Source organism: Patella vulgata, chromosome 7 (genome assembly GCF_932274485.2).
Source record: "Patella vulgata chromosome 7, xgPatVulg1.2, whole genome shotgun sequence".
Lineage (NCBI taxonomy): Eukaryota > Metazoa > Mollusca > Gastropoda > Patellidae > Patella > Patella vulgata.
The window spans coordinates 64,446,375-64,573,481 of NC_065885.2; the positions used below are offsets into that span (position 1 = coordinate 64,446,375).

A 127,107-nucleotide genomic window follows, 5' to 3' on the forward strand; every position below is an offset into this window, starting at 1 on the left:
GGTTTCGATTTCCCGGTTGTACGTGACAAGGAGAAGGGTCGCCTGTCCAACCTAGTAGTTTTTTTCCGGGTCCCCCGGGTTCCTCCCACTGCTAAAGACCCCTACGCGCAAGTGAATTATTGAAATAAAATTGAACCATGTGTTGGTCCCCAAATGACCTAGTTTGTGTCAAGTGGACGTTAAACCCCATCTCTCTCTCTCTCTCTCTCTCTCTCTCTCTCTCTCTCTCTCCGGGGAAATGGCTATTTGTCAATCCGGAAATTGGGATGTGAATTTAGATAAAAGTGGTCTAGGAGAAAGAAGCATGATCTAGAAGAAAGAATTGTCGGGGAGAAGGTTAGCCTAGCAGAACAAACTCAGTGTGAATCAGGGCCTGGGAGAAAGATTTGTCGGTGAGAAGTATGGGCTAGAAGAACGAATCAGTGAGACGTATGGCCCATAAGAAGAACGAGTCACTGAGAACCATGGCCCAGAAGAACGGACCATTGAGAAGCATGACCTAAGAGAAAGGCTTCTCAGTGAGAGGCATGGTCTAGCAGAACGAATCAGTGAGAGGTATGATCTAGAAGAACGAATCACTGAGAAGTATGACCTAGGAGAAAGGGTTGTAACCGAGAGAGAAGTATGGCCTGGGAGAAAGGATTGTCAGGGAGAGAGAAGTATGGTATGGTCTGGGAGAAAGGATTGTCAGGGAGAGAGAAGTATGGTCTGGGAGAAAGGATGGTCTAGGAGACAGGATTGTCTAGGAGAAAGGATTGTCATCGAGAAATGTCACCTAGGAGAAAGGATTGTCGGTGAGAAGCATGGTGTAGGAGAAAGGGTTGTCGGTGAGAAGTGTGGTCTAGAAGAAAGGATTGTCTAGAAGAAAGGGTGGTCTGGAAGAAAGGATTGTCAGTAATAACCGCTACCATGGCCTAGAAGAACGAATTGTCGGCCATCTCAACCAAGTATCATACGAACCCTATAGTTCTAATTTTGGAGAAATGTTGGTCTTCACATAGGAATTAGCCTTGCTCTGGAACTTTTATTGATTTTACCTAAACTTGATGTTGTTCTAGAGAGATGAGTATATATGTTGTTCTAGAGAGAGATGAGTATATATGTTGTTCAGGAGACGTTGAAGAGCTGTAATTCATGTCAATGAGCATATTAAAGTCGACTGTAATTCCAGACATGTTTTTCTGATACGTCATTAATGTTTGAAATCGGCTATAAATCAGATAAAACACACTTATTTATGTCTGATTCGTCCCGACTAATGCCTCCAAGATGGCGCTTTTCAGATGGACGGGTGTGATGCTACAATTCGATTGTGATCAGGTTTTCATTCTTCTAGATTAACAGTACAATAACGTCACAGGTCGTCCATATCGCCATGGGCACGAATCAAGTCGTTTGCCGGATTCTAAAATCCGAATTCTCCCCCTCGTTGGGGGCGGGGCGTGTCCTGTCATTTGGATAGGACTGGAATGTAAGACCGTGACGTACACATGACAGTACCTATGGCGGTTTATCGAGAAACTTATGTTCTATGTAGACCGTGGCGTACGCATGACAATACCCATGGCGGTTTGACGAGAAACCAATGTTCTATGTAGTCCGTGGCGTACACGTGACAGTACCCATGGCGGTTTGACGAGAAACCGAGGTTCTCCAATATAGACCTTGGTGTACACGTGACAGTGGCGGTTTGACGAGTGGGCTGAAATAACCGAAGTATTTAGTTGCCCAAACGTTCTATTCCATTACAAATGCCCGACAATCTAATCTTGTGTCTGATAAATAAATAAATAAATAAATATCAAGTTAGATTAATCGTCCATCGGAGGGTTAGATTCGGTTATCAATATATCATTAAATTCTCTGAGGATGTGGAAATGTCTGTATTGGCCAGTTGTGGGTCTGGCTACTTTAATTTAAATATATTTGCATCTTAATTCCAAAATCAGCACAAAACTGAGAAAATTCAGCTGATCAAATCTGAATTATCAAGATCTCAAATTTGGTTGGAGGCCAGCTTCAAGCCTATCGCAGCTTCCCTGTGGCTTTCCTGTCAATTATTTTAAGACAGCAGCTTCCCTGCTGCTTTTCTGACAACTATTTTAAGACAAATCTGAATGCTGAAACAATTAATTTTTCTAATTTGTTCAAAATCCATCAGGAAGTTGAGATATATTAGTCAAATAGATATGAAGAGCGTTGATTTATTTCATCCAATGATTTTCGTCGGAAGCAGGTAGTGGAATTAAAGCGCAAGCCCCTCCCTCCCTTCCCCATAGCTGGGGCTGGGTTTAACGTCCTACTGTTCTGCTCCGACTGGGCTAATGAAGACGGGCATACGCCATACAGTGTGCTATGAGGGACATTTTGCCCAGGCAGCGGCACTACGGGATCTTTTACCAGCACGCCGGTGTATACACGGGACCTCGGTTTTTCGTTACATCCGAACGACTAGACAGCTGTCCTTGTCAAGTCATCCGTCCTGCATCACTGACAAGGGGAAACCACGCCGGGAAATACCGATGAACGTTCTCGTCCAGTGCAGGATCGAACACGCGACCTCCAGGATAGCGAGCCAGTGTCTTACCCACTTAGCCACCATGGCTCCCTGTTACAAATATATACATGTTGAATGAATAGTGCGGACGCCCCGACATCGTATAAAATCATGGCTTTTATCTCTCCCATGGCTTATTTATCACAGCTATTGGTGTCTGAAAATAATAGCGTGTTGTTCTACAACCAATTAAATAATACAAAATACAGAAACAAAAATAGTTTGATGAATTCAGATTGATGTTAGGACAAATAGATTGGATATTTTATGTATAGACGGAACACGATATTTTGTATTCTACGCAGTTTTTCTAACGTTCTTTTATTTCAGTATAAATGGTATTTAATGTTATTTGATAGTATTTGATGATATTTGGTAGAATTTGATGGTATTTGGTAGTATTTGAGTATTTAATGGTATTTGGTATTATTTGGTATTATTTGATGGTATTTGGTAGTATTTGGTGGTATTTGGTAGTATTTGGTAGAATTTGATGGTATTGGTAGTATTTAATGGTATTTTGTAGTATTTAATGGTATTTTGTAGTATTTGGTAGTATTTGATGGTATTTGGTGGTATTTTGTAGTATTTGAGTATTTAATGGTATTTGGTAGTATTTGTAGTATTTGATGGTATTTGGTAGTATTTGATGGTATTAGTATTTGATGGTATTTGATGGTATTTGATAGTATTTGATAGTATTTGGTAGTATTTGATGTTATTTGATAGTATTTGATGGTATTATTATTTGGTAGTATTTGATGGTATTTGGTAGTTTTTAATTAGTATTTGGTATTTCGTAGTATGTGATGGTATTTGATGGTATTTCGTAGTATTTGATGGTATTTCGTAGTATTTGATGGTATTTCGTAGAATTTAATTAGTATTAGGTGGTATTGGATAAAAAGACGGAACACGGTAGGCCTATGATGTTTTTAAGAATCTCCTATTTCAGTATTGTATGGTATTTGATAGTATTTGATAGTATTTAATTAGTTTTTTTAAGGGTCTTCTATTTCAGTATTGGATTCGAACCCGGGCCATTGCGTTGATATTATCAGTGACCTGTACTGTGTAGTTATTACATGTCGAAAGCGAACTTCTCGCTGTAACAAGATACATAGCTAGACCTGTGGATTATTTCCAAATAAACACTGTCCGTGCGATTATTTTCAAAATCTGCTTTTCAGTTCTATCAGTTATCAAATTTATTCTTTTTTAAAACATATATTAAACATATTTGATTTATATGCATTTCACTATTAAAGGTCACCATATAAGCTTCGTAAATTGTTTAAACATACATTATGCAAGAGCAAAATCGGCCTATTGTAGGTCTTTCTTTAGGCCTTAAATGTTATAAAAACTATTAATTAGACATTAATTAACTTATCCAGACCATAATCAGCTCTCGATGTCAAGGCTTGCCTGTGATATTTGTTGGATTACAGTCCGATTTGCTGCAAAACTTTCCTTCGTGATTAACGATTAAATGGATAATCAAGACTATTAGTTTTGGCTTATCGACTTCAGTAATGATATTCGAGGCTAAGCGGAACTTTCATCCGCTTAGTTCTCGGTTCATAGTGGATCAATTTGACTGAAATTTTCAGCAAGTTGCCTTTACATTATGTAGTTTTTAACTATTATAGTGAGAATTACCAACTCGTTATCTAATCTCCCATAATGTATCTTTAAATAATGCAAGTAATTGTGTCAATATATCCTGTCCATATGTCAATATTACACGCAACAGGTAAATTTCAACATTAGTAATTTCCGCCGTTCTGCGTGGGTAGTCGTAACTTTCCGTGACGTCCCTTCTGCTCTTAGAAATATAGACTAGAATATGAGCAGAAGGATTAAAATGACGTCACGGATTGTTTATTGACGGAAAGTTACGACTACTCACGCAGAACGACGGAAATTACTAACGTTGAAATTTACCTGTTGCAGGTAATACTGACATTCGGGTTTGTGTTAGACTTATGAAAAGGACATGTTGACATAATTACTTGCATTATTAAAGAAAAAATAAATAAAATAAAAAAAGAAGAAGCGTTTCCAGTGACCTTTAATATTGATAAACGGCTGTGTAGGTCGCCAAATATTTTGTTACATTAAATCATTACCTGTAGTGACATCTATGTGACGACATAATCAATACACGTTTTATTATCTTGTGTATTTGACACGATATTAATCCCGCCTCTTTCTCCTCACAAGTCAACTAATTAACAAACACGGCCACCAGTCTACAACAAAATCGACAACTAATTATAGCCTAAGGTAAAGGTTGTATTAAAATATTTAGTTCATTTCTCACAAATTGAGATAATTGATTCATGAACGACTCGCTTCAGTGGTTACCTGTCACAAATTTACATGTTTTGTCACTGTAATGTTTCCCGTGGGAGCAGCTTCTTTGGCTAGGGTTAACACTGCCTGTACAACTATTGCTTGATTTAATCCAATTGCAACGTCCACTTTCCCGCTATCTAGTACCGCGAATCGACTTAAAATCGGAATTCGATAGATGAAATTCAAGACGCTGTGAACCGTATTAATGGACTTTTAACTAACTTTTAACCATATGGAACTTATTGGACGAACTGTTTTTAATATGTAAATAATCCACGAGCACTTCGCTTTTCCAAATAACGCAAGCGGATTCTTTTTCCAAACGAATTTTTTTTCCATCCCACTGATGACGCCAAACATCAGTCAGCTGGACGTCCTGTTTTAAAGGGAGAAGACGACCCGCCCTCTCTTCTTACGACAGCGAATTTATAAGTGTGTTTTAAAGTGACTTTTTGAAATACAAGGATCTTTTTTATTTTGTGTTTTTACCAATTTTCAACCCTTAAAGTGTAAATAATTTTATTAAACCAAGCTGTCCATAAGACCATATTTAATGTATTGGGCGTTAATCAACCTGTTCATAATATTATATTTAATGTATTGGACGTTAATCAACCTGTCCATAATATTATATTTATTGTATTGGACGTTAATCAACCTGTCCATAATATCATATTTATTGTATTGGATGTTAAATCAACTTGTCCATAATATCATAATTAATGTATTGGACGTTAAATCTTTAACAAACAACACACAACAACAATGGAATTCAATATGAGAATAAGTCGTAGCTCCGCTCTCTGGACAACAAAATATCCATCATGGCACATTGTATGGCGTATGCCCATCTTCAGTGGCCATTCTAATTTATATATTATGAAACTATAGTTTGTGGGCGTGCTCGATCCCTGCATTATTGGCCGAGAAAGTTCATCGGGATGTGGTTCTCCTTGTCAGCTGCCTAGTCGTTCGTATGGGACGAAAACAGAGGACCCGTGTATACCTTGGCGTGCACGTAAAAGATCTCTTGTCTATTGGAATTCGATATTAAAGTACGTCATAGTGCCATGCAAAGGCAGAATTTCCCTCATAGCACAATGTATGGCATACGCCCGTCTTTATTTTCCCAGTCGGAGCAGAACAGTAGGACGTTAAACCCCCATTTCACTTCATTTCATTTATAGCGCTGTATCATAAGGTCTGTTACTGAGTCAACTGGCGTGGTTTCGATTCCTCGGTTGTACGTGACAAGGAGTAGGATCGTCTATCCAACCTCGTGTGTTTTCTCCGGGTCCTCCGGTTTCCTCCCACTGCTAAAGACCCCGTAGGCGCAACCGAATTATTGAAATAAAATTGAACCATGTGTTAGTCCCAAAATGACCTAGTTTGTTAAAACCCATTCTCTCTCTTATTACTATTACTATTATCATTATTATTATTTCATTGCCGGGAATCACGGTGGCTAAGTGGGTCCTGGAGGTCGGGTGTTCGATCCCTGCATTGGTCGAGGAAGTTCATCCCGATTTTCCGGCGTGGTTCCCCTTGTCAGTGATGCAGGACGTAGGGCCTGACAAGGACAGCTGTCTAGTCGTTCGGATGTAACGAAAAACCGAAGTCATGTGTACACATTGGCGTGCACGTAAAAGAACCCTTCACAGTTGGAATTCGATATAAGAGTAGGCCATAGTGCCACTGTCCGGGCAAAATTTCCCTCATAGCACACTGTATGGCGTATGCCCGTCTTCATCAGCCCAGTTCGGTGCAGAACAGTAGAACGTTAAATCCCATTTCATTTCAATTATTTCATTGCCATTATAATTATTATTACCATCACAATGACAATCTTCCACTGGTTTACACCATGACAAACCTCCCTCTCTCTCTCTCGCTCTCTCTCTCTCTCTCTCCGTGTCTATATCATCATGATTATAGACATATTGTTATAGTTGTATGTTGTCAGGTGATATATAGGTCTTCTAATAATCCCTTAACTACATCCATACAATTAGACAGAGTAGTCATCATCCATCATTATGACTTTCTACGTCTTCTAAATCTGACTTGACTTGTAATTAGTTTGTCATTGAGTCGAGCGACGTTGTTTCAATTCCTAAATTCTAGCTGACTAGAAGTAAGGTTGCCTGTCCAACCGCATTAGTTTTCACCGAGTCTTCCGGTTTCCCGTCCATAGCTAAAGACCAATACGCGCAAGCAATTCATCGAAATATAATTTACCTTATAGGGGCATTATGGGAGATTAGATAAAGAGCTGGTAGTTCTCACTATAATAGTTAAGAACTAGATAATGTAAAGGCTATTTGCTGAAAATGTCTGTTCAATTGATCCACTCTGAACCTAGATATTAGCTTTTGAATTTTAGGCCCAATCTCGATCATCATTACTAAAGTCGGTCCGATAAAAAACACAGTCTCGATTATCCAATTTTGCATTAAAACTTCAATGAGCGTTGAGTAGCAGATCGGACTCTAATACCGTAAATATCACAGGCTTGCGATGACATGATTATGGTCTGGATCAGTTAATAAAAATATCTAATTAATAATTTAGATAACATTTCAAGCCTAAAGCAAGACCTGCAATAGGCAGATTTATCTCTTGCATAATGTATATTTAAGTAAGTTTGTGTCGAGTGGACATTAACCCCCTCCCCTCCCTACTCTCACCTTCTCAAAATTGAACAATATGTTAATGCCGAAATGACACCTTCTCTTAAAAAAATGAACCATACGTTAATTCCGAAATAACACTTTGTCTTAAAAAATTGGACAATCCCGAAATGACATAATTCGTCTCTCTCTCTCTCTCTCTCTCTCTCTCTCTCTCTCCATTTCTCTACTAAAGTACATAAAGTACAATTATCTGCCTTCTGTTTTATCTTACTCATAAGAGGAAATAGATCTGAGAAAATTGGCTTTTATTCTGTAGAAATAGAATTCTTACATGAAGACATCCATTGATTTTCTTCTAATTGTCAGCTAGCTGGCTTATTTTTCTTTAAAAAAAAATCTTTTAACAAGACATTTATTAGAGGAAATGGAGTTTATCGTGTTGACTAATACTATATAGATCCTTGTCCCCGGTTTTCCTAACACTGCTAAAGCGAATTATTGAAATAAAACTGAATCATGCGTTAGTTAATGCTAAAATCCTACCCGCAAGCTCTCAATTCAACTCTGTTAAAATCCTACCCGCAAGCTCTCAATTCAACTCTGTTAAAATTCTACCAGAAGCTGTCGATTCAAGTCGGTTAAAATTCTACCCAAACTACAATAAGTAGTATTTGAGTGTCTAGCTCCACGTCGTGCAACATTAATCGAGAAAGTTCATCTGGATTTCCCAGCGTGGTTCATCCTTGTCAGTGGTGTAGGGCCTAGGGCCTGAGAAGGGACCTCGTATAGTCATTCGAGTGATACGAAAAAACGAGGGCCCGTGAACATATTAGCGTGCACGTTACAGATCCCTTGGCAGTTGGAGTTGTTTAAAAGTACCCTCATAGCACACTGTATAACGTACGCGTCTTCAGTAGGCCAGTTCGGCGCAGAACAGAAGGACGTTAAACCCAATTCATTTCATTTCATTTCATTGTAACCTTCGAAGAAATTTATCATATTGGCTTGCATATTATTTGTAACGAAAAAAAAAAGCTTTATCTTTAGCTTAGTTTTTGCATGATACGATTTCATCTAACAGCTATTTTATTTTAGCTTAGTTTTGACATGATACGATATCATTTTAACAGCTATTTTTTAATTAGTTTTGACATGATACGATATCATTTTAACAGCTATTTTTTAATTAGTTTTGACATGATACGACATCTTGGAAATAGTTGAAATTGGAAACAAGAGAAGGCTATAGTATTGCTGTTTATTCCCTCGTGACACACTTCTCGATCTTCACGTGCCTGCTCGGTGCAGAAATGCAAAACTTAAAATCCCTTTTCTTTCCAATCCAATTGTTTCTCGACAGATTGTCACCCACAAGCCCCTTGTCAGTGATGCAGGACGGAGGGCCTGACAAGAATAGCTGTCTAGTCCTTCGGATGAGACGAAAAACCGAGGTCCCGTGTATACATTGGAATGCACGTAAAACATCCCTTGGCAGTTGGAATTCGATATAAGAGTAGGCGATAGTGCCGCTGCCCGGGCAAAATTTCCCTCATAGCACACTGTCCGTCTTCATTAGCCCAGCATAGGAGCAGAACAGTAGGACGTTAAACCCCATTTCATTTCATTTCAGAATTTTGTCAGTCTGCGAAACATTTTCACTAGTGTTTTGGTGGTGACATAATGCAGTACTTTGTTTATCTCGACAATTTTCATGATTAAACTTACTATATAAAAAGAGAGAGAAATGGGGTTTAACGTCCATTCGTCATTTCGGGACTAATAATGATTTAATTATTCGCTTGCGCGTAGGGGTCTTTAGCAGTAGGAGGAAAACGGTGGACCCGACGAAAACCCACGAGGTTGGACGGGCGACCCTACTCCTTGTCATGTACAACCGGGAAATCGAAACCACGCCAGTTGACTCAATGACAGACCATATGATACAACACAGACGCGTAAACCATTCGGCCATCCAACCCCCTGTCCTATAAAAAAAAATGGCAATTCTAGCAGCCATCATTGGATATCATCGTGTCATTGTACCAGAATAATACGTCAGTGTTACAACTTGACGAGAGAGAAGTTTATGTGAAGAAAGTTTTTCTATCCCTGGAGAGTTCGTCTCAATAGATTTAATCTAAAGTCATCTGTTTGTATCGCCTTGCGCCATCCGGTAACAAATATTGGTTCATCACTTAAAGGAGGACAGTTATTAACAATCTAAGGAAGCTGAACTCAGAATTCAATATGGTAATCTTTCAACTTATTTCAGTTTAGATCACTTTTCAACACTTGATACATAATGTCAACTGCCGCTAATAAACTCGCCGTCACAGAAACAATTCAATTATTGTTGGTAGAAGCAATCACAGTGTCATCAATACGTCAATTTTCCTATTCAATTAAAGTTCTGGCGTCGAATAAATATCTTAAAAACCCTTGAAGTTATCACATAAAGCTGGTATCAACACAACAGGTAATGGATCGACGTTGATCGAGGAAACTAATATCGGACTTTAATATAACGAGAGGTTAACGGCAGGAATATTTTAAACACAAACGGGATTTGTTTAAAGGGTGGTAGTCGTGTTGTCATGGTGTTGTTAAAGGTAGTTGAAGTTATCACATAAAGCTGGTATCAACACAACAGGTAATGGATCGACGTTGATCGAGGAAACTAATATCGGACTTTAATATAACGAGAGGTTAACGGCAGGAATATTTTAAACACAAACGGGATTTGTTTAAAGGGTGGTAGTCGTGTTGTCATGGTGTTGTTAAACGTTTAGAGGTAGTTGTGTGGATAGGGTGTTATTTAACGTCTAGAGGTAGTTGTGTGGATAGGGTGTTATTTAACGTCTAGAGGTAGTCGTGTGGATAGGGTGTTATTTAACGTTTAGAGGTAGTTGTGTAGACAGGGTGGTATTTAACGTCCAGAGTTAGTCGTGTAGACAGGGTGTTATTTAACGTCTAGATGTAATCGTGTGGACAGGGTTTTATTTAACGTCTAGAGGTAGTCGTGTGGATAGGGTGTTATTTAACATCTAGAGGTAGTCGTGTGGACAGGGTGTTATTTAACATCTAGAGGTAGTCGTGTGGATAGGGTGTTATTTAACGTCTAGAGGTAGTTGTGTAGACAGGGTGTTATTTAACGTCTAGAGGTAGTCGTGTAGACAGGGTGTTATTAAGCGTTTAGAGGTAGTCGTGTGGTCAGGGTGTTATAAGTATAAAGGGTGGTGTTATTTAACGTCTAGAGGCAGTCGTGTGGACAGTGTGTTATTTAACGTCTAGAGGCAGTCTTGTGGATAGGGTGTTATTTAACGTCTAGAGGTAGTTGTGTAGACAGGGTGTTATTCTACGTCTAGAGGTAGTCGTGTAGACAGGGTGTTATTTAACGTCTAGAGGTAGTCGTGTAGACAGGGTGTTATTAAGCGTTTAGAGGTAGTCGTGTGGTCAGGGTGTTATAAGTATAAAGGGTGGTGTTATTTAACGTCTAGAGGCATTCGTGTGGACAGTGTGTTATTTAACGTCTAGAGGCAGTCGTGTGGATAGGGTGTTATTTAACGTCTAGAGGTAGTCGTGTAGACAGGGTGTTATTCTACGTCTAGAGGTAGTCGTGTAGACAGGGTGTTATTTAACGTCTAGAGGTAGTCGTGTAGACAGGGTGTTATTCTACGTCTAGAGGTAGTCGTGTAGACAGGGTGTTATTAGACGTTTAGAGGTAGTCCCCCACTCAACCCTTACCTTTAACAAAACAATCCCGTCTTACTCCTTTCCCTTTAACAAAACAACCCCGTCTTACTCCTTTCCCTTTAACAAAACAACCCCTCCCACTCACACACTCACCTTTAACGTGACAATCACCACTCACCCGATTTCCTTTAACGTGACAATCCCCACTCATCCCCTTTCTTTTAACGCGACAATCCCCACTCACACCCGTCCCTTTAACGATACAATGCCCACTCACCCAATTCCCATTAATGTGACATTCCCACTAATCCGCAACCCCTTCCCTTTAACGCCCCCCCCCCCAACTAACCCCCTTAAATTTGACGTGACAATTCCCCTACTAACCCCTCCCCACCTTTAACCCTCTTCCCTTTAACGTCACGACACCCCAACTAACCCCCTTATAAATATGACGTGACAATCCCCACCCCACCCCCTTCCCTTTAACAAAACAACCCCCTCCACTAACCCCCGTTCCTTTAACAAAACAATCCGCACCCTTTAAAAACAGCAACACCACACTCAACAAAACAACTAACCCCCTTATAAATATGACGTGACAATCCCCACCCCACCCCCTTCCCTTTAACAAAACAACCCCCTCCACTAACCCCCGTTCCTTTAACAAAACAATCCGCACCCTTTAAAAACAGCAACACCACACTCAACAAAACAATGGTGTTATCAGTGACAAACAGATTGCTTTGTCTGAACTCCAGAAGGGATTTCCCCCTTTAACCTTTAACGATAATAAAAAAGAATAATCAGATGAAATCCTGCCATAGGGTTAGTACTTCTCCTGACAATATAATGGCCCTTTATTTCCTTCCTTCTAGTAGAATGGCTTATTATTGACAAAACATTGGTCTGTAATAATATTGAAAAGATAAACAGTTATTTTAATTCTAGATAACGCGCTGTCCAGAATCAATTTGATTACATACTCTGCATCGAGAAAATATCTGTACCGAGAGACTAAGACACTGACCTGTTTGAAAATAACTGATCGTATGTCTCAAGATGATAAGGAATGCCACATTGATGTCAACCAAGTTAATTAAAACGCCAATATACGAGGTTAAATATACAGGATTATGGTCACAAGTACTTTTATTAAACACATTGTGTTACTATATTTAATTAAATGGATGATTTCTAACCCAAATCATGATTATTTAAAATTTTGATTCATTTCTATAGATTGCTCATTGTCACCTCCATCTCTCCTGAACAAATGTCTGTCTATTTGTACAGGCCAGCCCATCCTCTATCCCTAAACAAGCTTAATGTCATATCAACAACAGCCATTACTTACACTATGGTGCACTTAATTACATAATAACAACAGTCATTATACTCTGGTGCACTTAATTACATAATAGCAACCGCCACCACACTCTGGCGCACTTAATTACATAATAGCAATAGTCATAATATTGTGGCGCACTTACTTACACAATAACAACAGTCATTACACTCTGGTGCACTTAATTACATAATAACAACACTCTAATACACTTAATTATATAATAACTTCTGCCATTGCACCACTCTGGTGTACTGAATTACATAATAATCACTGTCATTACACTCTGGTGCATTTAATTGCATAATAACAATAGCCATCCAAGCCAACAGTCATCATATTCTGATGCTCTTAATTACATAATAACTGCATTCATTACACTTTGATAAACTTCATTACATAATAATCACAGTTATTATACTCCGATGCACTTAATTACATAATAACTACAGTCATTACACATTGATTAACTTCATTACATAATGACCACAGTTATTACACTAACGAACGGAATGTGGGTTGATGCCCAGTTTGTAATCTATAATTTATCTACCGTGTAAATATCGTATAATTTTTTATATTTATTACAATGCATATTACAATGCATATTATATACATTCAAGAATTAGAACTCGTGTAATGTATATTCAGCAAAAATCTTTAAGTGGCATTTACAGATTGAGAAACACATTAAACGGAACACAATTTTTGTAATAGATTATAACAACATTAAACGGAACACAATTTTTATGATAGGCTATGGCTATTATGGGAGATTAGATAAAGATCTGACAGTTCTAACTATAATAGTTAAAAACTAGATAATGTAAATGGAATATGCTGAAAATTTCAGTCAAATTGATCCACTCTGAACCGAGATTTTAGCGATTGAATTTTCGGTCTAGCCCCGGTCATCATTACTGAAGTCGGTATGATAAAAAACATAGTCTCGATTATCTATTTTTGGATTAAATCATCAATAAGTGTTGAAAAGCAAATCGGATTCAAATCCAGTAAATACCCAACACATAAGATGAGAGTTGATTATGGTCTGGATAAGTCAATTAATGTCTTATAAATAATTTAGATAACATTTCAGGCCTAAAAAAAAAGACCTGCAATAGACAGATTTACCTCTTGCATAATGCATGTTTAGTGTTATTTCATTTTAAATAATATCAAATTTATTTTACAGTTTAGTATCGTTTTAATTTGAATTACATTTTTATGCCAACAAATAGTGAAGGTCTTGGGAAGGTCATAATCTAGAACTGACTGTAGTGTCACCCTGATGGCTGTCATTATTTTCTTCTTCTAAACAATGTCAAAATTATCTCCATATTTCATATGAAATTTATCCTAGAAAAAAGAAGTATCTGGGAATGAATGAATAAAACCGAAATATAGGAAATGAAATGAAATGAAATGAAAATGAAATGAAATGGGGTTTAACGTCCTACTGTTCTGCTCCTATACTGGGCTAATGAAGACGGGCATACGCCATACAGTGTGCTATGAGGGAAATTGTGCCAGGGCAGCGGCACTATCGCCTACTCTTATATCGAATTCCAACTGTCAAGGGATCTTTTACGTACATTCCAATGTATATACGGGACCTCGGTTTTTCTAGATAGCTGTCCTTGTCAGGCCCTCCGTTCTGTACCTCTGACAAGGGGAAACCACGTCGGAAAATCCCAATGAACTTACTCCGCCAATGCAGGGATCGAACACCCGACCTCCAGGCTAGCGAGCCAGCGTCTTAACCGTGGCTCCCCCGAAATATAGGCCCGTTAAACATGATATAGTCAGATCCTCAAACAGAACACAATTTTTATGGAAGATCAATCACTAGTTTCATTTTAAAAGCAGGACGTTTCGATAAATATCTTCTTATCGTTATCAATATATTCAGTAATCTACTTCTAGTGTTAGATTATCTTTCAATAAGGGGAGGGGGGGGGGATAATTTCCTTCGACGCCCTAACTTGCCTTGAGAATTTTCGTTACGTTTCGCTCTCTTGAGGTCCACGTGTTTTTTTTATTTTAGGTTTAGAGCGAAACCTTTTACAATATGAAATTATGCTTTCCAACGCAGTCATACATTAACGTGATTTTAACACGACGGTAGATCAATCACATATATTACCTTATCACAGGTAACTTTTAATGAAACTAAAAATAGATATATTTGTATTAATATATCAACTGAAAAATATGTTTTTATTTAAATGTATGTTGAAGGGGGGGGGGGGGGCGGTATATCTATATATACAACTTTTAAATTATTCTTGTAGAATGAAAATAGAATTATTTATTTTGTATTTTGTATATTGTGTGAATAAATATACCTACAAGAAAAAAAGCACGTGCGCGCTGTATCATCAGGTCTGTCATTGAGTCAACTGGCGTGGTTTCGATTCCCCGGTTGTACATCCTCGTGGGATTTCTCCGGGTCCTCCGGTTTCCTCCCACTGCTAAAAACCCCTACGCGTAAGCGAATTACTGAAATAAAACTGAATCATGTGTTAGGCTCGAAATGACCTGGTTTGTGTCGAGTGGACGTTAAACCCCATTTCCCTCTATCTCTCATCGCTATCAATATATTCAGTAATCTGCTTCTAAACTTGATACTAATATTTTAATAAAGTTTGAATTCTGTTAAAGGGGCTTCACGCGACAGTGGTAGTCTAATCGACAATCGACAACATTGCGGAGTTTAGCCATTTCTTGTATACCGTTATTGGTATATTGTTTCTGTCCGACTTTTCGGAATTCTTTGTCATCGATTTTATAAACATCGCGGATGAAATCATCACAGTTCTTGCTCAGTCACAATAACAAGCACAAATACAGGGGATTGTCACTATTGATATGTTTTTTATTTATAGATTGTACGAACGTACATCGTTGATAGAAGTCGCAAATAAAATGGGGTTTAATGCCCTACTTTTCTGCACCGATAGGTGTAATACTATAGGGGTTATTTTAGTTCTTTTAAAGGTGCCATGTTTAATATATTGAAGTGGTTAAACAAATTTGCAAGATTCAAGTTTCTTAGACTAACTCAAGACATTTTCTTCCACCATCAATTGCTGAAAGTAGGGTACTATCGTCCAGATTAGTCCAATTAAATAGAATAAGTTTGACGTAAATCGGTGTCGATATGAAACATTTACCCAAAAATGGTAATTGTCCCGCCCTAATAGCTGAGGCATCAAAGGGAAGGGGTGAGCGGTGTGGATGGCCGAATAGTTTGTGCGTGTGCGTTGTATCATCAGGCCACCCAACCCATTGTCACGCATGAGCATGTGATTGACTGATCTTTTTTTATCCGTGAAAACTTGTTGAATTACACAGTCAGATGAGTTTTACAATACAAGGATCTATATAGTATCGGTAAACACCTCGAATTACCACCCGATAAACTCCATTTTCTCTAATAAATTTCTTGTTAAAAGATTTTTTTAAAAGAAAAATAAGCCAGCTAGCGGACAATTGGAAAAAATCAATGGATGTTTTCACGTAAGAATTCTATTTTTACGGAATAAAAGCCAATTTTCTCAGATCTATTTCCTCTGGTGAGTAAGATAAAACAGAAGGCAGATAATTGTACTTTATGTACTTTAGTAGAGAAATGGAGAGAGAGAGAGAGAGAGAGAGAGATGCGATTCCACGGTTATACGTGACAACGAGTAGGCTCTCATGTCCAACCTCGTGGGTTTTCACCGGGTACTCCGGTTTCCCCCTACTGCTAAAGACCTCTACGCGCGTGCGAATTATTGAAATAAAATTGAAAATTGAACCATATGTTAGTCCCGAAATGACTTAATTTGTGTCGAGTGGGCGTTAAACATCAAAGAAATATTTTGAAAACTAAGGCCCCCAGAATATATTTACAAGGAATTTCTAGTTGTTTTACTAACAAATGAAATGAAATGAAATGGAGTTTAACGTCCTACTGTTCTGCTCCTAAGCTGGGCTAATGAAGACGGGCATACGCCATACAGTGTGCTATGAGGGAAATTTTGCCCGGAGAGCGGCACTACGGCCTACTCTTATATCGAATTCCAACTGCCAAGGGATCTTTTACGTGCACGCCAATGTGTACACGGGACCTCGGTTTTTCGTCCCATCCGAACGACTAGACAGCTTTCCTTGTCAGCCCGTTTTACTAACAAGGTGACTGTACCGTTAGAGAGAACACTGGGTCACGTTCAGTAGACAATCAAATATTCTTGACTAGACCAGTCATATCTATTGACTAACTGTATATTTCTGGGGTTGGGGGGGGGGGGGTCGAATTTTCTAACGCATGCGCTTTAGATTATAAGGTCTGTCCCAACTCGTCAGTTTTCTCGGGATCCTCCGGTTTCCTCCCACTTCTGAAGAAAACTACATTTGTACACGCAAGCGAATTATTAAAGTAACATTGAACCATATGTTAGTCACTAAATGACCTACTTTCTCTATCTCTCCCCCCCCCCCCTCTCTCTCTCTCTCTCCACGTAACACAACAGAATTAAGAGGGGGTCAATTCATGCCTGCGATATCACCCAGGGTGAAAGGTGACGTTAAACACGACATCAAGTCAGATGAACTGGATGAGTGCTGTGATTATTAAAACCGAATACTACTTATATACAGGGCATGTCGATCGTGATATTCAGCTTCCAGATCGATGAATAATATGACATTCCAACCTTTATGAAATATTTACGCCTAACAAATTTAATTAAATCGGATGAAGCATACAAAAGAACATATCTTTAATCACGGTATGTATGTATTATATCTCGTTGTTTATAAGATTAGTCGCCATTGATCTAAGCTTAGTGTATTATAGAACCTTATTAACAACCTACTGATGTCATTAATACATGTTCACGTGCAGATTATATAATTCACACATTATCCGTCTGTTATACCGACCTCGTGTTTCTCCAGTAAACTCATAGCTTTATTATTATTCTCCTTGTCTGTCTGATAGAATGTAATAATGCCGGAAGAGCGGGTGGAATCAGACGTGTTTCAGATTATTGTCTTAATTATATTGATGAATATTGGGTTCAGGACGATGTGAACATCTAAGCCTTGTTAGGGGGTGTTCGATTGTCAGTCCGGAACGTCCCGAATTGGCAGAATTGCAACAAAGTGATACGGAATTCAGTCCTGTCACAGTTCTGCCAGTCCCGACAGCTGAGGTGGTGTGAGTAGAATCGTGACGTAATTAAACACAACAAATATGTTTCAGCTGTCATGATTGGTTGCGATATCTTCTAATCCAGTCGGCGCATGCGTTGTAGCCAGGAATCCCACTTTTCACTCGATTTTCACTATTTTGGGAATTGACAGAATTCAATTCCGGAACGTTCAATCGAGTACCCCCCCTATAGCAGCGATGGATGCTCGGCGAGTGATAGTTTGAAGGTATCAAATAAAAATGAAATGATATAGCTCTTAACACCTTTTTGCCCCGATGTTACAGTATTGGTTCTTTAATCACGTTCAGATGACAAGACTAGTTTAGCATTCTATAATACTTTTATTCTCTGCTTCTTACATCAGTTACAAACATCGTAATGTGTTGGGGACCACGTGGCTAAGTGGGTAAGGCGCTGGCTCGCTAGCCTGGAGGTCGGGTGTTCGATCCCTGCATTGGCCGAGAAAGTTCATCCAGATTTTCCGGCGTGGTTATCCCTTGTCAGTGATGCAGGACGGAGGGCCTGACAAGGACAGCTGTCTAGTCCTTCGGATGAGACGAAAAACCGAGGTCCCGTGTATACATTGGAATGCACGTAAAAGATCCCTTGGCAGTTGGAATTCGATATAAGAGTAGGCGATAGTGCCGCTGCCCGGGCAAAATGTCCCTCATAGCACACTGTATGGCGTATGCCCGTCTTCATTAGCCCAGGTTAGGAGCAGAACAGTAGGACGTTAAACCCCATTTCATTTCATTTCATTTCGTAATGTTAAAGACACCCATAACTATGTCCGGTCTTAACTCCAGTCCTGCGTGGGGCCTGGAGTTAATTTCTAGATTCCCTCACCTAGCCTCCGACTCGTGTCCTGGCCGGACCTGACTGTCGATTCGTTTGTTATCTGGGTTTATAAACCCTTCCAGACAAAGGATCTTATTAGGCATCTGGCTAATGTATCATATATCATATCAGGTTTAACATTCGATACATGCTAATTAGACAAATAAAGTTTAAATAAAACATGCCAACAACAAGTTAAGATTACCTAATCACATAAGAAAGGCTACCAAGAACTCCAGGGGTCGGACAGGTTGATATTAAAATCACTTGTATGTGTCAAAGTGGCAGGAAGCGTCTATAACATCTGTGATTATGTAACACCGACTGGGCTAATGAAGATGGTCATTTGACGAACAGTGGCACTACGGCCTACTCTTATATCGAATTCCAACTGTCAAGGGTTCTTTTATGTGCATTGTGTACACGGGACTTCGGTTTTTCGTCCCATCCGAACAACTAGACAACATCCTTGTCAGGCCTTCATTTCTGCACCACTGACAAAGGGAAAATACGCCGGAAAATGTCGAAGAACTTGGGGCGAACCCGAGACCTCCAGGTTAGCGACAAAGCGTCCTACCCACTGAACCACCGCGGCTCCCATTTGCTGAACCAGCCTTTTCCTCTTAACCGTGGCCTATAATGCCCGTTGAGTAATAATCATGCGATTCACAAACTACTCTTTTGACAATAATTTCACTGTCTATAACCACCGGGTAAAACTTACGAATCACATTCAAATTTGAAGACATCCGAGACCTCGTCGATGTTTAGTCAAGTACAAAGTTTCATTCAAGTCTGTCATTGAGTCAACTGGCGTGGTTTCAATTCCCCGGTTGTACGTGACAAGGAGTAGATTCGCCTGTCCAACCTCGTGGGTTTTCTCTGGGTCCTCTGATTTCCTCCCAGTGCTAAAGACGACTACGCACACGCACATTATTGAAGTCAAATTGAACCATATGTTAGTCCCGAAATGACTTAGTTTGTGTCGAGTGGATTTTATCCCCCCTCCCTCCCTCTCTCTCTCTCTCTCTCTCTCTCTCTCTCATCATAGTACACGTTAATTAAAGCATTTACAAGCTTTGTTAAACGATAATTCCACAATATTAAGGGCGATAACTTTGTGAATAATTGATTAATCTTGTAAAATTCAATCTAATCAAAGATGAAAGGGATTTACAGGGATGCCGATAATATTACACGTGGGCCGTAAGAATCGTGACTGGATTTAGTAATGTCGTGACCATTAATGCATGTGGCCGTATAACACGTTAACAGGTATAAGTCGTGAGCAAGTACCGGAAGAGTCGATGAACTAAGAATCGTGAGTGAATGCAGTAAATGAAATGAAATGAAATGGGGTTTAACGTCCTACTGTTCTGCTCCGAACTGGGCTAATGAAGACGGGCATACGCCATACAGTGTGCTATGAGGGAAATTTTGCCCAGACAGCGGCACTACGGCCTACTCTTATATCGAATTCCAACTGCCAAGGGATCTTTTACGAGCACGCCAATGTGTACACGGGGCCTCGGTTTTTTCGTCCCATCAGAACGACTAGACAGCTGTCCTTGTCAGTCCCTCCAGCCTGCATCACTGACAAAGGGTGATCCATGTCGGAAAATCCGGATCAACTTGCTCCGCCAATGCAGGGATCGAACACCCGACCTCCAGTCTAGCGAGCCTGCGTCTTACCCACTTTGCCACCGTACCCCCCCCCCCCCGATGCCTTAAGAATCGTGAGCGGATGCAGTAAGAATCATGAGTGGATGCACTTAAATTCGTGAGTGGATGCAGTAAGAGTCGTGAGTGGATGCAGTAAGAGCCGTGAGTTGATGCAGTAAGAGTCGTGAGTGGGTACAGTAAGAGTCGTGAGTGGGTGCAGTAAGAGTCGTGAGTAGGTGCAGTAAGAGTGGTGAGCGGGTACAGAGACGTGAGTGGGTGCAATAAGAGTCGTGAGTGGGTACAGTAAGAGTCGTGAGTGGGTGCAGTAAGAGTCGTGAGTGGGTGCAGTAAGAGTGGTGAGCGGGTACAGAGTCGTGAGTGGGTGCAGTAAGAGTGGTGAGTGGGTGCAGTAAGAGTCGTGAGCGGGTACAGTAAGAGTCGTGAGTTGGTGCAGTAAGAGTCGTGAGTGGGTGCAGTAAGAGTGGTGAGCGGGTACAGAGTCGTGAGTGGGTGCAGTAAGAGTGGTGAGTGGGTGCAGTAAGAGTCGTGAGCGGGTACAGTAAGAGTCGTGAGTTGGTGCAGTAAGAGTCGTGAGTGGGTGCAGTAAGAGTGGTGAGCGGGTACAGAGTCGTGAGTGGGTACAGTAAGAGTTGTGAGTGGGTGCAGTAAGAGTCGTGAGTGGGTGCAGTAAGAGTGGTGAGCGGGTACAGAGTCGTGAGTTGACCTGACCCTCTGTACTGTACTCCCGGATACCAGACCATCTGTGCTGTACTCCCGGGTTAGCCACGATTGCAAATCCCGGGTAAGTTTCTCGGCCAACCACCAGCGCCAAACTCACCGATCTACCGTGGTGCAATAGTGAATCATCGTCCACATATTTTAAGAACAGAAAGTTTGACATACTAGCCATTAGAACAACATTATACACAAAACCGCATTTTTGGCACCATGTTTTTAACCGGCTGTTCAATGGAATGGTGTAAGACTTTTGTAGAATGTTTGCTCTTTAAATTAAAGATAGCATTATATTGTATTAATTAATATTCCTGGCAAGTTAGTAGATTCACATATTTGTTCTTAAATCAAGTTAGCGAATGAGTGGCATATTGTTACATAAAAAAGAGTTATAATTTGGTAAACATTAGCTGGTTTTGTGGGACTAAGAATATCATGTATTACATGTGATGGGAAAATTACGATTGCATCATTTGGCTTGTTTAACCAATCTCTATACTTATTTACATCATATTTGACCAATTAGATAATTGAACGTCCAAAACCCAAAGCTACAAAACTATCATACTTGTGAGAATTCGCTAGACAACAGGCAGATTCTGGAAGGGAAAAGATGTCTGGCTAGTGTCTGAGAATGACTTTAGTATTGTAATCTATACTATGCCGGTATCTATGTATCCGGCTATGATATATGAAATGTAAAATCGAACTGTTGCATTGTTATTCCTGGAAAGACAAACGTCTTAACTAACTGAGATAGATAAGAAGAAGTTAATACACAACGTGAAGGGAAAGCAAAGACGATCGCAAGGCTACTAAGACATGTAGTAAGAAAAGATGCATGGGTCGTACGTAGGATGTGGCGACCGGATTGGGTTCCCCGCTCTCCACGTCTGACAGAACACCAATGGTGCTACAATGGTAACTATGCGGTGCGGATTACAGTCACGTTTTTCTTTTAATTATCTCAGTTGTTTCTTGTGGAAATGTTTTTTTTTTGTTACATAAATGATATCCTTCCTAGGGATTCATTTTTCAATTCCACTATCAAAGAGAAAGTCGTTTTCTTCAAACGCCTGCACACGGATTTCAATAAACTAATTAGCTAACGGCTGATTTCTGTTTCGTGTTTATTTGGAATATTGTGCACTCGGCTTTAACCCTCCTACACTGAAAATATGTCTTTTAATCTAAAAAATGTTTGTATTCCGTTAGATGCCTTACGGGTAATTTAACGTTTACAAACAACTGTTTTTATATCATGAATACTGAAGAACTGACATGAACATGTCATTCACAGACCAATACAGACGATTTAAAGCTGAACTCCCATTACAAAACTGCAAAAATAATTAAATAAAAAAACAGCCATACTTGTTTTAAATTTGTAGAACGAACATGGCGATCGCTCAGGGGTAACAAAACACAGACAGAAAGGACACGTCCACATCCAGTATATGCCGTGTCAAGCAAAGTGTTTACATCCGGTTAGCTAGTCAACTACCAATTACCTCCTGACTGATTGCAGTTGTTTTCACTTAAACTATCAGCTTACTGAAAATATTATTGCTACACAATTATCCTGGCTGATCAGGTACATATTATGTTACTAATTAGATGAAATAAGCCAACCACGATGTACTTTTGCTCTAAAAAGTAAGAGAAAAACTGCCTTACCCCAAACAATACCAAATCTACCAACGAACACCAACCGATTGTTTCTTATTTCGTGAAATGTTTTGCACAACAATGTAGAAATGTCAAATAATTTTCTGCATCATAAAGTCTAGTATTATCGTTCCAAAATATATCTAAAGCAGCAATAAAACTATTGTTCCCTCCACTATTTCTGTAGTTTTGTAATCGGAGTACCGCTTCAATGTCCTACTATTCTGCTCCGACTGGGCTATAGTGTGCTGTGAGGGGAATTTTGCCTGGATAGCGGCGCTACGTCCTACTCTTATATCGAATTCTTTTACATGTACGTCAATGTGTACGCGGGACTTCGGTGTATCGCCCGAACGACTGACTGACTATACGTTGTTCTTTTCAGACCCTCTGCCCTGCACCACTGACAAGAAGGAACGACGCCAGAAAATCCTGATGAAGTTTCTCGACCAACAACAGGATCGAACACGAGACCCCCAGGCCAGCGAGTCAACGTCTTACTCACTGAGTCACCGCGGCTCCATAAACATGAGGCGGGGGGGGGGGGGGGGTCTAGTGGTTTAACAAGTGCGCTTCAAATCACAAAGTCTGTCATTTAGTCAAGTGGCGCGGTTTCGATTCCCCGCTTGACCGTGACAAGAAGTACGGTCGCATGTCCAACTTCGTGGGTTTCCCCAGATCCGTCGGTCTCCTCCCACATCTAAAGACGCCTAAGCGCAAAAGCATTGAACCATATGTTAGCCCCGAAATGACTTAATTTGTGTCGAGTGGACGTTAACCGCCATCTCTCTCTCTCACTCTCTCTCTCTCTCACTCTCTCTCTCTCTCATCTGGTTTAGGCATTCTTGTGTGTACGTACTGAATAATTTCAATTGCTATGCCAACCCATAAAATTTCAAATGTAATCCCGTACAATTTAAACAAATAATTATTAAAACATGCATGTGTGCCAGATTTATTCCATCAGAAACACACACAACGTGTAATCAAGATTATGAATTATTCTGCCATTTACCTGATTGCAACTCTTCAAATTATACCCCCTGCAAGGAGAAGGATGAAAACGTCCGTTTCAGCTTTTCTTGTGCGGATATCTATCTTGTTCAACGGTATAGTAGTTCTTCGTGTAGAATCGTAAGTGTTTGATTGATTAAAGGGCCACGAGCCGATACAACGAAATGAAATGGGGTTTAACGTCCCACTGTTTTGCTCCGAACTGGGCTAATGAAGACGGGCATACGTCATACAGTGTGCTATGAGGGAAATTTTGCCCGAACAGCGGCACTACGGCCTACTCTTATATCGAATTCAAACTGCCAAGGGATCTTTTACATGCATTCCAATGTTTACACGGGACCTCGGTTTTTCGTCTCATCCGAAGGACTAGACATCTGTTCTTGTCAGGCCCTCCGTTCGAATTCCAACTGCCAAGGGATCTTTACGTGCACGACTAGACAGCGGTCTTCTTGTTAATTTAGATTTTTATTAGAATCTTGTTAATTTGATATTTTATTAGAACCTTGTTAATTTGGTATTTTATTGAAATACTGTTAACTTAGGATTTTATTGGAATCTTGTTAATTTGGTATTTTATTGGAATCTTGTTAATTTGTTATTTTATTGGAATCTTGTTAATTTGAAATTTTATTGAAATATTGTTAATTTGGTATTTGGTATTTTATTGGAATATTGTTAAATTGGTATTTTATTGGAAACTTGTTAATTTGATATCTTATTGGAATCTTGTTAATTTAGGATTTTATTAGAATCTTGTTAATTTGGTATTTTATTGGAATCTTGTTAATTTAGTATTTTATTGAAATCCTGTTAATTTAGTATTTGATTGGAATCGTGTTAATTTAATGTTTTATTAGAATCTTGTTAATTTAGTATTTTATTAGAATATTGTTAATTTAGTATTTTATTAGAATCTTGTTAATTTGATATTTTATTAGAATCGTGTTAATTTGGTGTTTTATTGGAATCTTGTTAATATCACATTTTATTAGAATCCTGTTAATTTGATATTTCATGAAGAACAATAGAATGCTACTTGAGCATTTAACCATACGAAAATGATCTATAAGCTAATCGTCAAGTATAGACATGACCATATGTTAGTATGGACTCCATTTTGTCTCTGGTGGTATATGGTAATCAGAAATATAAGTGTATGTTATCTGTTACAATATGTTCAGGGGCGATATTTAACATGGTGTAAACCCGTGGAACAAGTTATTGCGACTGTAATAATAATTATAATAGCAATAAAATAATAATAATATAAAAATAATAATAATAATATAATAATAATAATATAAAAATAATAATAATATAATAATAATAATATAATACTACTAATAATAATATAAAAATAATAATAATAAAAATAATAATAATAATAATAATAATAATAATAATATAATAAAAATAATAATAATAATAATAATAATATAATAAAAATAATAATAATAATAATAATAAGAAGAAGAAGAAGAGAGAGAGAGGGAGAGAGAGAGAGAGAGAGAGAGAGAGAGATAAATGGGGTTTAGCGTCCACTCGAGACAAACTAGGTCATTTCCTGACGAACATATGGTTCAATTTTATTTCAATGATTCGCATACGCTTAAGGGTCTTTAGCAGCCGGAGGGAAGCAGAGGACCCGGAGAAAATCACGCGGTTGAACAGACGCCCCTACTCCTAGTCACGTACCACGGAGGAATCTATACCACGCCAATTGATTCAACGACAGACCTTATAACACGCTCTAACCATTCAGCCATCAACCCCCTGAGGGAGAGTGAAACGGGGTTTAACGTTCACTCGACACACACTAGGTTATTTCGGAACTAAGAAATGGTTCAATTATATTTCTGTGATCGCTTGCGCTCAGGGATCTTTAGCAGTAGAAGAAATGCAGAGGACCTGGATAAAACCTACGAGCTCCGACGGGCGATCCTACTCATTGTCATGTATAATCGGGGAATAGAACTCAATGACAGACCTTGTGATTTCACGCGCACGTGTTAACCACTTACCCCCTCCCAATATCAGATTAGCTATAATAGCCTTCTAACATCCTGTTCTTCATAGAAAATTATAATACAAAAGATATAGCGTGATAAATAAAATAACATAGAACAATAATAGCCTAAAGTTGTTATTATTCTTGTCCTAGAATCTATCACCATTAGTGCAGTAAGGATATGACCTAGAAGATCAATGATATATGTTCTTGACATGATCATCGATTAGCAACTATATATGTTACAACCATCTTGAAGATCCAATAAAGGATCATTTACAAATTCAAACAAAGCAGACATGATCAATACGAGCAGCAACTGGTCGTTCGGATGGGACGAAATACCGCAATCTGATTCAAACACAGATCCTATTTCGTTTCGTTTTTTTTTTATAATTCAAAATTTCGTTTACTTGTCTTTACTACACTAGGATAGCAACCCCACTCCTTGTCTGCGATATCACCTCGGTGGAAGCGGACGTAAAATACAACTAACAACTCCTTGTCACGTACAACCGGGGAATCGAAACCACGCCAGTTGACTCCATGACATACCTTATAATATAACGCGCAAGCGCTCACCATTCGGCCATCCACCCCCGCCTCATTTCGGGAATAACATATGGTTCAATTTCAATTTTATTGAGGACCTGGATAAAATCCACGGGGTTAGATACGTACAAGCTGGGAATGGAAACCACGTCACTTTATTCAATGACATACCTTGTGGTCTAAAGAATATAGATAACGCTCTCAATATGTGAGCCAAGTCTATTTCACAGATGTAATGGGAAAGCCTTCTATCAACACCTCCAACCTTGTGGGTTTTCTCCGGGTCCTCCGGTTTCCTCCAACTGCTAAAGACCCCTACGCGCAAGCGAATTATGGAAATAAAATTGAACCATATGTTAGTCCCGAAATGACCTAGTTGGTGTCGAGTGGACGGTAAACTCCACACCCTCTCTCTCTCTCTCTATCAACACCATGACTGACTTTTACGTCACGTTAAATAAATTTCCACATGTATGTTGTACTACTGGATCTTTAATCTTCACGCTGCCTTCACTTTCGTGACTAAAACTATATAACTACAGTTCAAGTTCTATCTTTTATTGTACAAAAAACTCGTAGCGTTAGTCACAAATCGTCCTCGTTCTCAAATAAGTAAATGGCTGATATGACAGGCGTTGTGAGTTCTGCCCAATGCTACTGCCACTACCTGGTGCGTTAAGGTCCGTTCATACTACATCCGTATCCGTATCTGTAAATACGTGCGTGAATACGTACTGGTATACTTTAGTCATTTTTAGAGAAAGGGTTCAAATAGAATCCGGCACGTATTGCGCACAAAAACAACTGCGTCCGTTAAGCCGGATTGATTGCTCCCAGAGCGTATTTTTGTAAAATGCGTCCGGGTTTCGGCTAGTGAGCCGAGCTTTAGCCAATCAGTGAGTACTTTCCCCTTATTACATCATCTCCCCAAATAGAAATTCAATCTCTGACAGACAATTCAGCCTTGAAAGCCGGACGTTTTCACGTTTTCTATTTGATGCGGGTGCGGGTGCGGATACGGATACGGATACGTTGATACGGATATGTAGTATGAACCGAGCTTAAACGTGTGCTTCCACAGAAGTGATATCGCAGACTATTCCCCCCCACTCTCTTGTATAGTGCCCTCACTTTAAAATTGGTTTACGTCATAAACTGACCACAGTCCCAGATTCCAAATATGGAATAGACATACACCATATACCAATCTGTTTCACAGTCTTCTAATATCTCTGTAAAAGATGACTGCCTTCAACACATGACGTCATATCACGCGGCGTCAATCATTGACTCAATGGCGCGTGCATTGTTTACATAAGACGTTACTGATTCGAGCAGAATGACACCTTTTACTCATTTTAATACCCATTTACACTAAAATAGGAAATAATTTTTACCTACAAATACTTCAAACGTCTTTATTTATTTTTCTAATACATAAAAAAATGTTTTAGAATTGAATTTGTCGAAGGAAAAAAGTCGCATCGATGTCATCCTTATCAGTGATTGTCGCGGCCTAGCGAATATTCACTTCGGATCAGTGCGACTCCATACCTTTCACTCTTGGAGACGTATTACTAAATTTGGTTAACAGTCACACTGTATTCCTGACCATAAAGATGACATATGTTTATTAACCTATAGTTCAATTCATGTATCATAATATCGCAGATTTCCGTTGTTTCACGTGCTGTTTGGCTTGTCTATGAATCTTTAAACAATTATTAGTCAAGGTCATAGTATTACTACATTGTCACATCATAATACCGACGATAAGCCTACATTGTTTACATAAGGCGTAGTAACACAAACTGGACTCGGCAAAACTGATGCCTTTTACGCATTTACACCTCTGAGTACTATTTTACAATCTGATTAAAACACAGATCCTATTTCGTTTCGTTTTCTTATAGTTCAATATTTCGTTTTACTTGTCTTCACAACATTAGGGTCTGTACGAGTTGTTATATAACAGGCGTTCTAGTTGATGTGAGGAATTAGCCAATGAAACGGCCTTGGCGTGCTCTGCACGGAACTGTGGGTAAACCCATAGGAACGCAAACGATGATTGATTAATCAATGTCTGACGTCTGGCGCGACCTCCCGATACAACTGTCAGATCTTCGTGTAGTGTAGGCCATCGAAAGTATAAAACAAAACAAAAAAAAACAAAACAAACGAAATATACATCTGTATTTTAATCAGATTGAGTTTTTTATGTACCCATTTTCACTAAAAAGGAAATACTTTTTCATCCAGATATACGTCCACCAAATAGGGGGTGGGGGGATGGTTAGCGTGTGCGCGTTGTATCCTTAGGTCTGTCATTGAATCAACTGGCGTGGTTTCGAATCCCCAGTTGTACGTGACAAGGAGTAAGGTTGCCTGTCCAACCTCGTCGGTTTTCTCCGAGTGTTCTTGTTTCCTCTTACTGCTAAAGACCCGTTACGCGCAAGCGAATTATTGAAATAAAATTAAACCATATGTTATTCCCTTTACGCTGATCACTGACAATGTTTTTGTTTGGCAAACAGATGAATCCTCTGTAGAGAGCGAGAGAGAGAAATGGGGTTTAACGTCCACTCGACACAAACTAGGTCATTTCGGGACTTACATATGGTTTAATTTTATTTACATAATTCGCTTGCGCGTAGGGGTCTTTAGCAGTGGGAGGAAACCGGAGGACCGCGAGAAAACCCACGAGGTTGGACAGACGACCCTACTCCTTGTCACGTACAACCGGGGATTCGAAACCACGCCAGTCGACTCAATGACAGACTTTATGATACAGCGCGCGCGCACGCTAACCACTCAGCCATCTCCAACCCCCGAATCCTCTGTTACCTTGGAAGAATCCATAATTATTCGAAAAAAGAACATACAACAGATTGGATGTTATAATTGTGTGGGGGGGGGAAGTGGTGTTTTGTTGAGGGATATAATTTATTTTATCGTCGTTCTATGAGATCAATTAAACTAGAGTCGACAGTTATTGTCGTAAATACTAGATGTTGTGAATCCACGCCACATATAGTTATTGGTCATTTATATTCATGTATAGCAGCGGTTAATGGCTAACAATGAGCAGGTGCGATGGTTCATCCGTTGAGACCAGTTTATGGAACATACCAAATTAAGTCACACTATCACGTGATTGATGGTAAAGACGGTTACATGGCTGAAAACAATGACGAATATCTGGATTTAATATCTAGACGTATAGGGAATACTCGATTGAACGTTCCGGAATTAAATTCTCTCAATTCCAAAAATTGGGTCAATCGAGTGAAAAGGAGAATTTCGGACTACAACGCATGTACCGATTGCAGAAAAAAAAATATCTCAACCAATCATGGCAGTTGAAACATATTTGTTATTTAAAATACGTCACGATTCTACTCACACCACCTCAGCTGTCGGGACTGGCAGAACTGAGACAGGACTGAATTCCGTATCACTTTGTTGCAATTCTGTCAATTCTGGACGTCAGGGACTGACTATCGAGCATCCCCAATAACAGCTCAAAAATAGATAATTCAAGATAAATAATTGAAAATTTAATTCAAATTAATGAATTCTGAGTAAAGTTATGAATGATTGAAGATGTAGCGTAGCTTGTTTATTATCGTAGCAAAGGTAAAGGAAAAACGAGACTAAGTCTCTTCATCTGGATTTTCCGACGTGGTTTCCCCTTGTCAGTGGTGCAGAACGGAGAGCCTGATAAGGACAGCTGTCAAGTCCTTCGGATGACACGAAAAGCCGAGGTCCCGTGTATACATTGGAATGCACGTAAAATATCCCGTGGCAGTTGGAATTCGATATAAGAGTAGGCGATAGTGCCGCTGCCCGGGCAAAATTTCCCTCATAGCACACTGTATGGCGCATGTCCGTCTTCATTAGCCCAGTATAGGAGCAGAACAGCAGGACGTTAAACCCCATTTCATTTCATTTCAGACTAAGTCTCGAATATCCATTATTATTTTGTTATATCTCTCGGGCATTCTAATCCATTCAAATCTATGCCATCCGATGCCCTAGAGAGTTTAATATGGCTTAAATGTCTTAAAAATAGTTTAAATAACATTTTAAGCCGAAATAAACAACTGCAATAGACCGATTTAGCTTTTAGATAATATATCTTTGATGTATCTCTGTTCATTATATGGATTTGGACGGAGTACAGATATAGCTGCTATACAATAACAGAGGTTATTTCTGTATTTTCAATAATGTCTATTGAATAACATAATATGGATCTTCTACTTTTATCTGAGTAGAATTAGTACCAGGATGTCACTGATAACGGCTATATTTAAACACGTAATAATGCCTTTATGCGTATCTATTATAGAAAAAAAACAACAGACTACGTCTTCCTGTATGACAGTAAATATGAAATGAAATAAATTGGCGTTTAACGTCCTATTGTTCTGCTCCGACTTGGCTAATAAACACGGACATGCGCCATACAGTGTGCTATTTGAGAAATTTTGTCCGGGCAGCGGCACTATTTCCAACTACCAAGGGATCTCTTACGTGCACGCCAATGTATACATGGGTCCTCGGTTTTCGTCCCATCCGAACGACTAGACAGCTGTCCTTGTCAGGTTCCTATTCCTGCATATGCCATACAGTGGCACTATGGCCTACTTTTATATCGAATTCCAACTGTCAATGGATCTTTTACGTGCACGCCAATGTATACACGGGACCTCGTTTATCGTCTCATACGAATAACTAGACAGCTGTCCTTGTCAGGCCCCAGTAGGCTAAATATGAGAATACTCATATAACCCGTGCAGTGAATGGGGCTAAAGGGAGAGAGAGAGAAATGGGGTTTAACATCTACTCGATACAAACTAGGTCATTTCGGGACTTACACATGGTTCAATTTTATTTCAATAATTCGTTTACGCGTAAGGGTTTTTAACCAGTGGGGGAAACCGGAGGACCCGGAGAAAACTCACGAGGTTGGACAGGCGACCCTACTCTTTGTCACGTGTAACCGGGGAATCGAAATCACAGACCTTATGATACAGCGTGCACGTGCTACCCATTCGGCCATCCAACCACTCTTGAACAATACATGGATAGTCATTTGTGTCGGTCTGGTCGTTTTATCCGGTGCAATTCTTACTTGTTGGTGAGTGTAGGGCCTGGTCCATTCTTCCTTCCATTTGATCTTCTTGTCTGGTTGTTGATTTCTTCTTCATTTCTGTTGTTCGTTTCTTTGTTGTTGGTTCTCTGAAAGAGCTTCTTAAACATACATTATGCAAGAACTAAATCTGCCTATTGCAAGTCTTTATTTAGACTACAGATATTATATAAATTAATAATTAGACCTTTATTTACACAATAAGTTCAAAATCAACTCTGTAGATTCACGGATGGCTTGGATTAAATTTGGATTTAAACAGTCGTCCATTTAAAATTAAATCAATAAATGGCGGACAAATCTGAACGTTTACCGTTAGTCGCTGATATCACTACCGGAAACTGGTGATGAAAAGCCTGCCAAGCGAGGCTACCATAGTCATTGAGCTTGTTACTTGATAATCGAGAATATGTGGGTGGAGTGTCCATAACATTTTTTTTTTTTTGGTGTGTGTAAACTATGTGTGGTGCAGTCCCCCTGCACTTACTACTAATATAGACCAGCGATCATGTTGATCCAATGAACCAATTTCTTGATTACAAAAAACGTTTTTGCTTGTGTTACCGGGGAAATTAGTTCTAACTATATATCTCAATTTATGAAAACCGTGTTGAAAATCGTTGGTATTTCCCTTTAAATATATAGGAATGTTACGGAGTAAGTGATGACGTCAAATAACATATTTGATCTGGTTTACCATAGAAAGAAATGTCCACAAGCGGGATAAGAGCCTACGTGAGTTTTTTTCAACCCATTTATATATTTTTTCATCACGAGTTAATCATTACAAGTTGGAGATTATTATTCGAGCTGTGAGATAGTGTTGGCGTAAATATACGATTAAATTCGGTGCAGGAAAGTAGGATGTTAAACCCTTCATATTTAAATCACCTGTCCATAGTATCATGTATTGAACGTTAAATTTGTAATAAACAGAGAGAGAGAGAAATGGGGTTTAACATCCACTCGACACAAACTATTCCATTACGGGACTAACACATGGTTCATTTTTATTTCAATACTTTGCGCGTAGGGGACTTTAGCAGTGTGTGTGTGGGGGGGGGGGAAACCGGAGGACCCGGTGAGAACGCACGAGGTTGGACAGGCGATCCAACCCCTTCACACGTGCAATCGGGGAATCGACCCCCCCCCCTCTTATAATAAACAACAATAACGTTTCATTGTCACCAGACAGTAGACCTACATGGTGTTACACAATATCATATGACCTTAATGTCTTAGTACGACGTTAATTAGATATTATTATTAACATCCCAGCACGTGTTTCACTTTTAGTCCCAATAATCTGCTTAATAATCCATACGTCTAATCTAAGTTTAGATTCATTTCTATTGCGTCTTTCTTGTATTCATTTCCAGGGTCATTTTGGATTAAACATACATTATGCAAGAGCTAAATCTGCCTATTGCAGGTCTTTCATTAGGCCTAAAATGTTATCTAAATTATTAATTAGACATTAATTAACATATCCAGACCATAATCAACTCTAGATGTCAACGATAGCTTTACGATATTTACTGGGCTGCAACTCGATCTGATGCTCAACGCTCATCGATGATTAAATCCAAAAAAAAATTATCGGTTCAGAGTGGATCAATTTGGCTGAAATTTTCAGCAAATTCCCTTTACATTAACTAGTTTTACCTGTTATAATGAGAACTGCCAGCTCTTTATCTAATCTCCCATAATGTATCTTTCATTTTTTTTAAGTCTTTTTTGTATTCATTTTCAGGGTCAGGTCTAAATATTAAAACCACCTGCAGATTTCGCCGAGGTCTCGATTTGTAAATAGGATTAGGGCACGTGATTGTTGACGAGATTGGTGGTTAGAGTTAAGGCTAGGGCAAGGCCTACAGTAAAGGGCTAGTGTTAGGGCTAGAGTTAGGATTTGCGCTAGTCCTGTTTACAACTCGTGACCTTGACGAAATCTGCTGGCGTAAGAATTTTATATATAATTTATTTTATTGTTATTGCTTTTGACAAGAGATTTGTTTTGTATTTTCTGATTCTATCACAAACGTTGTAGGCCTGTTTGGGAGCCACGGTGGCTAAGTGGGTAAGACGCTGGCTCGCTAGCCTGGAGGTCGCGTGTTCGATCCCTGCATTGGCCGAGAAAGTCCATCGGGATTTTCCGACGTGGTTTCCCTTCGTCAGTGATGCGGGACGGAGGGCCTGACAAGGACAGCTGTCTAGTCCTTCGGATGGGACGAATAACCGAGGTCCCATGTACACATTGCCGTGCACGTAAAAGATGCCTTGGCAGATGGAATTCGATGTAAGAGTAGGCCGCCGTGCCGCTGTCCGGGCAAAATTTCCCTCATAGCTCCCTGTATGACGCATGCCCATCTTCATTAGCCCAGTTCGTAGCAGAACAGTAGGACGTTAAACCCAATCTCATTTCATTTCGATTCGATTTTATATTTTATGATTCTATATTTTAGAAAGTTCTAGGTTTGTTTCCGTGTTCCAGCGAATAAGTCGGTCTAATGCCCATATAATGAGAACGTTTCCATGAATAAGTCGGTCTAATACCGATATAATGAGAAAGTTTCCGTGACAGGATGAGTGAGAAATGTGGTTTAACGTCCACTCGACACAAACTAGGTCATTGTAGGACTAACATATGGTTCAATTCTATTTCAATAATTCGCCTGTGAGAGGGTTCTTTAGCAGTGGGAGGAAACCGGAGGACCCGGAGAAAACCCACGAGTTTGGACAGGCGACCCTACTCCTTGTCACGTACCACCGGCGAATCGAAACCACGCCAGTTGAGTCAATGACAGAACTTATGATACATACAGCGCATATAGTGACGGACTCAAGATCCTCGATTATTCCCAAGTCACCAGGGAGGGGTATAATGTAAGACTACTGTAGAAGTTTTGCCCTTTAAAATAACGATAGCATTATATTATATCTTTAATACGTAATTTAGTTAACACATTGTATAAATGAAATGAAATGAAATGGGGTTTAACGTCCTACTGTTCTGCTCCTATACTGGGCTAATGAAGACGGGCATTCGCCATACAGTGTCCTGTGAGGGAAATTTTGTTCGGACAGCGGCGCTACGGCCTACTCTTATATCGAATTCCAACTGTCAAGGGATCTTTTACATGCATTCCAATGTTTACACGGGACCTCGGTTTTTCGTCTCATCCGAAGCTGTCCTTGTCAGGCCCTCCGTCCTGCATCACTGACAAGGGGAAACCACGTTGGAAAATCGGGATGAACTTTCTCGGCCAATGCAGGGATCGAACACCCGACCTCCAGGTTACCGAGCCAGCGCCTTACCCACCTAGCCACCGTGGCTCCCAACACATTGTATAGAAGTCATATTGTCGAATATGTTCTTAAATCAAAATGAGTGAATAAGTGACAGATTGTTTTATAAAAACGGGTATAATTTGGTAAACATTAGCTGGTTCCGTGGGAATGAGAATATCATTTCCAACACGTGATTGGAAATTTACCTATTGCATCATTTGGCATACCATCCAATCACGATAATTAATTACGTCATATTTGACCAATTAGATAATTGAACTTCCATAACCCAAAGCTACAAGACCATCGTTTCTTTTGGCATTCGTCAGACAGCAGCTGGTTTCTAGAAAGAAAAGATGTAGCAATTTCTATCAGCAGCGAGTCTAGCTGGATGGGGTTTGAGAGAATGGCTTTACTGTAATCTACTATGCTTGTATCTATGTATCCAGCTATGATATATGAATTGTAAAAACGAACTGTTGCATTGTTATTCCCGGAAAGCAGTAAGAAGTAAATACACAATGTGAAGGGGGAGCAAAGACAACCAGAGACAAATTTTCGACGGTCACAAGGCTACTAAGATATATAATAAGAAACGGTGCATGGGTTATACGCCGGATGTGGCGATCGGTTTTAGGTATCATCTTTGATTGGCATTTAGTAATTATATATATATTAACACAATGTACAATTTTATGGATACACAATTACTGAGTTTAATACTAAGCGATGTTTCGACGAGGATACTCTCGTCTTTATTAAACAAATGATACAAATATGTAAATAGTAGACAAATATATACAGAATATGCAACGAAGATAATAATTAATAGTCTGGAGGCTTAGCGCGGGGGGGGGGGTGTCCATCAAATGGGCACAAAACCAGACCCAACTTTTCTAGAGTAAAATTTTGCGTAGAATACGATGCCGAGTGGTAATCAGTCCGCCGTTGGGGCGTTTTCGAGATATTCGGGGTCAGAGGTCAAATGGGTTCATTTGCACTGAAAATGAATGCGCGGTCATTCCTGTGTCATGAAAATAAGCTGAAAATGATCGAAAGTAATCACACTTTCAATAAAAATGTAAACTTGCTAAATTCTCTTTTGTTCTTTGTGACCCCAGAGGTCAAAGGGTCACATTTTCCGTTTTAGCACTAGGAAGATTTAAAGTAACAAATGTCAGCGTAAAATGCAAAAACTAAAGCGAAACCTGTTCTAATTAATAATTGGAACATTTAAAATTTATCTTTAGGTGGTCTTATGAAGAAGGCGACAAGTCGACGAAATCAACCCGCCAACACGACAAAATAACCCGACGATCGTCGCCTTCATTTCGTCGACTTGCCGGGTCAATTCTGTCGACTTGTCGACTTGTCGCGTCAACTTATTCACAACCCGACAAGTCGACGAAATGAAGGCGACGATCTTCGGGTTATTTTGTCGTGTCGGCGGGTTGATTCTGTCGACGTGTCGGCGGGTTGATTCTGTCGACTTGTCGCCTTCGTCTTATTCACAACCCGACAAGTCGACAAAATACAATTATTTCGACTTGTCGTGCGGCGACTTGTCGCCTCGGAAGTTAATCTGTGCGCATGCAAGTTATCCAATCAGCAAATGCGCAAGCTCGAGTTTGACTTGTCGGGTTGTGAATAAGTCGAAGGCGACAAGTCGACAAGTCGACAGAATTGACCCGACAAGTCGACGAAATAAAGGCGACGATCGTCGGGTTATTTTGTCGTGTTGGCGGGTTGATTTTGTCGACTTGTCGACTTGTCGCCTTCTTCACAAGGCGACGATTTAGATTCATTTGAATGGCCGCTAACAGCCACCATATTAGGCAGTTAATTAGTTGTTTTTTTTAAAGATGATGTTTGATAATCATTAAAAATATCAATTGAAAAAGTGTTATCTATAATTAATTAAGTCGCCGCTTTGGTTTAATTATTATTTCTAGAATTTCGTTAGGCAGTTAATTAGTGGGGTTTTTTTTAAAGATGATTTTTGATAATTAATCAATTAATCCACCGCCTTGGTTTAATTACTAGTTATAAATTTGCGATGGATGACAAAGCGGATTGGTTTTTCCCTTGACACCGAACATCAATCAGCTGGACTTCCTGTTTCAGCTAGATTTTATTATGGAGACGGAAGAAGATGACCCGTCCACTTTCTCACCACCTTCAATTTTAACACCGTGTTCTTTTAAGGTTTTTTTTCCAATCTGATTAAAACACAGATTCTATTTCGTTTCGTTTTTTTATAGTTCAAAATTTCGTTTTACTTGTCTCCAAAAAATGTTTTTTTAAGTGCAGTAGACTCTTGTCACTTCCGACATCTGAATACTCCGACATTCTATGAAATCCGTCATCATTTTCATATCCCAATTTATTTCCTGATTACATCAACCAAACAATTTGAGTAGTCTATATTAACTTGGAAAACGTACCTTTTCCTATGCTGGAACTTATTATTATTATTATTATTAAACCCTCTTGTTCGCTTTTAATGTCGGGTCAAACATTAACATTAAAGTGTAGTGTTTTATGTATTTCCCGGTTCATAGCTTTCACTAATGATACCAATAGAGAGATTTAACAGAACGTTTGCCCTGAAATGGCCGTATTCTTATTAATAATTAATGTTCATAGCGCATTCTGTTTAAAGTATAATTTACCTTTTGGTACTGGGTTTCTTGTTCGATGACTTTTGTCAAACTGTCTGAAAGATGAGTTTAAAGCAAGGTTTGTAGGCAGCTGTGGTAGGGGCATGGGGGTTGGATGGCCGAATGACTAGCGCGTGCGCGTTGTATCATAAGGTCTGTCATTGGATCAACTGGCGTGGTTTCGATTCGATTCCCCGGCTGTACGTGATACGGACTTGAAATCCATATACGGCATTTAGTAACTGAACATATGATATAAAACATAAATTTATATGGAAAACAATCACTGGGTTTATTTCACACTGCGTTTCAATAAGTTCGTCTTGTTCAACTTATTGAAACGCCGTGTGAAATAAACCCAGTGATTGTTTTCCATATAAATTTGTGTTTTATATCTTGACTTAAAATTACGTAAATCGAAACATTCAATAAACAAATGCTGTAAATCTTCAGTCTCCACCTTACTTACAGGACACACATCATCATCAGTTTTACCAATTCTAGTAATTTGGACTTTGTCCATACTATATTGTGGGCTATTTTGTAATCCAATTCGACCATTTTAAGATCTTTAAACCACAGAAAGACATTTTTCCAGTGGACATTAAGATTAGGATTTTCATAGATTGTTACACACTTGGGTTCTATAAAATGATTATCTAACAGTAAGTTATAACAGAATTTTGTTGTGAAATGAAATGAAATGAAATGGGGTTTAACGTCCTACTGTTCTGCTCCGAACTGGGCTAATGAAGACGGGCATACGCCATACAGTGTCCTATGAGGGACAGTTTGTTCGGACAGCGGCACTACGGCCTACTCTTATATCGAATTCCAACTGTCAAGGGATCTTTTACGTGCACGCCAATGTGTACGCGGGACCTCGGTTTTTCGTCCCATCCGAACGACTAGACAGCTGTCCTTGTCAGGCCCACCGTTCTGCATCACTGACAAGGGGGCACCACGCCGGAAAATCTGGATGAACTTTCTTGGCCAAAGCAGGGATCGAAGAATTTTGTAGTGAGTTGTTTGGGTAGTACAACTTGACCCTTAAGACCCTTAAGACCCTTAATAGTGAATAATTATATACTCTGGGTTCTTTCCGGTATAAGATTCAGTCAATCTGATTAAAACACAGATCCTATTTCGGTTCGTTTTTTATAGTTCAAAATTTCGTTTTACTTGTTTTACTACACTAGGATCTGGAAGAGTTGTTATATAATAGGCGTTCTTATTGATGCGAGGAATTAGCCAATGAAGCGGTCTGTTACGGCGACTTCTTGGCGTTCTCTGTGCGGAACTGTGGGTAAACTCCCAGAAACGTCAACGCTGATTGATTAATCAATGTCTTACGTCATAGGGTCAAAAGCCGCTCGTTTGACCCCTGACGTGAACTCCCTCTGTAAATTGTCAGATCTTCATGTAGTGTAGGCCAGCGAAACGAAATATAGATCTGTATTTTAATCCGACTGACATTCATTATTAATAATATCTACCCAATCTTGTGGTATAGATAATAATATATTATTATATAATTTACTTATCATATCTTTATCATGATCAGGATATTCGGAGTGTACAAATCCCCGGTTGTACGTGACAAGAAGTAGGGTCGCCTGTCCAACCTCGTGGGTTTTCTCCGGGTCCTCCGGGTTCCTCTCACTGCTAAAGACCCCTATGTGCAAGCGAATTATTGAAATAAAATTAAACCATATGTTAGTCCCGAAATGACCTAGTTTGTGTCGAATGGACGTTAAACCCCATTTCTCTCTCTCTCTATCTCCCTCCTCTCTCTCTCTCTCTCTCTCTCTCTCTCGGAGTGTATAATATCAATGATAGTGTGTACAGGCACAAAATTAGGCTTCACATAAAATATACTTATGACCAAAAGAAAGTATACACTGTGCATTTTGTGCTGCATCGACCAAAGTCGTTTTTCCATGGCATACGGTATTTGGGTAGAATGTCAATTTGTTTCACATTTTTATTTTGCTTAGAAATGTTGAGTTTGGCCGCAAGAGACAAACTCAGTAATGCTTTATCAAATGTTTTAAGATCGTGACTTAGAAAATATGTCATTGTATCTTTACAAACGGCTTTGTGTGAAGAATCAAGGTATTTTATTAACCATGTCAAACAAAAAGCATCTGATTTTATAGCTGTATTTGGAAGGCCTAAGCCGCCTACTGCTCGGCTACCGATTACAGAGTATTGTATTTAAGGTGGCTTATTGTTCCAGATATAGCTTAACACGTGCTTTGCTATTTCACCTTAAAGAAGCAAGGGATAGGGATAACTCTCGCAGTGTACTAAAGTTTAGATAACAGTAAAGACTGTATGACAACACTCTTTCCATGTTGACTCAATGACAGACCTTATGATACAGCGCGCACGTGCTAACCATTCAGCCATCTACCCCCCTACATTATTAGAACAATCCACGATTTGTACGGAATTGGTTTACAATTCGAGTTGGGTTGCCGATAGGTTTAACACGTGCGCACTAGATCATACGATCTGTCATTGAGTCAATTGGCGTGATTTCGATTCCCTTCTTCCCGTACGTGACACGGAGTAAGTCGCCTGTCCAACCTCGTGGGTTTTCTCTGGGTCCTCTGGTTTCCTCCAACTGCTAAAGACCCCTACGCGCAAGCAAGTTTTTGAAATAATATTGAGCCATATGTTATCGCCGAAACGACCTAGTTCGTGTCGAGCGGACAGTATCCCTACCCTACTACCCCTCCCCTCCCCTAACTCTGGATCCTCCGGATCTCCCCCACTGTTACAGACCACTACGCCCAAGAGAGCTTTTAAAATAATATCGAACCATATGTTATCGCCGAAACGACCTAGTTTGTGTCAAGCGGACGGTACCCCCCTCCCCACCACCCCTCTCTTATAACCCCAATTAATACTTGTTTCACCAACTGGGGGGTTGGGTGGCCGAATGATTAGCACGCTCGCGCTGTATCAAAAGGCCTGTCATTGAGTCAACTGGTGTGGTTTCTAGTCCCCGGTTGTACGTGACAAGGAGTAGGATCACCTGTCCAACCTCGTGTGTTTTCTGGTTTCTTCCCACTGCTAAAGACCCCTACGCGCAAGCGAATTATTGAAATAAAATTAAACCGTGTGTTAGTCCCGAAATGACCTAGTTTGTGTCGAGTGGACGTTAAACCCCATTCCCCCCCTCTCTCTCTCTGTTTTACAAACTGATCCGATCCTTTAATACAGTAATCACCGGCTGACTCCAATGTACATCCTTCCTATCCCGCTCAACACAATGCCTGTAACTATATATTATACTACCCATCTAACTCAGCGCATAAGTTACCTTTTACAACACACAAACAACTCTCTCATTTCCTTTCTCTAAAAACATGCATGATTTGAGAAAGCTTTTAGTACGTTCGATGCTGAGTATGAATGTATGCGATATATAGAAGAGGATAAAAATTGCATGCTATAATACGAGGCACTGTGTAAAGCTGGTAGTTATTATCTTAGTATTACAGCTTATCACGTCGTGTTACTGGTGTGATCGACTTGTACAGATCGATACGGTTTATCATATTCTTTTTATTTACAGTTCTTGTGTCTGTTGTCGCCTTCAGTTCCACAACAGATCGCGTCTCATACTAGTCTCCTTATATATAGATTACCTGACTTTTAAAAGTAAAGAGTAAGGGTGTTCTAGCGTCGTTGATAACTTGACTTTAAAAAGTGAGGCGTGAGGGAGTTCTCGCGTCGTTGATAACTGGACTTTAAAAAGTGAGAGAGTTCTCGCGTCGTTGATAACTGGACTTTAAAAAGTGAGGGAATTCTCGCGTCGTTGATTACCTAACTTTTAAAAGTGAAGAGTAAAGGAGTTCTAGCGTCGTTGATAACTTGACTTTAAAAAGTGGGGAATTCTCGCGTCGTAGATAACTTAACTTTAAAAAGTGAAAGAGTTTCGGTGTCGTGGGTTTGGCGTTTTAGTGTTCGATTGTATTTCTTCTGTGTTTGATTTGTTGACATGAAATTTTAGCCACTTCAAAAAAGTATTAAACAGTCAAAAGTTCTTTCAGGTAAACTGTAAGTTATATTGAGGCACCGTCCGATAAATGGTTCGGATTGAAAAAGCATCAACTATTGGATGTAATGTATCAATTGCTAAAGTTCTAAATTAGTTAATGGTTTTAATAATAGATACTAGTTTAATGCATCGTGTTTGAACCAATAAGTTGGAGTGCAATCAATAATTAACTAAGTTATTATTTATTATTTGACAAAAACAACAGCAAATACAGCATCTGCAGCTTTCCACTTAGTATCGACAAATGTTCAAGTCGCGTGTGCCTGAAGAGACGATTTGCCTGTCCCGAGAAATAAATTAATATTGAGATTTCGCAGAATTCGTAGGCGTGACTACGGATAACATATTACTAAGCCCGCCCTTCTGTTCACATTGAGGTAAGGATTAAGACAAACAACTCACTTTCTCTGAAGGATTCACCTGGATGATGCTACAATAGATTACAACCATTATCTAATTGTATTTTGCAGGTAAGATTTGTTGAATTATTCAGAATATTTCGGTATTTCCTCCACACAATGCCTCTATTTGACGATATTTCTACAAAATACAAACAATAGTTTGAATACTGTTATCTCCAATTATTGCTCACAAGCTGACTGGAACACTAATACAACACCATTTATTCCATCAATATTTACAGAAAGATAAAACATATAATTATGGGAACTGAAAACAAGTCGAAGCTTATATCACTTTATATCCTAAAAAATATATCTGTCACTCCGTCGTTTTAATATTTTTTTTGAATTGACGTAGTTCGAAATGTTGAATAATTTGAATTCAAGGAGTTCGTAATGTTAAAAAAAATTTGAACTATAGTAATTCGTAACGTTAAATAATTTGTATGAAAGTAGTTCGTGCGTACTGTTAATAACTTGAGTGAAAGTAGTTCGTACGTACTGTTAATAATTTGAGTGAAAGTAGTTCGTAATGTTGAATAATTTGAATGAAAGTAGTTCGTAATGTTGAATTGTTTGAAATTAAAATAGTCCGTAATGTTAAATGAAATTAGTCCGTAATTTTGATTTAATTAAACTGAAGTAATTCGTAAAGTTACATAATTTCATTACAAGTAGTTAGTTCGTAATGTTAATTTGAAGGAATACGTAATGTTAAATAATTTTAATTCAAGGAGTTCGTAATGTTAAATATATATATTGAACTGAAGTAATTCGTAATGTTAAATAACTTGGATTGAAGGAGTTTGTACGTGACGTTAAATAATTCCAATTCTTTTAGTAAGTGCAGGGGGACTTGCACCACACATAAGTACAAAAAAGAAATTTACGGACAAGACGTACACGATACGCAGAAATCACAAACAAACGAACAATTCAAATTAAATGAATGGATCCGGGGGCTAGCCGTAAGCGTCCACTGCGCGGTACAGTCCCCGGCCTGTAGTGACAAGGCCTGTAGTGATACAGACTTCACTCAAAATTGAAAAACAAACAATCAGGGGCCTGTTTCACGAAATTTTAACTAAGATAAAATCCAAATTTTACTAATTTGATTGGATAATTAATATTAGATTGATTTTAGTGCTTAGCCAATCAAGATTGAAGTATCTACTAAAATCTGGATATTATCTTTAGTTAAAATTTCGTGAAACAGGGCCCAGGAATATAACCCAGTACGCAATGTCAAATATTTTGAGGTGAAGTTGTTTGGACGTAATATTAAATATTTTTATTTCAAGTAGCAAGTTATTAGTTTTAAAAAATTGAACTGAAGTAATTCGTTTCTAATGTTAAATACAATCTTTATCATTCGTATAGTCTATAATGATGTCAATTTATTGAAAAACCGGTTATGTTTACAAATCAGATTCTGTTTAATTTTTTGAGCTTTGTCGATAATTGGATTCTTAGGTTTCGTATCCGTATCGAGGGATGTAGTGTTGAAAAATTGAACTGAAGTAATTCATTTGTAATGTTAAATAATTCTTTTTCATTCGTATAGTCTATAATGATGTCGATTTATTGAAAAACGGGTTATGTTTACAAATCAGATTCTGTTTAATATTTTGAGCTTTGTCGATAATTGGATTCTTAGGTTTCATATCCGTATCAAGGGATGTAGTGTTAAAAAATTGAACTGAAGTAATTCATTTGTAATGTTAAATAATTCTTTTTCATTCGTATAGTCTATAATGATGTCGATTTATTGAAAAACGGGTTATGTTTACAAATCAGATTCTGTTTAATTTTTTGAGCTTTGTCGATAATTGGATTCTTAGGTTTCGTATCCGTATCGAGGGATGTAGTGTTGAAAAATTGAACTGAAGTAATTCATTTGTAATGTTAAATAATTCTTTTTCATTCGTATAGTCTATAATGATGTCGATTTATTGAAAAACGGGTTATGTTTACAAATCAGATTCTATTTAATTTTATGAGTTGCGTTGATAATTAGGCCATTTCGGGACTAACACATGGTTCAATTTTATTTCAATAATTCGCTTGCGATTTCCAAATGTTTATTCGGGCACCAATGTGTTCACGGGAGGACCGCTGTGTTTCACAGCAAGACAAAGGAATGTTCCGTGGGCAAGGCGAGACAGAGAATGTTCCGTGGGCAAGGCGGGGAAGATGAATGTTACGTACCATGGTGAGGTAGAGGAATGGCCCATGGGCACGTTGAGGTAGATGAATGTTCCATGGGCAAGGTGGGGTCGAGGAATGTTCTAGGGGCAAGTCGAAGTAGAGAAATGGTCCGTGGGCAAGGCGGGGTTGTAATGTTCCGTGGGCAAGATGGGATAGGAATGTTCCGTGGGCAAGGCAGGGTAGGAATGTCCCATGCGCAAGGCAGGGTAGGAATGTTCCATAGGTAAGGCGGGGTAGGAATGTTTCGTTGGCAAGGCGGGATAGGAATGTTCCGTGGACAAGGCGGGGTAGGAATGTTCCGTGTTCAAGGCGAGGTAAAGAGATAAAAGCAGAAATAAAAATGGATGTGTTAATAATAATAATAATAACCCACTACTTATATAGCGCGATAATACTAAAACTAAAGTTGCTATTGCGCTTTTCAAGTTTTCTCTGTTGAACTACGGAAATGCTTCTTTAAACAGAAACGTCTTTAGCTGAGATTTAAATACATCTAGGGAGTCAATGGTTCTAATGTTGTAAGGCAGCGAATTTCATAAAGAGAGGATCGGAGAACGAGGAAGATCTTTTTGCTATTTCAAGATTTACTGATGGTTGATACAGAATTTTATTATCTGTTGATCTAAGGGTTCTTGTGGATTTATATGGGGTAATCAGATCTGTGATATATTTTGGTGATGGATCATGTAACGCCTTGAAAGTCAACAGTAATATTTTGAACTTGATTCGTTGTTGAACTGGGAGCCAATGTAGATTTTCCAGAATCGGGGTGATGTGGTCTGATTTTTCTTTACTTGTCAAAATAAATAAGTGTTACTATTGTCTTGAGATGTTTGCCGTTTTTTTTAGTATAATTAAAATGCGATTTGCTTTCAATCTGATTTTAATTACTTTTGATTTTAAATTTAACAACTTCCGGATCATCATTGCATTTTGATTTATGCAGTTTTTTGTGGTGCAAATATCGCCAAGCAGTTTTCTCAGTGCAAATATCGCTGTGAATTTTTCTCTTGGTATAATTTTAAGAATGGTGCAATTTTTTCTGAGCTCAGCTATCTTGGTACATGCTTCTCGGTGCAGCTGTCTTGGTACAGTGTTCTCTGAGTGCAGCTGTCTTGGTAAGGTGTTCTCTGAGTGCAGCTCTCTTGGTACAGTATTCCCTCAGTGCAGCTATGTCTTGGTACAGTCTGGATATAAAACCTTCCAATAACCTTCGACGGTCATTTTAAATTTTTTAAAGTGGTTTTTGGTCATAATGGCTGTATTCATATTTATAAGTTGGGAGCTATTGTAAACTGAAAGTTGGGAGCTAGTGTAAAACTGAAAGTTGGGAGCTAGTGTAAAACTGAAAGCTGCGAACTAGTGTAAAACTGAAAGTTGGGAGCTAGTGTAAAACTGAAAGATGGGAGCTAGTGTAAAACAGAAAGTTGGGAGCTAGTGTAAAACTAAAAGTTTGGAGCTAGTGTAATTCTCTAGTGTAAGTTTCTGGTAATTCTCTGGTCAGGGATTGTATTACTAAACTATAATTACAACTGCCTACTTTTAAAGGAAACTATTTTTTTATTCTAGCCGGAGATTTGATTTATTGAAAAAAATTCTCAATATTCAATATCCTCTACAGACGACATAAACAGAATGATTTAACGTGTATGTATTGGATCATAAGGTCTGTCATTAAATCTAGTAGCGTGGTTTCGATTCCCCGCTTGTACGTGACAATGAGTAGGGTCGTCGGCCAACTTCTTGAATTTTCGCGAAGGCGAATTATTGAACTACAATTGAACCATATGTTAGTCTCGAAATGACCTAGTTTGTGTAGAGTAGGCGTTAAACCACCCCCTCTCTCTCTCTCTCTCTCTCTCTCTCTTTCTGTCTCTCTCTCTGTGATTCGTTCAGACTATGGTAAGATAACGATAGCTGTCGTGTGTTAAATCTGGTCAATGGTTGAGCTCTGTCAGTTTGAACCATAATTTGACAGAGAAATCACGGCACCGAATAAATTCTATTGATTAAAGAAAAGTTTTATAGGCGTCTCGTTAATGTTAGAACTAGCTGTTACCTATGTTACAGCACTGTTACATCAGTATAACACGACTGTTACATCTATAACACGGCTGTTACACCTATAACACGGCTGTTACACCTATAACACGGCTGTTACATCTATAACACGACTGTTACATCTATAACAAGACTGTTACATCTATAAACATCTATAACAATACCGTTGGCTATTTGATTAAAATCTGATGTTAATTACGCTTGGTTTTACTTTTTAGGTTATTCGTAACCATGGTATTTAGGTTGAGGGTAGATTTTTATCGGAGCACTCTGTTTAATCAACATGCTCCAGGGTAGAGTTAACTCAGTCTAGTTCAACAATTGTCATTAGTTACAATACGTCATCAATCGTAATTATCAGGTAATCTTTAAACGTAAATATTGGTATTGAGAGAGATATAGAGGGAGAGAGGGTTTAAGTCCACTCGACACAAACTAGGACATTTCGGGACTAACACACGGTTCAATTTTATTTCAATAATTCGCTTGCGCGTGGGGGGTCTCTAGCAGTGGGAGGAAACCGGAGGACCAGGAGAAAACCCACGAGGTTGGACAGGCAACCCCGCTCCTTGTCACGTACAACCGGGGAATCGAAACCCCGCCATTTGACTCAATGACAGACCGTATAATGCAGCGTACACGTGCTAACCCCCTCCCACCCCACTGTTATTGTGAATTCCGAGAACGTTCATCGGGACTTTTCAACGAGGTTTCCCCTTTTCAGTGCTGCACGACGGAGGGCCTGACAAGGACAGCTGTCTAGTCGTTCGGAGGGAAAGAAAAAACGAGGTCCCGTGTATACATTAGAGTGTACGTAAAAGATCCCTCGGCAAATGTAATTCGATACAAGACTAGGCCATAGTGCCGCTGCCCGGGCAAAATTTTCCTCATAGCACACTGAATGGCGTATGCCCGTCTTCATTAGCCCATTCGGAACAGAACAATAGGACGTTAAACCCCGTTTCATTTCATTTCGTTATTGTACCTACAATACTACATGACGTAGGTCATATCACGTGAACATTTAGACAAATCAAATTGTCTATATTGATATGCAAGCCTGTATATTGTGGTGACTTATGGGAACACGTATACGGGAATGATTGTGGTCACATCACGTGGGCATTTAGACTAATCAAATTGTGTATATTGATATACTAGCGTGTATTGTGCGGTGAATTGTGGGAATGGTTATGAGTACATAGTTTAGGTATAGAATATGATTGTCTTGGTTTTTTATATATATATATATATAAACACTTCCTGGTAGAAGATCGCCCCAGGGGTTGGGATGGCCTAAATGTCTAGAGTGTCGCGCTTCGTGGTGCAGAAATAAAATTGTAATATTAACTGGATTAGGTTGAATACACCACGTATTCTGTATATTTTTACATCAACTCAACATGATGTACAAGGGTCATTTCGGGACTAACATACGGTTCAATTTTATTTCAATAATTCGCTTGCGCGTAGGGGTCTTTAGTAGTGGGAGGAAACCGGAGAACCCGGACAAAACCGATGAGGTTGGACAGGCGACCCTACTCCTTGTCACGTACAACCAGGGAATCGAAACCACGCCAGTTGATTCATATAACAGACCTTAAGATACAGCGCGCACGTGCTAACCATTCGCCCACCCAACCCCTTGTTCCGCTGTCAGGGCAAAATTTCCCTATTAGCACACTGCAGTGCGCATGCCTCGGGGGATGGAAAGTAAAGTGGTGCCTTGTAATTGGGATAGTTCGAGATTCGCCCGTGTACACATTGTCATAGAAACATGTTGCCATGGAAACACAGAAATGGATATGTTAGTCTCAAAATGATGGAAGTTTTTGACAAGTTAAACTTTTCATTATGTCAAGTAGCAAGAAGTTACAAATTTACCGTGATTTCTATTCCCACTCAAATCACGGAGATGGCGCACAGAAATAGTTGGAGAGCGATCGTCAAGCCTCATCTCTGATCTTGCCAGGCTTCCGGTGGTGAATATAACGATGGCCATAGAAGACCTATATTACCCTGACTAGCTCTTAACATTTTCTCTCCCCTTTCTCCGATTAGTTTCGTAAATACAAATTTGATTGACACGAGTATCACCGTATTACATGAAACCCTCCCCTGACAATTGTACAAAATGACAAGAGATATCGTAGAAAGTGGTTTTACTAAGCACCGAGCGCTATTTATAACGTGTTTTGTGTAACTTAGGAATCCATTACCGGAAAGTGAGTACAGCACTGCCTATGAGAATAAGACGTTTTCGGCAGGGGATAATTTTAATGTCAGTCATTGTGACAGTTGTCGTCTATTCGTAAAACATCAAATACGAATATATCAATAAATTACTAAATTTAGAATCTGTTTGATGAACTATATTTTCTGTTGAAGTAGTGTCACGCCAATCAAGGACTTCAATCTGTTTTTTTTAAAATGAAATAAAATCGCAATGGAATGAAATGAAATGGGGCTTGACGTTCTACTGTTCTGTTCCAACTGGCCTACTCAAGACAGACATACGCCATACAGTGTGCTATGAGAGAAAATTTGCCCGGACAGCGCCATTATGGAATATAACTCTTATATCTAATTCCAACTGCCAAGGGATCTTTTACAAGCACGCCAATTGATACACGCGACCTCGGTTTTCTGTCCAATCCGAATGACTAGACAACTGTCCTTGTTGGCCCCCACGTCCTGCTCCACTGACAAGGGGACACCACGCCAGAAAGAAGTGGTATTGGATTTAACGTTCTATTCTTCTGTCCTAAACGGAATAAGGAGATCGGATATACGCTAAGACTTATATATCGAATACCAACTGTCATGGTACCTTTTACGTGCCCCAACTAGCACACGGGGCCTTAGATTTTCGTCTCATTCGAAAGACTAGACACTATTCCGTACCTCTGACAAGACAAACCGCCCCGAAAACGCCAAGGTTCTGCGATCTGAACTGGAAAGCTATGAGAATGCGACTTTTTTCAAATTTGTAATTTTTTGGGACATTTTCTTATGTTGTGTTCACGTTTGCCGGGGATCTTGTACATTTTCTGGTTGCCGTACGGTCGCAGCAGCGCAGTAAGGACGCCACCCCGGTCTAACGGGGGCATTACCGAGCCAGAGATTTACTCACGTCTTTGGGATCAGCACATTTAACCCATTCTAAACCCAAAATTACGGAAAACAGGAGACCACAATGACCAATAGAGAATGCCGGACCTAGTCAAGTCTATTAGGCCAAATGGTTAGCACGTGTGCACTCTATCATAGAGTCAACTGGCGGGGTTTCCATTCCCCGGTTGTACGTACCAAGTAGTAGGGTCGCCTGTCCAACCGCGTGGGTTTTCTCCGTGTCCTCAGGTTTCCTCACACTGCTAAAGGCCCCTACGCCCAAGCGATTTATTAAAATAAAATTGAAGCATGTGTTAGTCCCGAAATGACCTAGTTTGTGTCGAGTGGACGTTACCCCCCTCCCCCCCCTCTCTCTCTCATCTGTCCAACCTCGTAGGTTTTCACCGTGTCCTGTCGAAGCAGGACGTTAAACCCCATTTCATTTCATTACCCCGGTTGGACGAGGAAAGTACGACATTAAAACCCATTTCATTTCATTTCCGTTGACAGGTAACACGCTCAACACGCATGCGTCAATACTTTGACTTCTTTGAGTTGACAGATTTAAAAATCTTTGTTTATTGGAATATTGCCTCCAGACTGGTCAAAGTTATGTCTGATTAAAAAGATGTCGTATATTGTCTTCGATTTGATCATAGTTCTGAAGTGTGTACAATTATTGTTTTCTGTGTGTATGTATTTATTAAATGTCAAAGAAAAACGACAACTGCGGATCTGAAGTTCATCACCCTCGGTCATTTAGCGGCCATAATTTACCAGGTTCCAACATCAATAGGAAATGAATATCCCGAAGCTGTCGGTGTTTTCCTTCCTTTAAACGGTTGTTTTCGTCAGTAAATCAGAAAAATTGAAACGTTTATGACCCTGACTACCGATTGTTTATACTGAGTAATCTACAGCACGCCATGTTGTCTTTATTGTGGACCAGGGGCCTGTTTCACGAAATTTTAACTTAGATAAAATCCAGATTTTAGTAATTTGATTGGATAATATTAGATTGATTTTAGCCAATCAAACTTGAAGTATCTACTAAAATTTGGATTTCATCTTTAGTTAAAATTTCGTGAAACAGGGCCCTGTGTTGTCAATAAATGTAAAATATATCCACTTTTGATTTTAGATCAGTGTTGTCAATAAATGTATAATATATCCACTATTGAGTTTGGCGTCCATTTAAAAATCTTATAAACAGACACAAATGAGCTAAAACAGTTTCAACATAAAATGTTTTCAGAAAATCATCAACATGATCACAAAATATGAAATTAGGCAACGGTGTCAAATTTTTGAAAAACGAGTGGTTTAATACCAGTGTTAAAAATCTTACACCCCAATATCATCCTAGTATTAAATACTACCCCACACCGCGATGTTACCCTTGATGGTAGAACTGGCATTAAATACTACCCTACACCGCGATGTTACCCTAGATGGTAGAAGACGTTAAACACCAATTAGCATTAAATACTACCCTACACCGTCAACACCGCGATAATACCCTAGATGATAGAAGAACGTTAAACACCAATTAGCATTAAATAATTACACTAGATGGTAGAAAACGTTAAACACCAACTAGCATTAAATAGTACCCTACACCGCGATATTACCCTAGATGGTAGAAGACGTTAAACACCAAACTAGCATTAAATACCGTCTACACCACGATATTACCCTATATGGTAGAAGACGTTACACACCAATTAGCATTAAATACCGTCTACACCAGTTGATAATACGTGTTATTGAAAAAAGAGTTAAAGAGAAACAACCGTTCTCTCATCATGACAGGGTAGCGAGTACCTGTTTTCCCATCATGGCAGGATAGCGACTACCCGTTCTCCCGTCATGACAAGGCAGCGAGCACCTATTCTTCCATCAAGCAAGGATAGCGAGCACCTGTTCTCGTAATGGGTGATCTCGTGTACATGATTCGGTATCTGGTGACCTTTGGTTTGTGAGTATAAAGTTCATAATGAGGCGTGTTAGAAGTTCAAAGCCCTTCGTGATTTAGTCTACCAGGAGAGAGAGAGAGAGAGAGAGAGAGAGAGAGAGACGCCAGACATTATGATTAAATGCTAACACCCAACCCCTATGAAAGCATGTACAACATCGCGGATATTAATGGCTGTATTGTTTGGTTGATTTCAAACAATGGTGGCACGATGTACATGCGATATAAACATCAATAATTGTCAACTCTTGTAAATCAATGGGGGTCGTATTTCACGCCGCAATTTATCAAGTGTGGCCGTAGGGGTATTATGTTATATTTATTTTTAAAAATGTGTGTTGTCTGGTGTTGTGATCTAGTGATGTGATCTGGTGTTGTGATATCGAGTTGTTCATGGACTAGTCAGACAGATTGATCAACGTCTATAGCTGATCACGTGGAACGTGCCGGAAGGCTGAAAACAAGGCTATGCCATTTACAGATTGAGCAAAAATAACAATATGAATGATATCTCGATAGGTGGGACGATTCATCGGCACGTGGAGTGATTCATGGACACTGGGCGATTGATTATCCGTCGGCAGGGTGAACGTTTCCTCCATCTACAGCGGAATGATCCCGCGACACGGAAAATGATTCATCAGCAGGAGAAACGATCCGTCCGCACGGAGAATGATTCGTCGACGGGGAGAACTATCCCTTGGCAGGGAGAACAATCCCTCGGCAGGCAAACGTCGACAGGGGGAATAATCTCTCGACATCCAGCTTCGATCTTCCAGTATTTACATGACCTAGCTGGAAGACTGGTAGATCAGAAGGTATATTACACGATTCGATCATCCAGTATTCATATGACATGGAAGACTGGTATAGCACCGTAAAACTTATCAGATGCTAACAACAACAGCAACCCTGTCTCCACTGATTGGGTTGGGGAACTGAGAGATCTAACGCACTGGCTTTAGATCATAAGATCTGTCATGGTTTCGGTTGAATCGCGGGGTTTTATTTTCCGTTTCCTCCTAACCCTAGCTATGGCCTACTCTTATATCGAATTCGGGGGGTTTCGAAAGTCGAATGGTTAGCACGTGCGCGCTGTATCATAAGGCCTGTTATTGAGTCAACTGGCGTGGTTTCGAATCCCAGGTTGTACGTGACAAGGAATAGGGTCGCCTGTACAACCTCGTGGGTTTTCTCCGGGTCCTCCAGTTTCCTCCCACTGCTAAAGCGAATTATTGAAATAAAATTAAACCATATGTTAGTCCCGAAATGACCTAGTCTGTGTCGAGTGGACGTTAAACCATATATATCTCTCTTTATATATCGAATTCCAACTGTCCATTGTGTACACGGGGCCTCGGTTTGTCGTACCATCCGAATAACTAGACAGCTGTCCTAGCCAGGCCCTCTATCTTGCACCACTAACAAGGGAGAACCTTGTCGAATCTTTCACAGCCAACACCGGGAGCGAACCCGAGAGCCCCAGAATAGCGAGCCATCGTCTTACTCCCTGGGTAGACGTGCCCCCCCCCTCCCCAGTATCCTCCTGATATTATTGCTATGTGAAATGAAATGGGGTTTAGGTTTAACGTCCTACTTTTCTGCTCCGACTGGGCTAATGAAGACGGACATTCGTTATACAGTGTGCCATGAGGGGCATTTTGCCCGGGCAGTGGTACTATGGTTTAATCTTATATCTCCAACTGCCAAGGGATCTTGTACATGTACTCCAATGTATACAAGGGACCTCAGTTTTTAGTCCCATCCGAACGACTAGACAGCTGTTTTTGTCAGGGCCTCCATCCTGCATCACTGACAAGGGGAAACCACGTCGGAGAATCCCAGTGAACTTTCCTGGCCAATGCAAGGATCAAACACTCGACCTCTGGGATAGCGACCCAGCGCAGCGTCTTACCCACCTAGCCACCATGGCTCCCTTATTGCTATATAGGCCAGAAGTATATCTTATAAGGGGGGTTGGATGGCCGAATGGCTAGCACGTGCGCGCTGTTTCATAAGGTCTGTCATTGAGTCAATTTCGAATTCCCGGTTGTACGTGACAAGGAGTAGGTACGCCTGTCCAACCTCGTGGGTCCTCCTGTTTCCTCCCACTGCTAAAGACCCCTACGCGCAAGCGAATTATTGAAATAAAATTGAACCATATGTTAGTCCCTAAATGACCTAGTTTGTGTCGAGTGGACGTTAAACCCCATCTCTCTCTCTATATATATATATCTTATAATTCACTATTAGATTATCTATGTCATTTTATTTAATCTGCTCGATCAGAACTTTCACTGTTCTGGCCTATTATTAACGGTGTGATAGATTCCAGATATATTCGATATCGCCAACTCTTCTCTTTGACATCACGTAATCACAAAGCTATAGAAATAGTAGAAGTTGGTCAAGGGACGTCTTAATGTTATATTAACTTAATAAGCACCATTTAACTAGATTCCACAGATTCAACTACTCTCTAATTTCTCGCTCAAACTTGCTTTTAAGTCGGAAATTAGGCTCCCACGGGAATCACGATTTGACATATCAGTCGACAATACGCTTCTTCCTTTCTCTTATTTTCTTAAGAATTTTTCTCATTTGTAACCCTGTGCCGTGACGTGTCACATTAATTATGAGTGATCATTGTATTGTTTAATTCGCTAGATTGATCATATTTTTTTTAAGACACGGTTTCTCTGAAAAATTTATCCCAGAAATAGGCTTGAACGTCCCATTTTTCTGCTCCGATGGAGCTAATGAAGACACGCGCCCTGTTCCGATGGGGATAATAAGGACGGACACGTGTCCTGCTCCGATGGGACTAATAAGGTCGGACACACGCCAGACTCCGGTTGGGCTCATGAAGACAGACACGCGCCCTGCCCCGATGGGGATCATGAAGACGGACACATGCCCTGCTCCGATTGGGCTAATGAGGATGGCCATGCAGTGTGCTATGCGGCCTACGCTTATTTCGAATTCCAAATGTTAAGGATTCTTTTACGTCCTAGCAAATGTGTACACGGTTTTCGCCCCATCTTTCCTGAACCTCTGACAAAGAGGAATGGCGCAGGAAAATTCGATGAACTTTCTCGGCCAACGCAGGGATGGCTGAAAGGTATGAGCTAAATATTCATTTATTTGCAGACCACACCCAACTTTATATTGAATTTGACACAGACTCTCAACATTCTACGATACAAAATATTGAACTTTGTCTCACAGAAATTCTGGTGTGGATGACAAAACATTTCCAAAAATTAAATCCAAATAAAACAGAACTTTTAGTAATTGGAACTAAGCAACAACTCCGTAAAATTAATCAAACGCTAGTCAATTTTGATAAAGAAATTATTTCAGGAACCCATAAAGTTCGAAATATTGGTGCTATATAAGACTCGTCCCTATCGTTTAAACATCACATACACAGAATTTGCTCCACTGCCTTCTATCATATACATCGAATTGGAAACATCCAACGCTATCTCAATTATGAAAACTCATTCACGCATTCATCTCAACTAATATAGATAACCATAATGGTTTAATATACGGCTTACCAGACTATCAGATTAACAAACTACAGAATTCAGCAGGCTCGACTCCTCACTAAAACTAGAAAACATCAACACATCTCCCATGTATTGCAATCCCTACATCCCTACTAGTTACTCGTCTTTGCCTTCTAAGCGCTAACGCAGAAATCGCCGCTCTCAGAAAAAAAACATTGTCTAACATCTCCCACTATTAAGGTGCCTAATAACATATGGTTTTAATTTTATTTCAATAATTCGCTTGCGCGTAGGAGTCTTTAGCAGTGGGAGGAAATCGGGCAATCGAGACCACGCCAGTTGGCTCAATGACAGACCTTATTATACAGCGCGCACGTGCGTACCATTCGGCCATCCACCACCGCTCCCACCCCCCTTTTCACTGGAATAAACTACCATAGAAACAATTACCGTATGTGGGTCATTTTAAATTTCAACTCATAACATTCTTGTTCCAAAACCCTGATCTGTAAGTAATCATTGAATATAAAAACCAACAGTGCCTTAGAAACTGTACTGAGGGGTTTTTTTAAAAGTAAAGACGTCACAGATTATTTGGTATCCTAAAACCCCATTGGTTGTAATACATTCTTTCTAGGACACTTCCTGGTTTCTTCACATTACACCTTTTATATTAAGCTAGCAGTAGAATTATCAACGATTCGCAGTCAATAAATTAATTCACATGGAACACCAAGAGAGCAAAGAATTGAAATTATACAATTTTATACTGGTCACAATTCAATGGAATACAATTACTGCTTATTACTGAGCATTGCTTGATAATGACTAGAGAAGCCTAGTCGAAACATCGCTCAGTAATAAGCAGTAATTGTATTCCGTAGAATTGTGACCTGTATACTCTAGTTCAATTACTAAATGCCATTGAAACAGTTTATACAATCTTAATGTGACGCACGAATCAATCTAATTAAAATAAAGATCTATATTTCGTTTCGTTTTTACTTTCGATGGCCTACACTACATGAAGATCTGACAAGTTGTACTGGAAGGTCGTGTCAGGTGTCGTACAAGCGGCTTTTGACTCTAGTTATGACGTCAGCCATCAATCAACGTTGACGTTTCTAGTGGTTTACACACAGTTCCATGCATGGCACGCCACGAAGTCGCCGACCAGACCATTTCATTGGCTTATCCCTCACTTCAGCCAACTCTTCCAGATCCTAGTGTAGTACAGACAAGTAAAACGAAATTTTGAACTATAAAGAACGAAACGGAATAGGATCTGCGTTTTAATCAGATTACGTACAAATCTGACTATTTTGTGTTAAGTAAGATATGACTATTGCAGGTGTTTATATTGGCGTCAAATTACCAAATCTTAATATGGCGTACGAATTGATTAAAGTTTTTGTTGCATAATGTTTGATAAATTGTCTATTTTGTGTTTTGTAAAGATGCATTATGCCTATTACAATATTCTTTTGGCTTCAAATGTCACATAATTTATTATTTAGACATTTGGTCACATGACAAGCCTTTAATCAACCCTCTAGACCCTCACCTTATGGCGGAGGGCAGAGATTTAAACGGATTAAAATAAGATTTAATAATTTAATTTAAAACTGGAGAAGCGTGACTGAATCTTGATTAATAAGTAATTTTGCAACGATGATATATGGCGGAGGGCAGAGATTTAAACGGCTGAAAATACGATTTAATGATTCAATTTAAAACTGGAGAAGCGAGACTGAATCTCGATTAACAAGTAACGTTGCTACGATAATAAATAATCTATGTCAAACTTCAAACATTGATAACGTTGCTCAGAATAAAGTTTTTTAATTAAATTCTATTTTTGGTATATTAATTTTTGAATTATCGATTAAGAAACGATCAATGCAGGACGGAGGGCCTGACAAGGACAGCTGTCTAGTCCGTCGGATGAGACGAAAACCCGAAGTCCCGTGTATACATTGGAATGCACGTAATAGATCCCTTGGCAGTTGGAATTCGATATAAGAGTAGGCGACAGTGCCGCTGCCCGGGCAAAATTTCCCTCATAGCACACTGTATGGCGTATGCCCGTCTTCATTAGCCCAGCATAGGAGCAGAACAGTAGGACGTTAAACCCCATTTCATTTCATTTCATTTCAAAAAACGATGATACCAAAAACGACCAGGTCTTTATCTAAATCTTACATAATGCATCTTTACTAACAGTAACAGATTTTTCAGACATTAAGCAGATAAACACTTCCTTTTCATATGCAGCAGGGCGTTTGTATACAATAAACTTGTCCTGAGAGTATTGGGGATCGCTAAAAATAATATCCCTCCAAAATCCCAAACAGGAAGTGATTGAGAGAGGGAGAGAGAGAGAGAGAGTGAGAGGGAGACGTGTTAGAAGTTCGCCGCCCTTCGCGGTTCAGTCAACTAACACGACAACAAAAATGGATGATGATCGGTTTGATCCAGACAAGTAATGGCCATGCGCTAACCTCTGTCATCAACTATTCTCTTAGGCTCCAGTGAAGTTTATAATGAGAGAGAGAGAGAGAGAGAGAGGGGGGGGGGTGTACCGTCGGCTCGAAACAAACTAGGTCGTTGCGTTCCGGGACGAATATATAGTTAAATTCTATTTCATTAATTCGATTTCGAGAGAGAAATGGGGATTAACTTCCACTCGACACAAACTAGGTCATTTCGGGACTAAGTTATTTCATAAATTCGCTTGCGCGAACCAAACAAGTTTATAATGAGAGAGAGAGAGAGAGAGAGAGAGAGGGGGGGGGTGTACCGTCGGCTCGAAACAAACTAGGTCGTTCCGTTCCGGGACGAATATATAGTTAAATTCTATTTCATTAATTCGATTTCGAGAGAGAAATGGGGATTAACTTCCACTCGACACAAACTAGGTCATTTCGGGACTAAGTTATTTCATAAATTCGCTTGCGCGAACCAAACAAGTTTAAGACAGGGGACCCTACTTTTTGTCACATACCATGCCATTTGACGACTCAATGACGTTCGGCCACCAACTAAACAGACTCGTAACTATACTAGATAACATTTGGAATATCTGAAGTTATCAATGTTTAAAGATGGGTTCCCAGAAAAGTATTTATCGGGTGGTTATTTCCAATAAAAGTATGGCAAATTTGGTATAAATCGGATTCCCCGAAAAACACTCACGGAGCGTATACAGGACAAAAAAGTAATGGTTCCCCAAAGGTCACACGCGAACATTGAGCGCTTGATGTATAAGTTGGTAAATTTTATGAAGAGTTGGTCGTACAACACTTTCTGAGATAAAAATGACGGAAAAAGACGCGGGTAGTGGATAATCCGAGAATTTAATTAGGATTCGATATTTGTAATAAATAGTAAGCGATTAAAGACAACATCGTCTTATGTATACAATTAATTCTCCTCTGATTTCCAAGACGTGACGTAAACATGGCCTGGTTTGGTCGAATTTTAGTAGCAGGGCATTCCTTCGCAATTACAATGTTTGAGAAGGATTTGAAGCATAATTATGACAAATTAATTAGTTTGAATATGTTTTTAGTCCTTATATACCAGTAAATCACCCAGTTTGTACGCGGGAACCCATCTTTAAACATTAGAATTACTTTCTATTAGTTTGTCAGAAGAATATTTCTATACGCCAACGGCGAGAGAAGATGTCATTGCCTGTCGTTACAAATGCGACCATAATAGCATACTTGAAGGTATTTGCCCTTCGCCATTTGTCCGGTTGACACACATTTCATTTCATTTCATTTCTTCTGACAATTGCACCGAACGCTTTAGTAGACAGACAACACAAACGAAATGGACCTAAAGCCGACCCTCGTGGCACTCCTTGAAACTGTTCAGCTTTCTTTGATATGCAATCAGCAATGAGAACACATTTCAACTACGGTCGGTGATATCAGTAGTTTTTGTTTAAACAATGCTAACTTGATTGAAAAGTCGATTTAGGGGAGGGGTGTTTATGTGCAATGGAGATGTCCTGAGATTTTTAGAGGAGGGGTGTTTATGTCCTGAGATTTTTAGAGGAGTGGTGTTTATGTCCTGAGATTTTTAGGACCGTCGACCATATTATCCCTCTCAATTCGAAGCTCCAAAACACTTGTCCGACCTTATGTTCCCTCGCGTAATCTCCGTTCAAACAAGACTTCATCAGTTGTGTTGCCCAAGGTGGAAGCTAAAATCATTCGGATACAGATCGTTCTCAGTGAATGCGCCTAAACAGTCGAATAATCTGGGGACCACGTGGCTAAGTGGGTAAGGCGCTGGCTCGCTAGCCTGGAGGTCGGGTGTTCGATCCCTGCATTGGCCGAGAAAGTTCATCCAGATTTTCCGGCGTGGTTTCCCTTGTCAGTGCTGCACGACAGAGGGCCTGACAAGGACAGCTGTCTAGTCGTTCGGAGGGAACGAAAAAACGAGGTCCCGTGTATACATTAGAGTGTACGTAAAAGATCCCTCGGCAGATGTAATTCGATACAAGACTAGGCCATAGTGCCGCTGCCCGGGCAAAATTTCCCTCATAGCACACTGTATGGCGTATGCCCGTCTTCATTAGCCCAGTTGGAGCAGAACAGTAGGACGTTAAACCCCATTTCATTTCATTTCACTTCTAAAAATCATTAAATCATCTCAAACTTTTTGTTGTTTTAAATCAAGACTTAAAACCCATCATTTTGATAAATGTTATCAGGATTAATCAAATTACTTGAATTGCATGGAGAAATGAAATGGGGGTTAACGTCCTACTGTTCCGCTCCTATACTGGGCTATTTAAAACGGGCATACGCCATACAGTGGGCTATGAGGGAAATTTTGCCCGGGCAGCGGCACTATAACCTACTCTTAAATCGAATTCCAACTGCCAAGGGATCTTTTACATGCATGCCAATGTATACACGGGACCTCAGGTTTTCGTATCATCCGAAGGACTAGACAGCTGTCCTTGTCAGAACTTCCATTCTGCACCACTGACAAGGGGAAACCACGTGGGAAAACCTCTGTGCATGTAGTACTATATAAATCTACATATTATTATTATTATTATTTAGTAGAACCTTACAGCCTCTATTGTCACTGACAGCTCCAGTAATGGATGCCACCAAGATGGGTTTCTTTAGATATGTTATTTCATAATGGCTTTCTCTGTATCGCATGCATGTCGATAAATTAATATGACATGTTAGAAATAAAATAACGTAATAGATGTTAAAAATATATGTTGAAAAAAGGTCAGAAAAAAGGGGATTTCTCTAAGGAATTATGATAAATGGCATTAATGGCATATTTTGATGTTTGACAGCAGAAAAGTTGGATAAATTCGTCTTTAGGGAATTTTAATGCCAAACATTAGGATCTGCTAATATAATTTGCAGAAGCTACGGAACTTTATTTTTTTTTACATTTCATACAGTTCATCTTTAACTTGAAATAACGCTAATCACGAGTGAGGTATGGTGTTTAAGCCAGGTGAGAGGTATGTGGCCAGGTGAGAGGGATGTTTGTCTACCTCAATGATCACGCCAATCTGATTAAAACACAGATCCTATTTCGTTTCGTTTTTTGTAGTTCAAAATTTCGTTTTACTTGTCTTTACTACACTAGGATGTGGAAGAGTTGTTATCATTGACGTGTTATGAATGGTGTGAGGGATTAGCCAATGAAACGGTCTGTTACGGCCAGCTTTAGGCGTGTTACGCACTGAACTGTGGGTAATCCACTAGTAACATCAATGCTAATTGGCTAATCAAATGTCTGACGTCATAGGGTCAAAAGACGCTCGTATGATCTCTGACGCGACCTATCGCTACAACCGGTCAGATCTTCATGTAGTGTAGGCCATCGAAAGTATAAAAAAACGAAAATAAATATAGATCTGGGCCCTTATTCACGAAAATTTTAAGAAATACTGCAACTTCATTAGATATATTCAAATCTCCCGTGATCTGGAAAAACCTAGTCGATATTTGGTGAAAATTTAGTTAGTCACAAATTTGGACTTACTAGGCTTTATCCCAACTTTTTATTAAGTTAAAGTGTGTGAAACTCTTCAATATTATCAGTTTCGCATCTGGCAGAACCTAGTAAGTCAGCAAGTTTCAAGCAAATCATGCAAATTTATCCAAAAAAAACTAGCAAGTCAACTTGCTAGGCTTTACTAGGCTGCTGCAAGGTATGAACCAATCAGATTCGCTCATTAATATTGTAGTTCCTGTCTGATTCTGTTGAATTCTTTTCTTGATTTTAGCAATAAAGACTTAGTGAATATCAAACAACAGGTTGTAGGTTGTTGTTGATGAAAATTCTTGATTGTACATCAGGTTAACTCTGGTAAAACCTAGTAAGTCGTTATGTAACCAGATTACGCAAGTAAATTTGATAAAATCTAATGCACTAGAATTACTTCATATCATGTACATATGAAAAGCCAAACTCAAATTTATCTGCTTTACAGCAGCTTAATCCTGAACCAAAACAGTTTTCCTTCGTTTTCTCAAATTCATGTTCGACTGACTTACTAGGTTTTTCCAGATCACGGGAGAAATTGATTTTACCAGTCAGCCAATCGAATTGCAGAATTTCTTAAAATTTCGATTTTATCTTAGTTTAAGTTTTCGTGAATAAGGGCCCTGTATTTTAATTCGATCGTGACCACTCGGACAGGCAGCATCGCATTTTTCTATCTCAATGGACATAGCATCAAATTGAATTAGCCTAACGACTATCATTAAATACATGTTTTGCCTTCAATAGAAAATAAACGATATTTTATCGAACTATTTCTCCCTCGTAAACCATGTTGTTATTTGGCCGGAAGTAGGAATCATTACGCCATGAATGCCCAGTTAGGAAGTTGTGGTGTTAAACATCCGAACCTCATCATGTCCGAGATAAAAATCAAGCACGCCGGAAATTACTGGAAATCATCGGGGCGTGTCGATTGCTCGCTGTAATGTGGAACTGGTACTGGTCACTAATTATATCGTATTTACGAGTTTACCTCGGGGGGGGGGGGGGGTGAATGGTTAGCACGTGCGTGCTGTATCATAAGGTCTGTCATTGAGTCAACTGGCGTGGTTTCAAATCCCCGGCTGTACGTGACAAGGAGTAGGGTCGCCTGTCCAACTTCGTGGGTTTTCTGGAGGTTCTCCGGTTTCCTCCCATTGATAAAGACCCCCTACGCGCAAGCGAATTATTGAAATCAAATTGAACTATATGTTAAGTTCCGAAATGACCTGGTTTGTGTCGAGTGGACGTTAAACACCGACTCTATCTCTCTCGAGTTCAGAAAGCATTTTCAGAATTAAGTTAAGAATTTATTCAAAATTGTTCGCCTTATTTTAACTAAAATATAGCCCTTTATGAAACTCTTGTTGTTTTAATGTATCAAATACAGCACTAAAAAACTACATCAATAAGAAGCTATGTGCTAAGGTTTTGTATTTTTCATAAACAGTATTTAAAAGTTGAGTAAATTCTTAACTTAAATCTGAGAATGCTCTCTGAACTCTGGGGCCTGGTCTCTCTCTCTCTCTCTCTCTCTCTCTCTCTCTGTAATATAGAGAATCGTCTACGAGTCTTTTTTGATATCAAAAAACATAAACATACATCGATAAAGTAAAAACCAAGTCGATAATGTAAAAACCAAGTCGATAATGTAAAAAAAAAAAAAAAAAAAAAAGAAAAATTCCGAGGCTTTGCCGAGTTTATTTTTTTTACTTCATCGACGAGTGTTGATATTTTTTGATATAAAAAAAGACGAGTAGGGTATTTTATTTATCATCCAATCCTTTCTTACACGCATAAATAAATAAATATATATAATTCTTTACTATAGATTTCACTTTTACTGAACCTAATTACATTACGGCGTAGTGATACATCATTTTGTGACAGCCATTCAACCACTGCACAGTCCTTTATATTGACCCAATGTTTCCACTGGAGTCAATTAAATAAAAATAGTTCTTTTTTAATAAAACAAAAGAAGTTACTTTTAATAAAAATTGAACTGTTCTTTGAAAATAAAAAATAGTTCATTTTCAACTGACCAATCAAATTCATTTAAAGCTAAAATATCTCCTAAGGGTATATCGCAGTAGATTATGAAATTTATCACACAGGCGATAATCGGAGTAGATTATGATCACACCAGCTATATCTGATGTAGATTGTGCTATTGGGTGATCAATATCATTCTCCTAACAGCACATCCCAGTCGGGAGTCGACAAGTTGTTAATGGGACTGCGATTAACACAGACTTATACATTCTAGTAAAAACACTGTTCATTTTTCCTATTACAAATCTCCGGGGATTACGTCAATGTAGATTCAGACAATAAAAGATCCCTCGCTCAATAATCACTGATTTATACGCCATTAGACTTACTATCACGACAAAACTTTATTGTCACCTATAACTCAGTTTTAGCTGCCCAAACCAAACATATATCATTAATTTTAACAATGGGACTCGATAATGGGATGTTCAAACGTGATTAATTTTTGAAAGGATCATGAAATGGGTTTATCGTTCTAATTGTCTTCACCAGTCTAATTGCTCAAACTGTCTACTTTTTTTAATTAAAGTTTTTGTTCCATAATTTTTGATAAATGTAAGATATTACAGGTTTTTATATTGGCTTCAAATGTTGGGGGGGGGGGGGGGGTAGATGGCCTATTGGCTAGCGCGTGCGCACTCTATCACAAGGTCTGACATTATTTCACCTGTAGTGTTTTCGATTTCCCGGTTGTACGTGACAGGAAGTAGAATCGCCTGTCCTCCGGTTTCCTCCCACTGCAAGTGAATTATTGAAATAAAATTGAATCATAGGTTAGTCCCGAAATTACCTGATTTGTGTCGAGTGGACATTAAACTCCATTCCTCTCTCTAGACCCATTGTAATGAATGCCGCGGTGGCTTGGTTCGAGCCCGATGTTAGCCGAGAAAGTTCATCGGGATATCCCGGCGCGATTCCTCCCTTATCAGTGGTGCAGTCTGGCAAGGCACAATGTATAGTCGTTCGGATGGGACAAAAAAAACCCCAAAGTCTCGTGTACACGTCAAAGAATCCTTGCCAGTCGAAATTGTATATACGAGCAAAGTCTCCCCATAGCACCCTGTTGGCGTATGTACATTTCATTAGCGCAAAGATGTAAGATCGCATTTTTACCGTTTTCAGTAATTACATCACATGTTTGTTCAACCAGGTTTATATGTTAAAGTTTTAGACTTTTAAAAACAGACAGGATTTTATCATCAATTTTAATTGTATATTTTTATATTTAAATATATATATATGAATAAAATATTTATTTTATTTTTAATTTCACTTTTTTTTATTTATATATGTATTTTTTTCTGTGATATAATTTAGCCCGTCTCGAAACAGATACTATATGTTTGGCGCAATATAGCCCGGATGGAGCCGACGTGCCATAAAACAACATTTCATTCATTCTTTCGTCATTCATTAGCGCAGTCGGACGCTCAACCCTATTTCGTTTTATTTCCCAGCGTAGGCGATTAATAGCCTATACAAATGTTCTTGTTTGTTAGGATTGAGAGAAAAGTGACGTATGGCAAATCGTTGGATGATTGACGATTAATGATAATGCTTGATAATTAACCTAATTTTACATATGTTACGAGGAATGCGAGATAATAATATAGTTGTTATATATACGTCCTACGACCTGGTTAAAATAATATAGATGTTATAATGCTCCCTACGGTCTCGTTAAATAAACATGTTGAGTTGTTTATTATACAGGGACAGACTGGGTATCGGGGTCACTTTAAATAAATCTGTTGAGTTGTTTATTATACAGGGGTGGTGGTTCCCCCTTGTCAGTGATGCAGGACGGAGGGCCTGCTAAGGACAGCTGTCTAGTCCTTCGGATGAGACGAAAAACCGAGGTCCCGTGTATACATTGGAATGCACGTAAAAGATCCCTTGGCAGTTGGAATTCGATATAAGAGTAGGCGATAGTGCCGCTGCCCGGGCAAAATTTCCCTCATAGCACACTGTATGGCGTATGCCCGTCTTCATTAGCCCAGCATAGCAGCAGAACAGTAGGACGTTAAACCCCATTTCATTTCATTTTATTTCATTTATACAGGGGTGGGCCGGGGTCTCTTTAAATAAATCTGTTGAGCAGAGCCGTAGCTAGCTCAGAGCAACGAGCGGGGAGGGAAGTGTTCTCAGGGAGTGCTGTAAAATTGACGGACAATGTATATCTATTGTTTTTAGATGGTCGACATTTTTTTCACGGGGGTGGGGTGGGGCGAAACTTTTCGCGGGGAGGGGGGGAGGCTTTGTTTATAGTTGTTTATAGATGATGCTATTATACAGGGCCGAACTGGGTACCGGAGTGCTTTGGGTGTGGGGGGTGGATGACCGAATGGTTAGCGCGTGCCCGATGTATCATCAGGTCTGTAATTGAGTTAACTGGCGTGGTTTCGATTCCCCGGTTGTACGTGACACCACCACTATGTAAAAGGCAAATCGTTCAGCTTCAATAACGTTCGTAATGAAATGTTGTTTTTACAATTCACAATTGCAGAGGGAAGCTCCAGCGGCAATATGTCGCACAGTTCCATCATAATTTACTCAATTGTACGCTCAGAGACAGCTAGATACGCCATGAGAATTATTAAACTGAAACAAAATAAAGATTTAGAGGGATAAAAAAAGGAAAGACGTCGCCATTTATCATTGTCAAACTGCACATAATAGAGACTTCATACCTAGGCTTCCTTGGCATTAAAAATCATGGTCACCGCTTGAAACAACCTGGTTTCGTTTAAACATATTTTATTGGATCAACAAAAATAACTTTGAATGCAACTGGATAGGACAAAGGTTATTAAAAACTTACAAATGTCCTTTCTATCATTAGAAATTTTATAAAAAGTACGGTGTAATTTACTTAGAAGTGAAATGAAATGGGGTTTAACGTCCTACTGTTCTGATCCGACTGGGCTAATGTGTACACGAGACGTTGTTTCAAGGCCAGGATAATCCCGCTGAACTTTCTCGGCCTACGTCGTACTCACTAACGACGATTCGACACAACTGGGTCATTTCGGGACTAACACATGGTTCAAATTTATTTCGATAATTTACTTGCGCGCTGGGGTCTTTAGCAGTGGAAGGACCTTGTCACGTACAACGGCGGAATCGAAACCACGCTAGTTGACTCAATGACTCAATGACAGACCATATATTATAACGCGCACGCGCTAACCATTCGACCATCCACACCACCACACCCTTCCCAAGAAAAGGCAAATCGTTCATCTGCAAAAAGGTTGGTAAGCAAATGTTTCACGGTGGCTAAGTGAGTAAGACGTTGGCTCGCTAGCGTGGAGGTCGGGTGTTCGATCCCTGCATTGGCCGAGAAAGTTCATCCCGATTTTCTGGTGTGGTTCCCCTTTGTCAGTGATGCATTTATATAGCGCTAGTACTCCAAGCACAGAGGTTTTCCCGACGTGGTTTCCCCTTGTCAGTGGTGCAGTATGGAGGGCCTGACAAAGACAGCTATCTAGTCGTTCGGATGGGACGAAAAACCAAGGTCCCGTGTACACTTTGGCGGGCACGTAAAAGAGTAGACCGCAGTACCGCTGTCCGGGCAAAATTTCCCTCATAGCACACTGTATGGCGTATGTCCGTCTTCATTAGCCCAGTTCGGAGCAGAACAGTAGCACGTTAAACCCCATTTCATTTCATGAGGTTGGTATGGCCTAGAGGTCTAGAGTCTCGGGCCTTTACCTCTAGCTGGCCGGTTACGTCTGGCTTGCGGTCGTGGTTTCGACCCCTATGCCGCTTGGAGATAAGGTCGCCTTACTCAGGTTACCTCTCGCAAGAAAGACCCCAGCGCGTGCTCTAAGCATAATAAATTAAAACAACTTGGCTGTGATATCACCATCGGTAGAAGCGGACGTTAAACACTAATACAAGATGAAAAAAACCCCAGATAGAACAACTAATGAAAACAAAGATTACTAAATGCCAAAAAAAAAGAAGAAAAACAAATTTTTGGATTTAAATGGCGATTAACGGGGATTACAGAAGAATATAGTTAGATCTTTTGATCGCAAGAGAAATACAAATCTAAAATATCTCACAAACATTTGAAAAACTCCAAACCCACGCTTTGTCGATAAAACAGAAAAATACAAAAACATGTCCGATTACTCATAGGATTTACAAGCTTGATTTATCTTTAAAGAGAGAGAGAGAGAGAGAGAGAGAGAGAGAGAGAGAGAAATGGGGTTTAACGTCCACTCGACACAAACTAGGTCATTTCGGGACTAACATATGGTTTAATTTTATTTCAATAATTCGCTTGCGCGTAGAGTTCTTTAGCAGTGGGAGGAAACCGGAGGACCCGGAGAAAACCCACGAGGTTGTACAGGCGATCCTACTCCTTGTCACGTACAACCGGGGATTCGAAATCACGCCTGTTGACTCAATGACAGGCCTCATGATACAGCGCGCACGTGCCAACTATTCGTTCATCCACCGCCCCCCCCCCTCCATCTTTAAAGCATAACAAATTAAAAAAAAAACGTAAACGAAAACGAAACCCATTACCAATACATAAGAGAGTATAAGAGTATGGCTAAAATGCGACATATGACACACGGGGAATGCTACTCTCCCGTCAAAAGGCAAAACCTAGTAACTCACTTTTTTTTTTATCAAAATTGAGTTAGGACCAAATTTGTAGTTACAAGGGTATGTCCTTCCTGTTGTTGTACTAGATATTCCAATCTTTTGATTTTGTAAGCAGTTACACCCATGACACAACCTAGCAACTTCTTTCATTTGCCTAGAATACCACAGCAAAACCTAATAACTCAATAGTCAAATCAATGGATGAGCTGGGGATTACGTTTTCCTTTGTTTTCTCAAAATAAGAAAAAATGGAGTTACTAGGTTTTGCAAGAGAGTTAAGAATATGGCTAAAATCTGACATATCACACGGAAAATGCTACTTCAGAATAAAAAAACAATTAAGTGGCTTGATCCACTGACGAAACATTAAAGATGCATTATGTAAGTTTTATATTAAGAGATGGTTGTTCTTGCTATAATAGTTTAAAACTAGATAATGTAAAGGGAATTTGCTGAAAATTCCAATCAAATTTATCCAATCTGAACCGAGAATTTAGCGATTGAATTTTGGGCCTAGCCTCGATCATTATTACTAAAGTCGGTACGATAAAAGACATAGTCTCGATTATCATTTTTTTGGTTTAATCATCAATGAGTGTTGAGCAGCAGTTCGGGTTCTAATCCAGTAAATATCACAGACTAGCGATCCATCGAGAGTTGATTAAGGGCTTTTCATGTTAATAAATGTCTAATTAATAGTTTAGATAATATTTTATACCTAAAGAAAGACCAGCAATAGACAGATTTACCTCTTGTATAATGTCTGTTTACAATGACATCATTATTAATGTGACGTCATAATGTTTAAAGATGAACTATATACGATTTATATAAAGAGATGGTTCCACAATAGATAATTAAAAGGAGATATATTGAAAATTCCGGTCAAATTACTTGATGCTGGGCAAAGTTATGACCTTTTGAAGGATAATAAAATCTCGATTGTCATTTCTACCGTTGATACGATAATAAACAAAGTCTCGATTATCCATTTGTTTATTAATCATTGTCATTTTTACCGTTGTTACGGTAATAAACAAAGTCTTGATTATCCATTTGTTTATTTATCATTAAGTATGTTGAAAATCACAGCTATCCGATGGTCTAGAGAATTGATTATGTGAATAAATCTCTAAATAATAGTTTATGTAACATTTGAATCCAAAATAAAAACCCGCAATAGGCCGATTTAGCTTTTGCATAATGCGTCTTTAATGAAGAAGACAAACAGACAATATTTAAGGTGAACATGCGATGGGGGAGAAACTCGCGTGACTTAAATCCTAACATTAGATAAGAGCTTTGAAGATTAACTACAACCAGTCGGCTTTATCAACAAAATAATTTAAACTTTGTAAAACCGACAGTTTAAAGATACATTATGTGACATTTAGATAAAGTACTGACCATTTTTTCTATAATAGCTCAAAAAAAGATAATGTAATATGATGACAATATTGAAAATTCATTCAAATTACTTCATTCTGAGCCAAGTTATCACTGTTTGTTGTTTTGACAAGATGTATGCATTGTGGTAACCAGGACACTGGTATATTCGAGATTAGCCTCGCTTTCCCATTTTTAAATTAAATTTTTAAATGGCGAACCGAGTATCCGATGCCAACGAGAGTTGATTATGGTCTTGTTTTGTTAATAAATATCTAATTAATAGTTTATATAACATTTCAGACCCTAGAAAGACCTGCAATAGGCAGATTTATCTCCTGCATAATGTATGTTTAAGTTTTGTTTTGTGTTCAGCCTTAATCCGACAGTAAGGCTCTGAAAAACATGACCAAGTAAAGATCTACAAGAAGATCATTAAGTTAAAGTTTACAAGTGTAACAGAACACAGTCGCGTTTCTTGTTTATAATAACGGTCATCCTAGTGAAATACAACAAATCCTTTTAATGAGAACGACAGAATGTCGGAGATGTTTCTGTAATGGTCCCAATTAGGATATATACATCGGTCCATGTCCTGTTGTTTCATTGTTACATTTCATCTACAACGGAGAGAGAGAGAGAGAGAGAGAGAGAGAGAGAGAGAGATAGGTTTTAACGTCAACTCGACACAAACTAGGTCATTTCGGAACCAAAATATGGTTCAATTCTATTTCAATAATTCGCCTCAGCATAGAGTTCTTTAACAGTGAGAGGAAACCGGAGGACCCGGAGAAAACCCACGAGGTTAGACAGGCGACCCTACTCCTTGTCACGGACAACCGGGGAATCTGATTCAATGATAGATCTAATGATAAAGCGCGCACGCGCTAACGAGTACAGAGTAAGTATATATTTTCTAAATGGGACATTTTTAACATAAAAATAGCCAAGTTAGCATACTGTTACCCATACAGGAGACCCTCCAAGTACACTGTGAGCCTTCCCCCTCCCCCGTCCAAACGGAGCCGCGATGGCTCAGTGAGAAAGACGTTGGCTCGCTAACCTTGCTGACGGCCCCGCCGTATTCAACCCAGGCGTCTACCCTAACCCTAACGCTTACTTCTATAGAGCACTACAAGGCGTATAACTTAACCCTAACCCTTACTTCTATAGCGCACTACAAGGTGTATACCCTAACCCTAACCCTTACCCCTTAAACACACAACAAGGCGTACACCTGTCTTCAATTGACCCGGTTATTGTAGAAAAGTAACACATTAAACCCTATTTCATTTCATTTCTTTTCATAGTTTAGATGGTGTGTCTAGTCGTGCGGATGGGACGTAAAACCGAGGCCCTGTGTACACATTAGCGTGCACGTAAAATATCCCTTGACATTTAGAATTCGATATAAGAGTGCGCAAAATTACCCTCATAACATCTTCATTTCGGAGCAAAATATTAGGACGTTAAACCCCATTTCATTTCATTTCATTTCATTTCTTTTTAACATCAGAAGGAAACGGAAGTTTGGAGAAAGATGGACGTATTCTGTGATAGTAGTAAATTATAGTTTGACATTTCGTGAAGATTTAGTGAGGTGACGAAGATTTATTATCCCGATATCGTCATCGGTGCCAGACTGTGTTACTGGAGTAAATTATAGCAACGACTCTACTTCATCATTCCACGGGACACAGACACTTCAATGTTAATCGCAATTCTACAGATGCTACGTCTTTGGCAGGAAGTATTTCTATTAGACATACATCAGAACAAGTACATAAGAACACTTATTACTATTAGCCATACACAAGAACAAGTATTTTTTATTAGACATACATAAGAACGGGTATTTTTTATTAGACATACACAAGTACAAGTATTTTTATTAGACATACACAAGTACAAGTATTTTATTAGACATACACAAGTACAAGTATTTTATTAGACATACACAAGTACAAGTATTTTATTAGACATACATAAGTACAGGCCCCGAGTTCACAAAGCATTCTCAGACTTTAAGTTAAGAATTTACTCAACTTTCAATCACTGTTTATGAGAAATATCTTTGATCCAGAAACACAAAACTTTGCACATAGTTTCTTATGGATGTATTTGATACATTAAAAGAACAAAAGTTGAATTAGTTAAAATAAAGCAAACATAAAATAAACTTAAACATACATTATGCAAGAGCTAAATCTGTCTATTTCTTTAGACCTGAAATGTTATCTAAATTATTAATTAGACATTAATTAACTTATCCAGACCATAATCAACTCTAGATGGCATCGCTAGCCTGCGATCGTAAGTGGATTGTGAGCTGATTTACTGCATAACTTTCCTTCTCGATTAAACGATTAAATAGATAATCGAGACTATGCTGTTTATCGTACTGACTTTAGTATTGATGACCGAGGCTAGGCAGAAATTTCATTCGCTTAGTTTTCGGTTCATAGTGGATCAATTTGAATGAAATTTTCAGCAAATTGCCTTTACGTTATCTAGTTTTTAACTATTATAGTGAGAACTGTCAACTCGTTATCGAATCTCCCATAATGTATCTTTAAGCCCGAGAATGTTTTGTGAAACCGGGGCCACGTATTCTTTTGGGTGAGACGTAGTTTAATTTTTAACTGTCCTATAAAGAGTAAGCATACTCTACCCCAATCACGACACCCGTGATTAAAGATAACCACAGTTTCTCATGATTATCAACAGAAATGACTTTTCATTGGTTATAATAATGTTTATGAAATGAAATGAAATTGGCTTTAAAGGCTCAATACCACTCTTGTTGTAACTGAATAATATGTCCCAATCTTTATTCTGGTCAACAAATTGTACTATTTTACAATATTCCAATTAATTGATGATACAAATTTCATCTTAACACACCTAATTTTAAAAAATTGGAAAAATTCAACTAAATGATTTGAAAAGCCTAACGTAAACCTTTTCAAATGTGACGTGGATTTAAAGATATTTTCGAACCCTCTGGACAAGTAAAATAGGATGTAATGGATAATTTACACAACAGGTAGGACACTTAGACATCTAATACTTAGAATAAGGCTATTATTTATTTTCTGGAGCTGTCAAGCCAGCAAGAGTGTTATTGTCCCTTTAACGTCCTACTCCGACTGAACTAATGAAGAGGGGCGAGCGCTATGCAGTGTGCTATAAGGGAAATTTGGCCGGGAGAGCAGCCGTATCATCTACTCTTAAATTGAATTAAAACTGCCAAGGTTCTTTTACGTGCAAGCCAATGTGTACACGGGGCCTCGGTTTTTGGTCCATCCGAAGGACTATACGTTCTACCTTGTCAACCCCTCGGCCCTGCACCACTGACAAAGGGAAACCACACCGGAAAATCCCGAGGAACCTTCTGGACCGACACCAACTTTTATATCGAATTCCAACTGACATGGGTATTTTTGTACACGGGATCTCGGTGATTCGTCCCATCGGAACGACTGGAGACTGTCCCTCGCCCTGCACCACTAACAAGGGGAAATACCGAGGGACTTTCTCAGCCAACACGTGAAGCGAACCCGGGACCTCCTGGTTAGCGAGTCAGCGTCTCACTCACTGAGCCACCGCGGATCCCAATGTTCACGAAATAATGTTTGAATGGCATTTGAAGAGTCCATGGGAAGAACGATCTAAGTCACATTTTTATCTTTTCGCATAAAAGGCAAAACAGACTTTTAGACGAGAATGCTTGACGCAAACAGAACAACGAATTAGTTTAATTACAACTTCAAAATGATGTTTAATACGAATCATAATTACCAGTACAACAACTGACTTCCACTTTTCAGCCAAATTAAGGTCAAATAAAGGGTACAATGGACGCATTTATCCGGCATTTCAGAAAGGTCTTGGTTCGATGTGACTCCAATCGTTTTTACCTGAAATTGATTGTTCCACAGAAAGCTTATACAATTTGCTACAAAATAGCGCCATTAACCGGGGTTGGTTGAAAAAGTGACTTAGATCGTTCTTCCCCGGGCCTCTTCATTTAGTAATTGAACACAGTATCAGTATTGTGCTTGATAACGACAAGAGAATCACCGTTGAAACGTAGCTTTAATAGAAATACAGGAATTGGTATCCACAGAACTGTTGTGTTTATTTCACGAAATAACCACATTAATAATAATTGTCTTATATAGCGCTGCATTATGTCCAATGGTCATTTGTAAGCACTGTTCAGCCACATTGTATTGTATATAGAAAGTATATCTAGAGTATATTTATAATCACACCTTATTAAATAGATGAGTTTTTAAAACAGATTTAAATTTTGTAAATGTAGGTAGTTTCCTCATTATATTTGGAAAATCATTCCAGAGAATTGATCCATTAACAGGGAAAGAATATTTTCCACGTAGCTTATTATATTTCGGCACAGATAGTAATGTTTTATCATTCGAGGATCTGAGGTTGCGGCGTATCTGTACATCACTAAACAGTGTAAAAACCATGTGCTGTAGTATATTTTATGTAACATCACAAGCGTTATAAATGTATAATAACATTACATTACAAGAATTGAATTGCCATTACTTTCCGTCCTCGAGGTCAGGGCACGACGAACAATCCCCGAGGCTAGATGCCTCTACACAAGGTCGATTAGTGAATCCATAACTTTTATATTTAACTTTCTTTCTCTTTAGAACCTTTAATGGCGCCACCTGACAAGAGAATTTACCGCTTCTCAGATTATCCCGCATCACTTAAAAAACAATCTCCTTAATTACTGCTCTAACATAGGGCATCTTTAAGTTATACATTTAATAAAATAAAACTGTACCTGCTTCTTTAGCTTATGGATTTTCTTCAATGACAGTAATAATACAATCAACTATAGCTCTTTTATAATCAAAACCTCCCTGTAAAAATAATACAACTTTTATAATAAACCCTCCCTCTAATAAAAAACCCTCCCTCTAATAATAAAACCTCCCTGTAATAATAAACCCTCCCTGTAGTAATAATACAATCAACAATAGCTCTTTTATAATCAAAACCTCCCTGTAATAATAATACACCACTTATAATAAAAACCTCCATGTAATAGTAATACACCACTTATAATCAAAACCTCCCTGTAAAAATAATACAATCAACTATAGCTCTTTTATAATCAAAACCTCCCTATAATAATAATACATCTCTTATAATAAAAACCTCCATGTAATAGTAATACACCACTTATTATCAAATGCTCCATGTAATAATATCGTCCGGCAGACAGGGTAAGCTTACTACTGGAGCTCTAATGTTGATCTATCTCTCTCTCTCCCTCTCTCTCCCTCTCTCCCTCTCTCTTATCACAAATTTCACAGGGTTTTAAGAGAATGGTTGATGAGAGAGGTTAGTCATTACTTGTCTGGATCATCCGTTTTTGTTGTCGTGTTATTCTGGTGGACTGAACCACGAACTTCTAACACGTCTCTCTCTCTCTCTCTCTCTCTCTCTCTCCTCGATAAAGCTATAATGGTTTACAACTTAAGACTATCCTAGGGCGCAAGTTAACCTTATTCGGCCTCTAAATTTGCTGTTTTGTTCAAAGCCATCTTCCCTTTTGTTGTGTCCTCCGGCCAATTTCGTTCCACAGTCCAGACAAGCATCTATAAAAAGAGTACTGTGATTTCTATGTGATTCCAAGGCCGAATAAATTTCATAGCAAGACAAATAACTTTCATTTATCCGTGTCCATTGTTCATAAACGGCTATATAAACATACATTATGCAAGAGCTAAATCTGCCTATTGCAGGTCTTTCTTTAGGCCTGAAATGTTATCTAAATTATTAATTAGACATTTATTAACTTATCCAGACCATAATCAACTCTCGATATCATCGCTAGCCTGCGTTATTGACTGGATTAGTATCCGATTTGCTGCTCAACATTCATTTCATGATAAAATCGAGACCATTTATTTTTATCGTACCGTTGATCGAGGCTAGGCCGAAAATTCAATTGCAAAATTCGCGGTTCAGAGTGGATCATTCAGCAAATTTCTTTTACATTTTTAACTATTATAGTGAGAACTGCCAGCTCTTTATCAAATCTCCCATAATATATCTTTAATGTGTGGTGTGAATGTTTTAAGCCTGTTTTGGTGCCAATAGTAAATAAAATTGAATACCAAAAGATTGAATTAATTATATTCGAGATATTGACTGAATCTTGTGTCGAGATCATATTTAATACACTGATATCTATTTATTTCACCTTCATCTACATATTGGGATAAAATTATTTCCGGTGTTAATATGTCCCAGTGGGTTTTTATCAATTGCAAGATACTAACGCGAAAAGCTTAAAATAGATTTAATGTTTAAATTAACCCAGTTATTGAATTTTTTATGAATGGGATGACGAATTTTGACGATGGGCCAACTGTATCAGTTCTTATCATTTGGTGGTGGGATGTTGTGGATGATAGTTACATCTCTCCCCACCCTAATAAACAGTGACGTTACATCTATAGCCTAATAAACAGTGACGTCACATCGATAAACAGTGACGTTACATCTATAGCCTGATAAACAGTGACGTTACATCTCTGCCCTGATAAACAGTGACGTTGCGTTTATAACCTGATAAACAGTGACGTTACATCTATAAACAGTGACGTTACATCTCTACCCCGATAAACAGTGACGTTATATCTCTACCCCGATAAACAGCGACGTTATATCTCTACCCCGATAAACAGTGACGTTACATCTCTACCCATGGTACACAGTGACTTTATATCTCCGAGAAACAGTGACGTTATATCTCTACCCTGGTACACAGTGACGTTATATCTCTACCCCGATAAACAGTGACGTTATATCTCTACCCCGATAAACAGTGACGTTATATCTCTACCCCGATAAACAGTTACGTTACATCTCTACCCTGATAAACAGCCCTGATAAACAGCGTTTCCTCTACATGTTTTCTCTGTATGCATCAATGATATTCTCCTGATACATCTGGGCTGTTCTCAAATTATTGATATTCCGTATCCTTTCATATTTTTCTAATTTTTGCAAGAGATTCAAAATATCTGAAGTGAATGATCACTTTCACATTTTTATAGTAGCGAAGGATTAAAAATGTTTTAACTGACGGCCAGCGGCTATAGATTTCATTTTAATCAAAATTAATTTCTTTCATTTTTTTAGCTGAATTTGATCCTTTATTTATAATCTGTCTTAGAGCAAGATCTCTACTTTCAAATTATTCCTGCTTAATAATAATCTCACAGGTCAATCGAAAGTAGGTTTTAATTTCCAATTATGCTTAAGATGTCGAGTTTGGACAAACTATCGGCTTTCTTCATTCAGCAAATGTCCGAGTAGTTGGGGAACTAGACTGGCGATCACAGAGAGAGAGAGAGAGAGAGGGGGAGAGAGAGAGAGAGTGTTTGTACAACACCAATCTGATTAAAATACAGATCTATATTTCATTTTTTATACTTTCGAAGGCCTCTATTACATGAAGATCTGACTGGTTGTAATGGAAGGTCGCGTCAGGGGTCATACAAGTGACTTTCGACCCTTTGACGACAGACATTTGATTAATCAATCAGCGTTGATGTTTCTACTGGAGTTCACACCGTTCCGTGTACGTCACGCCAAAAACTCGTTTTAGGGGCTAATTCCTGACATCATCCAGAACGCTGGTTATATAACAACTCTTCCAGATCCAAGGGTAGCAAAGACAAGTAAAGCGAAATTTTGAGCTAAAAAAAACGAAAAAAAAAACGAAACGAAATAGGATCTGTGTTTTAATCAGATTGGATGTATAACCTATACCAATGGAATTAGGCAAGCGACCCGTCCCTTATTCTTGAACAATCGTTTGTTAGAAGTTCAGGCAATCACAAATGAAATGAGGATTGAGTCGTTTATCTGAATGGTTAGAGTTATTGATTTATCGATTAATACACTGACAGTTAATATTCTTACCACATTCCATAATATACAGTCAGTGATTTAATCCTTGGTGGTCTTAACATGGTAGAAGGTGGGCGGCTGACATCAACCAGTGATTAGTGAATACAACAAGAACTACTGGAGCCTTATCTATTAATATGTCTGTTATGTTCGCCTTGAAACAATTTCATGTTAACACATTTTAGCTGTAATCATGATGGTACGAAAGGGTGGTCCTTACAAAACATTAATAATAATAATAATAATAAATTTGTATTCATGTATTGGAGCTTTGCGGCCGTGGCCATAGTACATCTTTAGCATATTGAAGTGAAATTATGTACGCTTATTTCAATTTTAAACATCTTTAACAAATAATTTCTATCTTACTATTTACACTAAATCTAAAGATACATTATGGGAGATTAGATAAAGAGCTGCCAGTTCGTACTATACTAGTTAACAACTAGATAATGTAAAGACAATTTGCTGAAAATTTCATTCAAATTGATCCACTATGAACCGAGAACTCAGCGATTGAAATTTCCGCTTAGCCTCGATCATTAATATTAAAGTCAGTACGATATACAGTATAACCTCGATTATCCATTTAATCTTTAAATCGTGAAGGAAAGTTATGGAGTAAATCGGCATATAATCTACTAAAGATCGCAGGCTAGCGTTGCCATCGAGCGTTGATTATGGTCTTGTCGTGTTAATAAATGTCTAATTAATAATGTAGATAACATTTCAGGCCTAAAGAAAGGCCTGTAATAGACAGATTTGCCTCTTGTATAATGAATGTATGTTTACAAAGGCATCATTATTAATGTGACGTCATAATGTATGTGGGAGCCACGGTGGTTGAGACGCTGACTCGCTAGCCTGGCAAGGACAGCTGTCTAGTCGTTCGGATGGCACGAAAACCCGAGCTCCCGTGTACATATTGGCGTGTACGTAAAAGATCCCTTGGCAGTTGGAATTCGATATAAGAGCAGGCTGTAGCGCCGCTGCCCGGGCAAAATTTCCCTCATAGCACACTGTATGGCGTATGCCCGTCTTCATTAGCCCAGATTAGGAGCAGAACAGTAGGACGTTAAACCCCATTTCATTTCATTTCTGTCGCATATTATGCACACACCGACGACACACCCAAATCACCGATGATAAACAAACTTATTTTATATTTAAGGTTTAAAATCACCAGTCCACATTTTTATAGTATAAAAGCGAATAATTATAAAGCTTAAAAAAATCTTATAGTAATCTCTCTCATCCCCTGGCTGATTTCAAATCAATTACCATTCAAATCTGTCTTTTAGAAAAAAACTGTTGACAATAATAACATTTAAATCCCAAAGAGCATCATAGAAATTACTTTTTATAAGAAAAGAAAATTGAAATATCAGCGGGGACTTACATCGTTTCTGAAATTCTAATTTAGTTTTCTAACAAAGCTCGTGATAAAAATCCGTTAGATTAGAGTATATAAATCCGATAATCGTCTTGTTCCTGTCCTGTTACCATAATTCCTATTTCTCAATCCATTCATGCTTAATTTCAATTCGAATCGATTATTTTTTAAAATCCGTTTTTTTCATAGCGTTAATAGAGTCCTGACACTGTATTACTTATGCTGCTAAATCATATTTGATTTCTAATATAAGTGGCTGGATTTCTTTGCTACCCCTGGGAGTTTAAAATATTTTTTAAAATGTTTATCGAGATTAGCCTTAAGTTGGGTATAGAATATCCACCAATAAGTCCAGGTTTTTAATCTAATTGTTAGATGACTAGCAGGCGTCGTGAGTTAACCAATAAAGCCTACAATGAACATTATCGCTGGTAATGCCGCGTATTGGATAATAGTGGACTCATTAAATACAAGGTTTTTTTCTAACTGAAGTTAAAGATGCCAAACTAAGTTGATTAAAATCAAATCAATAATAGGCTGAATATTACACATTGCGGAGGGAGCCACGGTGACGAGGTTGGTAAGACGCTGGCTTGCTAGCCTGGAGGTCAGGTGCTCGATCCCTGCATTGGCCGAGAAACTTCATCAGGAGTTTCCAACGTGGGTTCTCCTTGTCAGTGGTGCAGGACGGAGGGCCTGACTAGGACAGCTGTCTAGTCGTTCGGATGGGACGAAAAATTTCCCTCGTGGGGCACTGTATGGCGTATGCCCGTCTTCATTAGCTCAGGTCGGAGTGGAACAGTAGGACATTAAACACCATTTCATTTACACATTGCGGCATGGACAGAATATGCGTTTAGGGAAAATGAAACAGTATTTGTAATAAATATGTTTAAAAAATAAATATTTTTAAACAATATTTGTATACAATATTTTTAAACACGATATCTGAAAGGGATTGGGGAAGAGGTTTAACTTATATAAAACTCCTCTCCCTGACAAATTTGTGTAAACATACATTATCCAGGGGACTAAATCTGCCTATTGCAGGTCTTTCTTTAGGCCTGAAATGTTATCTAAATTATTAATTAGACATTAATTAACTTATCCAAACCATAATCAACTCTAGATGGCATGGCTAGCCTACGATCTATAGTGGATTATAATCCGATTTACTGCATAACTTTCCTTCGCGATTTAACGATTAACTGGATAATCGAGACTATGTTTTTTTATCCTACTGACTTTAGTAATGATGATCGAGGCTATGCCGAAAATTCAATTGCTAAAATCTCGGTTCATAGTGGATCAATTTGACTGAAATTTTCAGCAAATTGCCTTTACACTATCTAGTTTTTAACTATTATAGTGAGAACTGCCAGCTCTTTATCTAATCTCCCATAATGTATCTTTAAACGTCAGTACCCTTTTACAGGCGGGTTAACGTCACTTCCTTTTCCAGGTAGATCTAACGTCACTTCCGTTTTACAGACTGGTTTAAAGTAGCTAAATCTCTTACTCAGTATCATCCAAAGTAGTCGACATGACATTGAAAACAAGAATTATTTGTCAATTTAAATCAACATTGATGTTGTTATCTTACCGGGAAAAGGTGGGCTTCTGATATGCTATATTTAAGACAAGAAGGAGGCTAGATATATTCCACAAGTCATATTCTTATCTGGAGAGCATGCGCAATAAATACTATCGGTGTAGATTGGAATACCCAGACGTTAGAGATTGTCATTGGATTGAGACATAACTGATTTCAAATTAAAGTAAAAAATGGAAACCATTGAATGTAAATCAGTTTATATACATTCATATTACATTATATGCGTTGCGACCCACTGGTGCCAATTTCTACAATCTGATTAAAACTAAGATCCTCTTCGTTTCGTTTTTTATAGTTCAAAATTTCGTTTTACTTGTCATTTCTACACTCGGATCTGGAAGAGTTGTTATATTACCGGCGTTCTGGTTGAAGTGAGGGATTAGCCAATGAAACGGTCTGTCACGGCGAGTTCTTGGCGTGCGATGCACGGAACTGTGGATAAACCACTCGAAACTATAACGTTGATTGATTAATCAATGTCTGGCGTCATAGGGTCAAAAGCCGCTCGTACGACCCACGACGCGACCTTCCAGTACAACTGCGCAGATTTTTATGTCGTGTAGACCATCGAAAGTATAAAAAACGAAACAAAATATAGATCTGTATGTTTAGTCAGATTGGTTGTACATCTCTCTCTCTATCTCTCTCTCCCTCTCTCTCTCTCTATCTCTCTCTCTATCTCTTTCTCTCTATCTCTCTCTCTCTCTCTCTCTGTTTATTTTATCTGTATTTTTAATTAGATTGCCAATTTCTAGCGATTTACCTCCTTTAATACAAGTCTCGTGAACAACAGCCATGCTACGTCAACTCTGATAGACTAGATCATTGGTCACCCTTTGTCTAGTCCAGGATTACCAGTCTGATAATTGAATTTACACTTTGGGACGCAGGTAATGTTGAAGTAAGTCTGATAATAATTTTATGTTTGTCTTGACTAACGTGGTGCTTAATGGATGATTTGTTCCTTGGTTAATATTTATAGGATTGTACAGACACCAGAAGGCAATCATGTTATCGATAGACACTGAAAAAAATCTTGTGTGAAAAAAACTGAAATGAAATGGAGGTTTAACGTCCTATTGTTTTGCTCCGAACTGGGCAAATGGAGACGGGCATACGCCTTACAGTGTACTATGAGGGAAATTTTGTCCGGACAGCGGCACTACGGCCTACTCTTATATCGAGTTCCAACTGTCAAGGGATCTTTTACGTGCATGCCAATGTGTACATGTACACATGATCTCGATTTTTCGTCCCATCCGAACGACTAGACAGCTGTCCTTGCCAGACCCTCCGTCCTGCATCACTGACAAGGGGGAACCACGGCGGAAAATCTGGATGAACTTTCTCGGTCAATGCAGGGAACAAGTACCCAACCCCCAGGCTAGCGAGCCAGCGTCTTACCCACTTAGTCACCGTGACCCCGTGTGAAAACTAATATACACAAACTTGTGTTCTCTTCTAATGAACGTGACAAGGAGTAGGGTCGCCTGTCCAACCTCATGGGTTTTCTCCGGGTCCTCCGGGTCCTGAAATGTTATATAGACTATTACTTAGACATTTATTAACATAAAAGGATCATAATCAACTCTCCATGACATCTTATCTGTCCGATTTTCCTTGGATTTGAACCCGGTCTGCTGTTCAACGTCCGTTTAGGAGATAAACACTTCCTGTTACGTATTTAGAGGGGGTTTATTGTCCATTTAAATGGATAATAAACCCCCTCAGAATGATTCGAGCATGGTTAAATGGACAATAAACCCCCTCTAAATACGTAACAGGAAGCGTTTATCTCCTAATGAATGGCGTATGCCCGTCTTCATTAGCCCGTTGCGGAGCAGAGGAGTAGGACGTTGATCCCCATTTCATTTCATTTCAGATTTCACACACGTTTGTTGAATAGAGACACCTAATATGTGTTGAAAATAACACAGGTGGTGTTTCAACACAATTTTTTTTTTACATTGTACCTGGATGGATTAGATGATATATGAATATCATATATAAGGTCAGTGTGTCGATATTTTAAAGCTGATAGTTATATATTTATAGGGTCGTTGTATCGATATATAAACTGGGTTAACTTGATTATATACTGGGGGGTTTATAATGATTTCTAATTCTACAACTTATTATTAACTATAATTATAAGGATAAACACGAGGGTACATTGAGTTCGTTCTCAGAATGGTCAATAAATTATACACCATCTTGGTTAATTATACACCATAGTATAGAAAGAGAGGATGGAAGTCAATGTTGCGCAGTGGGTGAGGTGCTGGCGTAATAAACAGGACGTTCCGGGTTCGATCCCCGTGGTAACGGACAGCGTCTAGTCGTTCGGATGATCCGACAAACTAAGGTCCCGTGTACACATTGACGAGCACAAAAAAGCACCCAGACAGTTGGAATGCTAAAGGGTTTAGGCCGCATCGCCACTATTCGGTCACAATGTCCCTCATAACGTTGATAGCACTGTTGGCAATAATTAATTTTGCTGGGCAGCGGTCCTATGGCCTACTCTTATATCGAATTCTAACTGCCAAGAGATCTTTTACGTGCACGCCAATGTATACACGGGACCTCTGTTTTTCATCTCATCCGATCGAACACGCGAACTCCAAGCTAGCGAGCCAGCATCTTACCCACTTAGCCACCGAGGCTCTCTGGGGTAATACTATATTCCGGAAAACACCGGAAAACAAACGGAAAACACCGGAATACTATCGAAAAACACCGGAAAACACCATGTTATACTGGTTACCTATTTAGGGTGTTTTCCGGTACTTAGGGTGTTTTCCGGTACTTAGTGTGTTTCCGGTATTTAGTGTTTTTCCGGTGTTTTCCGGTAGTTTTCCGGTGTTTTCGGTGTTTTCCGGTATATAGTATTACCGGCTCCCTGTTGGTACAGAAACATAGGTCGTTAAAGTCAATTTAATTTGATTTCCTTTCTTTTAACTGTTCTTGCCATTTTGATTTTGTTCTGCATTGGACCGAGTATGATATCGACCTCTTGAGGATATAGAATAAAGAAGAAGAACTGTCTTGTTGATTTGTTGATTATGAATTCAAGCATGATGTAGTTACGCATTTGTGCCCAATTAAAATACAGAGAGAGAGAGAGAGAGAGAGAGAGGGAGAGAGAGAGAGAGAGAGATTGTGTGTGTGTAACGTCCACTCGACATAAACTAGTTCATTTCGGGACTAACACATTGTTCAATTTCATTTCCATAATTCGCTTGCGCGTAGGGGTCTTTAGCAGTGGGAGGAAACCGGAGGACCCGGAGAAAACCCACGAGGTTGAACAGGCGACCCTACTCCTTGTCACGTACAACCGGGGAATAGAAACCACCATTCGGTCATCCACCCCCCCCCCCCGTATTAAAGGCCAGCATTGTAGTGTTTTATATAGACGCCATCTTTATTTGAAGAGATCTGGTTGTTATGTCGTGTTTTATATATATGTATAGTTAGACGCCATCTTTATTTGTAGAGATGTGGTAGTTATGTCGTGTATGTATAGTTTGAGTTTGACGCCATTTTTATTTGTAGAGATGTGGTAGTTATGTCGTGTATGTATAGTTTGACGCCATTTTTATTTGTAGCGATGTGGCAGTTATGTTAACGGCCATTTGTGTATAAATATGTGGAGATCAGTTGGAATATCACAGACTTAATCCTATTATCGTCCTGTTGTATTAAGACTAAAATATCCTCTACTGTATCCTCTATATTACACACAAATCCCGGATTTTATATCCGTACTTAACAATCATAACAAGAACGTCATTCCACTTGTTTATACTCAACAGTCATAACTTCATTCCACTTGTCTGTACTAAACAGTTATAACTTCATTCCACTTGTCTATACTCAACAGTTATAACAAGAACTTCATTCCACTTTGTTTGTACTAAACAGTTATAAGAAGAACTTCATTTCACTTGTCTATACTAAACAGTCATAAGAAGAACTTCATTCCACTTAACTATACTTAACAGTTATAACAAGAACTTCATTCCACTTGTCTGTACTAAACAGTCATAACAAGAACTTCATTCCACTTGTCTGTACTAAACAGTTATAACAAGAACTTCATTCCACTTAACTATATTAAACAGTCATAACAGAACTTCATTCCACTTAACTATATTAAAAAGTTATAACAAGAACTTCATTCGACTTAACTATATCAAAAAGTTATAACAAGAACTTCATTCGACTTAACTATATTAAAAAGTTATAACAGAACTTCATATTACTTAACTATATTAAAAAGTTATAACAAGAACTTCATTCCACTTTTCTGTATTCAACAGTCATAAGAAGAACTTCATTCCACTTTTCTGTATTCAACAGTCATAAGAAGAACTTCATTCCACTTGTCTGTACTCAACAGTCATAAGAAGAACTTCATTCCACTTGTCCGTACTTAACAGTCATAAGAAGAACTTCATTCCACTTCATCGTATATTTAAGACGCACTTCAGATTACATCACCTTTCCATATTCGGAGTTCAGATGACCAGAGGCGGACAGACACCGATCTCGTAATATCCCGGATAAAAGTGTCTGAATATATATCTACAGGTCTTTTATTTAACACGCAATTGATGATTTACTTTAAATCTTTATATTTACATCTGCTGGACACTTTTCCACATTCGTGACTTCGAATCTCTCTCTCTCTGTCTCTAGTGGCTTGTTATATAGTCTCGAGCAACCAATTGTTTTGTCTGATCACGTCGGCGTGTGTTCGAGACAATGATTTTTTCAATCCCGACCTGTCCTGTCTTGGGAGTCGGAAAATAGCGTTTAACTGGAATCATCGCTTGTACGTAACAAGAAATAGCATCAATCGGCCAACCTCGTGGGTTTCCTCCAGGTCCCCCGTTGTTGTTGTCCTCCGTATTTAACGTCCGCTACCACCGAAGGTGATATCGCAGATGAATTGTCTTTTTTTATTTTTTCATTATCTTAGCGCACGCGCAGGGTTCTGTCCTCTGTCCTGTGGGAGGAAACCGGAGTACCCGGAGTAAACCCACGAGGTTGAGAGGGCGCCCCTATCTCCAAGCCATATACGCTCACACCAGTGATCGAAACCACAACCGCAAGTCAGAGGTGATCGGCCAGCTTCAGGCCGAAGCGTGACACTCTACACCACTAGGCCATCCTATATGAACAACATTTGAACAGCCGCTTGAATTAAAAACAAATCTGAAATAACCGTTTGAATAACAATGAAATCTGACAAACCTTTTGAATCAAAACAAATCTGAAATAATCGTTTGCATAAAAACAAATCTGAAATAACCGTTTGAATAAAATTGAAATCTGACAAACCTTTTGAATCAAAACAAATCTGAAATAATCGTTTGCATAAAAACAAATCTGAAATAACCGTTTGAATCAAAATAAATCTGAAATAGCCGCTTGAATCAACACAGATATGAAAAATCGTTTGCATAATAAAAAAAAAACAACAAAAAAAACCCCAAAAAACAAAAAAAACCCCCAAAAACCCATAAAACAAATCTGAACTATAGATGTTTAAAGCAAACCATATCTGAATTGTTGTTTGAATATATACATGTAATACAAAACCAAGACAAAACCTGTCGTGTAACAATCAATAAACCTGATATGCACACGTAATAAAAACTGAAACAAATCTTATCTTTATCATTGCTCTGTCTGCATGAATCGTTATTAGTTGCCGACGTGATGTTTATTGGGATATTGGTAGACAATTTATTCAACATCCTGTATGGGTTACAATATATAATTGAGGGGCGGTGTTAATTAGTCTAGACTAAGTATACTCATATACATTTATACATAGTGGATCGTAAAATGGCCATTAGTACCCGTATGGATAAACATTGGCCATCATTAAAACCCGACTGACAAATCATTGAATCAGCATTATATTACCACCAATTATACCGACTTGAATACATATAGATGCGTCTATATATTAAATAACGGTCTACGTTCATCCAGTCTCTAATACATATAGATGCGTCTATACATTAAACATTGATATACGTTCATCCAGTCACCATTAACACGCACTTATGTCGCAGTCTACTTAAGGAAATGTATACATTGTGAATTCTCCTGGAATCCTCGTTACAATAATAATTAGCCTTCGTTTAAAGGTGCATTAATTAAGATTTAGAAAAAGAGCTGGGGCTTGTTTCACGAACTTTTAACTAAGATAAAATCCAAATTTTAGTAATTTGATTGGATAATGTTAGATTGATTTTAGTTCTTAGCCTATTTAGTAATTTGATTGGATAATGTTAGATTGATTTTAGTTCTTAGCCAATCAAAATTGAAGTATCTACTAAAATTTGGATTTTATCTTTAGTTAAGATGTCGAGAAACAGGGCCTTGGTGGTTCTTGTCGTTCTTGGTATAATAGTTTTAAAAAAAGATAATGATAAAGGAATATATTGAAAATTTCAGTCAAACTACATTTTCTGAGCGACGATGTCAGTAGTTGAAGTTTACTCGATTGTCATGAAGTACTAGTGTTATTATAATAAAAGCCTCGATTATCCATTTTTAAATTAAATTATTAAATGGCGATTGAGTTTCAATCCATTGAAAATCGCGATCATCCCATTGCCTAGAGAATTGATTATGGGCTTGTCATGTGAATTTATGTCCCATTAATGATGTATATAACATTTTAGGCAAAAGGAAAAAAAAACCTGCAATATGTCGGGTATCCTAATAATTGTAGTAGCTATGGCTACATGTAGCGCCTGGGTATGATTATAGTAAATTAAGTTGCATGTAAGGGCTGGGTAATATTATAGTAACTATGGCTGCATGTAGCAGCCGGGTAATATTATAGTAACTATGGCTGCACGTAGCGGATGGGTATGATTATAGTAACTATGGCTGCACGTAGCGGATGGGTATGATTATAGTAACTATAGCTGCACGTAGCAGCTGGGTATGATTATTGTAACTATGGCTGCATGTAGCGGGTGGGTATGATTATAGTAACTATGGCTGTACGTAGCGGATGGGTATGATTATAGTAACTATTTAATTCTAGTAATATTATACCCACGCCTACATTTGTATGTATCTAATGTTAGTAATATTATACCCACGCCCACGTCGGTATTTAATGGCTTGCTCATTTCACACTGCTGTTAATAAATATGTAATTTCGTCGTAATGGTATTCCCCCGCTGGTGTCCCATGATAAATGTTTCAGGTTTAATGACAGTGTCGACAAGAAAACTTGAACAATTTATTCATCTTTCATCTCATTCCTAAACAAGGTCTACACACCAGATACGTAATAAACTTAATTGTTATCTGATGTTGGCCACCGAGTAAGCACACTCTGCTTAATATTATGTATATATAGGGAGATGGGTTTCACATATCTGGGGATGGGGTGGCTGGCCAAATGGTTCTAAGCACGTGCGCGATATATCTTAAGGTCTGTCATTGAGTCAACTGGCTTGGTTTCGATTTCCCGGTAGTACGTGACACGTAGTAGTGTCGCCTGTCCAATCTCGTGGGTTTTCTCGGGGTCTTCCGGTTTCCTACCACTGCTAAAGACCCCTACGCGCAAGCGAATTATTGAAATAAAATTGAACTATATGTTAGTCTCGAAATGACCTAGTTTGCGTCGAGTGGACGTTAAACTTCATTTCTCTGCATTAAATCAAAGTTGCTGAAATCAACAACCTGCTGAAGGTGGTGATCTTGTCTCGAGAATATAAAATGTCGTCGTATTTATCCGTGATAAAATACTGCAGGCCGTGTTAACAGGAAGGATGTCCAGACGTAAATTATCAGGGTCTTTACAGACAGGAAGTGGAACGATACAAATGTTAAGCTGGGGTATTACATGGACTACAGGCAGTAAGAGATAATATCAGATTGTTGCTATAGGCAACATTATACTAGTGGTCATAAGTAGTGTTGATCATCTAATACAACACTACAGACAGGTGTCATAGATTATATCACACTTGTTTCTCACCGTCTCGATATGTTACTAACTTAGAATTCTTCAAGTACACGGATAATGAGCAGCAATGATCACTGGTGACAGATTAGACACTTCTAGGAAGGTTACATCTAATTGAGAAGGCCAGCTTTAAGTGTGGTCAAAGGTCATGAGATGTGAACGGGACTAGCGCTAAGCCCAACCCTAGACCTAACCTACAATCTCGCCAACAAGAGAGAGAGAAATGGGGTTTAACGTCCACTCGACACAAACTAGGTCATTTCTGGATTAATATATGATTTAATTTTATTTCAATAATTCGCTTGCGCGTAGGGGTCTTTAGCAGTGGGAGGAAACCGGAGGACCCGGAGAAAAACCACAAGGTTGGACAGGCGACCCTACTTCTTGTCACGTACCCCCGGGGATTCGAAACCACGCCAGTCGACTCAATGACAGACTTTATGATACAGCGCGCGCACACTAACCGTTCAGCCATTCAACCCCCATCTCGCCAACAATCACGTGCCCTAATCTTATTTACATCTCAGCGACCTCGACGAAAATTTAGCTGGCCTTAACAAATACATATAGCCCTTCTAGTAATAAGTGTAGTGTAATGGTCGAGTGCGAGACATTAAAGTTACAATTTCATATTTTTAAGTTATATTTTTAAAATGTATTAAAATAAAGCCCTAAAATCGATGCTATGTATAAACAGTCCTACCTTGATAAAGAATAATCCTATTAATCCTATAATTCACTATTGCCAGTTGAGAAATTGGCAAAAAATATCATTTTTAACTTCAAATTCAAACGTTGGAAGATAGCTATTCCATGGTGGGAAATAGGAATATATTGATATTGTACGAGTGCGACGTTAAACCCCATTTCATTTCATTTCATTTTGCACGAGACCATTAAACAACTTAAAATACAGACACTATCCAGCACGTGCATTTCAATGAAATGCGCCACGCGCGCCCAATATTTCAACTAGTATAAATAATGTACGCTTGGCACATTGCCCGTGCCATTATTTCAAATAATGGTACGTCAACATCAAAGGATGACGTCACATCTGTATTTTAAATATACCTATTAGAGGCAGGAGTCGCACATTAGTGTTTATCAAATTCTTACTAAAAGGGAATTTGACCCTTAAAATAGACGAAAATTAGTCAGGCACATATTAATTAAAGATGAATGTTTATAAAGTTATACTCGATTATAAATATAATTAATTTCTAATCAATAACTCCAAATTGAAAGACAGTCGTTTACGCCTGCTTTGTCCATTCTACACGTTTTTAATTAGTATTTTTGTCGTTTGTCAATCCCTTATTGATGATTACTTCCGTATTGTCTTATAGGATTTTCTTTGTTTATTACCAATGGTGCCCGAGGTCATAAATTACTCGACTCGTGTAGGCTACTGTACCAAGGGAGAAGGGGTGTTGGATGACCGAATGGTTAGAGCGTGCGCGTTGAATCATAAGGTCTGTCATTGAGTCAACTGGCGAAGTTTCGATTATCCGGTTGTACGTGACAAGGAGTAGAGTCGCCCGTTTCCTATTTGAGACGAATGTACTGAAACATGTTTCTATGGTAATATGGTCGATGATAGCTGGGTGTCGCTGTGGCTAAGTAGGAAAGGCGCTGGCTCGCTCGCTTGGAGGACGGGTGTTCGATCCCTGCATCGGCCGAGAAAGTTCATCCAGATTTTCCGGGTGGTTCCCCATTGTCAGTGATGCAGGGCGGATGGTCTGACAAGGTGAGCTGTCTAGTCGTTCGGATGGGACGAAAAACCAAGGTCCCGTGTACACATTGGCGTGCACGTAAAATATCCCTTGGAATTCGATATAAGAGTAGGCCGTAGTGCAAAATTTCCCTCATAGCACACTGTATGGCGTATGCCCATCTTCATTAGCCCAGGTTAGGAGCAGAACAGTAGGACGTTAAACTCCATTTCATTTCATTTCGGTGATAGCTATTGTATACATGGTGAGTCTGCCACGTGATTCGAACCCGGGAATTCCACGTCCTGAGCCCATTGCTCTAAGAGTTAGACTACCCGCCACCCCACCCAAACAATAGATGTAAACATCGGCGACTGGCCCTCGGACCAACATGTATCCCTGGGTCCCAAAACATCGGCGACAGGCCCTCGGACCAACTTGTATCCCCAGGGTCCCAAAACATCCGCGACAGGCTCTCGGACCAACTTGTATCCCCAGGGTCCCAAAACATCGGCGATTGGCCCTCGGACCAACTTGTATCCCTGGGTCCCAAAACATCGGCGACAGGCCCTCGGACCAACTTGTATCGCCGGGTACCAAAACATCGGCGATTGGTCCTCGGACCAACTTGTATCCCTTGGTCCCAAAACTTCGGCGATTGGTCCTCGGACCAACTTGTATCGCTGGGTCCCAAAACATCGGCGATTGGTCCTCAGACCAACTTGTATCCCTGGGTCCCAAAACATCGGCGACAGGCCCTCGGACCAACTTGTATCGCTGGGTCCCATCTCGGTGAAATATTTTTAATAGAATGAGAAAACGAAACTAAGTTGATTCAACTTTCCTGCACTTCTCTTCTCGTCTGATATATTTCATTTGTCCAATTGGGTCCAATGGGGCCCCTAACCCCTCTGGGCCTAGGAATGTGAACAATCTCGAGAAAGATATGTCAAATATTAAAAACTATAAGGAAATATGTGTTTTAACTTTTTTTTTTAAGATATACATTATGCAAGCGCTAAATATGCTTATTGCAGGTCTTTCTTTAGGAATGAAATGTTATATAAACTATTAATTAGACATTTATTAACATGACAAGACCATAATCAACTCTAGATGTCATCGTTAGCATGCGATATTTACTGGATTATAATCCGAACTGCTGCTCAACGCTCATTCATGATTAAATCAAAAACTGGATAATCGAGACTATGTTTTTTATCGTACCGACTTTAATAATTGATGTTCCATTTGACTGAAATTTTCAGCAAATTCCCTTTACATTATCTAGTTTTTAACTATTATAGTGAGAACTGCCAGCTTTGTATCTAATCTTCCATAATGTATCTTTAAGAGAGAGGGAAAGAAATGGGGTTTAACGTCCACTCGACACAAACTAGGTCATTTCGGGACTAACATATGGTTAAATTTTATTTCAATAATTCGCTTGCGCATAGGGGTCTTTAGCAGTGGGAGGAAACCGAAGGACCTGCAGAAAACCCACGAGGTTGGACAGGCGACCCTACTCCTTGTCACGTACAACCGGGGATTCGAAACCACGCCAGTCGACTCAATGACAGACTTTATGATACAGCGCGCGCACGCTAACCATTTAGCCATCCAACCCCCCATGTATCTTTAAGCTAGAGAAATATTTAATGTTAATACAACAAATAGGCTGAAAACACATAAAGCAAATACTACATAATAATGCAATAAGTCAATACAGAAAAAGGATATATGCTGAAATCCCAAATGTCAAAGCACATCAAGCTGTTCCTAAGTGTTACTAAGAAACAATGACATTATATTGTAAGCCATTTGCAGAAAAATGATTTCTTATGTGCATAAAAATATGCCAACATTTCCTGAAAAACAATTGAAAATATATAACAAAAGATCAAATGGCAGATATTTTTGAAACTTCCAGAAAGCGATTTCACATCTCAGGAAGATAATTATCAATAAAAACTTGTAGATATTTATATGACCTTTAGTTAAGATTATAATTTACTAGTTTTTTTTTACAACAATTATAATTGTATCGTGATATAAAAACAATAGGTGTAGAATAAGACAATAAATATCGGTTATTATAGGTTTGTGGCGTGTTGGGAGATAAAAATAAGTTTAGGAAGACAACATTTCTAACAAAGAGTTTTCTTGTACGTCACCATATAAAAAAAATACCACATTCAACAAAAATTCTCAATATAGCTAATGTTATATACAGTGTTATACTTAGTTTTATATACAATAGTATATACAGTGTTATACACAATATTATATACAATGTTATATGCAATGTTGTTTTCAATGTTATATACAATGTATCTAATGTTATACACAATGTTATATACAATGTTATACACAATGCTATATACAATGTTATATACAATGTCATACACAATGTTGTATACAATGTTATACACAATGTGTCTAATGTTGTATACACTATTATATACAATGTTGCTTTCAATGTTATATACAATGTTGTATACAATGTTATATACAATGTTGTTTTCAATGTTATATACAATGTATCTAATGTTATATACAATGTTATATAGAGACACGGGTAAAGGGAGTGGTAGGGGCGTAGCATCCTACCCTACTATATAATGCAAACAATTTTAGTAATGTTGTGGACACACTAGCCGAATGATTCGCCCGAATCAAACAGGTTTGATATATTCAGCCGAATTATATTCGCCTGGTGTGTCCGCTTCGCCGAAGCATTCGGCCGAATATAGAATTCATTAGCCAATCACCACTCATATCGAGAAGTCACGTGATAGATTGAAGACATAGACGCCGCCATGTTTAATCGTGTGACGTGAAAGGTGATGCAATCGACAGGTTGAATCGGGCGAAGCATTCGGCTAGTGTTTCCACCCATTCGGCCGAATAAAATTCGGCACCGATTGATTCGGCCGAACGATTCGGCTAATGTGTCCACTGCTTAACACATAACGTTTATTTAGTCCCGTTGTTGGCTTGGAAAGTCCCTATGGAGCGTCCCCCACAGGGGCTTGGTAAGGGACAACGTCTAGTTAGGCTCATTTGGAATCTACCCGATGAAGGAATCTATATTCTACCTGGTGAAGGAATCCATATTCTACCTGTTAAAGGAATCTATTCTACCTGGCGAAGGAATCTATATTCTACCTGATGAAGGAATCTACAGGCCCGTAGCTAGCGGGGGTGGGGGTGGACACAGGAACAGTCCTACCAATAGCACTTGGTTTTATGGAGCGCCCATACTGATATGTATACGTTGGTCATTGGCTTCGTATTGCCCCCAGTGGAAAGGGTGCGGTTCGGCGCTCAGGGGTGCCAGCTGCCCCCCCCCCCCCAACCGCTCGCTACGGGCTTGATCTATATTCTATCTGCTGAAGAAATATATTGTACCTGAGTGTAAATATTGTATAAAGATAAATATGTATCTAAATTACCGGTAAACCTGTTTTTTTATCACCTGTGTCGTTATAAGGAGGATATAATCAATATTTATTGCATTCTGATTATGGATCGACAGGTGTAATTAACACAGCCACAATATTTAATTCATATCAAATATATAAAAAATGTCCTCGTTTCCCGCCTTCACGACCCTAATTATAGATCCACGATCGATGTACATGTTTTTTTTCAAAATCTCGATAATAATATTCTAGACCAATATTTGTCATAATGTTTGGGATACGAAAAATAAAATAATATTCCAGGGTCCGGTTGCTCAAAACTAAGTTATTTTAACGATTCGTTAAATTCTAACGGACCGTTATCTTTCTAACGGGTCGTTAAAAGTTAACGGAGCTTTGCGCAACCGGCGCCAGGTCAATATTTGTCAAACAGAAAGGCAATGAAATGAAATTAGATAAGGTTTAGCGTCCGACTGTTCTGCACCGACTATGCTAATGGGGTCGGACATACGTCATACATAGTGCTATGAGGGAAATTTTTTCCCCGGGCCAATCTGATTAAAATACAAGATCTATATTTCGTTTCGTTTTTTTATACTTTCGATGGCCTACACTACATGAAGATCTGACCGGTTGTAGCGATAGGTCGCGTCAGAGGTCATACGGGCGGCTTTTGACCCTATGACGTCAGATATTTGATTAACCAATCAGTATTGATGTTACTAGTGGATTACCCACAGTTCCGTGCAAAACACGCCTAAAGCTCGCCTAACAGACCGTTTCATTGGCTAATAGCTCACATCATTCAGAACACGTCAATGATAACAACACTTCCAGATCCTAGTGTAGTAAAGACAAGTAAAACAAAATTTTGAACTATAAAAACGAAACGAAATAGGATCTGTGTTTTAATCAGATTGTCCGCGGAGTGTCTGTCCAGGGATCTTTTACACGTCAATGTGTATACGGGACCTCGATTTAATGGCCCATCCGAACAACGAGACAGCTGTCTTTGTCAGGTCCTGCGTCTTCCACCACTGACAAGTGGAAACCAAACCGGAAAATCCCGAGGTACATCCTCAACCGACCCCCAGATTAGCGAGCCAGGATCTTACTTACGGAGTCGGGGCTGACAAGGAAAGCTGTCTAGTCGTTCGGATGGGACGAAAAACCGAGGTCCCGTGTACACATTGGCGTGCACGTAAAAGATCCCTTGGCAGTTGGAATTCGATATAAGAGTAGGCCGTAGTGCCGCTGTCCGGGCAAAATTTCCCTCATAGCACACTGTATGGCGTATGCCCGTCTTCATTAGCCCAGGTTAGGAGCAGAACAGTAGGACGCTAAACTCCATTTCATTTCATTTCATTTCATACTTACGGAGTCACCGTACAAGAAAATAATAATCCAAGTGAAAAGACAATAGAGAGAGAGAGAGAGAGAGAGAGAGAGAGAGAGTTTAACGTCCACTTGACACAAACTAGGTCATTTCGGGACTAACATATGGTTCAATTTTGTTTCAATAATTCGCTTGCGCGTAGGATTTTTAGCAGGAGGAGGAAATCAGAGAACCCGTAGAAAACCCACGAGGTTGGACAGGCGACCCTACTCCTTGTCACGTACAGCCGAGAGAATGGAAACCACACCATTTGACTCAAAGTTGAGTATAAGATTGCGATGTTATGTAGAAGATCTACATAAAAGACGTGGGATATATATCGTCATATCGTTCCAAGAGATTTAAAGTAGAATTAATTCGAATCTAACTCGAAAGATTTGGTCTTTTCAGATGTTATAATGAAAGGCGTGGGGAAAGAAATGGTTTCTAGTTGTATAGTTAATATGCTGGAAGGTTTACATCTCATCTCAAACATGAAAGCCGTCATTCAGGCGAATACTAATTCTACAAGAGCCATAGAACTAGTACTTCAGAAGTATTAAAATAGAAGATGCCGAGGATGTCTGTAGGGTTTACATATCAATCTCATTTCTCTTTCTACAAAATGGTGTTGTGTTTGTAGTGGGGAAACTTCCTAAAATAAATTTTAATAAATCTCTAGGGTCAACATGGCGAACATATGTTTGTTTCGTTTTGTGTTTAAAGCGGAAGAGATCATGTATTATATTATTGTTGTTTAAGGCGGAAGTGATCATGTATTATATTATTGTTATTTAAAGCGGAAGTGAACATGTATTATATTATTGTTGTTTAAAGCGGAAGAGATCATGTATTATATTATTGTTGTTTAAAGCGGAAGTGATCATGTATTATATTATTGTTGTTTAAAGCGGAAGTGATCATGTATTATATTATTGTTGTTCTTAATTCTGACGGAAAGAGAATTTAATCTTTTGATAATTAATATTAAACATACATTATGACGTCATATTAATAATGATGTCATTGTAATAATCATATTAAACATACATTATACAAGAGCTAAATCTGTCTATTGCAGGCCTTTCTTTAGGCCTGAAATGTTATGTTATTTATTAATTAGACATTAATTAACTTATCCATACCATAATCAACTCTCGATGGCATCGCTAGCCTGCGATATCTACTGGATTAGGATCCTATCTGCTGCTCAACTCTCATTCATGATTAAATCAAGATTTGGATAATCGAGACTATGTATTCTATCGTATCGACTTTAGTAATGATGATCGAGGCTAGACCCAAAATTCAATCGCTAAATTTTCGGTTCAGAGTGGATCAATTTGACTGAAATTTTCAGCAAATTCCCTTTACGTTATCTAGTTTTTTACTATTATAGTGAGAACTGCCAGCTCTTTATCTAATCTCCCATAATATATCTTTAAAATTAATAGAGAACAGGTGGATATATTGCGTCTGTAGTCTTCCTGGTTGTCGTCTTACAACGAAGACATCGTGTACTCATTAGCGTGCACGTAAAAGAGTCCTTGACAGTTGGAATTCGAAATGCGTTAGTGAGTAAGACGTACGTTGGCTCGCTAACCTGGAGGCCGGGTGTTGATCCCTGCCGTACCGTCGTGGTTCCCCCTTGCCAGTGGTGCATGACATAGGGCCTGGGAAAGGACAACATACAATCGTTCAAATGGCGTTCATGTAAAAATTCACTTCATAGCACATTGCATGGATTATCCAGTCGGCGCAGAAAAGCAAAATGTTTAACACCATTTTCTTTCACCTCTTGTTATTGTACCGTCTTGTTTTGATGTCAGTCGGGGTAAGGGTGGATGGCCGAATGGTTAGCGCGTGCGCGTTGTATCTTAAGGTTTGTCATTGAGTCAACTGGCGTGGCTTCGATTGCCCGGTTGTAGGTTCGCCTGTCCAACCTCGTAGGTTTTCTCCGGGTGCTCTAGGTTCCTCCCCACTGCTGAGCGGATTATCGAAATGAAATTGAACCATATGGCCTAGTTTGTGTCGAGTGAATGTTACCCCCCCCCCCCCATCTCTCTCTCTGTCTCTCTGTCTCTCCATTTTTTTTTCTCTTCTCTCTCTCTCTCTCTCTCTCTCTCTCTCTCTCTCTCTCTCGCAGAAAAGCAAGACGTTTAACCCCATTTCCTCTCACCTCTTGTTATTGTACCATCTTGTTTGTTTTGTTGTGTCAGTTGTCTTCCGCATCATATATTATATGTAACCCTTAGAAATCAGATCATGTCCGACTTAAGGCTGATATTTGTATAATACGCCATTTTACAAAAAACAATGTCTTCTATAAAAATAATTGATCAATTATATTTGATGCAGCCGTTTACATGGCATACAGCTGTAGCACTCAATAATAATGAAACATGTTTAACAGTTTGCCCAGGGTGGATTGCAATCCTGTTTGTCTCTCAATGGCATCAATGTAGGAACATTTCACGAAGGATAAAACGTGCCGCTAGGAATTTGACCTTATATAGCCCCTGACTTCTCCAGGCAGACACTTAACACAGGAACCAGTCCTAGGGCAACCAGTTTCTGCATGACATTCAATTTTATTGAAGGCCAATTCCATGAATAGAGGATTCTAGTTCTCCTGTTTCGGAAATTTTCACAATGTCTTGATGGGTTTCTATATTTGGCATGGTTAGAAGGAAGTGGAATTGTTAAATACCGCAATGGCTGCTGGGCCAAACTGGGCGACAGTTAATGGCGGCTGAACCATAGCATGTCTTATTATGACTTTTATTATATGAATTTTGTAAATTTAAATGAATAAAATATTGTTTAAATAAAATTATGACTTTTGTTTCATACTAAAAAGGACATGGGTATGGCTACGGTACTGGTGCCCAGTATTGTATCCTGGTTACAGAGAGAGAGAGAGAGAGAGAGAGAGAGAGAGAGAGAAATGGGATTTAACGTCCACTCGACACAAACTAGGTCATTTCGGGACTAACATATGGTTTAATTTTATTTCAATCATTCGCTTGCGCGTAGGGGTCTTTAGCAGTGGGAGGATTCCGGAGGACCCGGAGAAAACCCACGAGGTTGGACATGCGACCCTACTCCTTGTCACGTACAACCGGGGATTCGAAACCACGCCAGTCGACTCAATGACAGACTTTATGATACAGCGCGCGCACGCCCCCGTATCCTGGTTACAATCTTCAGTTAGTTCTGCAGTAGATTATAATGTATCCGATAAATAATAAAAAAAAGAGTTCAAAATAGATTTTAAACTGAACAAAAAGACTATATTTTGAACTCTTTGTGTAGATAAAAACATACTCAATAAATAAAAAAAATGAGTTCAAAATAGATTTTAAACTGAACAAGACAACTATATTTTGAACTCTTTTTTTTATTATTTATTGCGTATATTTTTATCTACAAAACTACCTCCAGCTTGTTACCAGGACACAGTACTGTGGCCTTTCCCAATATATAATTAATTTCATGTTACATCATATACAAAATAAATGTAACTAATTTTATATAACATCGTATACAAAATAATCAACGAACGCACTGAATGGCGTACACCAATCTTCATTAACACAATCGATGCAGACAATTAGACGTTAAATCCCATTCCACTAAATTCCATAATTGGCTGGTGGAATCAAAATTTAAAATTGATTTCTCGATCATCAATTCCAGTAGTCTATGAATTGAATCAGTAATAGGTTGGTCGAGTATGAACTTGAAATATTCAAGCAGCCAATATTTGATTCAACGAATTTAAAAGTTTTATATAATTTTAACGGTTATTTCTACCGTCTGCGTTTTACGGAACATTAGTTGTTTATTTTACGTGATGTGCATACTAACCAGCCTTGATGGCAAGGCTCGGGGTTTTTTTGTTTGGAATGTTTCACCACAAGAGTTCCAGTTCCAAAAGATATTTGATTCCTCTCGCAACCATTATGTCTCTGTGTGGCACCACATTCCACGACAAGGTTCCAGAATTCATTGTTTTTAAAAATATTTCTTCTCAGACCCCTTTACCTCTCTGTGTGCAACTACATTTCCCAAGATTGTAGACTTTGAATAATTTTGAGAGAGTGTTATTAATCTGTGGTGATTTTTCGCCGCACGAGTTTCGCGAGATATTGGGCCATTTCTATAAATCTCTCTTCATCACCCCTCCCACCTTAACTTCCCGCCAGTGGGACGTTAAACCCCATTTTATTTCATTCCATTTAACTCCCCGCGTGGCACCAACCCCAACAGGCTTATAGTCATATATTGCAGACTGTGGTGGACGTCACTACACATTAGACCTGTAAGCAGGGTATTGGGGGCCGAATGGCGTAATGCCTGCGCGTTGATCATAAGACCTGTCATTGAGTCATGTGGAGTGGTTTCGATTCTCCGCTTGTACGTGACATGAAGTAGGTTCGCCTGTACATTCTCGTGGGTTTTTCTCAGGGTCCTCCGGTTTCCTTCTACTGCTAAAGAGTCCTATCCTCATGCGAATTATTGACTTAATATTGAATCATATGTTAATCCCAGGGTGACATACTTTGTGTCTATGGAAGATAAATCCCATCTCTCGCTCTTAGGCCTGTTAGCGGAAGTAAACCCGCGGGCTTAAAGTTAACCCTAACGCTATTGAAAAAATCTTCATTACAAGGAAATTACAGAATTTGATCCAGCCCAATTAAACCTTACTCAAGCAATTCCATGCACAGAAAATGTCCGTTTGTTGCTATTAATAAACAGAAGTCCTGAGAACAGTCGAGTTGAAACTGTATAAGCTGGGTTAATTTTGTTTTTGAACTGGTAGAATCTTTTCTTTGATTAGTTTGTTGAAAGAACATCCCGTCTTTTAACACAAACACAATACCCTAGCCATCGTATTCCTTTCAACTGTTGGCTATATGGAAATAACACAAACATAAAAACCCAAGTCATCGTATTCCTTTCAACTCGCTAGCCTTGAGGTCGTGTGTTTTATCCCTGCATTGGCCGAGAAAGTTCATCCAGATTTTCCGACGTGGTTTCCCCTTGTCAGTGGTGCAAAACGGGGGGCCTGACAAGGACAGCTGTCTAGTCCTTCGGATGAGACGAAAAACCGAGGTCCCGTGTATACATTGGATTGCACGTAAAAGATCCCTTGGCAGTTGGAATTCGATATAAGAGTAGGCGACAGTGCCGCTGCCCGAGCAAAATTTCCCTCATAGCACACTGTATGGCGTATGGCCGTCTTCATTAGCCCAGTATAGGAACAGAACAGTTGGACGTTAAACCCCATTTAATTTCATTTCCTATTAACTCTTAGCATGATGGAAATAAGCATCACCGTATATAGACATCCTGATATCGCGTGGTGGTTTTTGTTGTTTTAAATTAGAAATACCATGTTTGTTCAGTAACGTTTCGGGAACCTATTATTCCGGATCAACAGACAGGGTCATTAATTTGAGAAACTTCAAAGAGTTTCATTTATTTGAAATCCATTTAATTTCTATTTTATGAACAGTACTGTTAAAATATTTCAAATCGTCTTGTCTGGTCCTGTTTTTGGTGTCTCGGAGACGCGTTTTACTCAAACAGCGATATTTGGTTGCTAATCAAGCGATTGGTTATTTGTGAAATTAATCTTTGTAGTTTTACACGTTAAATGCCGGTTACGAATTAGCTCGTAGTAGTATGTTCTTTGTATTTGCCGGTACGAGTTATCCCGTAGTGTAGTCATCAGTTTCCTGTGTGACCTGTAGGTCGTTCCATTCAAAAGTATAATTAATATCTTGCGAACTATAAACTCCCATGCCTTAGTTGGATGGCTGAATGGTTAGCGTGTGCGCGTTGTATCATAAGGTCTGTCATTGATTCAACTGTCATTGATTTCTTAATTGTACATGACAAGCAGTAGGGTCGCCTGTTCAACCTCATGGGATTTTACCAGTTCCTCCGGTTTCCTCCCACTGCTAAAGACACCCCCCTCCTGGGTTCCTAACTGTAACCCGAACCTTTGTATTAATATTATGTATATATAGGAGATGGGTTTTACATATCTGTATGGCCGAATGGTTAGCACGTGCGCGCTATATCTTAAGGTCTGTCATTGAGTCAACTGGCTTGGTTTCGATTTCCCGGTAGTACATGACGAGGAGTAGGGTCGCCTGTCCAATCTAGTGGGTTTTCTCCGGGTCCTCTGGTTTCCTCCCACTGCTAAAGGCCCCTACGCGCAAACGAATTATTGAGATAGAATTGAACCATATGTTAATCCCGAAATGACCTAGTTTGTGTCGAGTGTAGTTAAACTCTCTCTCTCTCTCTCTCTCCCTCTCTCTCTCTTCACTCCATCTGTAAGATCTTCAACTCAACTTATATTAGCACAACTAATTCAGCATTAAGTTACTAATCCCTCTTCACACGATGTGCATTACTCTTAAATGGATTTATTTTCCTGTTAAATGTATGTCAACGCCGTCAAGTGGAATGAACGAGAGAGGGAAATATCTGGTGATAAAATGTCAGAGGGTTGAGAAGATAATCTGGTTATAGTCGTTTAATGGAACAACCAACTTCTGCATTAGATATAAAGATACCTCTTATCAATTTTACAAACCGTTCGAACTTGCGTGACTCGTGTCTAACATGTTTAAATCACTCCAGAAAGAGAGAGAGAGAGAGAGAGAGAGAGAGTGAGAGGCGCTTGAAATGACATGAAATGGTGTTTAACGTCCTTCTGTTCTGCTCCTATACTGGGCTAATGAAGACGGGCATACGCCATACAGTGTGCTATGAGAGAAATTTTGCCCTGACAGCGGCACTATCGCCTACTCTTATATCGAATTCCAACTGCCAGGGGATCTTTTGCGTGCATTCCAATATATACCCGGGACCTCAGTTTTTCGTCTCATCCGAAGGACTAGACAGCTGTCCTTGTCAGGCCCTTCGTTCTGCACCACTGACAAGGGGAAACCACGTCGGAAAATCTGGATGAACTTTCTCGGCCAATGCAGGGATCGAACACCCGACCGAACACCCGACCTCCAGGCTAACGAGCCAGCGTCTTAACCACCTAGCCACCGTGACTCCCCGGGGAATACATAGACGGAACACCAGTAGACCACGCGTTTGTTAAAGCCGCTAAATCGCTAATGTTTGGGACCTAGAAATTGACACAAATGGGTCGCAACACATTTCATAAAGTAATATGAATGTATATAAACTGATTTACATTCGATCCTTTCCATTTTTACTCTCATATCAAACCAGTTACGCCAGAAATCGGAATCGAATGGAAATCTCTAGCTTCGGTTATTCCAGTCTTCACCGATAGAATTTATTGCGCATGCTCTCCAGATAAGAATATTGCGTCAGCGTTTGACATGACTTGTAGAATATGTCTAGCCGCGTTCTTCGAGTCCCTTGTTACAAGTGGAACTGAGCCGCATTATGGTACACGATTCGTGTACCAATGGTATAATTTTTATTTTATCTTAAATATTGGATATCGGAAGTTCATCTTTTCCCCGTAAGATGATAACATCAGTGATGATGTAAATTAACAAATTCGTGTTTTTAATGTCAAAGATTTTGGATGATACAGAGTTAACGAAGGAAACGCATACGTAACTGGTGACGTTTTACTCGGGTTCAGATAAGAATACCTGTACCGAGACACCTGTAGACACCTGTAGACACCTGTAGTTCCTCTTGATATACATAGGTGTCTCTCATCCATGTTCAGTTGTACGTGACAAGGAGTAGGGTCGCCTGTCCAACCTCGTGGGATTTTTCCGGGTCCTCCGGTTTCCTCCCACTGCTAAAGACCCCTACGCGCAAGCGAATTATTGAAATAAAATTAAACCATATGTAAGCCCCGAAATGACCTAGTTTGTGTCGAGTGGACGTAAAACCCTATCTCTCTCTCTCTCTCTCTCCCCCCTCTCTCTCTCTCTCTCTCTCTCTCTCTCTTCCATGTTGAGTTTGAAATAGAAATTTCGTTTGAAGTCGGTAAATGAGACAGGGACAAGACACTTGACAAATATTCATTCTCCTTATGTGAATTATGGAGAAAGTGTTAGACAAGATTAAAGCACCATTATACAGAAAGTGTTAGACAAGATTAAAGGACCATTATGTAAGATTTGAATAAAGAGCTTGTCGTTCGTGCTATAATAGTTCAAAAATAGATAATCAAAATGAATAGATAGGAAATTTTATTCAAACTACTTTATCCTGAGTGAAGATATTAGCCTTTGAAGGTTTGTCAAGATGTGTGTACTGATTGTAACCATCGTACTGGTTGTTCGAGGCTAAGCCTCGCTTAACCATTTTTAAATTAAATCATTTAATGGCCAAACCGTTCTGATCTACTTAAAATCAGACCCATCCAATGGCATCGAGAGTTGATTATGGTCTTGCCATGTTAATAAATGTCTAATTAATAATTTAGATAACATTTAAGGTATAAAGAAAGATCTACAATAGGCAGATGTGTAGCTCTTGCATAATGTATATATTCCTAGGGGAACATCATACCCACAGCCTCGCCGGCTTAGAGGCCGGAATGGCTCTCGCCACAGAACACGCGCTAAATGATAGAAAACGTATATTTAGCTTATATTTAATGCCATAGCTATGTGTGTAGTTTCCTGTATGTAACCCTTGCGTTATGGATGTCATAAAGTTATAAAAACATAGTTAACCAACAAAGTCTTCCAGAGTCAATTGATCCTTGAGGTTTCATATACAGCGTGAAAGTCCTGACAAGATAAGTGTTACCCTAGTGTCACGGGCCAGCCACATCTGTTCCCGTGGTGTCGCAGTCATTACTCGATACATTGTTAACCTGACACCATTGACTAATGAACCCAGACCATTTACTTTTAAACGTTTTTGTCATTAAATCATATAAGTGATCATTATTCGAAACTAATGTTTGATGTATATACAGAAAGTGGTTAAATATTTGAGAGTAGTCATTACATTTAATTAGCGGGTGTAGCTGTAAAAGGTGTTACTACTTATGTAGAAGCGTGATTATGTTAGAACAACCCCCGTCCCGCCCACCAATCTCTCTCTCTCTCCCCCTCTCTCTCTCCCTCTTCCCCTCTCTCTCTCTCTGGGTGACAATAAAAATACCTAATTGGAAAATATCAACAGCAAATTCCACGAGACAGAAAGGTTTTCGATGTCAACCGTCCTGTTCCCTACGGTTACGATATAGCACACCATCCCTCTCTCTCTCTCTCTCTCTCTCTCTCTCTCCACTGTCTATACCGATATAGCACCAACATCTCTCCCCCCCCCCCCCCAATGGAGAATGTCACTGGATGACGTTTATTAGTTTATCCTAACAATTCTTACGATACTTAATTTAATCAAGTACCATCTTGTGTTCTGTTTCAAGTTGTTTATAGATATTATGTTTCGTGTCAAACATGTTTTTATTTTCATGGTAGGAATGACATCTAAATTGGATCTGAACAACCTGAATTAGTTCCTAAAAAATACACCATACTTCAAAAGAGCCTGGAGATATGTTCAATTACATTATTAAAAAAATAAATATAAACAAGGAATACTTCAAAGAGCTGGCATGTATTTCTATGGTGATTGAGTTATATGGTAAATGGAGAAGTGAGAGGACGTCGGGTAGAAAATAAATTGAGCATAAACATGTGACTGTTTGACACTACGTCATACTTATGACAACAATAAAGGTCGGGAAAATATTAAAATAGACAGGCAGCACTTTTTTTTTATTTCATAACAAATAATGGCGGGTTTATCATAAGGTCTGTCATTGAGTCAACTGGTGTGGTTTCGATTCCCCTGTTGTGACAAGGAGTAGGGTTGCCTGTCCAACATCGTGGGATTTCTCCAGGTTTTCTGGTTTCCTCCCACTGCTAAAGTCCCCTACGCGCAAGCGAATAATTAAAATAAAATTGAGCCATATGTTAGTCCCGAAATGATCTTGTTTGTGTCGTGTGGACGTTAAAGTTCTGTTATTGAGAGACAAGGAGTTGGAACGCATGTTCAACCCCGTGAGTATACTCGGGTTCCTCCGGTTTTCTCCCACTGCAAAAGACCTCTACGCGCAAATGAAATGGTGTTTAATGCCATACAGTGTGCAATGAGGGCAATTTTGTCCGGACAGGCGGACTATGGCCTACTCTTATATCGAATTCCCACGGGATGAATTTTCTCTGCCAACACTTGGAGCGAACCCGCGACCCTGAGGCCATCGAGATTCAGCCAGCATCTTGCTCGCTGAGGTATCGCGTCTCACAATAATGATCTGTTTTATATGCATAACTCATCCATAACTTATCCATAACTCATCCATAACTTATCCATAACTCATCCATAACTTATATTTGTTGATTTAATTTTGAAGGATTTAAACAACAAGTCGACAACTAATTGCTGGGTTTTGTAAATTCAGCGACATGAAGTTTACCTTGTAGTTTGTTATCTTTTAGAGGCATTTAGTAACTGGATAGAGCAATAAACTATAACACATACTTATGGAAGAACAATTACTCATTTATTTGGGCGACGTTTCGAAGAGTATTCTCTCAACGTTATCAAGCTAATACAGTAATACAAGTTGCTGTTGCTTATTACAGATTTAACGTCCAATACAATAAATATGATATTATGGACAGGTTGATTTAATTAAATTGTTTACACTTGAAAATTGTTAAAAACACAAAATAAATAAAAAGGTCCTCGGATACCAAAAGTTTCTTAAAACACACTTATAAATTCGCTGTCGTGAGAAGAGAGGGCGGGTCATCTTCTCCCTTTGTCATAATAAAGTTAAAACAGGATGTCTAACTGACAGATGTTTGGTGTCATCAGGGCGGATAGAAAAAAAACCGTGGGGAAAAAGAATCCGCTGGCTTTATGTGGAAAAGCGAAGTGCTCGCAGTAAAAACCACACAAAATAAACAATAAGACAAATTGAACCATTTATAGGAATAAATTTTTTTTTTAAACACAGGTTAAATTAAATTAATTGATGTGCACTGTCATTGTTAATAATGGTTGTGTAGATCCCTATTCCTTTATTTTGTCATTATTTTTCCCTTGTATATTATTATATTAAATCATGCAGTAAACTGAACCGCCATACAATATTCTGAGGCTAATTTATACAGAAATTCTCTAACAACAATTCCTGAAACCACACAGGACAACAATAAGATGAAAGGAGGTGATATTCTACTATGACTAATTAACTGGGATGAAGTGAAGCCATTTAGTAGGCAAATAACGAACCACCAATTAGTTTGTGGTTCGATATCCACCAGATATAAAAATTTAAAATAATAAAAGTTCTTGTGCGTAGGGGTGATTACAGAAAAATATATTATGATTACAGTAAAAAAGAATATTATAAAAGATATTACATTATAATTAGAGAAAACATATCAGAAAAAATATTATAATTACATTTACAAAACATATCTACAGGGAACGTTCATGGCTATAATATACTTTATGATGGATTTTATGAAGTCATTATTTGATCGTTTTTAATAGATTTTGTTTTTTGACTAGTTTGCTTTCTGAAAAGACTGCGTTTATATGTAAGTCTATATTGAAGTGTAAGTCTATATTGAACTGTAAGTCTATATTGAAGTGTAAGTCTATATTGAGCTGTAAGTCTATATTAAGCTGTAAGTCTATATTGAACTGTAAGTCTGTATTGAACAGTAAGTCTGTATTGGAGTGTAAGTCTATAATGCACTGTAAGTCTACATTGAACTGTAAGTCTATATTGAGCTGTAAGTCTACATTGAACTGTAAGTCTATATTGAGCTATAAGTCTACATTGAACTATCAGTCTATACTGAGCTGTAAGTCTATATTGCACTATTAAGTCTACATTTAACTGTAAGTCTATACTGAACTATAAGTCTATATTGAACTATAAGTCTATATTAAACTAAAAGTCTATGTTGAACTGTAAGTCTGTATTAAACTAAGTCTATATTGAACTATAAGGCTATGTTGAACTATAAGTCTATATTAAACTATAAGTCTATTTTGAACTGTAAGTCTGTATTCAACTATAAGTCTATTTTAAACTGTAAGTCTATTTTAAAGATAAGTGGCAGCTAGGAAAGTGCGAAACATGGCGGCACAACGATTAATAATACACAGTGTCACACGGGATCCATCTTTGGTTTTGTAAATTCTTTATCTTAAATAGTCGATAAATGTGTAAATTAAATCTACCGAGTCCTCAATGACAAGAACACGACTCTAACATGGCTGACAACCATGAAAATATCCGTCATCATTAAGCTCATTGAAGGAATCAGACAGTTGAAACTATTGTTTGTTGGTGACGTGTGTCTGTCGATCTCTGCCATTTTTTATTTAGGTGATAAGATTAGTGACGTGTAATCAAACTATAGGTGTTATTAATAAAAGCTGAAATCACAGACACATCAGTCACTCCGCTTGTAATCTACAATATGTCTTCTGGTCACAATCTTAGACTTATCTTCTCTTGACGGCTAACGTCACGTTCCAGACACCCGACTTACTTCCGTTGAGCGCGTCAATCAGTGTATTCCAATCGGATTAGGGTTCACCGTGAGTTATATTTTTCTATCAAACAAGAATATTATTTGCGACTAGACGGTGGTTTATTCGTGGTACTACAGGATAAACAGAGGGGGTGACATTAATAATATTTATATTCCTTGTCGAGTATTGACACGTGAGGTGATGTCATTACGTTTATGTCAATAAAACCCTAGTGTTGTGAATGTCAAGATATCATCAATATTTTCTCTTTCTCCGGTTATACTACAAACATAAGGCTACCCTTTTCTCCGATTACGAATTGTTTGGGGTTGGTTTTTTTTTGCCTATTACTGAGAATCGAAATCTGAGCTTCACTTAAACATACATTATACAAGAGCTAAATCTGCCTATTGCAGGTCTTTATTTAGGCTTCAGATGTTATCTAAATTATTAAACATGCATTATGCAAGAGCAAAATCTGCTTATTACAAGTCTTTCTTTAGGCCTGAAATGTTATCTAAATTATCAATTAGACATTAATTAACTTATCCAGACCATGATAAACTCTCGATGTCAAGGCTAGCCTTCGATGTTGGCTGGATTAGATTCTTATATGCCGCTAACGGCCGTTGATCATTAAATCAGAAAAAGTTGATAATCGAGACTATGCTGTTTATATTAATGATTTTAGTAATGATGACCGAGACTATGCAAAAATTTCACCCGCTTCTTTCTCGGCTCATAGTGGATCAATTTGACTGAAATTTTCAGCAAATTACCTTTACACTATGTAGTTTTAACTATTATAGCGAGAACTGCCATCTCGTTATCTTATCTCCCATAATGTATCTTTAATAATACATTTATTTACGCATTATAAGTTCAAAATAAACTCTGTAGACCCACCGATGGCTTGGATACAGTTTGGATTTAAACAGTCGTCCATTTAAAATTAAATCAATAAATGGCAGACCAAGCTTACGTTTACTGTTAGTCGCTGGTGTCACTACCGGAAACTGGTGATGAAAGGCCTGCCAAGAAAGGCTACCATAGCCATTGAGCGTGATACTTGATAATCGAGAATATGTGGATGGAGTTATCGTCTGTCACTCAAACGATCGCCAATTCTCATAGACGATGCAGACACAATTGATGTCTGGTTCTAGTTCAAACTCTCAACAATGACATTTCCGTTCAGAACAAAGTAATTTGACTGAAATTTTCAACATTTTCTTTTTTTGATCATCTATTTTTGAATTATTATAGCCAACTCTTTTATAAAACTCTTAATTAATGTATCTTTAACTTATCCCTAACGTCAGCCATGTCGTGGTTACAAAATGGTTAGCGCGTGCGGGTTGTATCATAAGGTCTGTCATTGAGTCAACTGGCGTGGTTTCGATTCCCCAGTTGTACGTGACACGGAGTAGGATCGCCTGTCAAACCCCGTGGGTTTTCTCCAGGTCCCCCGATTTCCTCCCACTGCTAAAGACCTCTACGCGCAAGCGAATGATTGAAGTAAAAATTGAACCATGTGTTAGTCCCGAAATGACGTAGTTTGTGTCGAGTGGTCGTTAAAAACTATGTGGGACATTTTGCTCGAACAACTGCGCTATGGTCTACTCTTATTTAGAATTTAAAATGTCAGGGTGTTCTTTTACGTGCATGTAAACGTACACGGGACATTGGTGTTTTGCGTCCCACCCAAAGGACTAGACACTGTTCTCACCAGTCCCTAACATCTAACCGAAAAAGCTGTAAATATATTTAATCACTTATGGCCTACTCTTATTTAGAATTTAAAATTTGTTTTTTTACGTGCACGCAAACGAACACGGGACTTTTGTGTTTTGCGTACCACCCAAAGGACTAGATACTGTTCTTGCCAGTCCCGAACATCTAACCGAAAAGCTTTAAATATATTTAATCACTTCCAGTATTGACATTATAACGACGTACTTTAGAAAAAAGAAAAACGATAAGGACAAGTTTTTTGATTAAGAGTCATCAGCATCCTGTATTCATAATAAATCATTTAATTTTACATCAGCTTCTCGTTTACGTCATATGAAAGGACAAACGTTAAATGTCTTTCTGGGCTGATCACCACGTCAATGATCAGAGAGCAAGGTTAACGATGTGGGCTATGTCGTATTATCATAATTTGGTGATTTTGTACGAGATGTTGAAGGACGTTAATATCAAGTGGTCGTTAATTGTGATATTATATTTTATAGTGGGGTTATGGTCAGGTTAACATGCTACAGAGATGAATTCACTTGATCTGTCGAATAAAACTAGGGTTAAAATATATACAATCAGGATTAATGGAGGCGATTAATCAAACACAGCTGTCTCGGGATGGCATACGGGTTAATAAATAAAAAATATATCAGCAAGTTTTCATTAATAAATACTTTAAGTGTGATGAGAAAATGACAAGACATGCGCTGTCAGTGCGGCCTTGAGAAGGAGAGAGAGAGAGAGAGGGAGAGAGAGACGGAGAGAGAAGAGAGAGAGAGAGGGAGAAAGAGAGGGGGGGGTGACGTTCACTCGACACAAACTATAGTTCAATTTTATTTCAATAATTCGCTTACGCGTAGGAGACCCACGAGGTAGAATAGGTGACTCTACTCCTTGTCACGTACAACAGGGATTCGAAACCACGTCAGTTTACCCAATGATAGACCTTATGATGCAGCGCGCACGCACTATCCATTCGACCATCCTTGATTTGATATACTTGTTGGTTATTGCTTACAGTGTCTGTGTAATTTGCGTGTTCGTAGTTTTGTCTGGTTGATTTTGTTTGCGCGTAGTAAAGAGAGAGAGAGAAATGGGGTTTAACGTCCACTCGACACAAACTAGGTCATTTCGGGACTAACATATGGTTTTAATTTTATTTCAATAATTCGCTTGCGCGTAGGGGTCTTTAGCAGTGGGAGAAAACCGGAGGACCCGGAGAAAACCCACGAGGTTGGACAGGCGACCCTACTCCTTGTCACGTACAACCGGGGATTCAAAACCACGCTAGTTGACTCAATGACAGGCTTTATGATACAGCGCGTACGTGCTAACCATTCGGCCATCCAACCCCCCTTGCGCGTAGTAACCCAAGGAATAGCAAATATTTTCAGTTGATGTTGAAAATCAGACCCCGGTTTTACAACATCTTCTTAGACTTAAAGTAGCTAAGTCTCTAACTCAATATCATCCAAAATCTAAAAACTTAAACTAGACAGAAAAAACCTAACAACTTAAAGTAGCTAAGTCTCTAACTCAATATCATCCAAAATCTTCAATATTGAAGAAAAACGATTTATTTGTCGGTTTAAATCAACATTGATGTTGTGATCTTACCGGGAAAAGATGGCCTTCTGATATCCAATATTTAAGCCAAATTAAACATTTTACAATTGGTACACGAATCGCGTACCATAATGCGTTTCAGCGCTATTTGTAATAAGGGACTCAAAAACGAGGCTAGGCATATTCCACAAGTCATGTCAAACGGTGACGCTATATTCTTATCTGGAGAGCAAGCCCAATAAATAATATCGGCGTAGACTGGAATAACCAGACGCTAGAGATTGAAATTCGATTGAGAATACTGGTGTATTTCGCCGAACCTCACTGATTAAAAATTACAGAATAATCAGAAACGTTTGAATGTAGATCAATTTATATACATTCATATTACATTATTGTATGCGTTGCGACCCATTTGTGTCAATTTCTAGGTCCCAAATATTAGAGACTTAGCTCCTTTAAGTTAAGATTTTCCTCAAAATTGCTCGCCTTATTTTAACTAAAATATAGCCCTTTTTTTAAAACCTTTGTTGTTTTAATGTATCAAATACACCAATAAGAAACAATGTGCAAAGTTTTGTATTTCTGGATCAAAGATATCTCTCATAAATAGTGATGGAAAGTTGAGTAAATTCTTAACTTCAGTCTGAGAATGCTTTGTGAATAACCAACTCTTGAACTTGAACTGGAATTTTAGGTTATAATGTAAAATCTGATGCAATCAAAATTAAATGAAATGGGGTTTAACGTCCTAATGTTCGGCTCCGACAGCAGCGCTAAGACCTACTCTTATGTCGAATTCTAATTGCCGATGTTTTTTTGCATGCACGTCAATGTGCATAGATGACTTCAAATTATCGTCCCATCCGAATGACTATACGGCACCCCTCCTTCCAGTACCCCTGACACGTTGAAAATCCTTCCATGGCCAAATAATTATTCTTTTATTTTATTATTTCCCTTTGCTGTTTCACAGTTATTTCACTTTGAGGGAGAATAATGATATAATAAAGGCTGTTCGTGATATTATCTTCAAATACGAATAATTATGATACAACAATACAAAGCAAATTATACAGGAATTTGTACAATATTCATCATAGGTTGAACTATGAGAATGACAATAAATATAATACACGGGGTGACCATAAAAATACTTAATTATGTAGTGGGACTTCTCACAATAACTCCTTTCATTCCGTTAGAAAATATCAACAACAAATTCCACCGGAATGAAACGTTTTCGATGTCATCCGCCCTGCTCCCTACGGTTACGGTTACGATATAGCACCCCACCCCTCTCTCACTCGCTCCCCACTGTGTATGTCGATATAGGTCCTACCCCCCCCCCTGCCCCCCCCCCCCTCTCTCTCCGACCACATCAGCAGATGGAGGAAGCGGAACTAGGTTTGAGGTAATGTTTTCGATGTAAGAAGTATGTCGTCCAACTCGAAATGCCCTAAACTCACTCTCTCCCCCCCCCCCCCTCTGTGGTTGTGGTTTCGATCCCTGGTGTGAGCGTATATGGCTTGGAGATAGGGGCGACTTCTCAACAACGTGGGTTTACTCCGGGTACTCCGGTTTCCTCCCACAGGAAAGATCCCTGCGCTGAGATAATGATAACGAAGACTTGTCTGCGATATCACCTTCAGGTGGAAGCGGACGTTAAACATTAAGAACAACAACAACGTCAAAAACATAGGCGTTAGACCATTCCAGTTTAAAGGACAATATTGATGTCAGTCATTATCACATATGTGATAGAGCCGGTTAAACACATTCCAAATATAATTTTAACACAGAGATCATTACTACGATAACTGAGTAATACAGGTTTCCTGAATCGGAAGTGACGAACGCCAAAGGAAAACACGAGTCATCTCTCTATATAACTGACTGATGTGACGAGTGATAACGGATATACGGGCGAATTTCTGCTCACTAATAATTCCTTCATCCAAAACGCGGGCGTTAGACCAATCCACCCCCACCCCCAGTTTAAGAGTTATAGAGTTATCGCCTGATTAATAGAGTGGTAGACAAGATATATTGTAGGATATTAAACTCAATCTCTTTAAATGGATTTATTTTATTTCTTATCGTTTTATATCCTTCTGATTTTCTCCTATTTATAACATCTATTAAGATTGTAAATGAGGTGCCGTTGAGACGACGTGTGATTTAAACGATAATAAATAAAGCTGACAAATCATAGAATCTAGGGTGACGGGTTGGATTGAGGGGCGTGTTTGAGTGACATCTTAGGGTGACGGGTTGGATAGAGGGGCGTGTTGGATTGACAAAGAATTTAAATGCCGAGATTCTAAATTGAGAATCTGTTCATTCATATCTCATCAACGGTGACTGCATGAATACTAAAAACTCTAAATTTGACTACATGAATAACAAAACCCTCAAGTTTTTTTTTATATGAATACTATTTGCATACTGAAACGATCACGTTGACTATTTGAATACTAAAACCCTAAATATGACTATATGAATACCAAAACCCTAAATATGACTACATGAATACTAATACTCAAGGGCTGGGGGGGGGGGGGGGGCGAATGGTTAGCGCGTACGCGATGTTTCATAATGTTTGTCATTGAGTAAACCGGCGTGATTTCGACTCCCCGGTTGTACGTGACAAGGAGAAGGGTCACCTGTCCAGCCTCGTGGGTTTTCTGCGGGGTCCCCCGGATCCCTCCCACTGCTAAAGGCCTCGACTCGCAAGGGCGTTAGTGAAATAAAATTGAATCATTTGTTGGTCCCGAAATGACCTAGTTTGTGTCGAGTGGACGTTAAACCCCATCTCTCTCTCTCTCTCTCCAAAACTCTAAAGTTGACTATATATGAATACTCGAGCCCTAAATATCGACGAGGACCGCGATGGTCCGGTGAGTAAGACGTTGGCTCACTAACCTGGAGTTCCCGTGTTCGGGCCCTGTGTTGGCCCACAAAGTTCATCGGGTTTTCCGGCGTGGTTCCGTGTACACAATAAAACAAAGCCCTGACAGTGGAAATGCGATAAAAGAGTAGGCCACAGCGCAACTGTCCCTGGAAAAATCGCCTCATAGTACACTGTATGGTGCATACCCATCTTCACTAGCCCGGTCACAGCGCAACTGTCCCTGGAAAAATCGCCTCATAGTACACTGTATGGTGCATACCCATCTTCACTAGCCCGGTCGAACGTTAAACTCCTTTACATTTTATTTCCTTCGCAGAGAGCGTCAAGATCGCCGCACGCGTAGTAAAAGCGTGGTGGAAACGTAAGATATCGTGCTGTGGTCTCCATGGTCGCCAATGATCGCCGAGTCACGGCGTTTGTTTTAAGCATGTTCAAAACAAACGCCAAGGTCTGTGATCTGAACTGGAAAGCTGTAAGAACGCGTCTTTTTTTCAAGTTTGTAATTGTTTGGGACATTTCCTTGTGTTGTGTTTACGTTTGCTGGCGAACAACTTTGTGTATTTTCTGGTCGCTGTTCGGTCGCTTCAGCGCAGTAAGAACGGCACCGCCGTCTGACGGGGGCTTAACTATCAGGTCCAATCAGTTATTTTTCCCCATATGAATACTGAACGCCCCTAGAGGCTTATATTTCTTAATGTAGAATTAAGATTGAGAAATCGGTTATCAAAAGATCAATCAAAAACACCCACAATATATTGAACATTAAATTAGAAAGATGGAATTGAAGATGAAGAAAAAAAGAAAACCAAATCAGAATAAGCTTAAGCTAGGATCATAAACAATTTGAGATTTTAATATAACGTAATAATTTGTCTCCGGCCATCAACCTGGAATCTTGAAGAAAATCGATCGTGAAAATCTTTTCATTATTTTCCTTGAGTGAATGATGGAGTTCTGATAGACTTAGTGCGTTATTTAGTAGACAAGTTGATAATAGGCTTATTATTCAAACTGGTTCTAAACTCAACCAAGATAAAAACAATGTTTAATGGACTGTATTATCAGTCTAATGAAGTATTATTCAATTCAAACTTCACTGATTGGTTGATTCCAACCACATCCATTTCTTACTCGACTGACTGCCTAGCTGGTTGGGGAGGTTGGATAGCTGAATGAATAGCGCGTGCGCGCTGTATCATAAGGTCTGTCATCGAGTCAACTGGCGTGGATTCGATTCCCCGGTTGTACGTGACAAGGAGTAGGGTCGCCTGTCCAACCACGTGAGTTTTCTCCGGGTCCTCCGATTTCCTCCCACTGCTAAAGACCCCTACACGCAAGCGAATTATTGAAATAAAATGTAACCATGTGTTAGGTCCGAAATGGCCTAGGTTGTGTCGAGTGGGCATTAAACCACATCTCTCTCTCTCTCTCTCTCTCTCTCTCTCCTAGACACCGTGCTACGATTGAAATCGTGGTTTTAATCGTAGAGTAATGGTGGTGATGGGCCTAATGCTGACGGGGATATACATCATACCGACCGGGTTAGTGATGACGGGGATATACACCATACGACCGGGCTAATAATATACACCATATCATGGGGTGGGGGATATTGTGCTGCCTAACCTTCATAAACTGCCATGGGTATAATATACCGGCACGTCAACAAGTATACGGATGGACCTCGGCTCTTGTTTTCCACATCAGAAGCTTTCTTTGGATTGTTTCCCCCTGTACAGACATTCATTTGGTTCTCTGAAACCTGTACCGACTTTCACAACAAATGGCACTGTACCGAGAGCTGACTATGACGTCATCGCAGCCATCTTGGAATTGTGACGTCAATCGATATGTATTTGTCCAAGAAACAAGCATGTCAGGTTTCATGTCTATCGTATACAAATTGGCGAAGCCTTAGGCTCTTTGAGCGTGGCTCCCAAGAACAACATGAAGAAATAGCAAAGTGGCACTCCCAGGAACAAAATGAAAAACAAGAGGAGTGAAGCTCGAAAGAATAACATGAATAACACAAGGAGCGTCGCTCCCAAGAACAACATGAACAACAAAAGGAGTGTCGCTCCAAAGAACTACATGAACAACAAGAGGAGTTTCGCCCCCCCCCCCCAAGAACAACAAAAGCAGGAGTGTAGCTCCCAGGAACAACAAGAGGCGAGGCGCTCCCAGGAACAACAAGAGGAGTGTCGCTTCCAAGAACAACATGAACAACAAGTGGCGCGGCGCTTCGCGGAGTCAGCTTCTGTTCCAATAAGTAGATTGTACAGGCTACAGTAATAACAAGCAATTCCCAAGTGGACATTACTTTGATATCTAATGAAACGGAATATAAAATGTACCTCCACCGTTTCGAGAGACCGGATATTATCTTCTGCCAGAGTTCACAATAAAATAGATGACATCTTGTATTTATAGAATGAAACACCAGATAAAATATCATATAGAATTTTTTCTCAACTGTTGTCAGGGTTCACAATAAAAAAAAAATATCTTGTTTTTATAAAATGCGATACCAGATAAAATATCATAAAATTTTTTGTCTCGACCGTTGTTCACAATAAAATAGATGATATCTTTTATATATAGAACGACACAATAGATAAAATATCATATTAAACCCTTTTTTCTCGGCCGTTGTTCACAATAAAAAGGATAAAATCTTTTATTTATAGAACGATACACTAGATAAAATATCCTTTGATAGTAAAAGAATATATAATGTTACATTTAGGTAGAATTGACAATACATCTACTACAATCCATATCTCAAAAACTTTACTACTTCAAATGATAAATTCTGTTTGTGCAAATTTCTTATGAATTATATATTGCAAACGTGTGGGTTTTTTGTTTAAAATAGTTATTTATTTTTTTTATTTGCAAGTATTGACCGAGATCGTGAAGATATTAAAAGATAAAAATACGGGAATATTTATAAATGACTTGTTTTTATTCCGTGTAATGGTTTTAATAATAATAAAAAAAAAGAATCACAGGTGTTTATGAATATGATAATAATATTTTATGATTATTGATAAAAATATATCCTGAATGCTTAATTAATTGTCTTTTAATCGATTTTTTCTACTTGTTTTTTTTCAGATTGGTGATTACATCAAGGGACCAGAAAAATGAACAGCTCTCTGGCTAATGGCTGGTTCGCGAAGCCTGATAAAAATTTAGAAGCATTCGCCCTTTGGTATTGGGGTATCCATGGATACCTGAGTATTTTCGTGTGTATATTTGGAATCCTGACCAATTTCATCAACATAGAAATCCTTACACGGAAACCGATGCGGACGTCAGTCAACACCATATTAGCAGCCGTTGCCATCTCCGACATCGTTCTAATGGCGTCCTACATACCCTTCGCTATTCATTTCTATATCATGTGTGACTTGAGACCAACACCACAGAGATATTCATACGCGTGGACTACTTTCATGGCGGTTCATGCCAATGTAACGTTAAGCACCCACGCCATCTCAATATGGCTGGCTGTGTTTATGGCCATTCAGCGCTATGTTTACCTTCAAACCAAATTCTGTTTCACAGTGAGAAATACGGTGTTCGCGTGCTTTGCTATTTGTTTCGCCTCGGGGTTGATCATGGTACCGAACTACATGATTACTGGTGTCTACGAAGTTTCCAACAATTCATTTAATACCAGCATGTACAGATTGAACGAATTCGCTCTTGGCTCCAAGAACCCTTCATCTATCGTGCTCCTGGCCTTCTGGCTGTACGCCATTGCCGATAAACTCTTGCCCTGTGCGTTAATAACTATATTTATGGGCTTTCTATTGAAAAAATTACACGAGAGTGCGGAGAGGAGAAAACGACTGTTCAGCACCAACGCTAGTAGTAATAGCAAGAAGAAAAAAGACCATAAGAGTACGACCACTATGTTGTTAGTGATTATAATTCTTTATATCGTCACCGAACTCCCACAAAGTGTCGTAGTCGTCATGAGTGCCTGTCTCGATGGCTTTTTTGAAAATGTTTATTCTCTCTTGGCAGACATCTTGGATATGGCGGCGCTTATAAACAACGCCATTAATTTTGTGTTGTATTGCATTATGAGTCAGCAATTTCGAGAACATCTTCTGGATACGTGGTTGCTGAAATTTTGTAAAAACCTCAAGTGCTATAAGAACCGACATTATAAGAATGTCAAATATGGCGGACAATCAAACGCTGACGATTTAACAACCTTAGCTACTGAAAAAACCGTCATCAGGACGGAAAATATAAAACTACTGTAAAATAAATGTTTTCGCTAACGAGAAATCGGGAGATATGTGTCTCGATTATCACAAAATACAATTATTCGATATGGCATTCAACTGATCATCATCGGGAGATACGTGTCTCGGTTATCACAAAAGACTATTATTCGATATGGCATTCAACTGATCAACATCGGGAATGGATTAAATCTTAATTTATTGATCAAAATCAGAGAACTAATTTTTATTACAATCAATCAACTAGTAGTGTGGTAGTGTGTTGCGATTCTTCTGCAATTAACCATTGATGAACAATGTTTATTGGGTGCACAAGGCTCAAAATGAATATAATTCGTTCCATTTAATTAGCCCCCACTTGTTTTGTTAATACTCTATTCATAGGACCTTAAAATAAACGAAAGGGGGTCTAAAAGCACATATTAAACATACATTATGCAAGAGCTAAATCTGCCTATTGCATGTCTTTCTTTCGGTCTGAAATGTTATCTAAATTATTAATTAGACATTAATTAACTTATCCAGGCTATAATCAACTCTCGATGGCATCAGATTTCTCCGATGTTAAATAGATTAGAGCAGTTCAGCCATATTTTGATTTAAGCTCAGAATGGAGGAGCGAGACTTAGCTTCGAACAACCGGTACGGTGGTTGAAAGTATTGCACACGTCTTGTCAAACCTTCAAATGCTAATATCTTCGCTCACAATAGAGTAATTTGAATGAAATTTTCAATATAGGCCTATTCATTTTACATTATCTATTTTCGAACTTTTCTAGCAAGAATGACTAGCTCTTTATCTAAATCTTACATAATGAATCTTTAAAGTAACTTGAATTTATGTATTCCATTTTTTAAAACATTATTTCAATTTCTAATTAATTATATTTGGTGAAATACGAGAATAGTCAAAGTTAAACGACAGTTGTTTACATCTTCTTAGTCCATTTTACACGTTTTGTGATTATTATTTCTGCCGTTTGTGAATCCGCCATTACTAATTATTTCCGCATTGTCTTGTAAGATATGTTTTTCTTTGTTAATTGCAGGTGGCATCCGAAAGAATAGAATACACGATTCGTGTAGGCCTATTGATTATAAAATCAGAATTGTGTCTTAAATACAGGATATTAGGATCCAATATATTCACAACATGAAAACAATATTGATTGAAATAGACCAATATTGAATTCTAATCTGTGTTTTTAATTTGAATATTAAGGAAGTTAGAGGATTTAGAGCCTTCAAATATCCATGTTATATATAATATTATTATTTGTGGTCATCGGCAGTAGTCTGATATCTCGACACTTGTTGATTTTCTGTCGAGAGTATATCCACTTTCTTTATTCAGTAATAAATGAAATGAAATGGGGTTTAACGTCCTACTGTTTTGCTTCGATCTGGGCTAATGAAGACGGTCATACACATACAGTGTGCTATGAAGGAAATTTTGCCCCAACAGCGACACTACGGCCTACTCTTATATCGAATTCCAACTGTCAAGGGATCTTTTACGTGCATGGCAATGTGTACACGGGACCTCGGTTTTCGTCACAAGGACAGCTGTCTAGTCATTAGGATGAGACGAAAAACCGAGGAATTCGATATAAGTGTAGTGCTACCGCCCGTAAAAATTTCCCCCATAGCAGTTTGGAGCAAAACAGTAGGACGTTAAACCCCATTTCATTTATATTTCTATGGCTAATACTGGTTACCCCCCCCCCCCCAGCTCCCTGATACTCACCATTTTTGTGTAGATATGTCGGCTAAAGGAGTTGAATTTCAAATCAGCCTACTGTAAGGAGTTGAATTTCAAATCGGCCTACTGTAAGAAATCCTATTGATAGGAAGAGGGAGGCACTGTTCATGTGGATCGGTGGAGTCACTGGCCGTTTAGGTTAAGTAATTAACTAGGTATATGGATAGGTTAAGCCAATGGTCATGTGTATAGGTTACGATAAGGGCCCTATGTACAGGTTACGATAAGGGCCCTATGTACAGGTTACGATACTGGCTCTATATGTATAGGTTACGATAATGGCCCTATGTGTATGGGTTACGATAATGGCCCTATGTGTATGGGTTACGATAATGGCCCTATGCACATGTTACGATAATGGCCCTATATACAGCTTACGATTATGGCCCTATGTACAGGTTATGATAATGGCCCTATGTACAGGTTACGATAATGGTTCTATGTACAGGTTACGATACTGACACTATATGTATAGGTTTCGATAATGGACCTATGCATAGGTTACGATAATGTCCCTATATGTATAGGTTACGATAATGGACCTATGTGCAGGTTACGATACTGACACTATAGGTAACGATAATAGACCTATGCATAGGTTACGATAATGAACCTATGCGCAGGTTACGATAATAAACCTATGCGCAGGTTACGATAATGGCCCTATGTGCAGGTTACGATAATGGCCTTATGTATAGGTTACGATAGTGGTTCTATGTATAGGTTACGATAATAACCCTATGGGTAGGTTACGATCTGGCTATATGTTTAAATTAAGACAATAGATAAGACAAGTAGCCTTACCCCTGTTAATAACTATGTTTGTATATACGTATGTATATTATAATAACTCTATGTATTTATGTATAATATTATTATAATGGTGGTATGTTTATAATATTGATTACATTATTTACATTTTGTGTATAACTGGTGTGAACCATATATCAATAACTTGAAATAAAGCTATAATCAACAAGTAACAGTTATATTATATCTAGGCCTTGACACCAGAACAAGTAATATTTATATTATTTCTAGGCCTCGACACCAGAACAAGTAATAGTTATATGATATCTAGGCCTCGACAAAGGAACAAGTAATAGTTATGATATCTAGGCCTAGACACGAGAACAAGTAATAGTTATACGATATCTAGGCCTAGATACTAGAACAAGTAATAGTTTTACGATATCTAGGCCTAGATACTAGAACAAGTAATAGTTATATTATATCTAGGCCTCAACACCAGGACAAGTAATAGTTATATGATATCTAGGCCTCGACACAGGAACAAGTAATAGTTATGATATCTAGGCCTAGACACTAGAACAAGTAAAATTTATATTATATCTAGGCCTCGACACTAGAACAAGTAATAGTTATATTATATCTAGGCCTAGATAAAGTAATAGTTATATTATATCTAATCTAGGCCTCGACACTAGAACAGTAATAGTTATATTATATCTAGGCCTAGACACTAGAACAAGTAAAAGTTATATTATATCTAGGCCCTGACACTAGAACAGTAATAGTTATACGATATCTAGGCCTAGATACTAGAACAAGTAATAGTTATATTATATCTAGGCCTTAACACTACAACAAGTAATAGATATATTATATCTAGGCCTAGATAATAGAACAAGTAATAGTTATACGATATATAGGCCTAGATACTAGAAAAGTTGTCTGCACCGATTGGGCTAATGAAGGCGGGCATATGTCATACAGTGTGCTATGAGGGAAATTTTGCCAGACAGCGGCACTTCGACCTACTCTTATATCGAATTCCAACTTCTAAGCGTTCTTTTACGTGTTGGCCAATGTGTACACGGGGCCTCGGTTTTTCTTACTATCCGAACAACTAGACGCTGTTAATTCCTGCGCCACTGACAAGGAGAACCCACACTGGAACATTTCGGGGGGAACGTTCACTGTTGTTCAGTGGCCAAAAATCCAGAACTGACCTTTCTTAGTTGCTGGGGGGTTGGATGGTCGAATGGTTAGCACGTGCGTGCTATATTATAAGGTTTGTCATTGAGTCAACTGGCGTGGTTTCGAATCCCCGGTTGTACGTGACAAGGAGTAGGGTCGCCTTCCAACCTCGTGGGTTTTCTCCGGGTCGAGTGGACGTTAAACCCCCCCCCCACTCTCTCCCTCTCTCTTTCGCTCTTAGTTGCTGATTTCGTGACCGATGTAACGAAAGGAATATTTAGGTTTGTTGTCTGTGTTATGCTGGATTTATTCTCCACATGTTTCTGTTAAATATTTCCACAATCACTAGAGAGTTATCTCCATTAACCAGACACTACGTGCACTGAACATGTCACGTGACTGGCCTTCAACATGATATTACATGGCGGACGATAAATAACATCTTTGAACAGAAGTAAAATGAAATGAAATGAAACAGGGTTTAACGTCCTATTTTTCTGGATCGATTCGGCTGATAAAGACGGGTATAGGCCTTATAGTGTGCTAATGAAGACGGGTATAGGCCCTGCAGTGTGTTAGTGAAGACAGTGTGCTAGTGAAGACGGCTATAGGCCCTACAGTGTGCAAGTGAAGACGGCTATAGGCCCTACAGTGTGCTAGTGAAGACGGGTATAGGCCCTACAGTGTGTTAGTGAAGACGGCTATAGGCCCTACAGTGTGCTAGTGAAGACGGGTATAGGCCCTACAGTGTGCTAGTGAAGACGGGTATAGGTCCTGCGGTATGCTAGTGAAGATGTGTATATGCTATACAGTGTGCTAATGAAGACAGGTATAAGCTTTACAGTGTGCTAGTGAAGACGTGTATATGCCATAAAATGTGCTACGAGGAAAATTTTGCTGCAGTAATTCAACAATCATAATCAGTATCGTCCTCGACAACAAGCAAATAACATCATATTTCAAATAAACATAAGACTCGTCGCTAGAATATCATCAATAAATACGCTCACACAACAGCTATGTCATGAAAAACAGATAACCATTGACCAAAGGAAAATATAGCTGATGTTGACCAAGTTTGATAATACGCCTTCAAGAATTCTAATTACTGCATGGCGTGTTCACAAACTTTTCTGGACACATAATATATCTCTGGAAAAGAATGTCCTAAGATCCATCATCTCGTAACGCTTATGTTGCAACAATTAAAAACGGTAGACAAGACAGACGGACAAGGTCGACGACATAATACGCATACTCTGTATAGGCCCTACAGCGTGCTAGTGAAGACGGATATAGGCACTACAGTGTGCTAGTGAAGACGGGTATTGGCCCTACAGTGTGCTAGTGAAGACGGGTATAGGCCCTACAGTGTGCTAGTGAGAACGGGTATAGGCCCTACAGTGTGCTAGTGAAGACGGGTATAGGCCCTACAGTGTGCTACTAGTGAGAACGGGTATAGGCCCTACAGTTTGCTAGTGAAGACGGGTATAAAAATAAAATGTCTTAATCCAGCATTAACTAATGGCGCTAAAAAAAAAAATTTTTTTTATATAAAATTTATCTTATTTATAAGCTTATTCATTTTATGGATACACAAATACTGAGTTTAATACTAAGCAACGTTTCGACGAGGATACTCTCATCTTTATTAAACAAATGATACAAATAATTGTGGGCAAATATATATACAGAATATGAGAGAGAGAGAGAGAGAGAGAGAAATGAGGTTTAACGTCCACTCGACACAAACTAGGTCATTTCGGGACTAACATATGGTTTAATTTTATTTCAATAATTCGCTTGCGCGTAGGGGTCTTTAGCAGTGGGAGGAAACCGGAGGACCCGGAGAAAACCCACGAGGTTGGACAGGCAACCCTACTCCTTGTCACGTACAACCGGGGATTCGAAACCACGCCAGTCGACTCAATGACAGGATTAATGATACAGCGCGCGCACGCTAACCATTCAGCCACCCAACCCCCCATACAGAATATGCATCAAAGATAATAATCAAATGCAACTTTAAAAAGCTTACTATTTCTGCATCGCATTAAAAACTCAGTAATTATATATCCATAAAATTGTACTTTTGTTAATATGTTCAATTACTAAAAGCCAATCAAAGAAGAAAGTTGTACTTGTTTGAAGAAAAACGGATAAACTTGAAAGAAAAACAGATTTAGACTTTGAAATATTTGTATGATAAAACATTCTTCAAAGGCGTCGTCATAGGAAACGCCGTTGATAATCCCGGAACTTGAAAGTAGTTCTAATGGCGGACTTCGTCATACAGCCGAGGCTCGATGTAGGGTACTGGAATCTGCTGAAGTGTGCCGAGTGATTCATATACAAGGCATTCATAACCACGTATGCATAACAATGTTGATGTATAGTCACTTCACTTTTCGTCATAGCAACAATAGAAAATCAAACTATGAAATATTCACACAAGCCTGCTTTGTATTCGAGTTTCATATGATATTTATCACGAATCTCTTAGGATAATAAAAGATAGTAACAATATAAATTCAAAACATAATATTCATATCAGCGTGTTTTGTATTCGGATGCCAGCATCATCTTGCATTTAAAAAAACGAACATAATTTCTTTTGTAGATGTAAAAATACCTTTCTTTCATTTCAAACAAAATATATAAATTATTAATTGTTTGTGCGACCGTTTGAAAGGGTGCGTCTAAATATATCTCATGAAGTTGAATGAAATTTTTAAGTTACAATCAAATAACTGCCAAATTATCATCCATGTACATTAATCGTTCATCGCTAAAATTAAATCATGCCGAAAGTAAGTGAAACGTTTTGAGATTTTATCGCTAATGTTTAATCATGCTGAATGTTGTGAAACTTATCGAGATTTTATAATAACTGAGTACAGGGGCGGATTGGGCCATCGAGCGATCGGAAAACAATGAAAAAAAATATTTTGTCCAATTCGTCTAGAAAAAACCTTTTTCTGCTGAACATTATATGGGGTGGGGGTGCGGGTGGGGGTGGGGGTGGGGATATTTGACCGGTCATGGAGCGATGATGATCATGTTGTATGTGGCCGGTGGCTTTAACGGGCCGACACGCCATCACTGGAGTCTGGAATGGGCTGGTATAATAGACTTTCTGGGCCGGGTGTGTTGGGTGTGGGCCGGAATTCTGAATCCTGCATAATCTAACGATATGATAATTTCACAGGTTGATGGTTGTAAATTACTTGTAGGTCGGGGTTTTGGCCTAAATTAATCGATTTATCAGATATATTATTTGACAGAGATTATAATCAGATATGCCACCAAATCGCATATTTGGGGTTTATTTTTCAAAATTTTCCAGGGGTAGAGCCCCCGGACCCCCCCGGGCCGGTTCCTGACCCCAATCCGCCCCTGACTGAGTATAAAGGATATTATGCATTATTTAAGAGCTGGAGGGTTGGATGGCCGAATGGTTAGCACGTGCGAGCTGTATCATAAGGTCTATCATTGAGTCAACTGGCGTGGTTTCGATTCCCCGGTTGTCTGTGACAAGGAGTAGGGTTCGCTGTCCAACCTCATGTAGGTTTTCTCCGGGTCTTCTGGTTTCCTCCCACTGATAAAGACCCGTATGCGCAAGCGAATGATTGAAATAAAATTAAATTATGTGTTAGTCCCAAAATGACCTAGTTTGTGTCGAGTGGACTTAAACCCCATCTCTCCCTCTATCTGGTATATTTGAGACTTATCCTCGCTTTCCCATTTTTAAATTAAATTTTTAAATGGCGAACCGTTCTAATCTAGTTAAAATCTCTAGTATCCAATGCCATCGAGAGTTGATTATGGTCTTGTTTTGTTAATAAATGTCTAATTAATAGTTTATATAATATTTCAAGCATAAAGAAAGACCTGCAATACACAGATTTAGCTCTTGCATAATGTATGTTTAAACTAGTATTGCAAGAACTGTCAGCTCTTTATCTAAATCTTAGGTAATGCATCTTTAACTTTCCCTGGTTGATCACCATGTCATGCTATATCGATAATACAAGATACCTTTTACGCCATCATGTTATACATCAATAGATATATTTGAATTTCAATAATTCAGAGATGACAAAGCGATACTCCATTAAACCAAGCATTCATATCAAACTAAAGGAACAAGCAATTCGATACATCCGTTATCTTTTTTTTTGTATGAAATAGAAATGCATAGCCTTCGGTCACGGCAAATGCCCCAGTAGTCAGCTAATGTTTTTTGTTTATGTGATTCATAATGTAACTAATACTAGTATTTATTTTCTTTTATTATTCTTTGGGTAAGAGGGGGGTTGGGTGGCCCATTGGTTAACGCATGCATTTTAGATTATAAGTTATGTTATTGAGTCAGGTGGTGTGGTTTCGATTCCTTGCGTGTACGTGACAAGGAGTGGGGTCACCATCTAACCTCGTCCAGTGGTTTCCTCCCAAAGCTAAAGACCTTATGTGCAAGCGAATTATAGTTTGTTTTGAGTGGGCGTAAAATCCCATTTATCCCTTTCTCCCTCTTCTCTCTCTCCCTCGATTGTTTTGACAATAATTAACTTAGGTAGTTTATTCCATAGAAAAGGTCTAGCATAGAACAAAGCACGTTTCCACGCTGTAAGTGAATATTTGGAGATTTTAGAAGATGTATTGTTTGAGAACTGAGATTTCTCCTGGTAGTGCAGGTCTTCACACTATTTTTTAAAAATATAATATGTGAATTGATTATATTAATTTAATTAAATTATATTTTCTTTGAGTATGGTGACGGTCGTGCTGATAGTGGTTGTAGTTGTAGTGTGGGGTGTCAGTGTTATATAAATTATATTCGTTGATTTTTGTCTTGGTAGCGAGCAATATTTTCCATTTCTTATGTTTATTACATATATATTTCTTTGAGTTAAACGTAACTGAAATGGTGTTTAACGCCCGACTGGGCTAATGAAGACAGGCTTACGCCATATTGTGTCCTATGAGGGAAATTGTGTCCGGGACCGGTGCTACGGCCTACTCTTATATCGAATTCCAGCTGCCAAGGATTCTTTTGCTTCTCATCCGAATGAGTATACGTTGACTAAGGCCCTCTGTCCTGCACCAGTGACAGGGGGAACCACGCCGGTGGATTTTCAGAATGATGTACAGGGAAAGGTCATCTACAAGTTCGTACCAAAAGAAATTCTAAAGGAATTTGTGGTGGTTCTATCAGTATTTGGACTAGACTAATACTCAAAAGCTCAAGTATCAGAAGCCAATCCAGCAGAGGTAAAAACGGTGAAAGTCTTGTTTGTTTCCATACAATATTGTTTACATTGTATCAATGTTGATAGCCTTATTTGTCACGCAATTAGTTTTTCTGCAATATTCTGCTATGCACTGGTTAATTGGGCATAATAAAATAGTGACCCATGACGTAACGTTATGTAAATATATTTGGTCCAATGTGGAGCTATGTTTAAAGCCTAATCAAATTATTGTTACGCTGTTAGCTATTGGTTGTTAATCGGACTATTGACCAGTTATAATTTGGAACAGAAATTTGCTTCCATTAAAGCAGTGTTTAGTGGGATTAGCTCTAATCAAACGAAACACCGCGAGGAGTATGATATACCCCTTGAACACTACATTGTCTGATAGAACACAATACAAGGATTCTGCCCAGAAATGTTTCCGACTCCTTTATCTAGAAACAAAAGATCAGGGAAGGCTTTTAAGATATTTTGGACTAATTTTCTACATTTATTTACAGGGGTAAGGATAAAAGTGTCCGTGGGTTTGTCTGTAGCTGAGTTTAAGAAAAAAAATGGAGATCAAGTTGGGTCAATATGTTTGGAAAATCGACGTCTGTGGTCGAGATAATGGCTAGAAGATTTATCGATACAGAACCCTAGATTAACATAAAACTCTCGACCAGTATAACGTGAAATAAAATGAAATGGGGTTTAACGTCCTACTGTTCTGCTCCTATATTGGGCTAATGTAGACGTGCATAAGCATACAGTGTGCTATGAGAGAAATTTTGCCTTGGCAGTGGCACTATGGCCTAC

General features: G+C 38.8%; 1 protein-coding gene across 1 annotated transcript; it reads left to right on the plus strand.

Moving 5' to 3' along the window:
- The first annotated feature begins 41,720 nt into the window (after positions 1-41,720).
- LOC126827267 (G-protein coupled receptor dmsr-1) lies at positions 41,721-119,111 on the plus strand. Its single transcript, XM_050556545.2, has 2 exons — positions 41,721-41,914; positions 116,207-119,111. Exon 2 carries the CDS (start codon positions 116,236-116,238, stop codon positions 117,367-117,369), a length of 1,134 nt encoding a protein of 377 aa, XP_050412502.1. The 5' UTR covers positions 41,721-41,914; positions 116,207-116,235; the 3' UTR covers positions 117,370-119,111.
- The last annotated feature ends 7,996 nt before the right edge of the window (positions 119,112-127,107 follow it).

Bases quoted from the DNA above. Each gene is read 5' to 3' on its own strand.
- LOC126827267 (XM_050556545.2), top strand. From the start codon at position 116,236: ATGAACAGCTCTCTGGCTAATGGCTGGTTCGCGAAGCCTGATAAAAAT.